The sequence below is a fragment of the Clinocottus analis genome, unplaced genomic scaffold, assembly GCF_023055335.1.
Source record: "Clinocottus analis isolate CAN_PGR_092001 unplaced genomic scaffold, fCliAna1.0.p SCAF_6, whole genome shotgun sequence".
Taxonomy (NCBI): Eukaryota; Metazoa; Chordata; class Actinopteri; order Perciformes; family Cottidae; genus Clinocottus; species Clinocottus analis.
In genome coordinates, this window is record NW_027176218.1 from 5,511,987 (window position 1) to 5,645,324 (window position 133,338).

General features: G+C 43.2%; 2 protein-coding genes and 1 long non-coding RNA gene across 3 annotated transcripts; 1 reads left to right on the top strand and 2 right to left on the bottom strand.

The window, feature by feature from the left end:
- The first annotated feature begins 5,520 nt into the window (after positions 1-5,520).
- Positions 5,521-81,745, top strand: LOC137803923 (A disintegrin and metalloproteinase with thrombospondin motifs 20). The gene is made up of 39 exons (XM_068602776.1): positions 5,521-5,634; positions 5,828-6,189; positions 10,066-10,234; positions 20,079-20,332; positions 22,735-22,818; positions 23,263-23,387; positions 23,478-23,518; positions 23,869-23,974; positions 27,437-27,583; positions 31,325-31,466; positions 32,155-32,259; positions 41,333-41,478; positions 41,780-41,961; positions 42,793-42,929; positions 43,160-43,277; positions 46,371-46,466; positions 48,572-48,738; positions 48,945-49,074; positions 49,894-50,020; positions 50,147-50,357; positions 51,096-51,260; positions 51,422-51,592; positions 52,528-52,647; positions 53,562-53,666; positions 55,203-55,367; positions 55,950-56,219; positions 57,996-58,157; positions 58,436-58,612; positions 69,985-70,152; positions 73,415-73,591; positions 74,418-74,588; positions 74,838-75,044; positions 75,206-75,335; positions 76,182-76,276; positions 76,378-76,472; positions 76,628-76,761; positions 78,291-78,382; positions 78,641-78,745; positions 78,991-81,745. Exons 1-39 carry the CDS (start codon positions 5,544-5,546, stop codon positions 79,078-79,080), a joined length of 5,739 nt encoding a protein of 1,912 aa, XP_068458877.1. The 5' UTR covers positions 5,521-5,543; the 3' UTR covers positions 79,081-81,745.
- On the bottom strand, positions 63,270-68,548 carry LOC137803924 (uncharacterized). Its single transcript, XR_011080104.1, has 3 exons — positions 68,283-68,548; positions 67,394-67,442; positions 63,270-63,663 (listed from the first exon to the last, which is right to left on the bottom strand). It is a non-coding gene; the product is annotated as an uncharacterized lncRNA (long non-coding RNA).
- A 14,629-nt stretch (positions 81,746-96,374) lies between the features above and the next one.
- LOC137804374 (T-cell surface antigen CD2-like) lies at positions 96,375-98,163 on the bottom strand. Its single transcript, XM_068603571.1, has one exon. It carries the CDS (start codon positions 98,050-98,052, stop codon positions 97,039-97,041), a length of 1,014 nt encoding a protein of 337 aa, XP_068459672.1. The 5' UTR covers positions 98,053-98,163; the 3' UTR covers positions 96,375-97,038.
- Positions 98,164-133,338: the final 35,175 nt, after the last annotated feature.

Genomic DNA, 133,338 nt, shown 5'->3' on the forward strand with positions numbered 1-133,338 from the left:
AGAGCCAAGGGGTTGTTGGAGACCAAAACAAAGCAAAAAGGAGAGTGAATATTAGACTTTCTAGACAGAAAAATGATCAACTAGCTGGTCAACATGGCAGACGACTGGCAAGCAAAAAGACCTGGATCTACTTCCCAAAAGTTGGTAACTGAAAAAGCTGAAGCAGCATGAATACTGGACTTATGTTTGTCAGGTGGCCAGAAACGGGACCCCGATTAGATGATAATGTTGCTACGCAGCTACACCGGGTGTGTAAAATGAACAATTATTTGCAGGCACGCAAGCCACAACAACTTTAAAAGGCCTTAAAATGAAGAAAAAAAAACTTTTTTCTTTGTCCTATAGTAAAGTGTAACTGATCATTTCCTTGTAAAAGCCTTCCTACTTGGGTCACTCATCAGGCTTGTGCTTGTGACGTCATGACCTCAGCGTTACGATAATCCCCCCATAAAAAGAGGATGTCAAAGTACAACATCTGTATTTGTGACAGCAGCAAATCGCGATGTCAAATTAATAGCCTCATTGTTTTGTTTCTTTCGGCCGACTGGAATCTTTTTGTTTTCTGTCAACCTGTTTTGTTGTTTTGCCATAATATGATGATTCATCAATGAGACGGTCCTCAGCTTAGTGGTGAGAGAGTGCTGCTTTGACATTGTTTTACAGCTGTCTGCAGGGCTAAAACAGACAATGCCTCACTCAATGGGAGCAGGAAAGAGGTTGACAGACCACTGTGTTTAAAGGGCACTAGGAATTCAGCGGCTTATGAAGCCTCGTTGCGGCAACGGGGGGCGGAAGCCTATTTAGAGGGGTGGTGAGGGGGGGGGACCTTAATCTGCGGTGCAAGCCAACACAAGTCTCAGGTGGCCGAGCTCCTTGATCACTGCACCATGAGAACCACCTGAACGGTCAGAGAGGGGGGAGGGTGGGAGCAGAGATAGGACAGAAAGGGGGAGCCGGTAGGTTATGGTAACTCCTTCAGTGACACAGTAACCTGCTTTATACACTCCAGTGATTTAAAAAAAAAAAAAAAAAAAAAAGATCCTGAGAAGATTCAAAGTCATTGCACCATGCAGATTGTAAAACAACAGGAAGTGTTTTCATACGCATATTTATCTTGTTGCAACATCTACTATGTAATGCTGCAGAGTGTTCCCCCGCAGCTGTGTGGACTGTCACGGTGCACTTGACCGCAGCAACACGCTGTGATGTAGCGCAGTATATTGGCTATGCCTCCTGTTAGGAATCCTTCTCTGTGTAACAATCTCTGCAAAGGGGACCTGTTACACATGCAGAGATATGCAGCAAAGAAAAGTCAAGGTGCAAGGAGTGGCTGGTGAAGGCAAGGCCCTGGTGTGTATCAGGAGGTATAGATCGCTGTTATGACTGGGGAGTTCAAACCCACTGAACCGTGAGAGGGGAGAGTGGCTCTGGAGCTGTTTGTGCTCTCAGGCTTGCGCTTTGCTCAAGTTTGAGGTAAAGTAGAAGAGGGCGGGAGGGGGTCGGAGCCGAGATGATAAATCACCTGACATGTCAGTGGACAAGCTTCCACTGCTGCCTTCAGTTAGAGTGTACAGTAGGAATAGCTGAGCGCTGCTTCGTACCGTGATTCTTGGAGAGCTCTAAACATATCTGGCAAGAGCTTCTGGTGTTGGATGTCCTGATGTTGATTCAGTGTACGGTGATATTAGTCAGTGTAATGACATTACGTTATGTTTCAGCTGTGTTCGTATGGGTCAAGCACCTGTTTCAGTCCTTTGTCAAGTTAAGTTACTCCCTGAATTCATATTGGAAATTGGGTTCATTGATAGCAATAATGGGGTAACAGCACTGTATTGCAATTGTGGCATAAATCAGTGTCAAAAGTAAATAACTAATGAAGTACAGTACTTACAACGAATATTAGAGAGAAAATTAAGAAAAAAAGTTGCACAAACTGCCAACAGAAAATGCAAAAAAAAAAAAAAACCCTGCCAAGGAACTGAGCCATGTTGTGCATAATGTGAATAAAGTTTCAACAAAGGCTAAGGCTTGAAAGTCATGACATTGTTTGTGGTCAGCATCATAACCATCAAACGTCATGAAATACAATGTGCCATATTTGATACATAATTTCTATTGATGCGTAGTGGTTTACCGCAATTGATTGCTCCCATAAGGTCACAAGCCCTTGGCCACATCTGTTTGTTTTTTTTAAGTACATAGCTCTGCTTTAGCCAGTTGTCAGCCTAAAAAACAACGTGCACCCAGGTCTAATGGACATGAAGACATGGTGAAGCAGGATAAGAAGTGTTGATATCATCGCTATAATGTTGGTATACATCAATTGCTTGCTTCAAAGAGCATTAATAAAGAGTGTCCCTTTCAGCAACCTCTCCTGTTTGGGGCCAAGGGCCACGCAAGGAAGAGAGCCAGTCCAGAATATATCATTGCAAATTTGAAGCATTTGAGGGATGTTTAAATATGAAAACCAACCAGCCTGTGATCAGCACTTTGTTATTAAGACAATCTCATTTCATCTGTGACGCAATAACCTCAAAATGTGCACAGTTAGAAGCTACTGTGGGCTTAACGCATCACTTATTCAATGGTAACTTGTGAATATTAATGCTCTTTACAACAATTAATCCATATGATAGGACTCAATGCAGTGAGAGCACGCTACAAATTCGAGGATTCCACGAAGTGAAGCGGCCTGGAGCTGAAGCTGACTCATGCGCAGGGACCCGACTGTACATCTGGCAGAAATTGAGGATGTTTTATCCATTAACTTTGGCATCTGTGGAGAATTAATGAGTATGCGGGTAGCTGCGCTAACCCTAAATCAGCTATGGAGAGGAGTCATATGGCTAACTTTAAAATGTGCCGTAGGTGATAAAAGCCAGTTAGTGGCTGGCTGGGTGAAATTAATTAAAGGTGATAGCTAGAGGCCTTGGCACCTGTGATCCGATAGGTAACTTCCCTGCAGTGGTTGTTACAGTCTGAGAAAGCTGCACATCTGGGGCTGATCATTCTTTTCAGCAGCAAAAAGGTTAACTAAAAGCTTTTCAGAGTTCTTTGGTCCCGTTATCGTTTTTCATTAGGTTCAAAACATATATTTGAGATCATCATAAAAATTTGCTGTCTTTCTGTCTCAACTGGGTTTTGATGTTTGTCAAATTCAATTATCTTTGCAGATTCCCACTTTGCGCTTGATGATGAAAGAACGAGGACAGCGGTTTAGTGGAATGAATAGCCTCACAGGAGGCTAGGAGGCCGAATGAATAACACACCAGGGAGGCATCAGATGAGTTACAGTGGAGAGATGAATAACTTTATCTCAGGAGCTCTGAAAACCAGATGCAGCTTCAGCGCTGGGCATTTGAACTGACTCCGTCCATTCTTTTACAAAAGTTGTAGACTAGGAAAGTGGAACATGTGAATCTTGTTGTTTTATAAGCCAGTTTGAACTGTTTCCACATGTCTGTCAGTGTGAGATCACTTATTAAGGCTTTAATATAGCAGATGTTGACACATTTAGATAAAGACCTGGTTAGATCGCGATGAGGAAGTTCTGAGCCGGATTTATCTCTCTATGAGAATGAACCCACGTCATATAATGGTCTGATGTTTCAAGAAACAAACATAAATTAGTTTGAGCGTTTCTTTTATATATTTTAGCCGCAACTGTGTGTTGGATGACGGGATCATATCAAATATTCAACCAAAAACACAATAAAATTGAGGCGGCAAACCAGTGAGGATACTGTGATGTCAGCTGAAATGTGTCCATGAAAGCACTAAGTTCAGAGAGAGAGAAAGAGAGAGAGAGAGGGAGGGAAAAAAAGAAAAAGAGCAAGAAAGAGACGACCAAGAGAGAGACTTTTAAAAAGTAATAGCCATGACTAGGGGACTAGATGTTTTGTGTCAAAGAAAGAGCTTACGGGACCCAAAAGTGTTTCCGGTGAGCCCACCGAGTCTAATTACTCACAATGCTGTGACATTAGTCTTCAAAGGACGTGAAAAACAAGACCCCTTTCACACGTCCATCAACTTTGTGGAGGACTTTGCGTCCCCAAATGAATAACGAGAAGCCGATCATGGCCAAGGGAGTCCGGCGTCCTCGATGACAGTGAAGAATGGCTCATAAAGCACTGTGCTAATTATTTTGTGCTTTGCCTATTAATTTCCCACGAGTTAAAACTACATCGTGGATACATTTATAGTAGACTAAACAATACATCGATGTACAACACATTTAAAACTCAAACTCAAACACTCGTCAGTATGTTAACACTATGAACTCATGTACTGGTGATATTACTGCAGAGAAATATACGTATACTGGTCTGTATTGAGACTATTATACATATAGAGATAAGGATGTAAGGGGATGTTAAGCAGTCCCCAGTTCAATAGGTTATCTTGTGCAGTTCAATTCATCAACCTTTAAGGTAATCTTCTCTTTATAAAGCTCTTTACATTAAATGTCTGCCCCTCATAACACACAAACGGTGCCAACTATAACACAGGAACTCCACTCGCTGATTTGAAGGGCGTCTGTATATATGTGTTTTCATATACATTTCTTATCCCGCCCATGGAAAAAAAAAGATCATTAGCTTGAATAAACACTTCTCTGATAGTGTCAACAAAAGATGATCATGATGAAAGTGCCTGTCTGAAGAAAGAAAGAAAGTTTATTTTAGACATCTATTCTAATATGATATGAGGCTGACACATCAGTGTGACTTTCTCTTCTCTTTCCTGTTAGCTCTTACATATATTATCAATGAGAAGTGGCCAATGTCGTTCTGGCGATACAGTCTATTGTCTGAAAACAAGAACTATAAACTCACTATTTACTCAGACACCTCTCACACCTTCAGCTAAATGTGGCGCTTGTGTTCATTGTATCACAGGGGATCAGGAAATGCAATAAGTGCACAGTAGTTTTCAACAGCAACGATCACGATTGATGACAAACCTCAAACCCCAGAATTCAAGACGATGACTGAGTACATTTAATTTCCAGGCCCCCCCCCCCCCCCCCTCTCACACTGGAGCACTGCAGCCTTGCCCCATGCGTGTGGCGCTGGATGCGCGCTCGCCATTGGCCGGGGCCGCCTGTAGGGGCGTTGCTTCGCGGTTTGAGAGTGCTTAGGGTGCACGGGGTGTTCAAGGGATGGCTAAGGGAAAGCGTACTTGGCACTGATCCCTCCTTGCAGTGGAGACTGCATTTTACACTAAGGCAGCAATTTGTTCTGCAGGGAGGTGAGGGGGGGGGGGGGGGGGGAGGAGGATGAATGTGTCATAAATAGTTTGCGTTTCTCCAAACGGGCTGCGGATGCACTACGTCTAGCAATGCGATGAGGCCAGTGCACTTTGCAAGACTTGCGCTGCAGAGAGCCTCCGCGGATCCCGCGACCTGTTGCTGACAAGCCGGGGAGAAGGAGAAGGGAGAGTGGAGGGTGGAGGGTGGAGGGGGTGGGGGAGCCGCTCGGGAGAGACAGAGGGTACTTGCCCGGTGAGAGGACAGCCAGGGCTTCTTCGCGGAGGGAAAAATCATGCAGTTTGCAATCTGGCTGGTTGGACTAATGTGTCATCTGTCAGCGCTGGTCCGGGACACTTTGCAACACCGATTGCATCCGAAACAAGGTAGTGTGCTTTGCTGTGCTTTAGCAGTGCGCGGGGGGAAAGTTGCGGCGTTTGGGAAGAAGAGGTTTCAAGAGTGAAATTGATTGAGAATGATGCATGGGTGCGACGTACGTGTGTGCGCGCGCGCGCGTGTGTGTGTGTGTGTGTGTTGTTAGAGCGTGCATTGTTTTACTTCGCGTGTTGTTTGTTGCAGAAAGCTTCATCAAGCAGCTGTCATCGTACGAAATCATCACCCCGGTCCGCGTGAATGACTTCGGAGAGTCGTTCCCCCACAAGTTGCACTACAGAAGGCGACGGCGCAGTCTCAACGGGGACCTGTCGGGTCTGCGCGTCCACTACAGGATCGACGCGTTCGGGGACCGCTTCCATCTCAACCTGACCGCGGAGTCCGGCTTCATCGCCCCCTCGTACATGGTGACACACTTGGGAGCGGAGCAGAGCGCCGCCGCGGATTCCCACCCCCACGGCCCGGGCGATATGCGCCACTGCTTCTTCCGCGGACAAGTCAACGCCAGGAGCGAGTACCCTGCCGTCTTCAGCCTGTGCACTGGCCTTGTGAGTATGGGCGTTTGTGGACGTTGATTTAGACCGCTGCTGACAGGCCTTTCAGCCAGGCACGGACCGCCCCTGCCCTTCCATAACCCGCAGCAAAAGTGAAGTGTGCGGGGAGTGTAACGAGAGCAAGTGTTACTGGACGAATGGCACCGATGAGGAGAGAGCGCGCGCAGCTCCGTGTGGGTGAGATGCTGCTCTGGGCTGCAGTGTCTGGGCATCAGGGTCGTGGTTGTTGTTGTTGTGGTGAGAGACTGGGGTTGGAGTGACAGGTCTACTGGAGTGCCCTTGAGCATGACACACTATAAATCCCCAATCAGTGCGAGCCGTGGTTGCTGCTCTTTGACCTGCACTGAGATATAGGGCATAGCATGTACACAGGGGTTGAGTCTACTGCACATGTGCAGCAAAGAGCTTTGGTGCGTTTACTTTATCAACCACTTCTTTGCTGCTACAAGAAACCTCCAAACCTTCGCATACAAAAACACAAAATAAACAGTAATAACAGCAGACATGCCAAAAGTGGTGGTCAGGTCATTGATTGGTTGATCGACTGGGATTTTAAAGTAATTTATGAGTCTCAAACGCCAAACATATGCTGGTTCCGGCTACTCAAATGTGCCGGCTTGCTGCTTTTCTCAGTTTTAAAATTGCTGTAAGTTGAGTATATTTTGTATCAGAGGTCTGATAACACAGGCTATTTGAAGATGTCACCGTATACGTTTCTGTGAACTTGTGATTGGAGTTTTCTTTTCCTCCAATCAGTTTTGTTTCACTCTTCAGAGCTATAGAAGTAATTGATTCATCGGGAAAATCCGATCAGTTGCAGCGCCAAACTGCAGACAGCGTAAATTCGTCGAAAGCAGCTGTTTGCCTTTTGATTGCCCTTTTACCGTATCTTTGAGATCTTACGGGTCTTTAATGGAGTTATTGGGTAATAATGAGTTTACGGCCCCATTATACCATTTGAGGATCCTAAAGTCATTTAGTTTGCGGACTCCTGTGCGAGAGGATCTGAGAAGTGTTGAAGGGGATGACTTCATGGGTCACATGAGGTTACCGGTCCAGGGGTTAGGGGGTTGACCTCAGTTGCGCCAGCCGGATCCTGCGTGGTTGGGGGTGTTTGTGGCTGGACTCAGCAACACAGACAGGAGGACCATCCCCTTGGAGTCTCCCTGCCCGTCAACACCCCTATCGGTGACATAATCCTTATTTTAGATAGGTGCACTGTGTACGGTACCAGGATAGCATGTTGATCTACCACATTCACAATGCATACAGTGATTATACTCCTGTTAAGACTTGGCATAATAATAAAAAAAAATGTTTTGTGATCCATGCCAGGGGGGGTTAACTCCCATTCAGTGTCGCTTTGGAGAACAGAGACCACCACCAAACCACATAAAGTGTTTTCCCATGTTTATATAACAATTTAAGGCATGAGGTAAGCTGGAATTATCAGGGTAATAAGCCTTTAATTGCCCCTCTGTCCAACTTTGATGTATGACTCCCTTATCCAAACATGTTTGCATCCTTTTTCAAGCAATCTTTGTTGCTTATCCGCATCATCACTCATTGAGAATGACAAGACAATGGAGAAAGCACCAGAGGCTATAGGGTCATAAATGTGTCCGTATCTGATCGCTGGGGCTTGATGGTCGCGCACATTTTGTTGGGTTGAGGTCATTAAGGAATAATTAAGCCCTAAAACAAAGGGGGTCATTCTAGAAAAAGCAGGTTCCCCTTTTGTCTAGAGTCGCTCAAAGCCGTCCCCAGGGGGGAATGGAGGAGGGAGGCGGGGTTGAGGGGCTTTTGGCCTTTTCAAAGTGAGCTGTGATGGCCAGAAAAAAAAGGGGAGAAATGCTGTGAAGAGGAGACAACTGCCAATGAAGGTTGTGAGGAACTTAAGGTCTGCTCACACCGTGGGAAATGTCCCTGAAGGAGCTCGCCCTCTCAGTTCACTCACATAATGGACGTGTGTGGTGAGTCAGCCTGTCCTGAGGAATGAGGCTATCTTCATTCCGCCACCAAGCGATGCACCTCTGTGTAAAGATCAGGCTCATGACACCTTTATGTCCTGTTTGACTTCAGCGATTGACTGCGACTGTACCCCCTCCTTTTGGGTGAGTCAGCACCCACTGGGTTTGAAAGCGTTTTTGTGGGATTTGTCAGAAACAGATGTGTGCCAACATCATTTCATCCATGTCATGGCGGTGACCCCGCTTCAAATAGGAGGCCCTCAGTTGTAAGGTCCAGTTCAGCACCCGCTACTGAACAGCAACCATTGTGTCTGTCCAAACTTTTTGCCAGATTTGCTGCTGAGCTAATGCTGGGAAACCCTGAAACTCTGCCCTCTCCATTGACTGAACAGAGCATTTGTCTGTTCAGCCTTCCATTAACGCCACATGAGAACTTTAGAGGGCCTCGACTGTAATTGTCTAATTAAAGTTAACTCACCATGAGAGAAGGATTTACAAGATACAGGTAAACATCTCAGTTGTTACATTACACACATTACATTTAGAACACTGCCAATGTTAGTTTTTAAGATGCAACATTTTGCATCATTTCATGACCAAGTACAAAAACCATGCCGCCTGGCCTCACAATACACACGCCCTTACTGGCTCTTGTCAATACTTAGTTTGAGTCATGCATTGCAGAAGCAGTTTTATTCATCCACACTGGCCTGTCAGAACTGAAGAAATAGCAATATTCCTGGAAAGCTAGAGTACACTGAGTGTGTTTGTTCCTACCCTGTGTGTTGCTTTCACAAGCTTATTACACTGCAGCGCTGAACACACGCCGCACTCGAGGCCTGTAGCGCTTTTGAGGAAGTACAGCGCATACGTGCAAGCCTGCTAATCCTTCACCCTTTCAAAGGCGGAGTGGAAAGGTACACAACGCGCATACAGTTTGTACATGTTTTCCATATCCGATTTGTTTTCCATTGTCAGACGTCCATCACTCATCGGGATGGTTATGGAATAATGCTGCCTTAAAGATAACATTCCAGTGTCCAATGTCCTGTTTAAGTGCGCGCATGAAATTACCATACAAACACCATTGTGCCTCATGGCTGAGTGAGCTAAGAAGCTTTGTGAGGGACTGAGCTGCCAAATCAATATTAGCATTCCTCTGTCAGCAGCTCTGTCCATGTATGATGATGTCACTCATCCTAGTGTCAGGTAGTAAGAGGAAATGCATTTTCCCAGTCGGAACAAGCGCTCAACAGCACGTGCATAAAGGTGTCAAATGATTTACGGAATCATGACGACTTGCTGATACATTGATGAATGTATAAAAGGTTTAAAATGTCTCACGGTTGGCTGTTCTCATGGTCACAATTTCAAATATGACCGATAGTGATCGTGATATTCTCGGAAGTAATATTCTTGGAAGTAATATGCACACTGGTACCCAAAGGCAACACAGAAGGACTGCAATTAAACCGCAACTTGTTAGATGAAACTACTCGGGGTGGGAATCACCAGAGGTCCCACGATACAATATCGTCACGATACTTAAGTTCCGATACGATATTATCGCGATACATTGAGTATTGCGATATATTGCGATTTATTACAATTTTTTCAACTGCAAATTGGCCCCAAAGAAAAACTTTGTCAACAAAAAATAACTTGATTTTATTATTCTAAGACCAAAATGTTTAGAACTGATTAAATAAAAGATCGATACTTGCCTTCCATGTATATCGCCACGCAAAATATCGCGATACTGTGCTGTATCGATTTTTTCCCTCTCCTATAAAAACTATGCCCTAACCTTTAAGTGAACACATACAGTGCAGTATGCACATATGCAAGCGTCTACTTCATACAAAACCCTTCAATGATGTCTCTTTTTTTTCTGTTCTAGATTGGAACATTTACGACACAACACGGTGAATACTTCTTGGAGCCGCTTTTAAACGCTGCCGGGGAGGAATATGACGAAGAGCACAACAAACCTCATCTCGTCTATCGGCACGAGAGGAAGAGGAACATCTCGCATACTGACAACAACACAGAGCCCTGTGCTGCCTCAGGTAACAGACTACTGACTGCATAAATATACTGCCTGTAACCACTGTCTGTCTGACTTTCACTCACAGACACGTACTGTACATTCTGATGACCTGCGTTCACTTTCTGAGCCTTCCTGAGCCTTGGCAATAAACATGGTCCTCAAAAGGAAATTATTCCCAGTCACGATCTTTGGCTTGCAGGATACCCCAAATGTTTTTCAGCTTTTGATTAAGGAGCGTTACTGAAAATGTATTTAAGCAAAATGCGCTCCAACACTGCCTGGTGTTCCCACTCGCAAGAGCATTCAATCTCAGGTCTGTGGCAGCAGCTCAGAGGGAGGGAATAATTACATTTCAGGTTGCAGTTGCGATGAAAAGAACTGGAGAGGTTTTCCGCATGGGAGGCTGCCTGAAAGTTCCCCCAATTTCATTAGAATTTTTATGTTTGAGGCCTTCGGGTGGTGGAGAGGCCCTCAACAGAAAGCGGGGTGACCGAGTGGAGTTCACCGCGATGGCAGGCCTTAGAGTCGTCCCCGCAGGGAGCTCCTTGGGCGGCCTTTGTGGCGTGATGCAATAAATCTTTTATGTGCAGCCCACTTGATTTGCTTGTTGTCTGAACCCAGCCATTGTCGCCTGGTGGCAGCTATTGTATGTGGCGGCGGTTTAAAGAACTTGGGCTGACCTGATGGGCGAGGTCAATACCTCCTTAATATGCTTTGCCCTTTCACTCTCTCAGTCTGTGTGTGGTAAACAGAGACTGAGGAATCTGGAGGGTCTCTCACCCCCCCCCCCCCCCTCGCCCCCACTCTGAGGCACTTTTTAGTATATACTCTCCCTTTAAGAACCGAGAGTGGAGGCCTGGTGAATGACCCTGGCGGAATCTCCCAAGAACCGCCATATTATTTCTTTTATATGTACTTAATCGTAAATGAGATACATCCTGACTTTTAAACGCATAACTTCAACTATGAGCCGGTGCACTTTTAGGAAGGGTTTTCAGTGTGCAATAGTAGGGAGGAAGACATGGATGAGACACCTGTAGGTCTCGATCAAAGGGCTGCAGGTAAACAATAAGCAGCCGGATTAAAAGATCCAGAAGGACTGTGAGGTGTCCCTGGCTGCGGCTCCTCAGCTTTATCAGATAGGCCCCTCTTCAGATGCGGTGATAAATGTGCTCTTTGAAGGCCATACTAAGCCAAGACTAACAGACCTGTCCTGTCTTTTTATGGGAAGGAGTGCAGTACACGTTGCTACTAGCCGGTCGGATGTAAACACTAGCTTGGCACGTGTTGTTCTGCTAGCCAAACATTTGTAGTGGATGCTCCCGGTCTTGGATTTGGAACTTTGCCTCTTGGCTTTGGACTTTTTAATGTGTTAATGTTAAATGTGTTTGAGAAGACATGTAGCACATATTCAGCTCTGTGGGCTAAGGTCTTTTCTCTGTGGCTCTTCCTTTCTCTTGTGTCTAATCTACACCACGTCTGTGCAGTTCTTCTGTTCTTCATGTCCTGCTTCAGACTAAATCAGTGTCTAAGTATGGGGCTCCGAACCCACAGCACAAATGCCGGGAGAGAATGAAGTGTAGAAACTTATCAACAAGTAGAATCCTTGTAAGCAGGGGAATAGATATCTAAGCAGTACATTTTTTTTTACCTGCGCTCTTAAAACTGAATTTTGTACCTTTTTGTAGGTTACATAAAAGATGACAGAGCATCTCATTTACCTGATAAATGCTTGATTAAATACTAAATATGTTGGTTATGAAGATACGATAGTAGATTATAGAGAGTGTAACCCATCAAATGTAAATATGTGAATATGAACGGTATTTACAGAGTTGCCAGCTGTTACTGGAGCTATGACAAGATGTTTCTAACAATCCCAAAAAATGGAAATAGCTTCTTTTCATTATAATGTAATACATTTAAACATCAACATACAAAATAACCACAGAGCCGGATCGACACACACAAACATTACCACCCTCTAAAAGGTGTAAAACATGGTGGGACTGCATTTGACTTTACCTTAAGGGTTAACAAAGAAGATGTGTTTGTCTACAACCGGTTTTCAATTCAGTTTAGTAGAGTTATGTCTTCAGTAGAACCATCCAAAGCAATGGCTTTATAGTAAAAAAAGAGAAAAAACCCCTCAGATTTATCTCATCATGTCGATGATAGACTGCAGTACTTGTGGTGTTAGTGGAGGGCCGGATTCCTTTCCCAGTATCTCCTCTTTTTGAGGGGCTATAAAAGCACTCTTTGTCAAGGTCAGTCATCTTATGGCCCGCTTTCTTTTTCTCTCCCTCTCTTCTCTTTCTCCACTTTATGTTCCCGTGAAGAGGACTCTTGCCTTAAATCAAAATCGGCACTTGGAGTTTGAGTGCTGAGGGGTTTGGCAGGTTTTGGACTTTGAAGAGGTTTGAAGCTTTATGGGCCTTCTAGTCTAAAACATGCTAACTATCACAGTCGATCCAAACACATGGAAGTGCTGAATGGCCAACAAAGCCTGCTAATCTGCTAGCCAGGCACCGTTTTCCCTCTGTAAAGACATTGTTTTGCCTGTTTAGTCCCTGTGTTGATTATTATTCTTTCTCTGCCTCTGCAAAAGAAAACATCATTTTGAACCTGACAGAGATGAAACAAGCTGTGTTTTTATCAAGCAGCCCTCCAGGAAACAGAATGTATATCACCAGCAAGATACCTTTGGTGAGATAAGCTTTTCCCTTAGAAATGATGTGTCATATTTCTGCTTTAATGCGCTACAGACAGTGCCAGAACAACAACGGGGACTTCTGTATCTATAGGGGCCATATGACTTTTCCAGAGTTTGTACAGTCCCTTCAAAGCTCGTGTTGAAAGAAGAGGAAGGCAATGTTTCCACATGGATTTAAAAAACAAGGCAACTTTTGTTTGCGCTTGTCATCTTTGACACGTACGAATACTTGACTTTTTTCGTACATATGCCGTCACTACCTGTAAAGTGTCAGAAACAGAAGGGCAACGATAAGAGCTTTTGAAGTGTTACCTTGAAGGAAAATTAGGTTTTGTTATTTCTGCGGTCACAACAGCGACCTGTCTCCGGCTGCTTTTTCCCCACTGCATGTGTTCATTCATTCCCATGTGGACGTGAGTTTAACGTACAATATCAACTCAAAGTTGTTGAGTTTAAAGTATGTGAAATGTGAGAGTAAATTGAGGATCTGAACCACAGGAGCGTTTAGTTTGATCTCACTGACGGACATTTCTAGCAACTGTATCAGCCTTCTGTCTGTGTCAGCCAACCTGGGTGGCTTCTCTGCTGTTTAGAATATCTCTGGTGTAGATAGCTGTTGAGTGGGTGATTAATGTTTTAAAGTCACAGAGGGCCTTGTTGTGCCTGGTTCTGGCTTTTAAAAGCCCCCGGGGAAGAAGCTTACTGGGCTCAAATCACAACACGGCTCCGACCTTTAATGACACATTCTACGGGGTATCTGTCTTCGAGCTCGCATGTGAATCCCTGCGTCGTCCTTCGATAGAGATAGCCACGGGGGATGAGGGCGGCTACAGATAGGGGCAGATTCTTCCCGCTCCGTCTCTTCCCTTTGCTCTCTAAAATCCATGTGAAGACAAGCAAGAGACGGAGGTATCTCTCTCTCTCTCACAGTCGCTGGCTGTGTGTGTAAAGCCGTGGGGTGTCATATTTTGTCTGAATTAGAGATAGCGAATTGCACACAGACGGCTTGACAGCGAAGCCGTAAACCCAAACACCAATGTCCCAGTGTTGGCTCCGTCACGCCCCCCCCCCCCGATTTCTTGATGGCTGACTGAGGGCAGCTGGGACAGCGACGTGATCGGCTTTGATGCGGCAATACTTGGCACACATGGCATCTGTGCCCCCCTGACCCTCAACACAATCATTGTATAGGATTCCCCCCTTGGTGCCCACTGTGTATACATGGTAGTTCAAATGCTAGCATCAGGTTTTTTGGTCAATGGGTTCATTTACATGGAAAATGCCCTCCCCCCGCCTGGGGTTTGAACTAGCCGACTTGAATCGCTGCCCGCTCTCCCTTTGCGCTTTCATGTATGTGAATGGAAGCACTTGTTGATTGTGACCTCACTTCCCTCTTTGTTTGGAGTCACTCACTGGACGGGTGGATGTGACCTTGAGTTTTTCCCCTCCTAGAAGTGCGTGGTAACTGGACTTGCTGACTTGTTTGCTGGGCTTCACTTGCAACTATGTATGCGTTAAGCTCTTTGTTTTCCTCTTAGCTCCGGCTCTTGACAGGGGTCAGGGAAGGTGGCCGGTCAGGGAGTGATGGACGGGTGTTGATCATTCGGACAACCTCTCTCACCTTTAGGCTCTTGGCTTTAGATGGAGCTGAGATTCTGACTGTCAGATGGCTCCAAAAGGCTTAGGCTTGCTTTGTTGAACCCCTTGCCCCCTGGATAGACTAAACGTCCTCCCATTCCAGGAAGTGCCTATTGTTGCCATGTTTGTTTTTGCCCTTTTGTGTGCATCCATAGCATGTGTGTCAGGAGTGCATGTCATCTCCCTGGCCTGTCAATGGACGTAGACTCCCGCTGAGTATTAGGGAATTGCAAAGCAGTCCAGTGGGATGGAGAAAGAGGCTTCTTTCTTCATGTGTTTGAGCAGCCCTGGCCGGCGCTTAATGTGCCTGTCGGTTTTGCTGCAGAGCTTGGCAGAGGCCCCAGCCTTTTCCTCAACTCCCACTGCCTGCTTTTCTTCTTTTACACCTGCTTCTCCAAAGTAGCTTTCTCGCCCACTGCTTTTCTATTGGCCCCAATACAAGAAAAACAATGGGAAATTCTTTTGTCTTTCGATTGTCCTTTTGAATGGACATTACTCCTAGTTGTCAAATTAGTGAAAAAATGTGTTCCGCCATACACTGACTGGGAGTCTTGAGCCAACATGTGTGTTAGTTTTGAGTAATGTGTGAGTTTTCTCTTCAGGCGTGATGCTTTATCCCGTCGTTGCCTGAAATTTCATGACACTGTATCATGACAGAGCTAATAATATGGCCCATTGCACTCATTGGTATCATATTTTAAAATAACATATACTCGGGACAGGGCTGGGCAACTACAGACAGTCTATAACTTTAATAGCTGCCATGTGTCTGCCTGCCCCGAGGCCTCAACCCCATTGAACCCAATGCGTTGTGTTGTCTCCGGAGTTCCCGTGACAGATTCCAGCTGGGGCTATTTTCCGCCACTGTCTACTGTCTGGCCATTCCTAACTGATGGGGGCTGATTGGGATGGCAAAAGCAACTTGAGTGACAGTGACTGACTGCATGGTGGCATGAGTGGCGTTCAGAGGTGAGAGGGGGTGACAGATGAACGACAGTTTCCCACTGAGGTGGACTGGGGAGAGGCCGTGCTGAGAGCTGGCCAGTCGCCTGTGGCTCTTGCTGTTTATCATCCAAGAGGCCAGAAATCACTCAAAACTGCAGACATGCTTTGTATTTGTCAAGGAAGAACTTTTTGCTTCAGGGTATTAAGTAGTTTTGGAGGATATTTGAACTTATCAAAGACGCTGACTATGAGGTGGAACGTTGTTAGAATTGGACACCTTTGTCAAATAAATAATTAATGTATGGATTTTGTTTTTTGTGTAATTCAACTTTGGGCAGTTATGTCCATCTTTTCTATGATAACATACTCACCTACGTAATTTCTGAGCTCTAGTAGCACGGCAACATTGCTACGAACAAAGTTAATTTGCCTGACAGAGCGATGCGGTTCCCAGGAGTCAATCAGTGCAACGCTATTATTACTGATATCATCCAAGTTGTAATAAACTGGAATTATTTTTTAAGTGCCTCTCTGTGTGTTCTTGTTAGATGCCAAAGTCAGGTGCTATGTTAATTGTTGGTTTTACGACGCTGTGATTTTTTGAAAGCCTCGTAGCTTAATTTTACACCATAAAGTCATCCCAAAGCGGATTCCCTTTGCAATAAATAATAACCAGAAATGAGGAGCTCTGTTTTCAAAATAGTCTCAAATCACATCGGGAGTCAAGTACTCACATTCACAGTGCTTTCAAGAAATGACATTCAGTCACCTCCATCGAGGAGGGAACGGTATAGCCCTGTTTGTATCTTTGATGCGATGGCTTTTTGAGTTTAATGCAAACCCATTTTTAGAAATGTACTATTATTAAAACGGCAGTTGTTGAGGTGGCTGAGTGTTGGTGAATATTGGGCTCTCAGTCATCCATCAGTCATGTAATCTACAATCTGTTAGGATGAATTTCTTTAAATCTGAGAGCCAGAAACTCTCAGTTTGAGTCTGCCGAATGAAAACACTCCAGGCCCCTGCCCATCATAGGATTCCTCATCCATAAGTAGTGTTTTGTCTCCTCAGAGGAGGTCTGCTACTCCAAACACATTCTTCAGCTCACAACCGTGCTGTCTTAAGCGCGTCTCTGAACTGAAAATAACAACTGAACTCTGAGAGCACTGTTAGTGTACAAAGCCCACCGTCTCCCAATGAGGTCAAAAGCCATGCCACTTCACTTTAAAAGCCTTCTTCAGCAACAACAATTAGCTGCCTTTGCTTCACTCTGTCTCGCCACAGAATTGCACTTAATTGTGCCTCTGTCTACAGGAGTTTCAACATGTTCCCCCTTGAGTTGTACCGTCAGTAACCAGAGTGTATGACCTCGTATAGAACCAGGGCAGTACCAATACTCAACGTAAAGTATACTGTCCATTTAATTGGCACCCGGGGAAAAGGGCGCTTTAACTCCCAGCGGGCCATTGTAAAAGAATGTTAATTAGTTCAACAATGAAATGTGTGTTCCCCATTGTTGGGTTCTTGGCATTGATACTTTTGACAGAGAGCTGAAGGAGAGTCAAAGAGCAACTCTTTGATCTAGATTGAAATCTCAATGAGATCCTTTAGGACCGGCTGGATTTACATGAATGGGCTCAAACAGAAAGTGATCAAAATGCTGCCATACTTGAAATTCAAATGTTCACGAATGAAAGTAAATAGGTGTACATGTGCGCAAGTGTACGCATTCAAACCATGCTGGAATCTTGAAATGCGTATAAAAACGGCCCATTCCTACCTGCGGCGCAATTAAACATGCTACTGAGTGAAAAGATACACATTGTTTATGAAATGCATTGTGTTTCATTATCTTTTGGCGCAGTAATAAAGAGCGTTGCAAGTTTACAAGTCAGGTAGGCGTTTGAGCAGAAAAGCGATGTTGCTCTTTTTCAGCTGTGCGCATAGCGGAGTTAACCAAATTACAACATTTATAAAAGCTTACCCTCATCTCAGCTCCTTTTATTGTTCTCTGTTATGAAGAACCGCTGGAGCTCGGTTTTACGAGCTTGCGGTTGTGAGCCTTTTTTTTTGCGAGTGTAAAAATAAATTGAACGTCTCACATTTGGATGCTTGGTAATCAATTCCAACACATACTCAGACGCGGATGTGTAGGGGAGGCTGATTTGATGCCCTTATGCCCTGAGGGAGATGTCATGTCTCTGTCTGTCCGGCAGGTCAGGGCAGTCACCCCTGTCTTCTCATGGTGTAAGTAGCAGCTCACTACCTAGTGAGAGAGGGATTTGAACCTAAGGCGATTTGGGAAAGGTTGTGTGTGGCTAATCTGCAGTGATTCAAAGGCTATTACAACAGGGACCATATTTTCTCCTCCTCCTCTTCGTCCTCCTCTCCTTTTTCATCTCACACTCGCTTGCGCCGAGACTTAACACCAATTTCTGTTGATGTAGATGCTCCTCTGTGCTTTGATAATCCCTTTGATGTCAGACTGTCGGGCGGTGATGAGTCTGTTTAAGGGGTTTAGTGTAGTGGGTTTGGCTTTGGAGCGATTTTTCCTGGAAAATACAAAGCTCTGTCCTGGCCCAGCTGCCCGGGCTGTGTGCACTGACAGTCTTGGCGCTGACTTGCATGCTGGCACCGGCGTGGGGCCGGGCCTCACGGCAGCAAGAGCTGTGTGCCTTTGTGCCAGGGAGTCACGCTCCGCCTCGTGTGCCCACTGGGGGCATCACTTGAATAATCTCGGCGCGCTCGGCAAGTTTACTTCTTTTTTTTTTTGTGTCGCTTTCCTCTGACCTAACAGTTGCACACAATCTCTTTCTCTGTGTGACTGTCTGGAAATATTGAATATACAGAAGACAATAGAAGGCTTCACTATAGCCGGGTTATCCAAAGTTGAGGAGGTTGTTTAGGATGACGAACTCCAAACTATGCTCGGCTCGTAAATACTGACGGTCACAAAATTACTGAGAGTCATTTTATTTACGAAATGTCATTTTATGTTTCATTCATTTCTCAAAATTGTTCATTCCCATAAATAACTTGCTTTGTTTCCTTCAAAGCAACAAATACACCGCAGAATGCTGTGACTGTTAATGTAACAGTGTTGAGTGCATTTGGGCCTCATTCGGGCTTTATTGTGGATAATAATTGATGGTCAAATTTGTGGCCTCCATGTTTGCAAACATTGCAGCAATGCATTGTCGTCACGATGCAATAGGAACTTGTCAAAGAACTCCTAAATTGTGCCCTTATAGCTGTCGTGTCTGTGTGTTTTATTCGTCATTCCTGCTATCCATCACTTTGTCGGCTCGCTGCTTCAATCTTTCGTACTCTGGCTGAGACTTGGCGGCAACTGCTGCAAGCAGTCGTTTTTACACCACATCACATATGGCAATGCATTGCTGCAAATCTGAACAACACAATAGTCTGTGTGCAAATACTCAGTCCTCAGATGTCCGGTTACAACACAAAGCTGTTATTGAAATCCTTCCAATGCTAATAAATTATTGATTGCGGTTGAAACATTTTGATGTTTTCCAAATGAGCAGAGGATTTTTGATGTGTGTTCGTCATTAACTTGATTGATGATGTTGAAGATATTTTTCTTTGCCGGTCAAAATATGCTGCGGATATTTGTCCCAAACAGAATTACCCTTTCTTTTTTCTCTTTTTTTTAAGCAATTTGGCGCTTGCCTTTGTGGGGACAAGAAATACCCTCTCTCCACTTGTGGCTTTTCCACACTCTTTTCAAAAGGCTGCAGTCTTAGGGAACACATATGTTTACGTGTAATTAAATCGGCTTCCACCGATTTTTCTTAATGAAACTAGCTCTTAGCGCTTTCTGTGTCTCAGCCTCTGTCTACCTCTTTAAACGTCCTTATGTCATGGTGAAGGAATCTGTTGCTCAGGGCCAGCTCAACACATGCAGTTCAGCTGAGAGAATGTTGAGTATCTACAGTATATCTTACACACGGCCGGTGTTGAAAGTGTTGTTCACCGCCACAGCCCATGAAGGGAATTATTTCGATCTGGCACCGTATATATATTTGACGTTACCTTTTATCACGGTTGAGAGTTTATTCAATTTTCAGATGTTTCCAGGCTCTTAGAGGTAGGATAATTAGAGGATTGTTATATCCGACTAGTCTCTGTGTGAGTAAAACGTCATCACGGGATTTTTCTGTTTGGTGAGGCTCACACGGCAGAAGGCGTGCATATTGCCTGACCCGAAAACCCGTATTCACAAAAGCTCACCACTGACCTCGTGTCTCTTGGCACAACTGTTTTCCCGAGCACTGGAATGATTTCATTCATGGTGGGTTTTTGCCAGAGAAGTCCAGCGCGCTTTGTTATGTCACTGGAATTCAGCTAAGCTAAAACCCTCTGCGTTTAACTGTACATGTGCCATGCGCTCTCCTCAAATGCCTTCAGAACATAAAGCAGTGGGTGTCCAGTGGGGTAGAATTTGAGTCTTTGATAATCCAATTCACCTCATATGATCATTATTTTAAATCCAATAAATATGTTCCTCTCCACGTAATCACACAGAATTTGTTCTTTCTTTACACAGAAAACTCCAAGAGGCCGGTTGCGTTTGAGAACAGGTGGAGTATGGGAGAGCAGCTGCAGTCTCTTAGAGCCTCTATAGAGGATCAACACCTTCATGACAACAGCTCCACCAGCACACCCCTCAAAGCCCCGCGCAGACGCAAGCGCTTCCTCTCTTACCCTCGCTACGTCGAGCTAATGGTGACCGCAGATGCCAAGATGGTGCGCCACCATGGACGCAACCTAGAGCACTACATCCTCACAATCATGTCAGTAGTAAGTAAAGCAATGTTTCTAAAAAAATATTTTTTTGCATTTATCTTTCGGATTGAAGATGATTGGGATGAGTTTGGGGAAATGTCACCATTGTAGGTGAATGTGTATACATGCACATTACTGTCACTCTTACACAAATGCTCGTGCGTAGTATCTGTCCATGTGTCATGAGATCTGCATCTTAAACACCTGATTACAAAACAGAAAGTGGCACAGCAAAAATACATCCTTGCTTCTGTGGGAAATAAATGATGATTTAAAGCCCTGTGAGAAAACGACGAGTCGCAGGCTAGCTCGGAACATGCTAATGCTAGCCTGTCACCATACAAAAATAATTTGGTTCACACGGTTGGAATAATTGGAGAATATTCTCAATAATAGACCCCGTTGTAAACAGTCTGCAGTGGACTTACGCTCACAGGAAATAGGCCTTAAAATGATTTTTTTTTGTTCCAAAAGTATTTTATTGTGCTGCGGTGGTGGCCGAAATCTCAGAAAGTGACAATTCAAAACCTGGGGCTAATAAAACTATCTCATAACGGCATAAGGGAGGCAATGTGTGTTTTCTCTTGAAATTTAGTTAAAGACTATGAAACTCAATCCCCCAGTCCAGGTCTGTGTTTTTCTAGCCTCAGATGTTACTGTTTGACATTTTGGTCGTAAACCCTAATGTGACCCGAGCGTGCTGCCGCTTCAACGAAAGTGGCCCAGTTAATTGGTAAAATCCTGACTCAGCATCTTGTCCTTTTTGTGAGTCCCGTATCGGACGGAGAGAGCTGCCTGATTAATCCAGCCAGTAACGCTGCCATCGACTGTCTCTGCATATACTAGAGGAGCAGGATAAATTAGCAATTGGCCTGAACCGTGTGTACCTGCTGCTGTGTGTCTCGCTCTAGTATGACAGACCGCTCAAAACACTCATTAACATACAACGGAGTAATGATTGTCGTTGTGTTAAATAAGTCTGTGAGGGTGCAGTCTGTGTTGAATGTGCCAGCCTAGTTTTTAGTGCCAGGTTTGAAGTCAAAACATTCATTCAGTGATGCAGACTAGTGGTGCGGACACACACACAAACACATCGCTTTTTCTTTCAAAAATCTCTCTCTCGTCAATTTTCGTATCCACTGTTTAACGAGGCGAGAGCAAAACCAAGTTAGAGCCATTGTGTTTGATTTAATGAGATTGTTAGTGTAAAGCAACATTATACTATGATATTTGTTTGTGTCGGTTATATTTCTGACATTCAGGGCTGTTGCTCGGATTTTAAAAATACTTAAGTCATCACAGGGGATGTAAGGAAATATTGAAACTGTAACGAGTATTACGTTTTCAAGACACTCAATTCTCAAAAACACGAATTGATATCCAATTTTCAAATTCACTCTGCTTCCAGTATTGCAGTATATTGAATCACAATACCTGTATCATGATACACACACACACACACACACACAACACACAGCCCTACGCCACAAGGTTGTGTTTACCTGCACAGGATCTGCAGACCAAAATGGACACAGAACAATGTCCTGTGTCAAAGCAGGACTTTGAGCATTGCAAAGGCAGACTCCCTTTGCCCACACTGGACAGGCCTGCACCACGTTCGCCTCCCTCTAGGCTAAGACAAGCTAAATGTTTATAGTGGCCTAATGAGTTCCTGTCAGGAGGCCGCACGCGGCCTCAGGAGACTGCTGGCCGACCGTGACAGGGGTGCACGAGAAAGGCAAGAGAAGTGGAGGGGAAAGACTACAGAGGGAATGTTTTGCTGTCCTCACAGAGGAGCTCTGTGCGTCAGCTTCGCTGAGGTTTCACGTTTGTTGCTGGGTCCAGATTTCAGTTTATCTTTTCTCTGCCAAGGTCTGTGGGGGAATTGTAATTGGTTTTAATACCCTGTTGATTAAACTTACCCTGGAGGAGACATTGTTTTTTTTTTTATTTCTTTAAACTTGAATTACCTTTTGCTATTTTTGATTAAACCTCACGCAGCTTTATCCAGCTTTGATTGCTGTATTTTCTCATTTCACGTATTGAGTGAAGAGAATCAGAATCAGCTTTATTGGTCATGTGTGTGTACACATACATGGAATTTGACTCTGGTTACACACTGCTCTCGTCATACATATGGACATATGATATACAATAACAAGATAAATGTAGAAAAAGACATTAAAGACAACAGAGAAGAACACAGAAACTAAGAATCAACATGAACATTTAACTAGTATGCACAACATAGATATATATTGAATAAGGTGGTACTAGTGCAGTATTATATTATATGATATAAGTAGTGCAGATGGAGGTGTCTGTTTAATTGTAAAGAAGTAGACTTTCATGTCTGTGCTCTGGTTCAGGTCAGTAGAGGTTTGCATTTTTTGTCTGTGTGTTTTGTCTTGTTACAGGTAGCAGCAGTGTACAAGGACCCCAGCGTAGGAAACCTCATCAACATCATGATCGTCAAGCTCGTCGTCGTCCACAATGAACAGGTGAGTGCGGGGACTTGAATGCTACCTGTATCAAGCACTCCAATATGGCTGACGTCAGTGCAGGTGTCCCTGGCCTGGCCTTTTCTCTGAGGGGGCTGGTTTTGAAAGGACACTGCCTGCCTTGTCAGTTTCAAGTCTCAAGAGAGGTCTCCATGGAGGACAAACGATACTATAGTGAGGCCGCTAGCCACCTGCGAGCGAGAGGTTGCTTGAGAGGCTCACTGTGATTCGTTGGGTCACTAACTGATTCTCAAATAGTTAAATTAAAGGACACTGAAATTGTTTGGAGAGCCGTAAGGGGCTCCCATGTATGAAGCCTGTAAAACGTTACCATGATCAGCATCCACAATTGACAAAAATAGGATCACGAGACAGAAAAATGTGAGGTATCCCTACATTACAATTTGTATCCCATTTTTTTTGGTGATGTTTCACCAAAAACAGGAAGGGCCCACGGTGAGCTTCAATGCTGCCACGACGCTCCACAACTTCTGTGTCTGGCAGCAGACCCAAAACTTCCCGGATGACAGCCATCCCTCTCACCATGACACAGCACTCCTCATCACCAGGTACACACTCATCTCCCATCCTCACTTTAAAGGCCAATTTGACAAAGAAAACCGAAAAATGTCTCACAGCGTTGTCTTTATTTGTTTCAGGGAGGACATCTGCCGGGCGAAAGATAAATGTGACACCTTAGGTAAACTTTTGCCTTTCTCTTTTACAAATATATCTCCACCTCAAGTCCTTTTTAGATTAACTTTTCACTCCAGTAAGCACAGCTCATATACAGTGCCGTAATGAGTTTATGGCAAGCTGTCAGCTAATACTATTATAGTGACAGAACAGAGTGGTAGAAACGAGAGGCGGGAGGGAGGATGGAGGGAGTCGGTGGCGTTTGCTAATCTCTCTTACAGAACATGTTGATGGTTTAAATCGCCTTTGACACTCAAGCAGCTGGATTTTTTTCTTTTCTTTCTTCAAATAGTTCTGTTTCTGTGTGTGTTCATGTGCATCGGTGTTTTTCTGTTTTCAAACGTGACCCTGTAGGGCTCGCAGAGCTGGGGACCATGTGCGACCAATACCGGAGCTGCTCCATCAGTGAGGAGAATGGAATTAGTGCCTCCTTCACCATCGCTCATGAGCTGGGCCATGTGTAAGTTGCAGCATTGAACACACACACACACACACACACAAACTAACTCACCCCCTCGCAGCCAGCTTTGACAAACAATAGCCCTCTTATCAAGAGACATAGGGCGCTGCAGTCACAGGTGCAGAACATAATAAAGTGAAAACTTGACGTTTAATAACTTGCCAGCCTTTAATACCTTACTGTACAGCTCAAGATGTTAACCCTTAATGCGTCGGAGCTTTGGGGACGACCGCTCAGATGAAATGCAGTGTGGATGTGTGGGGAAAAAATGCAAGGTTGCAGGTTTTCTGTTCTCTATATACAGTAAATACATCATTGGAAGTGGCACACTTTATCAGACAGGGCAAGGCTAAATATTCTGTTTAGTATTCGAGGGCTCGCTTGTTTCCTCGTATCAGCTGCAAAGACCGATAAACAGTGCCACAGTGTCGTCAGATGTATCTGCTGTGTTATCCCGAAACGCCTGTCTGACTGATTTTTCACAACAAGCTAATAATGGCACTTTTGTAAAGTGTAAATAAAGACTCCTATGTATAATATGTATCCACCTTCATCACTGTATCGCTCTGATGGGAAGCATTTATTCCAAAACATCCAGTAGACGGAATTATTGTTGAATACTCTTGTAATCTAGTTCAGTTGATTCAAAAGTGGTGCGATTTGGAGAAGCACTACCAGCCTTGGATGTGAGGTGTAACACACTGGCAGCGTCGTCTTCCCCCGTCTCAGCGAGGGAATAATAAAAAAAGATGAATCGTGAAAGTGAGTGAGAGATTTTCTTTCCGGTCTGCCCGTCGTTGGTGTAGGCGACTGAACAGGATCATTGTCGTGTGAGCCATTGGTGAAGAATGAAAGATATTCTTCTTCCTCCTCTGTCTCCGCTCACACATTCTTCCAGTGGAGAGATCAGGCCAACCAACACCCCCCCCCCCCCCTCCTCCTTCCCCCAGTTAATTGCTGCGTTCAAAGGCGTGAGCTCTCCATTTAGCGCTCTGGGAAAAGCCAGTGTCAGGTAGTGGGAGCCTTTTGGAGAGCATTGCAGATTAAAGAAATATTTCGACTAATGGATGGGAGGCCTTTCTCAGATGACTGCAGGGATGTGCGATGGCTAATAGCCCTCGTGGGGATTTTCAGGCGAGGCGGTGTCATTTGATAGCCGTTCAAAGGTGACACACACATAATCACGTTTGTCACTAGACGGTGCCAAGGCTCTAAATGTCTTAGATCACCAACACAGCTTCCTGACATTTTGATATCACTTTAGAAGACCACAGGCTTTTCTTCTTTGACGTCGTGAGAAAAAAAAGAAAGGCCGCACCATAAAGCTTCGCTGGTATTATCCCGATCACGAATTTCCTCGTGGATGAAATGACTGATATTGTCAAGGCGGGTTTGTTTTGTGGAGCGCTGCGCTCGGAGGAGCTAAAACCGCGTAATCCACTGACAAAGTAGCACCGCTGCTGTCACTGAGCTCCGTCTCTGTTGATGTGCTGATAATTGCTGTTCCTGGAGACCGCGCTGTTACTCATGCTCTTACCCAATCTGCAGGAATTCGCTGCAGCAGTATGTCTTACTCTCGCAGTTATTTATGGGTATTTCAGCTCAGACCTACGTCGTTGTCTTCCAGATAATCTCGTTGCATGACGTCATGGCATGAAGGATGGGATGTACAGAAAAGAAAGTGGCTTGTTTTGTTGAGAGCTCTCACTATACGTGAGTGGACCTCACTAATCACATTTCGGCCTGGATGCTAATAATGAAGTGCTGGGGTAGGATCCCTCCAACTAGAATTGACTCCTCTATTGATCTGTCCCTTGAGGCGGCCAAACAGGGAGCCACAAAATATCCTGATTTACAACCTAATTACACTAAGAGGCTCTCAACTCAGGATTTCAAGTCCGTATCCTCATTTTTGCCCTTCACATCAGTGTCCAAAAGAGTACAAGTTGTTTGGAGCTGGTCACAAATGCCTTTTAATGATGATAAGAAAGCTTAAAAAATATAAATATCGACCTGTTGTGCTTTCATTTTAAACTTGTTCCATCACCCTAATGCACCCGTGCACCATCATCAGTGAGAAATAATAGTAAATAACACTGCAAATACCACTTGGGCCTGGTTGGATGTTGTCAGCATCAGCCAGCAGCTTGGTTTGTATGTGCAGAGCTCATTACTGGGCCAGAGGCTTAATTATTCCCGGGGTGTTTTCCTTCAGGCTCTCGGCCCCTGTGGGGTGGGCCTCATGCCAGCATTGCTAGGTCTTGTTTGTGTGGCGGTATGGATTGACCCTCGGCCACAGTCCGGAGCCCAGGACTGGCCCACATCCTGTTGTAAACATCTCCGACATCATACAGCTGCATGGGTTCCTGTGTGTGTACATAGACATGTAGTTATGGTAATACGCCAGACCGCAGATCAAAACAGGACATCTGCATTGGAACGGGCTATTCTGGACATGATCGACTCGCTTTATGAGTCTGCCAACTCCATTCAGAGTGGCTTGATTCATTAATCTGCAGATGCCTTGCTGTGTACTTTAATTTACACAGCTGTTGTTCAGTGAAGGCTATTTTTTTTTATTGTTTATAACGCTGAAACAATCAGCTGATTAAGTGATTAGCGAATCAACAGAAAATTAATTGCCAACTACTTTGATAAGCTTTTAAGCTTTGAAGTAATTTATTCAGCAAACATACCAAACATTTACTGGTTCCAGCTTCTCAAATGTGAGGAATTGCCATCGTCTTACATTTACTTGTGTGTGTGTTTCAATATTCAATATTCAGTTCAATATTTCTGACCCTATTAGGAGGGGCGTGGTCATTTAATACACACAAACAAACAAAACATATATATTACATATTACAGAGGTCTGGCTAAAGAAACTTGACCCACAGACATATTGAGCTGCATCTCAACCTAAAGATCCTCTATCCCCCCTAAAAAAAAAAGAAAAAATGGGTCACTGATAAAGAGTGCTGGCTTAAAAGAGGTAAGCTCTTTGAGAATGTGAGATGGTGACCTTTGACCTCTCAGGGGTGAGCTGAGGTGGTTCTCACTCGCATGTTGGCCATGATGATGGAGTGGAATAAAGCTAATGGATAAAGAATGTGTTTTACCTTAAAACATTGCACCGCAAACTGTCCAGTATTTGTATTGAAGCCTTTTTTTGAATTTTTTACTGTATGAACCTTTGGGAGATGGCACAGAAAAAGAAACAAGAAACAAACCCATATAGAGTAAGCTGCGTTGTGTACGTGGTATTATTCACACGCGTCCGTGGCTGCATCTGAGTGTGTGTGTGGCGGCCCAACAGGACTGAATGTAAATCCTGTGACATTTATCCTCTCCGTGTTACGGCTGAGCCATTAAGCAGCTGATAATCACTTTGTGTGTGTTCCCTATATCCCTCTCTCCATCGCTAACGCCCCCCCCCCCCCTCTTTTTCCCTCTCCGCTCCAGGTTCAACATGCCTCACGATGACAACCCAAAGTGTCGGGAGCCGGGCATGAAGCACCAGTATCATGTCATGGCTCCCACCCTCAACTATGACACCAATCCCTGGTCCTGGTCCAAGTGCAGCCGCAAATACATCACAGAGTTTCTAGAGTAGGTACCAGCTTTCCCTAAGTTGGCACACGATGTATCATCAAAACAAATATTTCTCCGCCGATCTCATATTATCACGTCCACATTTTTAGTTCGCCATCAACTTTCACTTGTTGTGACGTTGCCGGCTAAACAAACTGCTGCAACATCTCCTGCGGTGCTCTGTCGGCAGGTCGGCGCAATGTAAACTGTGTGGGCTTGTTATTTTCTGGTGTTGAAAGAGTATTTCCTGTTTGAATCCGGGGGTCTTCTTCGGCTGACCTGAGCAATGGATCTCTCGCAGACCCCCAGCTGTCGCCAGACTCAGACAGAGCCGTGCTCTCAAGATGCCGGGCAAACAGTGATCTATAGTCACTGGCCTGCTTTCCACACCAAAACCTGTAGCATGGGGCAACGACTCATTCAGCAATTCCTAACCTGCGCTGTGGCCACTGGTCCCGGTGAAAGGCTTCCCTTTAAGATGGGAAATGTCAGTTATAATTATATCTTCCCAGGACATGACCCTTCACTCTTTGCCTCCTTTCCTCTGTTAATTGTGGAGGCCTTCACAAAGGACGGCCTTGTTGACCAGTTGCATCTCGAGAGGCGACGCCTCGTATGGAGTTTTAAGGTTGTGTTTCACAGCGTTTCCAGCCAACGATGACCTCAACATCGAGTGGTCGGAAACATTCTCTGTCTTATTCAGTCCGGTCCATGACAGCTGTGTTTCTCGTTGCAAATTACTGCAGGAAACCAGTGCGGCGTGACTATAAAATGCATTTGTGATCAACTTCATATGGGGTATATAACAAACAATGCAGGTATGAAGAGAGCATCTCAGTGTGGGAGCCACAGCGGTGGGAAAGGCCCACGAGGGCGTCATCCAAGTGCTTTTGAAATCCGTCTCCAGCCGACAATGAGGAGCATTGATTCAAAGTACTACTCCTGCAAGCGCTGCTCCTGCTCGGTGGGCTGCTCTGGTCAAGTACGTCAGTGTTTTGACTGCCCATTCTCCCTGAAGAGCAAATTCAATCTGCACCACTCTGCTACCAGTTTAAAAAATGAAAGGCCGCGCCGGCTCTCCAACGTCCCCCGTTCAAAAGAATTCCCCTCCTCCTCCCCCTTATCCTACTGTTTCTGTAATAATGTGCACTGAACTCCTGCACCTGAGCGCTGATGAAAAGCATCCTGCTGTTATTATGCGTCGACATAAAGCAAGCATTCATTCCTTCTTTTATGGATCCGTGTGATTTAAGGCTCAAAATCCAAATTTAAAACTAAAATGCATAACTTTTGGCAGTTGCCACCCACTAATTATTGTGTTGGCTGGGTGTTAAACACCACATAATCAGTAGTAGTGGGCAAGCCCTATCATTTTCCATTACACACCTCAAAAATTAGCCAAACTGCTCTCGCAACTCTTAAGAACTTCCATGTGAAGTCAATTTTAAATAGTTGATCTGTCATTATCTTCAGGGGACGCAGTACAAGTGAATAGGGTAAAAAAAAGAAAAAGAACTAATAGATGTTGCCATGAAACTTCCACAGGGGATTACTTACATGAACACAATTTGAATATGCAAGCGAGGCAGGTTTTTACAGAGGGAAGTTCGGGAATCTCTTTTTTCTCACTACATAAATCAGAAAATACTGTCAACAGCCATACACAATACATGTTGGCTATGTTTTTGTGAATAAACCGTTATAGTTACATAAATCACAGTAACAGATTGTGCTACTGGCGTGGAGGTTTCAGGGTAATTAATGTATCTACAATATATCACCAAACGACCTCCCCGGTTAGTTCATTACTCACATTGACACAATACTTATTTTGTATTCCAAGTTTTCTGAAATGTTATATTTAAATATGCAAATGAGGCAATATCTAAAAGGCAACTTTTTGTACATTTCGGATAGATCTACAGACGCCAATGTAGTAAAATAAACACCTGAATGTGTCTGTAGGGTGTTTTCTTTCCACTAGTCTGAGAGAACAACCAGACAAAGAAAGCAAAAATATCCCTAAATCTCAAAATGCATGATGAAACAATATTTTTGCTGACAGTGTCTCGTCTTAATAAAATCAAGATGGATCTTTATTTTCAGTATGTTGCTGCAAATCCAACTAAATCTCTGTCATTATATTGTCCATATTGTCCTGCGCTATAATCTCTACACGCTGTCAGAGACAAAACTCCAACATGACCGCACTGCTGCAGTTTTCTTGACGCTGTTTGATCAAACCCTCTACAGTGATGCTCTGTGTCATTCCCTCTCCAAAAAACATCAATTTGACATTTGAGTAGTCTTCTTGCACTGTCTTGCGGAAGGAAACCCAGTATGGTGTGCATGGGAACTATTATTGTTTAGGCTCTTACAACCAGCGCACAACAGCCAGCTAACAGTCATCTTATAAATAAACTTACTTTCAAGTCCCCCCAATGGCTGCCAGGTGTGCAATCTCCTCTGATGCCAGAGAGGAATTGCTTCGCTATCTCACATCCAAATGCCCAATATTCTTCTTTTCTTTTCTTTTCTTGTTGAAAGTATACATTTCATTTAAAAAATGACCACGTTGACCCCCTTCTCCCATCTCTGTGTCTGTCTGTCTTGGTCTTAATAATCATTCCATTAGGTTCCCGGACACAGATTAGACAGATGACCAACTGCTGAAAGATGCTGTAATATGGGAATGTCAGTCTGACTCCTTGACAGGCGGCTCCATGCTTTTCATTCACAGTCTCCTCCACTGTACTTTTATTCTTCTCATGCGATCACTCCCCTGACACCCAGCGCTGTTTGCTGCACTTTACGACATTACTGCTGGAAATAAAAGGGGAAAGAAACAAGTGACTGTAACTTGGGATAATCCTGTGTAATTATTGGCCTGTCATATCAGCTGGCGTTGCATGGAGCAGGTGTTTTTCGAAGCTCCGTCCCGGATTACATTTGCCAGCGCGCTGCAGACATGTTGTGTAATTGCACATCTATACGCGTCTCATCAGCCAGTTTCCTTTCTCAAAAGTAAACAAGAGATCCTTTGAGCCTCGGCTCGCTCTGCTAACATGTTTGCCTTGTGCCTTTTCACGACCGTGAAGGCTGATGGTTTTATGTGCAGCACGTCGGCGCATACATTCAGTCCAGCTGTGCTTTTGTTGTCTCTGTTACTGTGTCGTGGCTCAGGGTGTGGCACTGTGCAGTCTGTCATTATGCTGCAATGCCGGCGCTGGCACCGATTTATGTAACTTCATCAGGTGCTTTAGGATTACAAATTCTCTTTTTTTTTTCCTTCTTCAGCACAGAAAAATACGGTCGGCCTCCAGAACCTTTTCAATCTGTATCAAAATGCAGTTTTATTCAGTCTGTGGCGCCGTACTCCAGTTTCATAGTGACAGCATTTACTAACAGGCTATTGAGGGGAAGTGATATCAGTCGCTCTGTTGGGTAACTTTACAGACCACCCACAGGGGAAAACGCATCCCAGGATGATCGCCAACTAAAGACAAGGAAAGGTTGACTTTGCCCCCTTATGAAAGAGATGACACATGTTGATACTTTTTGGGCTCGGAAAATGCTAGATTAACCTGAAAATGTTCCCGCTCTGTGTGTGTGTGTGTGTGTGTGTGTGTGTGTGTGTGTGTGTGTGTGTGTGTGTGTGTGTAAATGTGTGCAATTGTCTGTCTGTGCACACACTTGTATGATTCAGTTTTTTTCTTTTTTTAAAAAAATCTACTTTAAACGCATTCTTTTGTCTTTTAGCACTGGCTATGGGGAATGCCTCCTTGATGAGCCCGTGGGCAGGACGTACGAGCTGCCCAGCCTCCTCCCTGGTCAAATCTACAATGCCAACAGACAGTGTGAACTGATGTTTGGACCCGGTTCCCAAATTTGCCCTTACATGGTAAGTTGGCTTGCTATCAAAGCAAGCGAAACCACACTAAAAAAGTGAAGAATTAAGACTTCAGGTGGAAGTAGATCTAAGACGGTTGTCGTCGACTCCGAGATACAAGAGAACCCTCAGACTTGTGATCAGAGGAGTTGTCCATGAAGGCCAACAGATAGGAAACTGTAGTCATTTAATCGCATTTAGTTTGTATCACTCTTAATTGTAATATTCAGTGGACTAATTAAATCTGCCACGCAGAATGTATGGCATGCATTTTCTCACGGTCAAAGAGGCAGATTAACTCTGCCTATTGTTGATTGCACAGCCACGAAATAAAACCCGCTACTGGGCCATTTAAAATGCATCTGGCACACGTCTGGAAGGCAATAAAGCACAAAAGAAAATGTCACTTCATGGCTACTTAAACGGAAGAAACCAACAACCATATTTAATTCTGCTTTTGTCAATCAAAGTTTGTGTTCTTACATTATTAGACTTTTTTTTTCTTCTTTTTTTTTCACTATTCAGGCAAAATGATTAGGATAGGATATACACTTTATTCATTCCCAAGGGAAAAATGTGGTGGTGGCAGCCGCAATCAAGTTACATATAAGACATTTAAGATTTAATGCAAAGTATATGAAGTTTCTAAATAAATAAATAGTATAGTACTAATTGATTGTGCACATTTTTTCCCCCACAGAAACAATGCAAGAGGCTCTGGTGTACCAGCGCGGAGGGGGACCATAAAGGATGCCGCACACAGCACATGCCACTGGCTGATGGGACTGATTGTGGAAATGGAATGGTAAGTCGGTCCACATGTGGATCCGCGTTGCTTGAGAAACAGATTTCCTATATTAACACATTTTATGACACTTGTGGCGCCGCATTCGATGTTCCAGGCCTGTCGGTTTTGTCGGTATCGGCGTAGGTCTCAGTACAGCTGCACGGCTGCGCCTCTGCTGAACTCCAACGTCTCCTTAACTCACACCTAAATCCTCCATGTCTTCATGCTGGATGATGAATTGCATCCCGCAAGAATTCCCATTGTTGTGGGGTAGTCTGCCATTTGATTGACACACTTAATGATTCTGAAGCAGTAAAGCCCACCCATCTAGTTTTTGAAGTTAAGTCAAAATAAGAAAACACATGATGAATTGTTTGCAGCTACCGTGAAACCAGATTTTTGTTTTTGCTTCAAACACATCATATGGATCAGTTTTTTAATTTATGCTTGGGATCCCCATATTTCAACACTAAATGTATTGCATCTGTCTGTGTCCCTCCGCCTCACTCCAGTTAAGACTAAATGGATCGCAGACACAAGTCAAGCCTCCCGTGCAGGGCTGCTTGGAATTCTGATGCCTTCACCCTCTAGTTCACTTCCTCGAGCAAGAAAAAGGAATAATTTATCATGCATTACTTTCCTGCCTGCATTCAGGTTGCAGAAACCCATGTAAATGTAGTCAGGTGATGGCCCTAGTTAGAAACTCGAAGCTTTACCCTCTGTGTTGTTACGGGGCCCCAACCCCCATTAGCCTTCATGTTCTCCTCGCTCTGGGATGCTATGCTAATTAGAGCTGAGACGGCGGGTCAGTCACTGAGGATACACGGAAAGAAGGACTGCAGGGGAGGGGGGGGGGGGCGGAAAGAGAAAGAGAGAGAGAAAAAAAAGGGAAGGAAAGGAAAGAGAGAGAGAGAGAGAGAGAGCCTTGAGAGGGAAAGGTGAAGACGTGGGCCCTTTGAAAGAGGATGCCACCCGCCGTTCACAGTTGAGTCACCTTGTTGTGAACCCATGACCCTAAAACCTCTTAAAAAGGCGGGTGAGTGGGTCAGTGGTCAGGCCGTAACAGAGCCCTGGCTGAGGCCAGCCAGGGCTCTCACAAAAGACCTCACATCAGTGATTCTGCAGTGCAGGAGGAAGAGGAGGAGGAGGAGGAGAGTGAGGAGGTCGTACAGGGGGATGTGAATTTGGTTTAGCATTCAGAACATGCATTTGAGAAGGAGAAAAAGAAAGGAGGGTTCTCTACTCTCCTTAACCTTCTGCCCCCCCCCCCCCAGGAGTCTTTTGCAATGTGGGCCGATGCAAGTCTTATATCGCTTATATCCTTTCATCTGGCTCCATCTCCCTCCTCACCATGTTAGGTCCTGGATCAGCCACGTCTAGCGAAGGGAAGAGGTTAACGGGGGATAGCTAACATCTTAATCCAACTACAACAACCAGGCTAAACTGTAATGGCCCTGGGATCGCAGCTCCCACACTGCTCTCAGCCCGTATGTGGGAGAAACACTCGAGCAGACATGCGGATGGTTTACTCACACCGAGTGCTTTGCTTTTATAAGCGGCAAACCCTTAACCCAATTTGAGCTGACTTAGCTGGATTGAAATAGATGTCTCGTCTTTTTTGGAGCCCTGTAAACATTGATTAGGTTGTTTGAAGGTTCAAAGAGACCCGGACATTCAAAAAAGGTCTAAGTATTATTAAGTTACATATAACTACTTGTTATACGGACCTGCTTAACACTGAAATATAGTCATGTAAAGGCTGCAACAACACTTGCTTGTTACTTTTTAACTCCATTTAGATGCGTGTTATCTGTTGCCATCTAAACGTCTGTTGATCCCCAAATCCAATTGAAAAGTCAAGGGGATCGGAGGAGGGATCCTCAAAGCCATGAGGAATAATCCTCTGGGGACTGCGACTGTCTGTACAGACTTTCCTTTTAGTTCATCTAATTGTAGTTGTTGAGATCTGAACCAGATATGTGGAGCAACCAACACACAGACATGGATGTCCCTAAAGCCAGAACACCACAAAAAACATAATATGAGATCCTTAGTAGTGTTATTTGTGTATTTCAATTATTTTTTGGGACATTTTGTATATGACCAAATGCACAAACAGTTTTCCTTTATCTCTTTGTGTGTCTGAGCGGAGGCCCCACCTTTGTTTGTCGTGCTGAGGGCCCAGTTTCCTCGTCATGCAGGGGGCTGTTTGAAGTAGCGTGAGTTGAAAGAGATTGAGACCCTGCACCGACACTCAGCTGCCCACACAAGGGCTCTTTTATGTGGTATTGTGGTCTGCTGTGTTTGTGTGTGTGTGTGTGTGTGTGTGTGTGTGTGTGTGTGTGTGTGTGTGTGTGTGTGTGTGTGTGCGAGTATGTTCATGTGCCTCAAACGTCTGATAATCTACAAACCCATATAATTCTTCCTCACTCTCTTGCGTCACTGTTGCATTCATTGTTCTTTCTTTGTATCTCTCGGTGCCTCTCTGGCATTCTTGCGTTTCTTCGTCTCTTCTTCTCTTTTCCTAGACAACTTCGATGCACTGCCACGATCGCGCCTCTTCTGCTGACTCCTTTGCTCATTCCTTCTTCAAAGAAGTCATGAGGTCCAGGTCTGAGGCTTTACAGGGTCTTGGGTCGAGCTCCTGGCTCTGAGGTGTCTGCAGAACCCTGAGGGGGAATGTATGTAGGGGGGAGGGGGGGTGCCAGATCTGGAGGATTACAACTATGTATGGCCTCTATGGGGGGAAACCGAGCAGCAGGTATTGTCTTAGTAACCACAGCTCTTCTTTAAAGATCTCTTTGGAAGCCTATCATTAGACCGAAGGCCGCCATGTCATTCGAGCGCTTACGCGGGGGAAACGTCACCTCTGAAATGACCAAAAAAAAAGAGTCCGTTTTCTCAACGGCGAGCTGTCGTCACCTGTTGTGACAGCGTTGTCTGCCGAGAGTTTCTGTTCAGTTGGGTTACGAAACAACGTTGTGACCGCATCGGGTAATTGAGGTCAGTGCCCAAAAAGTGGGAGAAGAGGCACGTCCTCTGAATGAGGAGTGAAAAAAAGTTTGTTTGTATACAGCTTAGCTGAAATAGGGCAACGGGCACTGCAGGGTTCATGGGTAGTTTTCTCCCCCTCTGTTCCCTTCTCTTCTGACTCTCTCTGCTTCTCCACTTCTTTCCCTCTCTCTCTCTCTCTTCCCCGCTCCCTCTCCGTTGCTCAACGGGCCCTCTCACAGGGCGCCGGAGTGAGTAATGCGGTCACATGACCTTTGGCGGCGCGTCTGTCATCTGGCTCAGTGGGCCGTGCACTAACGAGGGCGTCCCATCACTTGTTGTCTATAAATACCGCCACCACCCTCCCTTCCCCTCCATCCTCTCTTCTCCTGCTCTTTCTCTCGTACCCCCCGCCCCCCCCTCGCCCGCCCACCCTTCCTTTTCGGTCCCTCTCACTCTTCAAAAGGATCCTGCGTCTGTGTGTGTCTTTGTGTTTTGATTGTGTGTGCATGCATGCATGTACTACTTTTGTGTGTGTGTGTGTGTGTGTTTGTTGCATTTATTTTCTTGCAGAATGATTTTTGAATGTTTAATTTAGGTCAGACATTTTATGTAAGTGTAGGCACACGCACAGTTGTGTCAGGGTGTGTGTGTGTGTGTGTGTGTGTAGATTAGGGGCGAGCCAGCATGGTCAATAAATGCCCGTCAAGCCAAAGCCGGGGTCCGCTTAGCCCCGATATCGACATCACCACCATTTCCCTGCGCTGCCTCTCGCCACATCGCTGCTCAGTGGGTGGCAGAGGGGAAAAAAAGCGGCGGCGGAGCTTGAATACACTGTGGTGTTTTGTTGCCAGAGTCCTTATTGTCCTCACGTGTGACCATTTTATTGTCACTTTGAATGAGACCTAGACTGAAAAGCTCCCTTGCCAACTTTTTAGTGAATACGTTGAAAAATGACAAACGTAATGTTTTAGATTTCATTCAACTCGCCGACTGCTCGCTGAGCTTTTCTTTACGCGTCAAAAAAAAAAAAAAAAAAGCTTCCCAGATTCTCTTAATAGGGGGCTTAATTGAGTGGTTAGTGTAAGTGAACAAATGGGATGTTGTTTTTGATTTCCAGAGCATTCCTCTGAAAAGAATGACGACCTGCTCTGGTTTCAGCCAATTAGAGTGAGATTGTGAGGTCTTGAAAAGTGAAGCCAGGGCAGAATGGAGTTTGTTGGCGGAGGCGGTGAGTGTTGGCTGGAACTCCCTGGCAGCCTGACAGACTTGTCGTATGATGCGGAGACGGGGTGTTTGTGTGCAAGTGTGTGTGTGTGTCTGTGTGTGTGTGCTGCCGAGTTTGGGATTGTGAGACTGGAATCAGTGTCGCTCTCTGCTAATCTCTGGATATTTGCAGGATGTTGCCACTTTGATTTGCCATCATCACGGATATTTCTGTGGATTTGGACGAACAAGAGGATTGTTGTTTTGGCATTCACGTGGAATTACTGGGTCCAGTAGCCAGTGAGTGAAGCTTTCTTTGCTGGCCGTGTTGAGGGAGAAAGATGTATTTGCACAATTATGGTGTGGTGTCAAAATGTGTTTCAAATGTATAATTGAAATCGAACTATTGCATGCAAGGTGACGTATTCAATACATATTGGCAGGAGTAAATAATTACACAATTCAAAACACACACAACATCTGACATATGTTCCCTATGAAGTCCTTATACCTGAAATGTTAGCAAACAATTGCCTTTTATCATATTGCGATATACTTTATATGATCCATATATCAATGTTGTGTTTACTGGTTATTTTGGCCAAGTGGTCAAAACAATTATATAAGTTTAAAAACACAACAATGAGCTAAAAAAAGGCTAAAAATCTCCATAGAGCAACATAGCTGGATGATACACATTTATTAAAACAGGTAATGCTGTTAATGTTAATATAACATGTATATTGATAAAGGCAAGTTCTAGCAGGTTACAAGAGGTAAGTAGTCTCAGCAGTTGTTCAGAGCTGTTGATAATGCAGGTGAATGGCATAAGGGGAGGGAAAGAGGATAGGAAACAAGAGAAGAGAGGTTGGCCGGGGTCACGGTTGCATCATGTCGTCTCTCTCACTCTCTCTAGCTCACCTTCCCCTCCCTCATGTCATGTCTCTTCCTCCTGTCTTCGCACCCTTTCAGCACAAAGGAAAAACTGGAACTAACAGGGAAACCATGCATGCCTTGGCTGGAAAATGTGTCTGTGTGTAGATCCAGTCTATAATAGGAGATGACATTTGACTTATTATAAGCAACACAAATAATTATTTACCACCGAATAGCTTCATGGCTCTCTGTAGCCTCTTACCGGCAGGTCAAGTTATTCAATTTGTGATAAAGCGTCATGGCTTATTGGAATTCGACGGCGGTGGTCCTCAGACGTTTCAGGTTTCTTGTCTGTCTTAATTAAGCATTGTGGAGTGGACCCATCAGAGACACAGACACAACCCCCCCCCCCACCCTCCTCCACCTCCCAACAGGCCAAGGCCAAAGTGAACTCCGAAACCAGAGACCATGAGAAAGACGCAACATGAAAGGTGAAGCCTTTTTGGAAACGGCCGTGTTAAAATGAAAGAGCGGGGGGCTTTTTAAATCAGTCCTCTGCCTTCTCATTCCTGCAGTGATGTATGGCTTGTGCTCAGAAATGAGGTGCTCCCTGCAACAGTTTCCTGGCAATTACAGGGCACTAACCTCCAAACCAGGCAGCTGAGGAGCTCAGAGCAGATGCTGCTGTCCTGAGATTCCCACTGTTGGGGTTAGTTCGCTGGTGACGACTCTCGTTGGCTGAGGTGGTGAAACTTTAGTTCGTGTGTCGGTGTGTGTTTTCAGAGCCAAGTGGCAAAAGCACAGCGTGAGTTCCTCTGGGTGCGTTATTTCTTGATCTATAAACAGTATGTGAGAAAAAACAAATGCGCGCGCCTTATGTACTGTATGTGTTTGCAGATACGCACGTGTCTCGGTATGAGCTGGTGAGTCAGCGTGTGTCTTTGTGAAATTCCTAATTTGAAACACGTGCTCGTCACAGCTGGACAGGTTTCTCTCACAAGACCTTCAAATGTCTCACCACATTCCCAATTGAGGGCAAATTTTGACAATCTTTCCAGGAGAGAGTCTGCCGCTGCCCTTAATGCTTGTTTGAGCTTTGCCTTCCACCTCAACGTTTTCCAAGGGTGTGTTTATGCACTTTGGAAAGAGAGGCTAATTGGAATTGAGCGTGGCCCCCAGATGCCTCCAGACTCTAAGCAATCACTCTCACACTTAATGCACATTCACAGGTACACACACACACACACACACAGACACACAGTCATGCGCATGCTCACATTCACACACACACACACACACACACACATACATCATCTCACACAGATGTTTTTTTTTTCCCCTTCCACTCCCCTTTTTCCTTCTTTCTTCTTTTCACCCACATCACCTTTTCAAGCCAAACAAAACGGTTGTAAACACAGGGTGCCAGCGGGGGGAGTGGAATGCCTCAGAGGCTTACACAGGCTTTGGTCCTCTCTGACAGACAGTCCGCCTTGTGTTTGACAGTTCCTCGGGTTCTGCCGCCTGGTTGCACTGTGGTGGTCCCTGCGTGGCCCTCGCAGGATGAGGGGGATGGGTGTCTGAGGTACAGGTATATATATATATATTTATATATATATATAAGGGCTGCTCAGGTCTCGGTTGACAGTCCTTAAGCCAGTGGTTCTCAAACTGTGGGGCGCCACCCTCTAGTGGGGCGCGGAGGTATTACAGGTGGGGCGCAGGGGGAGATGCAGATTCTTAAAAAAACAACAACATTTTTTTGTTTTGTTTTTTGTTTTAAGAATACTTTATTAATCCCACAGTGCGGGAATTATTCGCTGCATTTGCCCTATCCTTAGTAATTAAGGAGCTGTGTGCTGCTGTGAAGCACTGGGGCTTCAGTGTGTTGCTCAAGGACACTTCAACATGAAACTATGAAAACAGGGATCCAACCGGCTTCCTTGGTAACCTTTTTGCCAAATATTAGTTGTTGTTTTTTCGCACATATCTACCTTTTATTTGCATTGTTTTAACAAAAGTGATTGCACATGTTATTAGTTTTTGTCACATGGAGCAATCTGGTTTACTTGAGATTTCAATTTTCTTTAATCTATTAACTAAAAAAGCACGAATGGAGGAGTCTCAAAACGTTAAACCATTTTGTTCCCATGTTGTTGGGGCGGTGGGGCCCGAACATTTTGCTTCCTCCAAAGTGGGGCTCCAAAGTTTGAGAAGCACTGCCCTAAGCTAAGGAAGAGGGAAGGGGAAGCGCCAGCTATAACGGGAGAGACAATCTGTGTTAAGTCAAAGGAAAACTGCAGGATAAATGAATTCAAAGTATTTCTTTGACTATTCCATGAACTGTGATGGTTTAGCTCTTTGGTCTGGAGGAGGTTGCTCAAACCAATCCAGCACATCTTTTTGTGGCGTTTATCGCATTCCTTATAGTCTCTTGTATTTGAGTTTTCTTTCTAAATCCATTGTTTGCGCTCCAACAAAATGATCAGCGGCCTCATTTTGCATTTACAGTGGAATGAGAGAAGAAACTCAAACCTGGTCTGCATTATGTAACTGTTTGTGGCTTGTTTATCCAGACCCTACAGCTGTTAACACCTGTCCGTCGTTGTGCGCAGACTTTACAGTCCATTCATTAGAGCCGCAAATGTGTAAATGTGTAATGACTTTGTGCTTTTGCAGGTGTTCACCTAAGATAGTGGCTGCAAGTTGTGAATGTACGTATGCTGAAGCGGAAACTGGCCAGAATCAAAAATCGTCCAGGAGATGACTTTGATTAATATCCTCCCTGGTTTATTATCGCAATGATGAGAAGCCACGGTTCTGTTCTCAGGTCTCAAGAGTCTTTATTTATCTGGAGAAGGGGAATGAATATCTTGAAGTGGAGCGGGCCTATGGCCAGTGGAAATGATAGTAGTTACATTTCCCATCTGGAAAGAAGTGGCAATTGAACTAACAACTTGTGCATGAACCTCGCAGACCAAACTCTGGGAAAATGAGGTGTCCGCGGAGAACATCCTCCTCCCCGGGTTCTAGGTTTAAAAGCTTTGCATCTGAGGAGATAGACAGCCGAGCAGCAGAAGGCAGTTCCTGATTTCAAGCCAGTAATGAACTTTGTTCTTCTTGTTATCACAACTCTAGAGTTTCCTTATCATGGTGCCACTGCTCCCCGTGCCTTGTGTGCCCGGACGGCTGGCTACGTACCCAGACAGACGGCGTCTTGTCCTGCATTCTTTCAGTGAACAGGACCCTCGGATATCTTAGCCACTGAGAAGGGGATTTGGTTACACACAAAGGGAAATGGGCCTGCCGTGCTTTGCTTATGAAAGCAGTGTTAGCACTTCTTGGCAAAAGTTGGTTAGTGGGTTCACACTGTTTGATACCGGGCGCCTGATTTTCTATGTCAAAGTGGGTCTGCTATACTGTGTGAAAGATATTATGTCATTCTGCATTTACAACCCAAGCACAGCAATTGGTTTTCATTTTGATACGTGTCCTGGATGTTTTGTGTTGACACAAGTTCAATTCCACTGACTTCAGGCTTAGTTCCCCTTCATGAGCAACAGAGAGCCCATGTGGATAATAGTGTGCAAATAATAACATCATGTGATTTCTTTTTAGAAGAAAAGAACACCCCAAAAATAAATGCTAGATTTGGTTGACATGAAGGAAGTGTTCTCCCACATACTGTGCATTTCAGTTTGTGGTTTCTCTCATTGACACTTCCTTTCTTTCACTGCCTTCCACTCTCTCTTTCTGTCTGTATCCCTGCCGTTCCTTCCCTCTCCCATTTGTCTTTGGACAGCTGGAGGAGTTGGACGTCTTCCTCGAGGGTAAACAATAGCTGAATTAGGATTTCTTTCAAAAATATAGCTGGAGATCTAAACAGCGGATACAGAAAGAACAGATGAACACCACTCCCAGCTGTGCCTGCATTAATCCTGCACTTTGTGTTTGTCTTCAAGTCTTTTGGCAGTTTCAATCATTTTTGTGTGTGTGTGTGTGTGTTTCTGTTCAAATGCAGTACTGCAAACACGGGATGTGTGTCAACAAGGAGTTGGACCTGCAGCCAGTCCACGGGGAGTGGGGTCCCTGGGGGCCCTACAGTGTTTGCTCCAGGTCCTGTGGTGGAGGAACCCGGAGCAATGGCAGAGACTGCAACAAACCAGAGTAAGAAAGGATCCGGCAGTGATGACAATCAAACCCATAACAGCCTGTTGATGTGTGCTCAAACCAGTAAGAGAAGCAGTAAAAAACAAAAACAGCAGTCATGTCTGAATAAGAGTTGTAAACAAGCTAAAGTGAGTTTAAAACCTGCATGTCAGATTCATTTCACCAAGTTTCCTAAATGTGAACTTAAGCGTAAGCAGTGTGGGTTTGAAGTGATAAGGAGCAGTCAAACAAGAACAAACACCTTCTTTGAGTTGAAAATAAGTGCCGCGCTCTCGCGTTCTGTCTCGTCTCACTCTAGGCCCCGAAACGGCGGGAAGTTCTGCGTCGGTCGCAGGATGAAGTTCCGCTCCTGCAACACGGAGCCGTGTCCGCGAGGACAGAAAGATTTCCGCGAAGAGCAGTGCTCTCAGTTCGACGGCAAGCACTTCAACATCAACGGTCTACCTCCCACCGTCCGCTGGGTCCCCAAGTACAGTGGCAGTGAGTACGCCAATGTAATCCCGAAGCGTGCAATTTGGACGCTTTGCGGTAACCTGAGCTGCGACATCAAAGACGGATACTATATACATCCAACTTGTACACTGTAGTTAGAAGCTAGTGATACAGTATGTTTGGTGCATTTAACTAAAACGCTGCACACCACATCGCGTGTGGGAGGGATGTGAAGGCCGATGCAAGCAAGATCGTGATATCTACGCATCTGCTGCTTTTGAATTTAATTCAGTTCTGATGCAAATGGGGAGAAGATGGAATGGGAGGACGTGCAAGTTCGAGTATATCTGTAGGTGTGGACTTTCTTTGGCGTACCTCGCAAACCCACGTTAAGAGCTGCAAGGGTGGAGTCTTTAGTTGATACAAACAGCAACATTAAAGCAACACGCAGCTTCCACATGAACCTCCTGGAAGTTTTCCTTCCTCCAGCCAAATCTCATTCTTCTCCGAGATGGCCCGCTCGGCTCCACGAGATTACCATCTGGCAGAGATCACCCTGTCTAATTTACAGCAAGTGACTCATTTTTTTGTAATTGATGCTACACAAGCAAACAGGCCAAGCCCCAGAGCCATTTTTGCTGTCAGATACAAAGTGATTCTTCCAAACAATGGATACAAATTTGGCAATTCGAGCAAGTGTCTTCTGGACTTCACAAAAGTGTAAATAGGTATAGGGTCAAAAAATGTGTTGCGTTTCATCAGCACGTGCAAGTCATCGTGAGGCTTTTCCCCTCTTGTTATTGTTCAGGATTTTTATTTTGTGAATCTCATTAGCCGTAGTCAAACGTGCTCCATAGTTTGTTTTCTTTCTCCACGCAGTACTGATGAAGGATCGCTGTAAGCTCTTCTGCCGGGTCGCTGGGACCATGGCGTACTATCAGCTGAAGGACCGCGTCACCGACGGCACGCCATGTGGGCCAGATACTTACGACATCTGTGTTCAAGGCCTCTGCAGGGTATAGTGAACCTATGCGCGCACACACACACACACAAGGTTCAACATCCATCAAAGTCATTTCAGCTTCATTTTTCAGGCTCTCATAATATGTTAGCCCAGTCATACTTACACACGAATCACATTTTGTAATAAATGGAAAGGACGACGCTTGGGTTCACGATCAAACAAATCATTTTAAGCGCGGTCTACGTAAAATCACAAATCTTCTCCCCGTCCGTGCTTCTTCAGCAAGCAGGCTGCGACCACGTTCTCAACTCGAAGGCCAGGAATGACAAGTGCGGCGTGTGCGGCGGGGACAACTCCTCGTGTAAAACCCAGTCGGGGACCTTCAACGATGCTCAGTATGGTAAGTCGCACCGCTCAGATTACATGTGCGATACACTTATAGCTGACTATTTTAAAAAAGAAAAAAAAAAGGTGTCGCTATTAAACATACTGTATGTCAGCAGCAAGAGAGCTGAGAAAGACTTCAGTTCCATGTGGCTGCAACGCATATTGGGCGCTGATGTCATGTCTGGTTATGTTTAAAGATATTAGGATGGATTTTCAGCTACAGTACATGCTTCAGCCAGATCTGGAAAAAAATGCGAAACAGCAATCTTCCACAGTGCTTTTGAAAATTGATTAACACAGCGCTATCACTCTCTCAGGCCTTCAGATAGCGAACACAAACTCCCCTTTGAACTGTTCTGCATAATGCGGTGCCTCAGCATGGGCCAACTGCTGATTGCATCCAATCTTTTCTCTTTTTTTTTTCGGGTCTGGGCAGCAAAACAGCAGAAGAATTAACATAAAAGCCCTGGGTGTGGCTTCCATCATGTTTACTCATACGCATTTGTTTGGCACTGAGTTTTTGAGCATCTCTATCCATCTGCTTTCTGTGTGCGCTCGGTGAGCTGTTGGGGGGGGTACGGGGTTTAGGGATTGTATTGAACCGAACCCAGCACTGAGCTCAGCCCTGGCAATGTGGCTTGACCTGAAGAAAGAGAGCACGAGCGAGAGTGCAGCCCAGGCAGCATATCCCTCTGCTCCTGGGTCTAGGCCTGTAGGCCTGTCTTTCACCCTTTTGTTGGGGGAGAGGATGGGAGGAGGGTATAGTCAAAGTTAATTCACATCTTCATTAAGTAAATTGCAAGTTTCTGAATTGATTAATTGCACATACGAGGAATTTGAAAATGGTGCATAACAATAAACATAGAATAAAACAATAGGACAATACAAATAGAATAAAAACAATAAACATGCAACAATTGATACATATTGTAAAAAAAATGAACAGATAACAGTCCTTCAAAAGAAATATAACTTTTAAAAATATTGTTGACCATTAAATTGACACAGCATATTGATATATTCCGTATGTTCACACGTCTTCATGGGATTTCTGTAGTCTTTTCTCCCCTAGTATTTTAGCACATACAAACCTGCTTGCTCGGTCTCTTTCCATCTTTACAGATTGTCAGGTTTCAAATAATGAAGACTTAAAGCCGGACCTGAGACGTACAAGTGGATTGCTACGGGCTTAGCGTCTATATTTTCAGTTTTCTTCACTCCATGCTAAAGCAATGAGAGCTTTTTAATGGAAACCAAAAAAAACTAACGTGTATGTTAAATGTTTCAGAGTGGAAAACATGCTAATCTAATCACAGCCAATGCAAAGCAAGCAGATGTTTGTCATCAACCCACTCCGTTCTGTCTGACATCTTGCATCAGGGTGAGCTTGTGACGCCTTCTAATTCTGCCCTGCAGGCTATTAATGCATCATCTTCTTTATAGCTCATGGAAGAAAGAGGGAAGCATGTTTGAGGTAAACCCCAGCGTTCCCTAACTTCAGTTTCTTTTCCCCAGGGTGCTGTGTTTACTGTTCATCCCTGGTGCACCCTGTGGTGGCAGAGGCTTGTGTGTGTGTGTGTGTGTGTGTGTGTGTGTGTGTGTGTGTGTGGTCATGTATTAAGCTGGGGGATCTCGGAGACCTCAGATGGCTTGTGGATAGCATGTTTCCTCGAAGGGGGGGCCTCGTTTGCGGTTTTCTGAAGTTCATACTCCCTTGTATTTTTAACGAGCTTATCCTGTCCCCAGTGTTTAGGGAGGGAATTTGACATGACACACAAAACAGTAACAGTAAGTTGTGTAGAGATGTTTTGGGTTGTGGTGAAAATGGTTCATTGTGAAGGAATATTGGAGCATAGTAGTAGACGCAGTAACTTTCTGTACAGTCTTTCAGTCATGGTTTAACTTTACATGGCTTGTGATGACTATACCAGTGTCTGTCTGCGTGCGGGTGTGTGTGTGTGTGTGTGTGTGTGTGTATTTGTGTGTGAGAAGATTTACATGGCTGATGAGAGGTAGATATGTAAACCAAGTGCTGCCCCCGAGTGGCTCAAGGTGTCAGGCTAACCATCATGTCACACCAACACACACCTTTCCTCTCATGCCATTCAGTTGTTTTTTTTTTAAAGTAAATAGTTGGAAGGCCAAGTTCTCAAGCTGAAATATCATAGTGAAAGAACCAAGTGAATATTGATAGTCTCCAACTGTATGTAACATCCATTAATACACCCGTGGAAATCTAATCTTTTAATGGATTATATTATTTTTACCTACGGGCCAGAAGTACAACGTTGTGGTTGCATCCAAACAGCTGCTCATCAGCAGTACACTGCATTATGGACGACATTTTCTGCCCCTGTAATTCATAAAAGAATTTGTTCTCATGCATCTGAATAAATAGCAGTTAAAAAGTAACCGTCTTTGAGTTGTGTCTCATCCTACGAACAAGGTTACATTTGTTTTTTATCTTGAGATTATTAGAATGTGCAGCATCTGTAGCAACTACGCTGACAAGAGAACTGGTACTGCGAGACATCTTTTGATACTTGATGTGAGAATTTCTTGTCAGTAGCAAAATTGTACTTTATATTTCAAAACTTTACTTGCACATTCATGGGGTTTTTTCCCCCAGCAAAATCAAAACAATTTCAAAGTAAAAGAAGCTGAATTCATTAAATATTAAATGATGTCTAAACTGTAAAAAAAGAAAAAAACCACACGCTCGCTCTCCCTCGTGCTCACTCATTTTGTATGTTAGTTTATCATGGGACAACACGCCCGGTGTAGTAATTACAGGCCAAAGGTAGGTCCAAGGAATAATTACATATCATTTCACGGTCGGGCCTCTCAGACTAAAACAAGGCCTCCTGCAGGATATTTGAGAGGACTAGACCCTTTTTTGTTGTATTTTTCCAAGTGTGATATTTAAATCCCCAGTGGTTGAAACCGGACTTCCCTGACTGGGATTTGATGTAGCATAGTGAAGCGATTATGAAAACCAAGATGGGACCGCTCACTGCTGTTATTGTGGCTACTTGGTTCCATTTTGAGACTTCATACGATTTCTTGTAACTTTCTGCGCTCTCTTTTTCTACTTTTTCTTCTTCAGGTTACAACACAGTGGTGCGCATCCCAGCTGGAGCCACCAATATTGATATCAAACAGGTCAGCTACTCTGGAAAGTCAGAAGACGACAACTACCTCGGTGAGTGTGCCCGTGTGCGCCGTGTGCGTGTGTGTGTCAGCGTAACGGTGTGGTTTTAAGCAACACTGTATCGAATTGCAGGTTTTCTTGGGAGAATCAATCCAAAGTGGAAGCAGTCCAACCTAATAAGATGTATACATTACACCCGCTTCAGCTCTCATCTCATAGGTCAATGCCATTATCCCCTAACATGACCATAAACCACCCAGGCTTGGTGACCCAGAGCTGTAAAGGCAGCCTTTTAGTGAAGGAGGGTAAGGAAACGTGGGCCAAAAGTGTTGTCAAACTGTTTTCATAAAGGAAAGGAAAACTGTCACGTGCACCGAGTTTATATGGTGGAAACTGGGAGGGGCGTTGGTCCATCTGGTCATGGCAAAGAGGTTTGGTTGGGAAAGCAAATGGAGTGTCAGCCCCTGAGAAAGATAAATGAGGCAGCAATAGGTGCTAATTAGAGGCATGTGGAGCCTAGCCGCATGAAAGTGGATATAGGGGTATAGGGTTAGATGGACCCACCGGGCTCAGAGAGAGCGTGTGTGTGTGTGTGTGTGTGTGTGTGTGTGTGTGTGTGTGTGTGTGTGTGTGTGCGCGTGTGCGCGCGGGCTTGCACGTTAGAGAAAGAGAGAGAGAGCGAGATAGAGAGAGAGAGAAAGACAGACAGACAGACAGACAGACAGACAGACAGAAAGAGGGGGGGAAAAAGTGAGAAAATGAGTTTTGCCTATGTTGTCAGGGCGGGCGCCCATTTTCAGATGGTTCAAGTCAGGTTCAAGATGTTTTAAGTCAAATTGTCAGAAAACACATCTGGCCGGGCCTCGTTGCCATGCCGCTGTGAGAAGCTTGACTCCCGCAGCTGCTGAGTGCCACAACCACACATTGCGCGAGCGGTGCCTGTATTACACGTGGTCGGGATTTGCAACGCCTGGTTTTGCAACGACTCGTACAGTATGGAGACATTTTCTTGAGAAGGTGACCTTTAATAAGCAGCTCAATGTCCACCTGTTGGATTTGCCTATAATATAATATTGACCCTTTCTCAGGGAAAGTATCAAGGTTTGTCTAGCATTTGCTGTGGTCTCTCGAGCCATAGAACAAGTTGTAAGAGATGTTATAATCAAATAACCAAATGAAAGACAATTTTTTTCAGTTTTTCTGGCAGTGCACAGTGGCTCAAGACCTTTGTAATCCCACTCCGTCCTCCTCGCTGGTTTCTTTTCTTAATGTTGACCCATATGTATCAAAACACACAGGTATTCAGAACTGTATCTGGTAGTCTGCCCCCATGTCACATTAACTACTTTTCTCTCCACAGTTCAAGTAATAAGTAGTACATTTTTCTTGAAAATAGGCTTCAGAATAAGTGACTCCTCGGTCCCCACCAGGCTTGAGAAAACTTGAATATGTGCATGTATATTTAAGTTAATTTGGTGCTTTGTAACTCTCTGTCTGAACATTTTCTTTAAAGCATTGTTTTCTTGTTCCATTTCTGCAAAACATCAGTGATGACAACTACAGTCTATAGATCATTTACAAAAACCCACAGTCATCTTCGGGCTGAAGATAACTGGCATCCATCAATGTGCAGACTTTAACGTAAACAAAGTGGCTTACTCACATATATTGTTTCAGCATGCGCTTTCAGAACGCAAGAAGCTGCTTGTTAGAGAGAGAAATACAGAGAGAGAGAGAGTGGTCAGTGTTCATTTTGGCTTTATTTGCTCGTTTGCCAACTTTGAGCGTTCATCCAAGTGTTCCTGTGTGTTATTTGCGTGTGTATGTTCATGTACTTGTTTGTATTTGCACCCAGTGGAGATCCTTTGTTTGCCTTTTAATGTCAGTCATTACGAAGAGTCACGCAGTCTAACTCCAAATAACTGTTATTTGGTGCCACCAGTGTTTCAGCGTAGCTCCCATTCTACACCGTCTCTGCAGAACAATAGTTTGGCCGCTCAAGGACAGTTTACTTAACTTATAGTCTGAAATAATAAGGGCCGCGTCTCATAAACATTCCCAAATCTGCGGGAACCAAACATTCCTGTACTTGTGCGGAGTTCTCTCACATTCGGAGTGCTGCGTTGTTTATGGTTTGTGTCCATTTCTTATTCCAGCATTATCTGACAGCCAGTCCAACTCGCTCCTGAATGGGAACTTTGTGGTGGCCATGTTCAAAAGGGAAATCACCTTCAAGGGAACCGTCATCGACTACAGCGGCTCGGACACAAAAGTCGAGCGCATAAACTGCACTGACCGCATCGAGGACGAGCTCATTCTGCAGGTATTTCATGATACATCCTTACGCTGTTACCCTGTGTGTTTTCCCTCCTTTTCGTCTTGATCTCTACATCTCTCCCTGTGACAGTTCACTGTCTTCCAACCCACCAAAATACTGAGCGAGGGCGATATCTCTGTGTGGACATAGACAAAATAAGGACAGCGCTGTTAAGTCTTTTGACCTTGCCTTTCCCACCATTCTTTCCACAGGTCTTGTGTGTGGGAAACCTCCACAACCCAGATGTCCGGTACTCCTTCAACATACCCATCGAGGAACACAGGGAGCAGTTTGTGTGGGATCCCTCAGGCTCCTGGCTCGAGTGCAACCGCATCTGTCAGGGTAAGACCTCAGCTTGGCTTCCAGATTCACACACATATGATTGCTCTCTTTGGCTTCGGTGGATCTTAAAAAGCTTTATAATTGCACAAACTATCTGGAGGATGTTGTGCAGTTCTGATACCAACATGAGTATGTATTCAATGTGATTTCAGGCCCAGAGTTATTTCACAAATAAAGCGGTACAGGTTATGTAGAGCTCTGTGCTCTCACTGACAAGCAATTTTACAGCTACTCGTGACATAAACGATCGAACTTCACCACCAGAAACCCGTGACAAGTGTGAGATTTATATGAACCATAATGTGAGCTTTGAGCTCTTATTACACAAAACCGTATTACATGGACATGAATACAAGTGTCACATTAGGATTAGGAGTTCTCTTGCATCACTTAAACTCACCTCTGGATAAAAACAAATGCACTCATTTATCCTTTCCTTCCATGAATCCCCTTCCCGGCAACCCCCATGTGACCCTGGCCAATCTCATCGCCCGACACCTTCCCCTTCGCCTGGCCCTTAACCCGACTAAGCCCCTCAAATTTCTCTTTTAGACGCAATCTAGTCAGGCTCCCAGTGGGTCAGAGGGCACAGTGGGAACCAGTAAAGAGATGTATTTGTGGGGTGTAAATCTGACATGGGCCCTTCAGGCTGCATGATGAAGGACTGGATGTCAGAAAGCTGGTCAGACCTTGTTAAAGGTGAAGAAATGTGATATGAAGCCATCGAGCTGTCTGCCAGATGTTTTCTGATTTGAACCCTGCTTTCCCCCCACATCTGTGTGCGTGTGTGTGCGTGTGTGTGTGTGTGTGCGTGCGCAGGTGAGCGAAGACGAAAGGTGGTATGTGTGCGTAAGAGTGATCTCCTCGAGGTATCGGACCAACGCTGTGAACATTTACCTCGTCCCGTTGCTGTTGCTGAGCCTTGCAATGCTGAGTGTGAAGTCAGGTACGCGTTAATGCAAAAAAAAAAAAAAAAAAAAAAAAACACACACACGTGCACCCATAAAACAAATTCCAACGGAGCACATGCAGCCAAACATTTTTTTTTTCTCCACGTTTCCTCTTCACACAGGTGGCACGTCGCTGGAAAGAGCGAATGTTCTGCTAAGTGTGGCGCGGGCTACCGCAGTCTGGACGTTCAGTGCATGAAGTACAGCATGGTGAAGAGACAGAGTGACAGGATGGAGGCCAGCACCTGTGGAGACGCCGCCAAACCTCAGACCAGGGAGCCGTGCCATGGCGACTGTCTGCTGAAGAGCTGGCAGTACAGCGCCTGGTCCCAGGTACAGTCAGCGGAGGAGGAATTGTATTGGATATGCTCGCCAAACAGACTGATTGTGAATTTAAAGGGAAACCAAAGTGAGACCCTGGTCCAATTAGAGGCTTATTTATTAATTAAGCCACAGAGAAAACTAGATGCTTAACAAAAACATGCTGTCAGACCGCTGCCGAGGAGGCGGTTTACTGAGGAGTGACGGCTGAAAACAAATCTGTAATTATAGAAACATAATGGCAGAGTTGCAGTCCTGATTGACAGGACATATTAATCAACTTTAACTACTTTCGACTTTTTAGCTTTGTGAGGCTGATTACTGCTTCGGCTTGCGTAGGCTGCTCGCTGCTGATAAGCTGACAGATGAATTTACAATGTCTTGAGTATCAGCGAATCAAACACACATATTTGAGGTTGGTAAATCATTTGTAATAACACATTTCCATCGCAGATATTTTAGGGGTTGTATCATAGGAATCATAGGAAGAAAACCATGCTGGACATCCTTCATACCGGGCGATCACTGCTGCACATTTAGTGCATTTATTATTTTTTTCAACGCACATATGAAGTATGTTGTGTTTCCAAACATCACGTTTGCACGGAAACAAATCTAAATTATTTTGAAAAGCATTTCTGATTTCCACTTTAATTTCACTAGCATTTCATCATGGGAGAAAGTATGCCGTGGCACAGATGAACACGTGACGGAGCGGGCTGAACGTGTTCAATGTATTCTTGTGTGCAGTGCTCGAAGACATGTGGCCGTGGGAGCCGGAACCGAGAGTCTTACTGCATGAACAACCTGGGCAGACGGCTGGTGGACAGGGAGTGCAACGAATACCAGAGGCTGGTCACTGAAACCTGCAGCGACCAGTCGTGTCCGAAGTGGGCCGTTAGCGAGTGGAGTGAGGTGGGGAACTCTCATGCACGTACAAAGTAGCAGGACGGTTTCAACGCGTCTTTATTAGTCCTTGGCAATGCGCTGCAGAGCATAAATCGGCACGCTTTGTATTAATGACTTTTATTCTACCTCTTCCACCATCATCCCTCTCCTCCCCCTTTGTCACCTAGTGCCTGGTGACTTGTGGGAAAGGGATGAGACACAGACAAGTGTCCTGTAGCATGGGAGCCAGGGAGGAAAAGCTGAGCGAGCACCTTTGCGACCAATCCAGCAAACCTCCGGCTGTGGGGAGCTGCGAGCTGCCCGACTGTGCGTCCTGGCAGGTCGGCGTCTGGGGAGCGGTGAGTCCTGCAGACACACACACACATATACACACACACACGCACACACTGATCAGACATACACACACTGGTGCGAGGCGACTTGATGCAGTGTTTCCCTGTGGAAATGAGCTTTATGTGTAGCTTGTTGCCTATGATCCTGACTCGTATCTGTTACTGTGTGTGTGTGTGTGTGTGTGTGTGTGTGTTGCCACAGAGAGAGAATGTGGTGTGTGGCAGTGACAGTGTATAGTTCAAGTTTGTGCGTGTAAGTGTGAGTGTGTAATCTGATACACCGGCAAGTTAGGGAGGAGTGTGCTCCGACTCCAGCTGCCATTTCCTCCACGGTGCTTTCACTTTGCCCTTATATCCTGTCAGACTAAACCTGACACACACACACACACACACACACACACACACACCTTCCTATGCATACAATCTTCTAAGTTTCCGAATATTTCTGTATAGATTCAGTCCTGTTAGGGTTAAGCACAAATTGAATGAAACATGTATGAATGGCCATTCATAGTCTAGTTTATACATTCAGGACTAATGCCCCCCCACCTGTTTGTATAAAGTCAGATAGTGGTATTTACAGAACTGGAATATATCAGGTCGTCAATGCCTGTGTAAGTATAATTTGCTGCTCAAATAAACCTCTCCTGTGGCACTTCCTCTGCTCTCGTGTTGTACCCGGATGTGGCTTGATTGCCTCGTATGGGAGTTCAGAATTGGGTAAAAGGTCGAGTTAAGGCAATGGGTGTGTATGTGGAAGCCCGTGCTCATTAATGTGTGTGTGTTTATGTGCATGTCGGTCTTACCCAGGCTCTGCTGAGCTGAATCCCGTCTAAGATATCAACCTTGACATACTTAGATAGAGTTTGAGATAGCTTGCGGTTGACTGGGCTTCTCTCTTCTTGTGTTTACATGCGTGTGTGTGCATGTTTGTCTTTCAGTGTGCGGTGACCTGTGGCCATGGCTACCAGATGAGAGCTGTGAGGTGTGTGTCGGGGGGCTACGGTGACACAGTAGACGACAGGGAGTGCAACGCTGCAGCAAGGCCTCGAGACACTCAGGTAAAAAACTAAACTTTCACTAACTGCTCATACTCTCTCCAAGCTAAAGTTTTCACTTTGATTTAATGTGTACAATAAGATTGCAGGTTGCTGTTTACAGAAATGCGAGATTCAAATCAGTGTTGACTGAGGAGTTTAGGCTACCTCGAAGGTTATGTGAACATTTATATCAATCTTACAAGATAGCGCTAAAAAGCAGCAAGAAGTGATTTATTTTGGCCACTTACAGGGAAGCGGAACAAGCTGCAAACACAAGATTAGTCCATCATTTCCTTTAATCTCTGTTTTTAGTCTCTCCACTAACTCCTGTGGGGGGAGATATCTGGCTCCAAAGAACTCTACGCTCACCAGCTAGTTGCTAACTGGACAAGTAGCGCGGAGGCGGACGAGAGCCGTATGGAACCAAATGGGAACGTTGTGGGCAGGAAAATCAAAGCAAAGAGAGACTAAAAGGTTCCGAGCTGAGCGGAACTGTAAAGGGATTCAACCACATGCATTCAGTTATTGTCACGCTTCATATCAAGCTCTTTTCAATCATAGGGCGATTGGTTGAATGCCCTTAAAGACCTTAAAGTCTACATCTGTGTCACGGTGGACACAGACAATGGGGCTACCGTACACTTTACCTGAGTGGTTTAAGGGTCTTACATAAGGGCTCTTAGACACTGATGGACACAATGAGGTCATGAACTTTCCTGGTGATCTCAGCTGTTGGCGTGGAGGTCACCGCAATATTCACAGACATTGTATAAGCATTTTTTTTTAACACATCCTCCGTCTGGATCTTTGAATCCAAGGCCGTGTCCAATATATGTTTCGTAATATTTTCTGTATATTTACTCCCGTTGCTTCAATGTAGCGGATGCATGACTCAAGTAATCGCCTTACTGCATTTGCATGTTTTTTGGTTTTAGGACTGCGAGACGCAGGCGTGTCCCTGGGCTCCGGTACAAAGCACACCTCGTCCTGACAACTCTGCTCAACTCCTGACCCAGTGGAGATATGGCTCCTGGACTGCGGTGAGGAAACAAATTGGATTTATTTGCTCTATCAGTGCATGTTACAATCTGTGAGTTCACCTTATCCAGTCCAAAGACATTGTATTTGTTGAATGGGAAACAACTGCACTACACACATCTTTCTGCGTGTAGCTTGAGAGAACTGAACAATAAGAATACTGATGAAAACGTTTGTATACATATATCCATGTGTGTGTGTGTGTGTGTGTGTGTGTGTGTGTGTGTGTGTGTGTGTGTGTGTATTTCTGTGTGTGTAATTGAAGGAAACTGCACTCCAGTAATGACGGCTCTCCTTTATTTATGAGATCGACATTTTAAACGTTATTGTATATCCCAACACTCCTTCAGATGGCACACACTGTACAGGACCATGATCCTCCTTGGCATACACACATACACACACACACACACACACACACAAACACACAGGCGCACATACACACACACACAGGCTCCACTGTCTGGGCTGAGAGGCCCCTCTGTCTCTCTGATACTTTGCATTGTTACTCGTCGCAAATGAAAACCAGATTTCATCTAAACACAAGTCTACGGTTTCTAAGATTGAACCCCGTCTGTCAATCTGAAAGTCGGTGTGAGCTCACATGTCAAAGAGGCCAGCGCCAGTGTGGTCTTACAGACACACACACAGATTATACACACACCACGTGCACACATACACATCCTTACAATCCCCCCGAGGAGCGGAACTGCCATCCTCTTTAGAGAGTCATTGATATGAGAAGGATATCAACATGCCGGTTTGAGCCGGAGCCATTTGATTGCATTAGGTATTCACCCGCTCAGAAATGTTTACTGCGATGTCCCGTTAAGATGGCACGGGTGAAGCTACAATAGCGTTAGCAGCTAAACGTTGATCAGGGAGTCACTTCAGGACACCGGCAGCATTCGATGCAATCATGAACGCCTTACGGTGAAGAATCCACAAACATGTCTCCTCATCTGTTACGGAGTAAGACACGTCTGTTACTTATTGCTGTGTGGAAAGTAATGTCAGGAAGTGTAGTAGTAGTGTAGATAGTATAGTATCGTATCATCCTAATACAAGAGATTACAACTTTCTTGAATTGTTCTCACTGCACAGAAACGTATGAATCAAAGCACTAGGAAGGCAGTCATATTTATCATTCATTTATTTTATTATTTATAAGAAACAAAAGGATATTTGATGACTTTTAATTGAACATAGTTGCAGCTTTACAATGCCACTTCATACAATAAGATATCTGGGTAATTATCTGTGTACTACATCTACAATAGACCCATAGATACACGATATGTGTTGTACACAATCTAGTATGCTCTCATCACCACTGTGGGCTGTAAGTTAGCGGAAATTGTATAGCACAGCTGACATGGCACTCACAACCAGTCACCGTTGCGGTGCATTTTACAAACAGTGCCACTCTACCTCGCGATCATTATGAGTCTTGAAAAGTAGACCACACAACACAAAAAAACATAAATATTCCACGTAAGACGAATATTGATCTCAGCTTGTATCTGCGTGTCCTCCAGTGCTCCGTGACCTGTGGCAAGGGGAAGCGGGCGCGTTACGTCAGCTGCAGAGACGCCCAGGGAGGAGTTGCCGACGAGTCACACTGCACCCACCTGCCCCGGCCCCCGGAGTCCTCGGCCTGCTTCAGCCCGTGTGGCCAATGGCGTGCCGGGGAGTGGTCCCCTGTGAGTTCCAAAAAAAAACAAAAACAAAACTGCTGACGCTGTGTCCAATCAATACAGATGTTTTCCACTGCAGAGACTTTCAGTACTCGACCCTAATGTTGAAATCATTCTGAAACAAAATGGGCTCCAAGTACTGCCGGGATCTTGGACAGTTTGGATTGTCAATGTCACGATGACACGAGAGTCGTAATTACGCGCAATGGCACCAAGAGACCAGTGGTGGGATTATCTTTTTTTAATGTAAAAGCCAAGATTACATTTCTCAGAGGACAAAGTCTTAAGTTCATTAAGTTCTCTACTCCAGCTGCATACAGACTTACATGGGGCGTCGTATCACAAGGCTGCACATCATGAAGCAATATGTAGCAGGCAATCTGCTACATCTTGGCAAAGTCCTCCAGGCACATTGTCACGTAACATCCCATCGGTTTAGTCCACAGTTCTCATAACAATGCAAACTATGAAGTTTAATCCGCACCTTTAAACAAGACGTCTACCTTTGGGACATATCTAGACCTCGAGAATGGCCAGAATTAGAGGAACATATTACGTATCTGTAACACGTTGGCTCTCTGTCCCCAGTGCTCGGTGACTTGTGGCATTGGGAGAACCACCAGGCAGGTGGTCTGCTCGAACTACCACCAGCCGGTGGACCAGTCTTTCTGTGACCCGGATGAGAAGCCTTCGACAGAGCAAGAGTGCACCGCTGCACCCTGCCCTTCGACCTACCACCGCCAGCGGATCAACGATCAGCCCTACGGGTATCCACAGGACCCCGGACGCCATCCTGGCCACAGCAGCTGGAACGTGCCGTCAGCAGACAACCAGTGGAGGACCGGACCGTGGGGCGCAGTACGTTCAGCACGTCACCTTTGGGGAAATAGGGTTGCGCGGGAGCATTTTGTCTGGCGGGAGGATCGTTTCAGTTGAGTTGTAGAAACTTGATTCTTTTGGGTTGAAATTGATTCGGCACGAACAAACCCAAATGGTTTTGGGGCCGTTCAGGCTCCTGATTCTCTTAATGTCCTTGACCTTGAATCAAATTGTCCAAAAAGCAGCCTCGGGTTCATTTATTTTGCGTTTAACTTTGTCTGGTATTGTGTACTCCTGGTTTACCCAGACCACACCTTATCGCTGAGAGATATTTTGGGATTTCCATGGTAGGTCGCTCGTGGGTTAAGGTCATTGGTGATTCTTACTACTAATCTCATCCACAATCACTTGTTAATCACTTTTATTTGATTTGATTAAATTATATGGAATTTGTGCTTTAACTTGGGGGATGCCCAGTTTTAGAGAAATAGAGCAACGCATGCTGTATTAGAGAGAAAATCTCCTCCATGCTAGAAGATAATTGGCAACATTTTGCACCTAATGTTGCCATTTTTCATGTTGCACCTAACAGGCAACAGTCACTTATCAGATGTCTCTTACTCCATCAAAAGACCTGAACAGTTTCACTGTGAAATTCTATTTTGTAGATCAATTCTTTGTTGGTTTTTTGTTTCGGAGGACATGTGTTTTCTGGGGGTTAATCTTGTTTTTCTCAAAGCCAGGAGAAGGACCATTGCTCTAGTTTCGAAACCCCCACCAGCAGAGGCATTCATCCCAGTGCACTGTTCAGTCTCACATGATGAACTTGACTGGAAGCGCTGCTGTTCAGGCTCACTCTGCGCCGTCCTCGCTCACATTCTATAGAGAGCGCTGAATGCGCTCACTCACATTGACAGTGGGGATGTGTCATTTTAATTGGATGCAGAGTGCACCCGCTGCTCCGCTCAAGGCCGCGTTGTTCAGTGTTTGACATTGGCCATCATGGACGGATGTTCTCCATCTTCTGAAGATCATTTTGAACAGTGCACCTGGGTTTGGTCTTTGGTTAGAGTTAGGTAAATTTAGCACAACAGGTTGCTGTGCTGAATTTTCTGTGTTTGTGCGTTTGGATGTGTGCGCCAGCATTCTTCTGGTCCGCAAAAACACTTAGACCACCACATTTAAATGTAAGTCAGTGGAATCTGTGAAATCTTTGACCGCACTATAATATATGAAAGATGAGACAAGTGTGTCTGAGCTTTCAACCACGAAACACCATTCAGCAAATATAAGTTGCTCAAGTGAAGTAGAAAAAACAATTAGATCAAAACAAGAGGTCATATGTTAGGGATAGATTGGTTTTCAAAGGAATTTCCTTTTTGTGTCATTTCACGTTCATGTTGGCCAAAATCTTCAGCATAAAAAATTGTGGGACCAATCAAAAGTTTCAGAAGAATTCTTTTTTTTACATAATAATTGACACATGGGCCAAAACAAAATCCATCTGTGTTTTATTACTCATAATAGTCCTTTTATGCTTTAAAAAAAATAATTCTCAAAGTACATTGATTTTATATAACTGTCTATTTACTTATTCCTAATTCATTTTAATTTATTTTTCTTTTATCCTCAATTAGAGTTGTTCAGGGGGAGGGGGGGGGGTCATGTTTAAACGTATCACAATTGCACTGTATTTTTGTGTACTTGCTTTAATAAAATAAAAAATAAAAAATAGTCCTTCTATGCATAAAGTACATGTTGCACCTGTGTGTGTGCACATGCATCCTCCTCATTGGTGCTCTGTGTGCTCTGCAGTGTTCCAGCACCTGTGCCGGAGGTTTCCAGAGGCGAGTGGTGGTGTGTCAGGACGCTGACGGGCGCGGCAACAGCTACTGCGACGAGAGGGTCAAACCTGCCGAGTCCAAGGGTTGCGACTCCGGACCATGTCCTCTGTGGAACTTCGGTGTCTGGGGGGAGGTGAGCTCATATTATACTGTTTGAAACACAGTTTTCATACTTTTCCACTCACTCATTGTGAACTTCATTCCATTTCCCACACTTTTTTTGGGGGGGTTTCATCGTTGTTGTCTGTTGCGTCTCCTCTGTGTGTGTGTGTGGGAGGTGATTTGTTCAATTTCAGTCTGAAACTGTTCAGAAAAGCGACACTGAAGCACATTATAAGACACATCGTTCTATAATCGTCGCATTATGTCGTGAATACATTCACAAAACATCTTTTTGTTTGCTACCCTTAGTGCACGCAGACGTGCGGTGGTGGAAGAAAGACTCGCCTGGTGGTTTGTCAAAGGCCCAGCGGCCAGAGGCTAAACAACTACAACTGCGACATCCTGGACAAGCCGCCCGACATGGAGCAATGCAACCTGCAGCCCTGCCCGGGCTCTGCCGCCTGGCACCGCCGACCATGGAAGCCGGTACGATAGTGCTAACTCGTTTTCCCTTCCAACACTTCCCTTCCTCACTGAGGGCGCGTCACTGTGAGTAGATGTGGCACGTGCTAAAAATGACTTCAGCCATGTGTGCCGATGTGTGTTTTTCGTCCTAAAACTGTCGGAGATCCTGAAGTGAGCGCTGGGCACCGAGGGCCACTGTTGTTTAGCCAGCGCCAGCCCACCCAGATGGGCCCCCGAAGGGCCACGGCGCTGATTAGAATCAAGAAAAGAAATACACAAAAACACAATGCTGCTCCACTGAGGGGATCATTAGAAACACATGAATCCCATTTTGAGCCAAGGCTCCAAATTCAGACCTATAAATCAGGACAGTGTTGTCCAACAATGCCATATATTTGTAGAAGCATAACTCTAGAAAATATTTATTTCATATATGAGGCGTGAAGTAAATGTTCTTTGTTGTTGTTGCTTTCTTTTTCCCTGTATCCGAAGTACACAAGTGTATATTTGTGTATAAGAGTTAATATTATGACCGTTATGGAACAGCAACAAATGACTGTCGGTGTATTTTGTATGTGTATCTTTGTACAGTATGATTTTATTTTTCAAGTAGCTAGTTTTTTCGTTACTGAATATTTTATTTAATATTTTTGCTGGTGCTCTTGGTCAGACCTCTTGTATCTCTCTATGAGTAAATACAGTTTGTACAGAGGAAAATATTTTCAAAACATGTTTCATTTGTATTTTTGATAATGTGTTTTTTTACTTAAGTTGAAATGCAATTTAGAATGGCTTCATCTCTGTCAGGTTACACTAATTGAATGATTTACATTATCACAAAAGCAAATAAACTAATAAACAAAACATACAAAAACATGTTTAAAATAGCCCAAAAAGTTATTAAAATGCCTTAAAAAGCAGAGGGGTTGAAAAATTAAAAAAGCATTATAGGAAAACATTTTTCTTATAGATATCAATTATTTTAGGTATTCATAAAGTATATTGGATAATATATGATGTAGTCTTCATCAAATAGGAAAACAGGCATAAACTATTAAAATAACTTTTGTCATATGTCACAACAATTTGTCAAAATGTATCATCCAATGTGTTGATTAAACGGTGGGAATTTTGGATTCAATCCTAACGTCATATCTGTGAAAGGAAGTCCGTCTGAGGTTTAATCCAGTTGTTCTGCAAACAGATTACACACATTAAAATGCAAGTTATAGTCATATTGTTATTCATTATGAAAAGGTGCTATTAAACTTTATATAACATTTTATAATGGTGCATTATCAGTGTCATGAAGATAGAGTTTTATCATATTTCCAGACTAAGAATGAATTAATTTATTCTGTTACAGGTAGGCAGCATCCGTGCAGCTTATTGAAAGATACAAAACAGTAAATCGGGGTTTTCCATTGAGCGGTTCTTTTTTCAGCTTTCCTCGTTGTTCGTCAAACAAACTAAAGCACACAGATACCTCCTCCTTCTAAAGTTAGAGTCATTTGTTGCTGTGTCTCTTTATTCCTTTGGCCAGTTTTTGTATTTCTGAAGGATTTCTTTTTGTTTGTTTTTTTCAAATTAAACTTATTTATTTGTTTACAATAGATTATTAATTGTTGCAACTTCAATGTTTTGTCCAGTCTAGATCGATGTAACACTTTACTTGAATTATCTGTCACCACACACACACACGTCACCTGAACACTACTGGTTGCGGCCATTTCCGTCGCGTGACCTTATCAGCGACACGCATATTGAGTCACGGACATTGTCAGGATGTAAGGGCAGCTTAGTTTCTAATCCATACTCAACAGATTATGTTGCCGGCAATTCCAGCAGGAGAAAAGTTGGTTCTTGGAAAGTTTACAGTGTCGCAACATCACATACTTTTAAATCTCTTTGGCAAGGTCAGAATGCTTTTTCACATTGCTGCAGCGATGTCGAGGGGTCCTCCAGGGTGTGTCGGTACACGATGACATCACCGATTGGGCGTGGCTATAGATGTAACGAGGCAGTGAGATATTCCTATTCAGCTGGGTATTGAGGTTACATTTTAAGGCCAGTTCAGGGTTTCAGAAGCGCGGCGACAACGTGATAACTCCATCGCTGCAACTGTGAAGCTCTCACTTGACGCAGGAGCCGCACTACTTTTGCCATATAAAGTCAAGGCACTGGTGCGGCTTTGCAGATTCAGGTTCTTCTAAATATAACACCCTGAATTACACTTTGGTTAAAGCAACATGACATTATCATGACACATATTTCGGGTGAAGTGTTGCAGCTGGGTCTATATTTATGTGCGCGTCCTCTCAGTTAGGATGTGTGCAGTCTCCTTCTTTTTTTCCCCCCCTTTGCTTCTCTCGTCGTGTGTTTCGTTCTCAACCAAGACTTTCACTGCAACCAAGAATCCTCAGCTGTGGCAGTTTCATTCCACTTTCACTCCAGTCCTTCTTATTTTTAACCCCTGTGGTGCAAAATTGCCCAACTCCAAGGCGCAATTCTATTTTATTTTTCATATTTTTGGTTGGTTTGTTGTTCATATTGCTATTTATTTCATTCACATGCAAAAAAAAAAAAGAATACATAAACATGTTGAATTAGCTTTTTCCCCCTCATTGTAAAGATTATTAAAGAAACATAACTGTGGAATTTGTGTTGTTTCTAAATGCAATATTTTGCTGGCAAACAAAACACAGGTCTGTGCCTTTAACAACCTCTGTTCTCGCTCTGTACTCTAAAGGAAGAGCTCAAGGTTATGAGCACGTGTAAATCCTCCGGACGTCACTCGAGGGAACAAGTTAAGAAAACACAATAAGACACAGTCCACTAAAAGAGAGTAGCACTTGAAATGTAGTTTATTGCTTTCACAGTTGTTGATACAGCAGGTATTTGTTGCATATACAGTCGTTTCGTCGTCCACTTATATGCTGTGATAAACCATGAGCATGCAATATATACAGCAGGGTTTTGCAGTATTTAGTGTGCAGGTGAATTATTACAAACAGCTCATAGAAAAGACTTGACTTGGAGGTCATTATGTGGTATTTTGGTATTTGACCCTCAATTGACTTTTCTTTAACCCGTCTATAACAATTCAGTCTTTGGGGGCATATTTAAAATCAGTTTTTAAATGCTCTGTAGTACTTTACATACCTCTGCATAATGTAGTGAAAAAACGCTGCAGGCCTTTTCCTTTTATGCATTTTTAACATTTCTTTTTGTAATGTCTCTGGAGAAAACAGACAGAGTACAGTCCAAATCAAACTTTGGCGCTGGGTGGCACATCTGTTTACCATTGCATTAATAGAGCTCTCTGTAATGCATTTGGCAGGAGAGCTGCGGAGTATTACTTTTACTACGACAATAATCTGTATTAATGCATGCTGGCAAAGTTTGTTTAGTTGAGCAGATCCAAATGCAAGCCCTGGAAAGACAGTATTTACAGAAAGCTGCTGATTTTAATCATTTGATATTGTCCTGAAGTCATTCTTTGAAGTAAAGCATGTGTATGAAAAGTAATATTGGGCAGTACATTCGAATAATGTAACGATTCCAGTTACTTCCAAGAACTCAAAATAGACCACGCCGGATTATAGCTACATACATATAACTGTATAAAGCAACAGGGAAGCCGACATTGATTCACATAAAAGGATAGCAAGGATTATGAAATGACTTTTACATCGTGTCCTCTGTCACATATTGCAGGAAGTCTCTGTGCCATTTATAAAATATATTTTAATGGCAATGTTTAGGAGCTGATGCTATTTCTGAGCACAGGGGAAAATGTTTCGGAGGTTTTTTGCATTACATAACTTTGTCAAAATATTTCTTCTGGCTTCAGATTGCATCTTACCTTACGTAATGGCCTCTTCTGTTAGTACCCTCAAAATATTTTTCTATGCCTAAAAAATAAAAAAACGAGTAATGTCAATCACACCCGTTTGCAGTAGTAGCTCATCAATGAAAACCTAATTTTAAATATATACTAAATTATCAAATACATTTCACAAATGCTCTATATTCTCCCTAAATAGCTTATATTATTGTATATGTATTCATCACATCTCAGGAAAGTAGTTACCTATCCTAGAAATACCATTACTTACAAAGCGTTTCAGCCCAGCCGTTGTGTTTCCTCTCATGTTTCAGAGGTTGGCTACATTCCTGGAACTAAACCAAAATACTTGTTCACAAGGAAATAACTTTAATATCGATGATTATACTGCCATTTTTCCAATATTCCTAAATCTGCATTGCTGCCTGACAACATTTGATCGTCAAGAGTAATATTTTACAATGGTATTCGAGAATAAAAGGACAATATTGTCCCACAAATATTTTTCAAACGTTATTAAATCATTAGTTTAGTTTACCTCGGCAAAATATCCGGTCACTATTTTGATCCCTGGATCTTTCATCGTTTCTAATAACCTTTCAGACACACCTTAAAAATGAATGACTGATTGCTAAAGCTATATTCATTTTCCAAATACAGATAATCAAAACACATTGCTCATGCATGAAGAAGAAAAGACACAAAACAATTATCAAATTTATTGCAGAAATTTATGGTTTCAGACACAGTGCAGCATATATACGATCAGTAATGTAAATATCATTCACTAATGACACACCTTAAAAAGCAATCTCAATGTCTCATGTGTGCAACGAGCAACAATACGGCTGTGTGTGATGCATTGGCAACCAAGGCACCATTTGAGTAATTTATGCCTGTTTGTGCCGAACAAAAACACCCCGCTTCCTGTCGAGAGTGGCTTTCCCATGCGGTGGGGATCGCTTTTGAGCATCTGTGACCTAATCATGCTGCTTCAAATGAAATCCACATGCACAACATTGACATACTTGACTTTGGCCTCGGGGCAGTGGGCAAGAACACTCTACAAACCTGTCACCCTGGGGTCAGTTGGCCGTGACATCATTGGCCTCGTGTTTCCTGATCTTGCACATGTGCCAGTCGAGTGTGAGCGAATTGAAGCGGTGGCTGGACGGTCCCATGTGGTCCTCACGAGCATGGCTCTTGTCACGGCTTTGATTTAAATCTGAGATCGTAGGGAGATATTGTTACAACTCGGCCTTTTAAGAGAAAGCAAAAATAGTTCAGGTGACGATCTGCTGGTTAAAAGTCCCGCACTCTGGCCTACGGATTTTGGAAAACCTTAAAGACTTTGGAGGCACAAAAGAGATCCTCTTGAGACGTTATCTGAAGATTCTTAATATTTGGATCACAGCATGGCTTTCACATTAGGAATTGAAGTCTCTTTTGGGTCAAGCAGTTGGATTACATGAAGATAAACCCAACATATTACTGTAATGTTACTGTAAAAAAAAGTATTGTGGCATTAAGAGCAGTTAAACGATGATATTAGTGCTGTCCCTTTGGAAGTAAAGCCCCATCTGGAAATATACCCTAGTTCACTCCAAACCACAATGAGTTTGTGCAGGGAATTGGAAGAACTTAATAGGAGCCCATCTAGTAAGGGTCGATATTTTTGTTACTTTATAGGGGATCTAAGGTGGGAGCAGATGCACTGAGATGAAATAAAAAGAGACAAGGCGTGAAAGTCTGGAAGCGTTTAGATTGGTCTACCCCAGGCTGGTAGATAGGGAACATGGCCTCACTCGACGCAGGTTGAGTGCGCCTGCTTTTCCTCAACTCGTTGGTCAAGTATTATAAAGTGTTTTTTAGGCCTCTAGGAGTCACTTGATAGACTCCACTTAAACGGATATTCTTCTCACAGGTTAACACATCAGACTTGCCGGGGCCTGGTCCTGTTTGGGCTTGTCGGGTCTATCACGTTGATGGAGTGAAATGGAGTTTGTGGGACTCGACATCTCTGTCAAAGCGCTTTTTTTCCCTTCTTTCTGGGGGGACGGTGATTGATTGGATGTTCAAGCCCACTTTAAGTAACAGGGGGATAATAGACCTTCATTTACACTTTAGCATACAGGGCTGTGGGCTGTTTTAGCTCCGCTGTAAGAGTTCAAGATTAAGCTGTACTTGGACTGTGCTATTTGTGCACTACTTTCTATGCCAGTCAGCTACCTGGCAGGTCTGGTTCTCATAGTTATGTGTTGGCAGGGCCGCTGGTCCACAGATGTTAGGAGATTTTAGAATCTAAAACCATCAAATGTTTGCCATTCTTGCTGGAACATTTGAATAATTTAACGATTGCCAAGATGATTGATGATGTATTTTTCTCTGGATCGACTAATTGAGGAATCAACTCGTTTTTCCCGCTCAATATAGGTATTTTTCTTTGTATAGTTATTAGGTATAGCTTCATATTATCGCTTCAGTACTCAATTTGAACTACTTTTTCGTCTTTTATTTGTTAAAATGACAAAAGCTTTCTAGGATTGGCTGTATTTTTGCATTACCAACCGCTGCATTATGCATTTGGGTTTTCTGACACAAATCTTCATGTCGAGTTTGAGCGGCTAAAAACCAAATCCTGATGTTTAATTCTGAGGTTGTAGACAGATCAACAGCTTTTTCTATTGTTCTGGAAATGTGTTGACCAGGCAGCGGTACATCAGGAATCAGTTTATTTTTTTCTCACTGATAAAGAGTTTTTGGGGTTCATCAGATTGAGGCATGTGTCCAATGTCAAGGCCCAAGGACTTTGCTGAAATCAGACACAGGTTTAGCAGAGCTTTGGAAGCAGACACAGAGGACAAAGGGGTTGGAGTGGTAAGGTATACAAAGCAGTAGCAATTTTGCTAAACACTGCAATTTGCACTTCAATACCAACAGAGCTCCCTATTGTCTCGATAATGCTGCTGTAAAAGGAATATTCTAATTAGTGTTTTGCTTTTGGATATGTGGTAATAAGATACACGCATACCAGGTGTGGATTCCTCTCTTTTTTTAAGGATGTCTTCCTTCTCTTGCATCGTTCTGTTTGTTTGTATTCTTTTCTTTTTTTTAGCAGGAAGAGGGACAGACGCTAAGCTAAAGGTAGCTAACTACTCCATAACTTTCCTGTTGGTCTGCTGTATTTTTTAAGTTTTGTCGTCAAGAATTACCTTGTTTCCCCTCATATATTCCTCGTTCCCATCTGCAGCAGAGTACAAATTTGAGCGCGGCCGGATGTTTCAGGGTAACAGTAATGGAAAAAGCTCTCAGTGGAATGTTTAGACAGACGTAAAAACTCGTCTGTTTTGTCATTTCGTTTTGACTTATGGTTTCTTGGTGTATCTTTCCTGAGTGGTGTTGACTTAAAAAGGAAACTGACTTGCGTATGCCTACTCACCCGGTTGTTTATTTGACTCTTGAAACATGGCAAAGTGCAGGAACTGCATTGATCGAGACAGTGAAATATTTCTATGTCATACAATCAGACCCTTTCTCAAATGAATATTAAAGAAAAATCATCTCAAATTCATCTGTACTGTAGTGCCAGTAAAATATCTGTTTTTAACATGGCTATAATTGCATGTATTTTCTTTTTTATTCATCTCATGGTTTTCATCGTTCAAAGCATGTTGTGAGATTGGTCACGGCTAAAGTTAATAAAGGTAAACGTGAGGTTTTCACACTGCTCCTGTGCGTGGTTTCAAACGAGCTTTTATAGCTATTTTGGCCTGATGGATAAAAGATCTATGACTCTTGACATTCCTCTGCCCCATGACGCCGCTCTTACCAGCTGTTCCCATGTTGACAACATGTGTTGTTTTGACTTCTGTCTTTGAAACCTCCCTGCAAAACAAGACCAAAAAAAAAAAAAAAAGCAGCCTGAATGTTCTGTGACCCTTATCTCGTTCCCTCTTGTCTCCTTCTTTCTCTGATTTACAGTTTAATATAGGCGCCGGAGGACATTGCGATAATGATTAGCTATCCATCACTAAAGACATGACAATGTCTTGAAGGGCATTCAGTTCCTACTCCTGCTGGCTCCTTGCATGGTTTGGACTGTGGATTAATTCAGATGGAATGAGCGTAATTGAGCATGTACTGTGGATATGTACTGCATCTCACAACCCTGACAACATGGAGCCCAGGGTATAATCCTACACTGTCTTCACAGTCTACGCTTGCAAGTTTGTTCTTGCTCCGGGTCCACACTGATCTCCTTTGAAGAGTCTATGTAACTGCAGTTACCATATGCTCGGTATTACCATTCTCTTGCATTGCGAGCGTGCTGCAATGTGATTGGAATTCGACCTTGGCTCTCACATTTTAAGATATGGTCTCACTTAGAAACACTAAATATAGGAAACGTAGAACAAAAAAAACCTAATTTGTGGTTTGAACTTCATACTTAATGCATAATTTCGTCTAAATGGTCATATTACTAACTTGGCTTTAGTCTTATGAGCAGATTGTGTTTCATAATGCAATTAGTTTCATCGTCATGGTTTTTAATAAACACGCTAATATTGGGAACAAGCCATCTAGTCAAAACAGTTATGTTGAATACAGATACGATGATAGATGTTTCTGGTGGTCTTTCTGATTTCTGAGCCCCGACATACTTTTCAAAACACTCAATTCTGCTGTAATCACCGAACGAAAGAGTAATTATAGTTCTCACATTCACACAGTTGTCGTGCACTGCTTGGAGCCATAGGGATCATTGATCAAATAAAAGCACATTTACCCACAAGGCCTTTCTGATCCGTGGGGCTTTGTGGAATCCACCTTCTCTGTGTGAGGTACTGCGCAGTATTAGCTGCTTTGATAGCCACGTTGGCTGAGTGACAGACATTTAAACTCTAGTCAAGTTTCTCTTGGATGCCTAACAGTTTCCAGGTGTCCTATTGGCTTACCTGTTCACAGAAATGCATTGGGCGGGGTCATCTCGAAGTTGACGCCTCCCTGTCCGAGACGAAGACATTAGTGCTCAAAAGAAAAGTATCTCATATCAGTGTGATTATCCATGTAGAGGCACGTCTGTATGCAATCACATTTTGTTCATTTAGACAACGTCAAACATCTTTGTTCAAAACTTCCCCGGGCTGTTTTATGGTTTCAGAAAAAAGGCATGAATTAGCTGGCTCTCGTTTAGCACTCAATTATGTGATTATGTGATTTGTTCCAGAACTGCAAAACTATCAAATGTAGAAAGCCGCTTAGAGCCGCTAAGTATAGAATCATTTCGAGCCGCCTGTTCATTACGCATGGCTTTAAATATCAATTATAACTTTCTCTGCAGAAGTTCTGCTCCGCTTGGAACAAACTTGTCTCACAAAAGCGGTTGAGTCATCTCGTTTTATGGTAATCCACATTTTGTCTCGATAAACCTCACCGGATTATATTGGAGCTAACCCGCCTAATCATGTGAAATTAATTACTGGAACAACATGGGCGGGCAGATCTGTGTCAAGAGGGTTTCATTTCCCTTGTGACCCATTGATGTATGAGTTTTTCTGAGGATTTGCTCCCCTGGTTCGTGTTAAAGCGAGAATCCCATATATTCAAAACCCTCTAACACACAAGCAACACTTCAGAGCTGTTTCAACTGAATACGACGTATACGTTCAGATGAAGTCCATACACCAAAATACTTTCATGATACAATGTATGCTTTTTAATAATCAGGCGCCATTTCAAATTTCTCCAAACACCGGCGCCACTTTTCACGAGAACAAAGCAGCTGGACGGTAACTTGCCACTGTCGTAGCGGCCGAGCGTGAGTGATAAGTGGAATAGTCTTACCTGAGTGGGTGCTGGTGAGTGGAGCAGCCCAGCTGTCGATCGAGAAAGCGGAGGTCCCTCAGTCCTTGCCCTCTTCTTGCTCTCAAGAGGTGAAGCTGTCGTCTGGTCCCTCGAGCTGTGCCAGCTCGCTGTGCTCTGTGTTGCCGGCCCTGATTAACTAATGGCTGACAGATGAGGTTGGCAGGGTGGAGGGAGGAGCACATTGCCATGTAGCGTCTTTTCTCGCGCCGTTAAAATGCAGATACAGTTCAGCTGAGGGAGCACAGCCCGTATGGCTGCGATTTCCTTTCTTCCTCCCTTTTTTTTTTTTCCTCCCTTTTTCTTTTTTTTTCTCCCCCTCCTGCTTTTACAGCAGTAAGGAGGGGCCAGCTCTCTGCCTCACCCCCCCCCCCCCTCTTCTCCAACATGTTTGCCGGTCTCTGCTCTTGTCTGAGGTAGAGGGAGTTCTGTTATCATTTTTGAGTGAGTGTGCAGCGGGTATGTGAATCCGCCGTGCTCACGACTAGTCACTCAGCTCCGGCCTCGGCTTTGATGTTCTCCGTCAGCTGAGCCAAGCCTGTGTTTAAAATGCCTCGGTAATTGCAATGTGCATGATGCATGTGTGCGCAGTGTCGACCAGTAACCGCACCACACTTAAAAAGAAAAGGCTGGAGGTGGCTTTGTTCGAAGGGTTTAAACGGATACTGAATTATGAATTGTTAACAGGGAATAAATGCCTTTTTAGCTCCGAGAAACGGAAGAAAGACAAAGACACAACCCTCAAGACGTTTGCAAATGTAGGTTTCCATGGTCCGTCGGCTGTAGGATGATCAGTATTATGAGCACATACTGTGTGTGTTTGGTGTTATGCAACATTCTGAGATCATAATTAGAGGACAATGCAATATTATGTTTATTATCTGGACTGGAAAATATGCTAAGACAAAATGCAACGCTCCTCGTCTTGTGTATTCGATTCCAGCACCCCATTTTTAGAGCTGCTCTGAATGGGGGCGCTCACTCGTCAAGCAGAAATAGCGGGCATCCTAATTGCTGTCTGGCCTCATGAGGACCGAATACTGAATATTTCCATCTACAATCTCCGAGCTGTCAGGGTGTCTGGTTTTTATGCGCCATCTTCGCCGTCTCTATCGCTTTCCTGAAGTATTTTCTGGGTTATTCGTACCAGATGGTTGTCTCGCCGCGTGCGTGCATCAGTGTTTCTCGCTCGCCGTCTTCTCTTCGCCTCGGCCTCGGCCTCGGCCTCCACTTCACGGCAGCTCTAAAAGTAATTCCTCTGTTTACAGGTTGAAGAGTTGCGCTGCATTCCGTCCGTGTGAGCGTTTGACAAAAGCTTTGGGTGAAATCCATTTCAGTTGCGGAGTTCAATTTGTTTGCAATGTGTTCACCAGGCCATGAAATGCAACGAGGAAGCTGCTCGGTGCACTGAGAGCTCTTGTGTCGAAGTCTAAATGGTCTTTATGTTCTGGGAGAAATATTGAGTTCTACACCACATGCTGTGGCTGTATTGATTCACCTTTGTGTCAACACTCTCTGAAGTTTTTTTGGTGCCATTTCGTAGCACCTTTTTGTAACCATGACTATGATCCCAAACCAGTAGAGATCGGTAACTATGTTCTCCAACAGAACTTTGCTAACATGCTTTCTTCTTTCCACTCCACCCCCCCCCCCCCCCCGCCCTTCTCGCCCCGTCCCTCTGCAGTGTTCAGTGAGTTGTGGTCGGGGGACCAAGCAGCGAGAGGTAGCCTGTGTTTATCAGAACCAAACCAAAATAGAGGAGGAACACTGCGGTCATCTGCTTCGGCCGCGGACGCAGAAGGCCTGTCGGGCGCGGGGATGCCCCAGTTGGAAGGCCAACAGGTGGAAGGAGGTATGCTTTCTCTTCTCCCCCATTTCCTCGAGCTCACGAAATAGCCCCCGGCTCCCTCATGGGGACCACACTCACACTAACTCCTGCTAGCAGCTGAAACACAAGCCCCTAACACAGCTGAAGGGTTCCCAGAGGTTGCAGATGCAGGACACTTACACACAGCAGTCAGCACTCCGTTTATTCTTGGTCTAGAGTCATGTGTCTTTTCAACAAGCGTGAGCTAAACACAGCAGGCGAGCTTTGTTTATGCAGTGCACTTGACGTGAGGTTAGATAAGTTTGAAATATTAAGACAAAGTGTCGGAACGGTCGTGAAGCGCAATCTCCAGAACAGCTTCTCATCGGACCACACACTGACCAGCATGTTTCAAAGGGGGCGCACACTGCATGACACACACACACGCACAAGCTCAAGTCACATGCTTTGCACTGAATTTCACAAATAATTAGCGTGTTGCTCAAAACACGGCATCTTAATGAAACACAGGGTTGCAGCTGATGCCGCCTCGCTCGGCCCCCCCATACAGATGAATGCACGACGTTAAGAATGACACACGTCCTGAAGCACAGCAGGTTTCTGTACCCTGGCACACTGACAGGCTAAAAGGCCACGCATGGGGGAGTCGCTAGGGGGGTGAAGTCACAGTCGAGGGCGGAGTCAACCACACAGCCGCAAGAGCTGCTCACAAAAGGAGACGCATGCAACAGTTTTGGCTCAAAGTCATCTCGAAATCCCTCAGGGACAAACATATTCAGAGCCAAATGTATGTTGCGTCAAAAGAGCAGAATGAGAGGAATGATTGGTTGTTCTTCGTCATGCTCTGTCAGATTACTCTGAGGAGCGAGAATACACACAATAAATGCAAAGCGCGCGCACTGGTTGCCTCTTAAACCTGCAATCAGGGGTTGTTGTTTTTGGCCATTGTTGCTTGGGAAACATCTGGAACTCAGCACAGACATATTATCAACTTATAAGTGTGTATTGCTAAGTCAGAGTGAGAACGAACCAAACAGTCGAGTTGTTGAAGCACTAAAACAATGATTAGAGAGACGGCGTGAAGCTCTTTGATTATTTGTGGGTTTGCTTATTAGAGACAAACCCAAACTTAATATATGCTACTTAGTGAAGCAAAACTTAAGTTGCCCTTGGAAAGTCCTTTCTGGCAGAAAGATCCAGGAGTAGCAGTGGTATCACCCGCAGGCTGAACAATGCTTCCTGATCCCCTCTTTTTTTTTTTTTTTAAATGCATAAGATATTCTTTAAAAAAAATGTACCATATCTTGTTTTTAAATCTACCATATCCCTCCTTCTTCCCAAGTACCGTCCTCCTCCATTCCACACTCTTTGAGCTCTCTCTCTCTCTCTCTCTCTCTCTCTCTCTCTCTCTCTCTCTCTCTCTCTCTCTCTCTCTCTCTCTCTCTCTCTCTCTCTCTCTCTCTCTCTCTCCTTTCTCTCTCACACTAGTGTCTGGAAGCAATCATCTTCCTCTGCATACCACCAGCAACCATAAAATTCTCAACTAGGGCATAAATACATGTTTTGTATCTTAATAATCATGCTTGTGACAACTTTGAAACCTCAGCGCCCACTGTTAGTTATTCCACAGCTCCCCGACCCTCTCAGTCACCTCTGACTGGGGGTGTAATGTCAGAGGAGCTGGGGAGCTGTGGACTGCACGTTGAACCAAGGACACAAGAATAGTATCCATCATTTGACTGGTTATGTGTAATGCTGTGCACTTATATGTTAAATTAAATATTTTAGATTGCTGTTACAGAGTTTTCTCATCCAACTTACACTCGAGTTATCTAGCTATGCAGATAGTTCTGAGTTTTAGCTTTGTTCATACATATTTCTCAACTATCCATTCCTGAAATATCTGCCTTCCCCCTATTATAATTGAGGTGAATGGAATGTTGTTTGTGTTTTTAATATATATATATATATATATATATATATATATATATATATATATATATATATATATATATATATATATATATATATATTCCTGTTTCATTGGATAATCTACAGAAATAGGGACTATTTCTTCAGTAGAAAGTAGCTCCAAAGACAAATGTGTTCATCTGTTATGGACAGTTTTTTTTAAAGGCTGTGAGCATCACAAATCCAAATCCATCAAAATCAATTGTCTTGAAGGGTCTTACTTCCTGGGCAAAAAGCAAAAAAAGTTGATTAAGTCTGGTGGGACTCACTCAACACCACGATGAAATCCTACCGCCTCTGACAGAAGGACTGCTAGTCTTTAGCGAGAATACAGGATCAGGTTTCAAAGTGGACAGTTATGTTCATGCTTTGTAAGATTTATAAAAAAAAAAAAAGTCAGATTTCCTGTGGTGCTTTTTGTTCTCTTTCCAAACTCAAGTCCTTGCTCCCTTCGTATTCAACCACACACACACACTCCCTAGTGATAACACACAACCACAGCTAGAAACGAAGACCATAAATACATCTGGACGTTTTTGTGAAATTTAATATTTACTGAATAATGCACAGATATTGTGAAATCGCTGAGGCCTGTCTGACTCTGTTCTTTGAGCTCTGTAGGAGAGGAATCAGGCTGATCAGCTCAAGCCTTACAGAGCGCTTCCTCTGTATGCAGGTATGCTTCTCAAAGCACATCAAAGAGATGTTTGAGATAGACCTTTGTGTGACCCCCAGATGTGCGTCGCAACAAAGAAGCGACAAACTGGCATTGGATTTTTTAAGTACATTGGTTAGAGGCAGCAAAGCAGTGAAACTCACACTGCAGCCCAAACAAACATGTTGATATATTGTCTCATACAAGTAAGTCTATAAAATGAAGCAGATGAAAGAAGAAATAACACAATTCTTCTCTTACAAATGACAGCTTGAGTTCATCAGCAATGAAACACACCTTTTCTTAATTATACACACATAGTGATTTTGCTGATGTGGCGCTATTTAGTTAGAAAACGTGTTTTCTAGCACATCAACCATCAACAATTCAAAGATTAACTATAAGACGTGTTTATTTTGGGCCATATTATTCTTGTTGCAGTACCGTAGTCAGCCACTTGGAGAAAATGCTGCAAGTACAGATGGACGAAAATCAAGGCAGCCGAGGCCACAGTATCCTGACTTTTTGTCTAATAGTATTGGTCAAACTTTCTAAACACAGGATACAACATGTGTGATTGTGCACCGGGCTGCAGACTGTTTCAAAGCACAACAGATGATGTTTCTCATTCAGATGTGCGTTCTGTTTCGGTTTCATTAGTGTTCGGTCACCTGTGGCGTCGGAGCGCAGGAGCGAGATGTTTACTGCAGACTGAAAGGCACGGGTCAGGTCAGAGAGGATCTGTGTGACGCTCACCAGCGCCTCGCCATCGTCCGGCCATGCCAATCTGAAGAATGCATCACCCATTACGCTTGGGTCGCCGGTGAATGGGAAGAAGTAAGTACTGACTCATTCTCTCTCTCTCTCTTCCTCTTTACAAGTTCCCCATGAGCAGATGTCTAACCATCTCATTAAGGTTTTTATAGGCTGAGATCTCCGCTCTCTCTCTCTGTGTCTCTCCACCGTTAAAAGGACGACCTGCAGGTACCCCCTCTCTCTCTCTCACATCAATCGTGAGGGCTTTTGGTGATTACCATCAGTCGGCAAATCATATCAAACCTCAGAGGACTCACGGCCATCGTCCCTTTTGTCCCGCTGAATATCACTGTTCTGTGTCACGCTATGGCGGATCGCTGTTTCCTTTGCTCATCTTTCTTTAATGACCCGGGCTTTGTCCTTGGCTGTGAGGCGTAAAAGAGGGGCACCATGTAGGGACATAGCGCTGTGGCCTTCTAGTGCAGAATGTTTGCAGTGTTCAGATTCCTGTCTGTGGAGCCTCAAGAATGTCCAGCCTTCTTTCTGTCACACTTTGGCCCTGACTTTGTACATGAATAAACTTGAAGAATCTTGTCCATATCATTACTTCTAAATTATCCTATAAACCCGTACTGAGCCCACGGGAGAACAGCTTAACTTTTATCTTTTATGGCAACAATTTCAACCAGAACACATGTTTGGGATTTTGCTTCTTGAGAGCCAATGTCTGCATTGTCACACAACACTTCGTGTTCTCCACCGCTGCATAATGCAACGCGTCTATTCGGAAAGCTTAAGAGGCCAGCCGGAGTCTGAGAAGTCAAAGATGTTGTACAACACTGCCCCCCCTCTGCCAACTCTTCTTCACTCTTACTGGTGTCTACTTTCTGCTAAATTGTCCTTGCAGTGTAATGCAACATGTGGAGAAGGCGCGAGGAGCAGAAAGGTGGGGTGCATGGGCCCCGCGATGACACCCGTCCAGGATGATTACTGTAAACCATCGCCCCGGCCGCCATCGCACCAGGCCTGCAAAGGCGCTCCCTGCCACTACACGTGGATGACGGGGGAATGGTCACAGGTAGGAAGCGAAGAAGCAATACACAAATACAGCGAATAAAGATAGTGAAAGATGCTCATCTTAATTTCTCAGAGCCCAATGTGACCTCATCAGGTTATTTGTTTCATTACAATATATTCTCATTAATAGCACACTGAGGACGATAGGAATAAATCCCGGTTTGTATTTGACATTACTGCCCTGTGCAAACCTTTACTCGTGCCCGTCTTTAGTAACCGTCCCGTGTGCTTGTGTCCGTGTGCGGCTCAGTGCTCTGCCAGCTGCGGTGTGGGCTTCCAGCAGCGTGTCGTCTCCTGCTCCGCGACGCCCTCCTCTCGGGCTCGGCGGCCGTATGCTGCCGCCCCGTCCTCCTCTGCCGGCACCCACTGCCCCGAGCCCCACCCTCCTGGCTCCCGGCCCTGCCTCCTCAGAGACTGCCCACACACCACCTACTGGAAAGTCGGCCCATGGAGCAAGGTGAAACAGAAAGCGCTTTTTACGCTGTGAGCGATCCTCTCAAGTATAATTGATATTTCCACACACAAAAAAAAGAAAGTTGAACGACTTGTGCGTTCGGATTTGGATCTGGCTGCATCTTATTTAGCTGTGGGATTGAAGGCTGTTTCTGTGTGTGCCAGTGTTCACAGACCTGTGGGGCCGCAGTGATGGAGCGCAGAGTGGAGTGTGTGACCTCCAGAGGTCAAGCGTCCAAACATTGCCGTCCTTCAGAAAGGCCGGAGTCTCAAGCTGCATGTCAAGTCAGAGAATGTGAGCGCAAACTCATTCTCTTTCCTCTCATCTCTTCTCCTCTCTTTTTGGCTGTTAAGTACATAACTCTAAAAGTCTACCATCTCATCCAGGTCGTGCTCGCGGGCAACCAGGAGTTTGTAGAGTGATGGCCTTTAATTGACTGTATACGGCAATATCCACCGTATCTGATTGTGTTTACAGAAATTCCACATTTTGCTTTGTTTTAACACATCAAGCATAACAGCGACCTCAACTTGAAGCCTCTCGGAGCGATTACTTAGTGGAACAATAAATAGAGAGTCAGCGATTTTCAACATGTTGTGAAATGGCCAGTCTGTCAAAACGCCTCAGGGGTGTGTGCTGGGGCCAAGGCGGCCTTCATTGTGAACTTGCAAGCTCTGAAAAAACCCGGCAGCAGGCCAAAGGTTGTAGGTTCGCTCCCCCACATTTCAGATGTTTCAGTACTTGCGCATTGGGCTGTTCATTCCCGACTTGGCTTCTGCCAAGTCAGGCACTGTCGAAATTAAAATGATATGCTCGGGTGACAGCCAGTTCTGCGGTCAAGTATTAATACTAATCAGCTAATCAGCTTGATATGAGCTCTACAGCACTCTGGGAAAACAGAGAGGAGGCAACACAAATAATGAGATGTCGACGGCAGCTCTCAGTTAAGAAGACGAGAGCCAGGATACAGGCGCCTCTTATAAAGATGCGTTTAATTTATTACCTTGTGCAATCTGTCTTGCATTTGTTGACAGCAGAGCCATTGACCTTTTTGCAGAAGTAGAGTTCATGTCAAAGTTTCTTGTTTCCTTGCCGTTGAACTGAAACCTCTCCTTCCTCCCGACATGTTTCTTCACCCAGGCCAATTATTCGCTTCATGCCGAGATATCCAGATAAGGCTGGGCGTGAAGATAGACGGGGAATACTATCTCAAAGTGAAGTCCCGGATACTGCAGGTGTGCCTGTCCTGTCAGAAACGCTCCTCCACACCCCATCACTCGACCTTCCGCTTCCCCACAGCCCCTCGTTCATTGTCACATTGTGTGTTTGGCTCCAGATTTACTGTGCTGAGATGCAGACTGATTTCCCCAAGGAGTATGTGACCTTGCGCAGCGGTCAGACGGACAACTACTCTGAGGTGTATGGGCACAGGTGTGTATAATGCACTTGAGCTGCGACTCAGCGGTCATGTGATGTGTAAATCAGAATGACTGTGCTGCAGCATGTGAATACAGTGTTTGTCGGAGTGCTCAGTGTCCTGTGTTTGTCTTGAATGTGTCCTGATGCTTCTCGTTGTTCATACAAAGGTTGCTGAACCCCTTTGAATGTCCGTTTAACGGCAGCCGAAGACAGGACTGCGACTGCAGGAATGACTACTCAGCAGCTGGATACACGCTCTTCCACAAAGTCCGTCTGGACCTGAGCTCCCTGAGGATAATGAGTGAGCAATTACTGTGTGATTGCCTTCCTCTCGTCTACTGTAATGAGACCACACATCGGTGTTGTTTTAACCCTCAGACGCCTCGTCCCTTTCGTGCTTAATACCACCTCGTCACAACGCGGCATGTGCTGCTCCCCCACACACTTTCTGCTGAAGTCAGATCGATGACCTTTCGGTGCAAGGCGGTCACGTCGCTGGGCGGCGGACTTGAAACCGGGCCTCTCGGCACACACACGTGAGGCCCAAGAATAAAGGAATGCGTGCGTGCAACACGCAGACATGCGTGTCCGCTCTCAGGCACAGACAGACAATATGTGATGCGGTCGCGCACATTTTTTGCTTTGGCGAGCACACAGGAACTGGAGACGCAAGCGCACACACACACACACACACACACACACACACACACACACACACACACACACACCCGTGCATGCAGTTGCATCAATATCAAACACTTACTCAGACTAGCATGCGAGCGATCACACGTTCACAGACACGCGAAGATGCTCACATCTTCAGGCCATACTCCTCTGCTCATTATTATAGTCAGCTCCACCTTCCCTGTTGCGTCCAAGTATGCCTTTGATTAGACTATTTGGATTAGTGAACAGTGTGTGTGTGTGTGTGTGTGTGTGTGTGTGTGTGTGTGTGCTGAGGGGAAGTTGGATCAGAACCTACCCACTCATCCTCCCATCCTCTTCGTCTGGTCTGGGTCCCGACAGCACATGTTCCCACCCCCCTCTGCATGGTACTCATTTGGCAGCTTGAAGAGAGCCGAGGGGGGGATAATGGGTTCAAGATGAAGGGAAGCCTCTCGTGAACTTTATCATCGTTTTATACAGGCCCACGTGAAGGGAGGGCAGGGAAAGATACTGGTCATGGTTCCCATGTGTGACAACGGCGGGTAAATGGTAAGGAACAGGAGAGTCCGGGAAACAAGGTTTAGATTGAGTCACTGATTTAAAATGTAAAACAGAGATCTGATTTACATGAAACCAGATCCTCACAAATCTGCTGTAACTTGGGGATATGCTGAATCCGATTCATCATGGATCCGATTCATGGAGTCACACGCTCAAAGCGTCAGACATCTTTTATCAACTCTTTTCTCTCTTTTGCACAAAACATTTCGGCGGTCAATATATAATCGCTACGCATGATAGCCAATAGGACTTTGAAGGTCATTCTGTGATTTTCACGATATTCAGAACAATATTCAGAACTTTGCAATGTAAAATCATTTAAAATGTTACTAGATTTGCTTGGGGATTTTAAGGTTGTCGAGTTCATGGGCACATTGACTACAATATTCCAAAGCTCAATGGAAGAAGTTTTGTGTTAGAAAGAGAAAAACATCTGGCGATGTGACAGAAGTAACATCAACCCTGCAATAAAAACTGACTTGCATAAACTGCAACTGCAGATGCTCTTTGTAGCTGTTTACCTTCGAGCAGCTGTCCTCCATCTATGTTTACTTCTGCTGTTGCACATTGTGACTCTAGATGTGTATCTCTGCTGTTTACCAGTCACAGACCTCCAGTTTTCCCAGACTCTTCTTGGTCGACCTGTGCCCTTTGCTACGGCGGGAGATTGTTATAGTGCAGCCAAGTGTCCACAGGTTGGTGAAATACTTTAAATTATAACCTCCAAGAAATGTTTCCTGTGTCCCATTTTGTTCCATATGTTTGTTAGTGGCCTGAAAATCAAAGAAAAGACTTCTTTGCAATAACTAACTACCTGTAACTACAGGGGAAAACACCATGACTTCGGCAATAACTTCCAACTCCTCTATTACTCTAATCAAGGTGCTCAACACATTGTAGTAAATAAATAAGAGCTAAAAAAATAAATCAAATCTTATTCATGTTATTTTCAGGGCCAGTTCAGCATTAATCTGATTGGCACTGGCCTCAAAGTGGCTGAGGAAACCAAGTGGACAACACAGGGCAACTATGTTTCCATCAAAGTTCACAGATCTGAGGTAAGAGGCTAACAGGAGACTTATATAACAGCACGCCCGAGGCTATTTGACTCTTAAGGAATGGATTATGTAATAGATATAGTGTTGTATTTGTGCTGAATGTCATCGGAATTTCCATGTTTTTCCATTATTTCTGTCTGATTCACTAAAGAGGAATCCCCACTGACATTTATGAAGCGTTCATTCTCTGCGTAAAAAGCTGCCCTTTGCCCACTCTTTCCTTTCTCGTTTGTCTTTGTCTGTAGGACGGAACAAGAATCTACGGCCGCTGTGGTGGTTTCTGTGGGAAGTGCATTCCCCAGGCTCACAACGGCCTACTCCTTCAAGTCCGCTGAGGGCCATGCAGGGACCAAACCCCTAAACTATTCTGAAGACTAGCCCAGAAACATGCAATAACAGTGATTTGTTGGACCCCTTCGTCATCTGTAAGTGTGCTGGAGGAGCATTCAACAGTGGTCATCCGACTGAAACATACCCACTTCCCAAATGGCAGCTAAAGCATACGAGGACACTACAGTACTGTGCAGTGTTACAAGGCCACTGTCTGGTCCTTCATCCAAACTGCTAACTTTGAAGAAGAGCTATATTTGCATGCCAACAGTGTTGCAATCGCTTTCAAAAACGTCTGTGCTTTGGAACCTACAATGTTTGTTTTTATCTGATACTTTTGTGCATTTATTTAGCATCAAACAAAGGGATACAACATTTGAAAACACTGGGAAAGCAACTACGTTGACAGTAGAAAAACCTAGTACTTTAAGGAAAAGATTCTCATCTTTAAAAAAAACATATGGCTATCTTGTGAAGTGAAGCATATTCTATGAAAGAACATACGCCTGGTAAAATACTTTTTTACAGAATTAACTTGCAATCAAAAAGGCAGTATAACAATTAATATACTGTATGTTTGTATTAACGTTTGCTATCCTCTGGTAAAAAGAAGTGCTCCAAACAGACATTGAAATAGTAAGTGAGGACTGGATGTATTATTTTTCAGTCGATTGGTTAATTTAAAAAAGAAGTTGTACAAAAATATTGCATTTTTCAAGACTAGTACATGAACTACACTGCAGATCATCTTCGCCTTTAAAAAGTTTAAAGGAAATGTTTGACGTTTTGGTATTTTCTCTCTACTTTTTTGTCTGGAGTTGGATGAGAAGATATCACTCATTTGTTTACGGTGACTGTGAGGCGACCACCAGCAGCCGGTTAGCTTAGCTTAACACAAAGACTGGATACAGATAGCCTGGCGCTGTCTGAAGTTACAAAAGCTGGGTACCAGCAGTTCTCGCGCTCATGAATTAACATGTAACATTAGTCTTGCATCTTTACCTTTGCACTAAGATTACCACTGTTGTAAGTCGATATGCTAAGCTAAACTCACTGGCTACTGGCTGTAGCTTCACATTTAGCTTCCCGACATGAGTGGCATCCATCTTCTCATTGTACTCTCCGCAAGAAAGTGAATATTTGTGTTTTTCAAAACGTTGAACTTTTCCTTTAGCAGTGCAAGACTTAAAGAAAGTGTAAGCTTGCATCTAACTACTGATATGACCTGCCTTATGTCCGAGGTCAAACTTCAGGAGAGCACGAGGAGCCTTTAGAACAACTACAGATCATTTTAGTTTTCATTGTTGTGTATTTCTAAAGTCTGTCTGCTGTCTGTTGTCAGGTATTTCACAAAACTACTATTGCAAATACAGTCCACTGACTGATGTATAACTGTCACATAGAGACCGAATAAATAGTGCTGTGAGAAAGAAATAGCTGAAATATTACAATATTTCCTGGTGTTTGAGTACAGTATGAAAGCCTTCTGTGGCTTTTTTAAACTATGAGGATTCGGTTACTTTTAGATTGTTTTTCTTTAGCGACGCCACACAAACAAGTTGTTATCTGTTACACCATGACACAGTATCAGGTGTGAAGTCTCATCTAACACCCTCCAATGGGCCTACTGTAGGTACCTGCAACCCCTACCTCTTACAAACATCTATACTCTACTGAGATATGTGTTGTAATATATTTATGTTGACCATATTTATTCTGTAATGACTGTAGATATGTTCTATGTTTTAAGGTACAATGACTACTACCAGTGGAGAAGCCATTGTCTGTTTGTTGTTGTTTTTTTTGTCCTTTGTCTGCTTTGCTAAACAAGTATTAGCCTACTACTATATGTAGTGTTTAACCACTAACCTGAAATGAGGATCTTTTGAATGGTGCTTTTGAACTACTGGAATTACTTCTGACCTTGAGAAGAAAAACACTGACTTTTGGCTTTTTTGGTGGATTTAGGAACTGCCTATAATGCATGTAACGGTCCTCTCTCTAATGTAGCTGAAGATCTAGCTGTAAGGTTGCCAGATATGTCAGATAAACCACTGCATGAGGAAATCTGCCCTTCAGTAGTACTTAACTCATCACAAATGACTTTCAACATGACCACTACAACTACCAACCTAACATGCTGGTACTCTGATGTTAAGCTTTAACCAAAGTTAGAACGTAGATGCAGATTTTTCTCTTCTCAGACAATGCCGCTTCTTTTTGATTTAAAGAATGGCTGAAAAATGAATACGTCAATGAGCAGCTAGAAAACCTTTGTTCCATCATTTGTTTTCATGATGGGCAATTGTTCTATGAGGTCTGTATCAGAAATTTAAAGAATACTTGATGCACTATGTGCCATACATGTTGTAGAAATGTAATCCTTTTTTGTTGTTGTAATAACCGTTAAGATTTGTAACTTATGATATATGTGTATTTTTAATATTCATACTTGAATTGTAAACAGTGTGCTATATTGAATGGGCATTGGTACTGACTAGAGGAACGGTGTGCTTGTTTGCCATGCTTTATCCAAAGATGTTTTTAAGAATCATATGTACCTACAGTATGTATGTAGCTGGTGTAAAAGAAACGAATGATCGATTCTGGTGCTATGCTTTCTAATCGTTCCTATACTGTATGTCTTGCTACGATACTAACGCTGTTAAAAAAAATAAGTAATAATAAAAAATGCTTTTCAGCTGATTCACAGGTTCATTTATGGTGTGGGTCTGACCTTTTGGCCGTGAGAGAAACATCTCAACATGGGTGTCCACACTTGTTTGTACAGACATTGTCCTGGTCACCAGAGCAGGTTGACATTTTAGTATTTTGGGGAATTATCTCAACTACTTGCTGAATTGCCATAAAAAAAAACCCGGCTCCAAACACCAATGTTCCCCAAATGAATATCGCTGTGGTGACCCTCCGCTTTTTCATCTCGCGCCATCATGAAGCCAAAATACGGCAAACACTGTTCTTGCTAAACATCAGCGTGTTAGCATTGCCATTGCGAGCATGTTTAGCCTGCTGTTGTTAGCATTTAGCTTGGAGCCATTAGCATGGCTGTAGACTCTTAGTCTTCACAACATAAGAGTCCCACATGTTTTAAGAAACATGTGCTTAAATAACAATTTGTGTCTGACATATTTTTTACACAAAGATTTTCTAATAAAACGGTTTAAAATATACTCCTTTTCCTCAGTAAAATACTGTTTATTTCAAAGGTTTTACCGAGAAACAACTTGTCTCCCACTTCCCTGAAAAGCCCATGTAAGGCTACACGTCAGACTTATGTAAGTAAGTTGCATAATGGACCTCAAGTAGTTGTGGTGTCATAAACCCTGCTCAGATCTTAAACTATAAGCACATTCTCAGGTAACCTAAGACAAAATCCCCCTGTACCAAGGATCAAAAAGACCCTGCACATGCATCATTCTGGGTCAGTGAAGGTCAAACATCCAAGTGATGTCACGAAAGGAAGATTGTTTTGAATGGAGGGGGCCACATTACAATGAAGGAATGTTGTGAGTAAACCCCTTTTTTCTTTGTTATCACTATAGCAAAGTTTCTTCAAACCACAGAGAGGCCAGTTGATTAATAAAGAAGGGCAGCAGGTCACACTGACCGGGTGCTTGTGCTCACCACATTGTGGCTCCATGTGGATTCACTTAGTGGTGCAGGTTGCATTTCCACAACACGAGTTCAGCTCCACTTAGGAGACGTATAAACAGAGCAAATGCCTTTAAGTCCATTTCTCACTGAAGTACATATTCTTGCGTTCTGGAAACAGCTGAAGCTGTCAACTGCCTGATGACTCACCAAATTGTTATGTCAAATGAACGACTGAGGTAAGTTCCCACTAAGTTAGAGTCACGTCACCAAGAGGCGGAAAGTACCATTTCCAAGGAATTATGTCACCGAAATGAGTTGGAGATGAAGGTACAGGTACTTCTGCAAAAGGCAGACTGTTTATTATGCAAGCCACTCTTTCGGGGCTCATTGCACTGCTATAGCTTTGTACATTAAATGAAAACAGATACTTCAGATCCCTCAAGAGCTGCTTTGATTTCTTGCCAGAATCTTGCCTTAGTTCCTAAAATCTAATCTACGGATTTAGAAATGGACTGAAAAACGACAACAACTCCCTTCAAAAGCAGTTTTCCAGTGGAACCAAGCTGTGCTTAGGCCCTTCCAGATTCTCCAGGTTGAAGACAAGTTCGGAAAAAGCTGGCCTGTTTGCTGTGAGCATGAACCAGACACCTTTAATGACTTAGCTGAAAAACACAAACCTGCTCAGAGGATCCTCATAAAAGACTCTAATGATTGATGTTTACCATGAGGTGCTTTGAGGAAACAGGGCAGACATTCCACCGCTATCTGCAGCTGCAACCTGCACTACAGAGGGAATCCACAAACCACTAGTCACCTGGTTTGCACTGACGGACTGCAGCAACACACTTAATCGTTCAGGCACATTATGTACATGCTTACAAATTGTCAGAAGCTGTGCTTGTTTATTTGTTTTTCGTTAAACTAACCTGCATCCCAGAAGTGTTCTTTGTTGGTATCAGGTTAAATTGCAATATCATACCTGACATTAAAGTGTGTACAGTAGAATCTACAGAAGTATTTGTTCTAAAACTACAACAGCGAAATGAGCACCACTTACAATACAGATGTCTAAAGCTCACATTCAGCACATCTCATAACACACCACGACATTATCGTAATATTTCTGGTGAAATATGTTCTGAACGATATCCAACCAGTTAGCCAATGAAACATGTATTTATTTTAACTGAGCAAACAGTGACCCCTATTGTGTCCAACAAGGTGTTACATTCCCTGTGACACACACATTACACTCAACACAAGCGTGTTTCATTTGTTGCTTTTATTGTGGTTTCATAGGATTATGATCTGTTGAAGTCTTTTTTAATTGATGTTCTGTGTGAGATGTTGGTGAAGATCAGCTGCTTCATCAGGGATAAAGCAAACAGGTTAGCATCAATACGCCTTCTCGGCAGTGAGGGCCTGAGCACTTTTAAGATGTAGGTGGTCAGATATTTATGCAGTAAATTGCATGGTATTATATTTGTCAAATTACAGGTTGAAGGTTGCAGTTTGCACAGAGACTGCAGATTGTATTGTGTTTTTCTGGTGTTGTTGTTGTTGTTGTTGTTGTTTTATTCAGTTTAATGGAGTTTTCTTAAATTAATCTTCCGCTTTCTTTCATTATTACCTGTCTATTGACTTGATACTTCCACATCTGTCTTAAAGTTTTCCAGTAAAACATGACCTGGCTGCTATATGGTGTAGTGCGGTGACATTTATCTAATGTTATGTTGTGTTATAATGTTTTGCACGACTAATTAGAACAGAAAAAAGTGCACTTGCATTAAATTCCTCATTGCTTGTTGACACCTGGAGACAAGTAACGACCCTGACGTTGTATAATGACATTATGTTTATATATCGGTGTGTATTCTTACACACCGATATATATTAACCCTCTGTGTGCTCTTGGATCTCTCTCTCTCTGCATCTGTTTAGTGAACCTGGGAGGTTTTAAGGCATTTTAATCATGACAACCCTTTTTGTTTGAGCATCAAGGCTAATCTTAGGTTGGTTCTTTTAGTTCTATTTTGTTTGTTGTGTTACTGCTAGTCCACGCTGAAGTTTAAACATCCCTTTTTTTGAGAATCTCTCTGTTTCACAGGATACATTTGAGCCACAATATCTTCTGCAGTCCACTGTCACCTTCGCTGGAAACCTTCGATAGAATGGAGCCATCGTTAGTGTGATTAGAAACACCTGTGAGTCAGGTCTGCTCTAATAAAAGGACTATTGATTGAGCTATGAATATTAAAGTATTGGCAGTGGGGAGTCCCATTTTCCTGTTGGACCTTGGTTTCCCCCCCGGCTGGGGAACAACAGACAGCAAGTGTAATGAATGTCAGACCAAAGTTCACCTAAAGCTGGTGATAAAACACAGGCTGAAGTGATTTGTTAGCGGCATTAGCTCACAATCAAGAGCATAAAAGGATGTTTCTGATGGGGATCCTGCTGCTTCCAGAATGTTAAGCTTTAGCACAATAACAGCGCCAGGCTTCCTCAGATTGTTTTCCAGAAAGTCTTCTTCATGTCCAGTAGATTAAAGCAAATCCTGGTGCTGACTGATGGACCTACTGAGCAGCGAATAAAAAGACTGAAAGAAATTACAAAAAAGTTGACCAAGCCTTTCATCATTTTATTTGCAGTATTTTATCCATACTAGCTGTATTGAATAATATCTTTCTGTGTGAATTGTACATTTACCGCAGCAGACATTTAGACTTGCGATTGTGGGAAAAACACAGGCATTATTAATAACTTTAATGATGGCTCCATTTTGTTTAAGTGAATCAATGAGCCTCGATGAGTGGTCCAGCGTGCACAGTACCAGGACCCTCTCACCAAAACAGGTAAATCATTTATTTTATTGTTTTGTGCTTCTCTTACTGTTGAACGTTAACATGCCTTCTGTAAAAAGACACAACCGTTATTTGCAAGAAGAAGACTCATGCTTTTTGGTTAATACATTTGAACATAACAAGGCTTAATCACAGTCTTGATGAAATGCATTTAAAAAGGTAATATATTTGTCATATATGTTAACTTCTCATTATAGTTTATAATTCAACATAGTAGCATTTGCTTTCAATTTAACCGAACTAACGTAGTAATATGGGGAATGCATCTTTGTTTCCGACCAGTAGATGGCGGCAAAGCACCACACAACCACTGGCTGGATGTCCTCCAGCAACATTAAATGTGACCAAAGGCACAAAGAAGTTAATGATAATGCTTAAGTCTTCAGTTGTTAAGTTGTTATTACTATAAATGTCTTTCATACTGTTCACCATGTGTCACATGGTACTGACTTTGTGGTTTTTGTGAGGTCATATTGTCTCAGAGAGACTAGTCTGCATAAACATGACTTCTTATGTGTGGAGCGAACTGAATATATATATATATATATATATATATATATATATATATATATATATATATATATATATATATATATATATATATATATATATATATATATATTTGGTGGATATAACCTTCCAAGTTGTTCATGTTTTCTATAGTCTAGCCATTTCTGTAATTTCCCTTCAGAGCTGTACTGTATCTATAGGCCTGTATAAACAGCAGTGAGCAAAACCATCTAACTTTCTAGTTTAACTGTTCTCAAAAACAATTTTCACTGTGAGAAGTCATAGCAGTAGGAGAAGGTTGTTTGGGCAAGCTTAAATCCCTGTGTACCTCACACATACACACACCTCCCACTGCCTCCCATCTCTCACTCGCTAACTAACACATTCATCCTATAGTGGAACAGTTGGCCTTGAACAGTATCAATTTCATCTTTTGATGCATAATGTCTGCTTTAAAATCCATGAAAAGCACGCAGTCATCTGCCAACTGCAGCTATCAGTAGTCTGGGGGTAGAAGCCGTTGGCACTTTGCCTCCCAGGCTGTATAAACTGTCCCGTCAGCTTGGCTGCCAGTGCTTTTGAAGGAAATCATGACAGCTTTGACTTTAACTGGCTGAGACTGAATGAGGTCATTTTTAGGTATTGTGTTACATGTGTAGAGTGTCCATTTTGTAACAGCTGCATGCGATGTGTGGCCGGCTGCAGCCTTGGTCCAAAGCTGACCACGTCTTTACCGCACATGACCGAGCGGTATGCTGTCAGAGACAGACATGGTCCAACTGGAGGAGGTATGAAGGGCTTGTGGGGGGGGGGTTGGTGTTGGACCCCTGGGGTCCGCATGAATGTGCCAACAGCCCATGTGCACATGTGGTGTGGTGAAAAATGGACTTGTATTGTTTAATCCATGAATGTGACACTGCGGTGTGAATCACACATTAAAGGATCGGTGTGGACAGGAGACACTCAGGATTTTCATACATGCTTAACGGTCTTTGTTACAATTCCATCCAATGAGGCAAGACATCTTGCATGTTGGAGCTATTTATTCAGTTGAAGTACTCGCTGACTCACGAGCGAAGCTGAGGTTCTCACAGTGAACAAAGCAAAATAGCCGTAACAGGCATTTTTAGAAATGCACACATTATGACCAGTGGCAGAGTTTTCGTTGCAGAAAATACTTTCCCATTGTAAAACTTTATGCCGCTAAGCAGCCTGGAAAATGTTGCCCCGATGTCAGCATAGTTGGGATGAATGAGGCAAAGGCCAGACGCGGCTATAGCTGTGAGCTGTGGTCGGTCTTGCAGGCAAGATACTGGATAACAAGAGGGGGGGGCTAATTATTTTTAACAGCTTAACACTCCAATCAAATGAGCTTTCTGGAGATTTTTACACTCTGTTGTGGCTCACGTCACCAGGTTATATTAAACCTCATAACAGAATGCTCCCATTGTTCGCCTGCACTTCACACCAGCCCAACAGGCTGGTGAGGCTTACAGTACAATTTAGTCACTCGCACACAGCCTGTCGTTTGCTGACATAGACAAAAGAGCATACAAGTAAAGACAATTTCTACTTTGCGAGGACTTGATGGTGTGTGCGAAACAAGAAGCGACACAGTGTTTTTATTCAGTGGAAAAGTTTGCAGAGCTTGTAAAACAGAACGTTAACGGCCGTGAAGGAATTCTTGTCGAGATAGCTCAGAGTAGATTACATTTTTTTCCCGGACCCAATTGTTTTCCTCCTGCGGAAGAGCAGAGGGGTTTTTTTTCAAACTAGAAGGGGATACATCACACTTAAAATAATTAATTAATACATTTAAAAAAAGCTCCCCCTCAAAGATGGAGAAGTCACCTCTTGAAAATCTCATGTTTCAGCATCGGCAATGCACCGAAACTGAATGATGTATTAACCCCAGTGTTCTGTTTGGGGTCATAGACACAGGCTCCGACATAATACTTCCCATCGTTTTATCACCTTTGTGATTGTTCTACAATCTCTACAATCTTACTGCTCGTAACTTTTTAAATGGTAGATGGATAAAGACATATTCCAGACGTGGAAAGTAAATGGTGATCAGTCCCATCAAGCAGTGGAAAGTAAATCCATTTAAGAGGGATTTATGTCCCATTTTGCACTGATCCATAAACCTAAATGTGGCAGGGTCGACTCTCATCAATCACTTCTCTGAAGGTCCTCTGCCCTCAGAAGCCACTTTTTCTCGCTTGCGCTTGCCTAAATAATAGGTTCTGGTTTCTCGTACCCGAGAGACACGCAGACTACCGCTCCTCTGTCAAGGGAAGATACGATCTCTGGACAAGAGGAAAAATGGGAAATTCCTAGACACCTAAACACTCTGAAATAACCTCTGTTAACATTCTCAGTCATTCTTTTCCATGAGGGTGTGATCTTACTTAACCCACAAGAAAGGCCCGCTATTGTGGAGCTATACTTCATCCTTCAAAAGGCCTTCAAAACCCCAACAATGTCCTTCCCCCCAAAACATCTCCACCCCTCTGTCTACCCCTGCTCTAATTAATAAGAGCCAGTCTAAGTGCTGCTGTGTTGTGTTGAGCAGGACTTCCTGTCTGGGCTACAGACAGCGAGTGTGTCTCGCTATCTCTTTTGTATATGTCTATATATGTCATTGTGTTGGTTCTTCAAACACACTCACATATGCGTGTCTATTAGTGTGGCAAAGAGGCACCCAGTCTGTCTGCTGGTAGTGCTACTCAAACACAGACAAAACCGCTTGCATAGACCAGTACTATGAGACGCCTTTATCCCCACTATAGTCCCTTACAAAGCTCTCCAGTCTCCATTTAGCATCTGAAGATGTTCTAATTTTATCAAAGAGTATGCGGTTATATTATGTTCAAGTGCTTTAGCCATCCACAGCGCCGGTTATAATGAGCTTTGAGATGAGGACTTTTGAAAGCAATAGATGTATTTTATGAACTTCAGTTAAGGATGAGCAGAGAGGCTCTTTAACTGTCTGTAGACATGTTTATTCAACACATTTCTGCTTTTGTAAAATGCTCAAATCAAGCTTTAAATGTATTTACATGATGAAGCGGACAATTAAAGGAATGCATCAAACTCTGTATGTATCTGCTCTAGCGGCTAGCATTACAGTAGCATTCCCAGCTTACTCAAACCCAGGAAGAGCACATTTGACATATTGACCAGTTGGTGGAATGACACATCCAGGATTGAGTGGGTAAGGTTAGTAGCTATGTGCTGCTCTTTATAGGATTTGTGGAAGATAAATCCATTTACTCCAGCCAAACTAATTTCCCAAAAGAGTGATAATGTTTCCCAAACTTCTGTTAGCCCTCATCCTCAAAACCTCCTATGATAGGCCTGTTTAAAAAATAAGAGCATTAAAGCACAAATCAAGTATGTAGTCCCTTGTCTGGAAGTCTTTTTTTGTTTTATTAGATGCCTGAAATGAGGTCTATAGTTAAAACAAGCTTAAAGGATTTTAACTTTTTGTTCTACAATAACCTTTCTTTTTACCTAAAGCATTTACTTAAAAAGTGACGAAATGAGACTATGAAAACATAATTGCGCCGTCAAGTTTGCCTTCACAGCCTTGTTGTGTATACTTGTGCTCTGCTGATTGCATTAAAGGCTGAAACATCATAAAAGTGGTATTCATCAGTGAAGATTGCCAGAACTTATTTTCTGCAATTTAAAATGATTGTTTCCTAAATATTAAAATCCAATGCAAAAATCCCATTGTCTTTTAGTAGAGAAAACCAGTGTGAATCTACTGAATTCCAAAATGGGTGGTTGTCTATTAGAAACCTGAATTTGTCTACTTGTGTGTGTGTGTGTGTGTTTGCGTTTGTAAACGGCATATGCACTTGATTCTGGATTGTTGTGTGAACTGATATTGTTGCTTTTTACTGTCCAGTTAGCGGCAGAAACAGAACACGTTTCTTGATGTCATAATCTGTCGGATGTGACAGTATGTTCTATAAACAAGGATTAGACAAAATCAAAGTGGTGTCTGCTCTGAAATATCCACTTCAAATGTCCCCATCTTGCACACGGACATCCCAGAAGGAAATGTGTCCTATGAGACAGATTCACGAGCGTCTCACATGCCATGATGGCAGCATGATCTTTCATTCAGTTTTAGCACTCCATATGGTACCACAGCTCAACAACGTAGGCCACACCACCCAGCTGCCTGTGACACATTTATTGGCACACGGTGTGGAGCATCAGTGGCCACTTAGACCAGACTGTCTGTCAGTCGCCATAAGGACACGATTTGACTCGGATTAATTGGCCCAGAAGACTTGTTAGACACATGATTAGATGTATTCTAATTGAACAGCTTGGATAAACCCTTGCATGCTTTCTTTTGTAAGTCATTATAATCCTTTTTGTAGTGCATAATATGTACTAATGTGACATTGTAATATTGTATTGTTTAATATGTATTTGTCCCCATTTCTGACCACAAACGTCTAAAAACACTTTAAAGTTGTTCATACTTTGTAACTAGTAATGGTGCCTTTAGGACTAAATGCGAAGACAAAAAAAAAGTCATGTGTCTCATCCCAACCTGATCTCATGGGAAGGCGAATAAATAGCAGAACATTTTTAGGACATTCAGCATATCATGACTTTTTTTTTTGTCAACGCGAAATGGGCCACTTGAGTCTGGCAAGTCAACCACTTACGTTTAGAAAAACATCATCGTTGGGCTTGAAAAAGTATGTTAACAGAGTTAAACGTATGGAAAACACATTACAAACATTACTTCAAAATAACTCTTGAACACGAAGGTCTCCTGGGTCAAAGTACTGCGTTCCTCCTCTTCCACCTCAGCCCCATGAGTCTTCTTCCTCACATGTCATGCTACAAGTTTCTCTCGGCGTAGCATGTTTCCGCATGTGCGTTTACATTGCCGACACGGCGAAAAATGACGCGCTAAAAGCAGGAATTGAGTTGATATTGTAATATATATTTGTCTCTTGTTTTGCCTCGCTCAACTTGCATTGGTGCAATTACTTTTTTTTCTGAGTAATTTACTCAACTGGTTTGTCTCCATGGCAGCAATAAAGAACCTGCAAACACACATTTTTTCCAAAGCACTTATCTATCTACAAGTACTTTTCAAAGTGACTTTCACGTACAATAAACTACAATATAAACGTGTTTTAAAAAAAAAAGACATTTGTAGGAACCAAGGCCACACAGAGAGGCCATTGGAGTGTTGTGTTGGTGCTCTGCTCGATGGCATAGCCACAACAAAACTTTGTGTTGTGAGCTCTCTGTCGCACCTTTTCACTTCTCTCATCTTCTACTATTGTTGCATGGTCTGTCACTGACATGCTGTTATCACTGTGTGAATCCATACGCACAATGAGGCTTAAGGGATCCTTTTTTTCTGAGAGGAGATAGGCCCGTGGACCAGGACAAAGGCTTCAAACTATCCAAATGATCTCTTCTGGGTGTTCCTCAAAAGGTATTATAGTTATCTGGAAGAAGCATCTTAAATGCTTTTGCCCCACATGTCAAAGCAAAAAGTCTTATTGTACAAAATGCACATCACAGTGGGCTGTAAAAAAAAAAAAACTAAAAAAAAACGTTATTCTTTTTGCCAGGTTGCAATTTTGTGTTGGCGCACACGAGCCTCATATCTCCAAGAATGTTCCAGAAATGTTTGATCTTTGTATGAATGTTGAGTCTGTGCACACAAGATGCTTATTAAAGCAGGAGGGGGAATCTTTCTTCCATCTGATTTATATCAGGTGCAAGCCCATGGATGGGTAATTTGGCTGATAGAAGCATTTTTATTACAGAGCTCAGGTTGTAGTGGAAATGATAGGCCTGCTTTACAGCGTTTGTGGACTGGGGTTTACCCCTCTCTTTTGTCTACAGCTGATTCTACTGGAATGTTTGTTTAGACTCATCCCCTGAACGGGAGCTTCACCTGGAATCTGTAGCAGCTCCCAAGATGGAGACAAGCTGTCAGATATACCTGGCGCCAGATGTAGAGGGTTCTTACATCCATTTAGGGCTAACTGTGGCACCTATTCTTCCACAATTATCAAGATTTTTAAAACAATGTGTGTGTATATAGTGTATATATAAGAGAACAAGGCTTTATAGATCGGACGCAAATAATGCATATAGCTGTTTTAGTCATGAATTGTAAGTTTTATGCATCTGACAAATGGACAAAATGAACCACCCTTTAATGTATCCTTTGCTCACTCCAGAGACCTCCAACCACAGTCAAACTGAGTGAAGCAATAGAGTACAATAAAACAAAAATGAATGCTGAACATAGAATGGCTGGTGAAACGTAATAAAAAAGAGGGAAGCCATAACAGAAGGGAATGTGAAACTTTCACTCATATTTTATTTGGCCGATTTTGACATAACTTTGAAACTGACACCCTTTCATCCTCAACATTAATTTCATCATTAAATTATTCACCTAATTGATCCTCTCCTGGCTTTCAATAGGCGTGAGAATCACCAGAGGTCCCGCGATACAATATCGTCACGATACTTAAGTCTCGATATGATATTATCACGATACTTTGAGTATTGCAATAGAATGCGATTTATTACATTTTTTTCAACCGCAAATTGTCCCCAAAGGCAAACTTTGTCAACAACAAACAACAAAATTGTCACAAAAACATTTAGAATTGTTTAAATAAATTTTCGATACTTGGCTTCCGTGTATCGATACAATATCGCCACGCAAAATATCGCGATACTATGCTGTATCGAGTTTTTCCTCCGCCTCCAGCTTACAATGAATATGGGAAAATCCATATTGACAATTTTGGTTTCCTTTAGTCTACAATGATCGGCTAGTATAACCAAGTATTGAATGAGGCCCATTGTCTTCATGACGCATCTGAACAGAAGACATCGCTGGTATTTCTGCAGCTCTAAAGTGTTGCTCGGTGTTCCCAGAGGACGCATATATACCGTATCTTCATGTATTCTGAAGAATCTGCTGGGAGCGGTGATGTTCTGTGTCACGTCTGTCGACCTTGGTGCTGTCACATTCCTTCATTGGCTACAAATGGCAGCGGCGCTCCTGTCTGTGTCTTTTCTCAGACATTTCTCTTTTCTCACGCCAGCGGCTTTTTGGCTCAGAGCAGCTGCTGATAGGCATAAAACTGAAATCATGGAAATATTTCTTTTCTCCTCACTGACATCAGTAGTGTGACCTGAACATTGCTTACGCTCATCTATTCTTCCTGTATATGCCCCATGTTTTGTTTCCCGGGCATATAAGATGCTGCATTTGCCCCTCAAGAAGGAGAAGCAGTACACAGAGACGTAGCGTGATTTGCGTGTTTGGATTTCTCCTCCATGACCTGAGCAAACCCCCTGAACTCAATTTTAATGTGCTTTTTTTGTGTGGGCATTAGAAATAACTTTGAAATAAAACCCCCGAATGAATCCCCCCAAAAAAACAATCCAAACTTTCAAGGCAATTCTTCAGTTATTTTTCTTCCAACGCCTTGTTTTAACATGTGCTTCCTGCAACTTCAAGTTATCCATGACGAAATTATAAAATGGTAAGGCTACACAGATCAGAGACGTGCTGGAAGCCTATTCGTCACGGGTTTTCATGGAATAAACCTCTACAGGAGCCTCTTCCACCATGTCAAAGGAGACAATGATGGAGTATTTGGCAAGGGTGCAAAGAACTGCTCTGCAAGGGGGAAAAAAGGCTTTTTTATGATCGGAGATTCAACAAGCTCTCCTTGTGTAACTATGACAAAGAAGCACAGACAATGGTCATACTTCTAGGACAGGATTTGTTTTCAATTTAGCTTTTTGGTTTACACTTCAAATGTCAATGGACCTCCTTTCCCAGAGGGTACTAAGCGTGTGCAATATGTATGTAGTACTTTTCAGGTTCTTTAAAGGACCTTATCAAACCTCCAGTCGGGAGTCCTTGTCTTCATCTTCCACAAGTCTGTGTGTCTGTCCTGCTGAGGAACACACTGCTAAATCTCTTCTAGCCTGTAACGTTTAATGAGTAGAGAACAGGTTGCACCCATTGTGGACAAAAAAATTCACTTGAAAGAAAATTGGCAGATAAAATGTCTAGATTCTGTGTTGTGCAGCCTACTACGCATATGTATTTCCCCCACCGGCCCCGCCCACGTCTTTCTACTCGGCCTATGGACTTTACTTTGGGATGATGTCACGCAAATCATTTCTTTATGCTCTGGGAAAATGGTACATATAAATCCTTTTTATGACTTATTTTCATCCACTGCATTATTACGAGTGCCCACCGCGGAAAATTAGCACCAAGGAACCAATGGACAAAGCTAAAGATAGTTTGCAACGTCACAAGATGAACGCAACATAAAAAAGCAATTACTTTCTTTTGACATGCATTTCTTTTGACCTGTCCTTCTTGCTAAATATTTAGGTAAATCACTAGGTTTAGAAAAGCTAGCTGTTATGAATTACTAAAAACTTAGGAGCAACTTTACACACAAACTTTGTAAATCAAACAGCTGGGGCAGCCCAATTCAGTTGTGAAAGTACAATTTCCCTTCAAAGATACACACTATTTACAATGAGATTAGAGTCAGATGTTAGAAAACTTCTTCCCACAACGCATTGCTTTGGCCTCAGACGTCCAGTATCTGTGAGGTGATAAACATTGCTGAGGTCTGGAAAGTATTCTGCCTCCATTAAAAATCCGTTGCAGCCTGATTCAGCTTCAAATTTGTAAAATTGATTTGGTGTGTTGCAGACCGTCCACAAATTGCATGTAAAGTTTAAAAAAAATGTCTTAAAAAAATGTTAGATGAACTGATGGAGAAGATCAAATGAGTAAAACTGCAACAGATGGTGTGAAATTGATTTTTTAGGGGCATTTAAAAAATGATTTAGTACTGTTTAATACAGCAAGACCACAAATCAATCTCTCTACACAATCTCCATGCGATACTTTTCAAAGGCTATTACTTACTTTTACTCAAAGTCATTCTATCCGTGTTTGGTTTTCAAGACAAATTGGCAACATGGCTTTGTCAATAAACTTGGGACTGTTTTGGGAGATTGTGCCATAACTCACTCACTGCTGTCTATGCTTTAGTTTCAGTGAGAGGACTAAGGTCAAGGACTGCTAAGTTGGTCCAAGAATGTTAATAGGTCATAATCATCTCTGTATTTTCAGACAAATCTGATAAAAAAAAGGCCACTGCGCTGGCTGACCTCTGATTTTCTGATTCTGTTTGCAGGCTGCTTTGCCCAGACTTGGCAGCCCTTGACAATGAGCGAACTGTAATAAGAATGATCTGACATGAGTATAAATACTTTCCATGGGTAATTGACCCTTTTCCTGGACCCACACACTCCAAGATCAAAAGGCTACATCCTCTGGACTCCAAGAGCCACTGATTAAACACATTTCAGAGGTATTTCCCTTTCATTTCCAGGGCAGATCTGGCAAAGGCATACGAGATGTGTTTCATTAAGTTGTATCTTGAAATATAATCCCTTGTGTGTGTGTGTGTGTGTGTGTGTGTGTGTGTGTGTGTGTATACAGTAAGTGAAAATACAGTATGCCGATGAATGTGCACATGTGTTGGTCTGTCTGTGTATATGGGGCACTTTTTTTGGCTGGCGAGGGGAGTTCATGTGGCGCGTTGCCAGCCAAGTCTCTGTGTTTCTCAAGAAAGACAAGTGGCATTGTTCCAGGAGCAGATACCAGCTTTACTGCCAAATCCCTGCCGGCTGGACTGAAATTTCAGCCATGTAAAGAGAGCAGGAGTGGAGCGGGGCCTGACAAAAGATGACATTGGCTTGTAAGTTTTAGGCGATGACGCTCATGGGGATTCCATTATGTGGCTGTCACACAGCATTAGGCGGGACAGCAAACACTTTCATGTGTGGATTACCATTTAGCCATTGGAGATAATAGATATTTGCCTTAGCTAATCCTTTCCTCTATTGATTTCTCCCCCCCCTTTAATAACTTCTTGCAAGCATGCAAATTTTAATAAGTGCAAGAATGCTGACATGTAAGAAGTTGGAACAAAAGGCAGTTTCTGGACACAGATAAGTTATTCTACGTTTCCTTACAAATATAAGATCATTTTGACAACCACATTTCTTTCAAAATGCCTTGTATTTAATAAACTACAGAAAATATATTACAGAAACTAAATTGTTAATCGAGAAAGATGAAAGTGGACAAAATCATCTTCATTCAATACAATGCTGAAGTGAAGTCAGATGGTGGTTTTATTTTTGTCCATTACGTCATTGTTAGGATACAATAGTCATCATACCATACTCATACTTTTTAAATGTATCTTTACACTCATATCTTTTTTGGAAATATTCTCCTCTTCTGTTAGAAACAATGAGCTTTTGGCTGAGTGCAAAAGACTTGGAAAGTGTTGAAAGACACAATAAATCTTTATTTGTTTTAGTCTTTTTATGGAATTTATTAACAAAAAAGAATATATAGAATACCATCAGCTGTATCCTCTACTAAACTATTTAAAAAATGTACACAAAACTCTCTGTCTCTTGAAAAAAAAACATGTTGTATTACTTTATTTATGTGACAGAAGTATATTGACTCAGCAGAAAAGTCATAATAAAGCTGATAAAACTACAGGTAACATAAAAATCATTCACATTTAGTTTTCCCCCTTTTATAATCCCCCCTCTTCCCCGCCTCCACCACCACCACTATAAAAGCTAAATTGCAAACATTAACAACAAAACATCAAGATAGATCAGCCATGATATTACATTTAAAGTTTATGGGTAAATAAAGATGATACTACTTACAATTTTGCCTCACAGGCCCACAACACATCATGATGGACTATAATATCAAATTGAGAACATACATGGGACAATTTCTAAAGCATTTTTAAAAAAACGTTGGTTCTGTTGTATGTTAAAAAGCTAAATAGGTTCCTCGGATGGGAAGAGATGGAGGTGGATTCAGACGTTTGGTGTCTGGGGGCTCTTCGTCCTCGGCTTCGGCACGGGTGAAACTTGTCCTGCAGCCTCAGTGGAAAGCAGCGTGGGCCTGTTTTCAGTCTGCGCTTCAGGCTGAGAAACATTCTCGTAACAGACTCCAGGTGAAGAGTCGGGTCTCGGGGTCGGAGAGTCCTCATTCGGGTGCAAAGTCTCATACTCTGGGCTGGTAGAGTCAGGCACCCGCTTGCTTAGAGAAAGCATCCTCATCTCCCCGTCATCCCTGCGTCGCATTTGGGTTTTGTGGCGGATGTGGCAGCGACATAATGCGATGATTATGACGAGCAGGAACAGAATCAGACCCGCTCCTCCTGCCAGCACGGCGACAACAGCTTTGGATTTAAAGCAGATTGTTGGCGGTGGTGGTGGGCCTTCACATGTTGGGCGGACAGTGTCACTCTTTTCCTTGCTGACTTTGTTTGCCACGCCACATGTAAAGCTCATCTCCCCTTTCAGCTGAGCCAGCGATATGCTCAGCGTTGGTCTTGTTTCGCTGGTTAAGGTCTTTTCATTGAGCGTCCAGGAGAACATCCAACCCTGAGGTTTCGCTACGTGGCACATGAGATTAACAGCACTGTACTTGTAGTCACACATGTAGGTGAGTTGAGGTTTTGATACCTTGTCCATCATACAGAGGCGACCAGTCCACGCCTTAACCAGTGTACCGTTGGGACTCAACAACTTTGCTTCGTAAGCCCCCGCACTTGAGAGTTGTAGGTTCTTCAGCAAAAGAGATCCGGTTGCAGATATGTCCTCTGACTTCCCAAAGGACAGTTTGCCTTGCTCTCGATATACAATGATGGTGCTATTATGAGTCCATCGCAGCACATGGGAGTTTGTCAGTTTCTCGTACACAAACGGCAGAGTCAGACTCTGTCCGACGACAGCATAAAGATCACAAGAGTCTTTGTCTGCTGCTGTGAGGTTGATGAATCCCAACAGAATGATGACTCCAAGTGTGGCAGCAAAACACGCCATGATACACAGGGGTAGACCGCGGTATCCGTATCACAATCGCTGGACCGCAACGATTCCCTTCTTCAGTTTAATCGTTGACCGTGGAGAAGCGGTGCTGTCAAGATGAGTCGTTACAATAGCCGCTCAAAATACAACTGGCACATAAGCGACAGACTTTGAGCCCTGCAAGAGAAGTGAATCCTGAGTGGGAAGTGAACTTTATGAGTCAAGAGTCTGCTTTCAGTTCTCTGAAGATGACAAAAAGCATCATCACCGTCATTGTGTCAACTAACATTTTCTGCCCCCTGTGAAGAAATCACAGGAAACTATATTTAGAAATGTGGGTCACATGTCGCAAGTCACTGCAACAAGCGTGACCTGTTGGCAAAATAATTGTGGTTAAAACATTATTAAATAAACCCGAGTTGAGTACATTTTGCTGTAATGTGAAATGCAGCTAGTCTATATCCTGTTTTTGGTTTGTTAATTTTAGAATTGTTGAGGCTGACATACATAAATGAGGAAAATATAACATAAATGAAAAGGTTTGGAAAAGGGGTTGGGTTAGGATTAGGCTAAAGTTAGAGCAGAGTTTGTATTGTCTGGTCTTTTGAATAACTCATAATGAATAACTCTACACGCTGTGTTCTGCAAACAGAACGCAGGCACCAATACACAGTTTAATATATCAGCATGTTCAGAGACGGACTATATTAAGTTACTGAAATATTATGAATGGAGTTCCAAAATGTATCATCAGTCAGATATTTCCCTGCTGGCTTTTGCATTATTTATCCTGGTTATTGTTTTTTGCCTGTCGAAGATTACAAAAGACTTTTATTTGTCTCCTCTAAATTGGTTTGGACAGCGCTGCCTTCTCTGATAAAGCCATTGAATAAAGAAACTCCTCTAAATATCAAATGCAAATGATTTTGTTTTGGTCCCTTCAGTGGTACTACTCAACGGGAGTGTGTGTTTTGTAATTAGATATGGGGCCATTCAGTCAATTAAAAATGTAATTAAATAATTTCAATAAATCTCCTCATGAGAGAAGAGCTATTGTACAGAAAGCCGCACAACAGTGTTTTTTACTTTCAACAAACCATAAACCAGGTTGCAGCAAAACCCAGTATTGACCTCATTTGGCTCGATGGTTTTCATCCCAAAAGTCTGAGGAGGGGACATTATATTCCCTTTTTTTAATTTGCTGGATCTGAAACTGAGTTGGCATTTTTTAATGTTAGTAAATCAAACAATTTGCTCTTGAAATGTACCTAAATATTATAATCAAGTAAGCGCTCTATAAACCCCCTTCAGCATTTCCAGAAAAGCGGAGTCATTGTTCACTTACCATCTTGAAATGCCCTTGTCATTCTTTAATTCATGGCAACACTAGAATGAGTTTACACCCCACAACTATAATTTCATGCAATTAGCAGTGATTCACAATCTCTCTGTAACTCTCCGCACCTTCAAAGATACCCATAGCAAGACGAACACCTGTTTTTTTGGTTTTTTTTCACCGACATTACACTTTTTCCTACCCTGAGGGAACGGATTGACGGAGGGGGCGTACAGAGAGCTGAATGCAATGGATTCCTAGTTTCAAATGTTGTAAAGATTATATCTTCAAGAAGTCTCCCCGCTCGCTCACAAATGAGAACATGTGTTTAATGTGCATGTGTGCTGAGCTGAAAGCAGCAGGTATATGCAGGGAAAAAGCAGAACAGACATATGGTGTGCTTATGTTTTATATCATAGCTGACGTGAGCCAAAGGAGGTGTCTAGTCCCAACACTTTTTAAATTGTTTTGATCAAATTCTGCAATATGGGACCTTGCAACAAAAACTTGCATTGCAATGCAATGACGATTGTGAGCTGGAAGAGTTTAAGAATCTAGCTTTTCTATTTCCCCGGCTCAGCACCCACTGCAGTTGTGTAAATAAGCCATTAAACAATGGTCCATCTTCCCATTAACTGTTTGCCTGTGGTTCTTTTTTTTTTTTATCACAAAACAAACACTTTTCACTAATAAATCACAGCTATAAAGAAAATTGCTGTTCAGGAGAACCAACACTCTGATTCTGAGTAGTTTTAGGAGTTGAATATCTCCCAAGATGCAGGGAAGTTGATCATTATTGCCACATTTTTTCGTCCATATCTGATAAACCATGTAGAAACGCATAAACCTCTCTAGTTTCCACCGAGGTAAAAATGCCCTGCAAAGTTCATCCAATGTCAAGTGGACGCACAACCTCAAAACAAGTGTTTCATTTCAAATTCAAAGTGCTGGAAAAGCGCCAAAACCAGGGAAAATATATCACCGTCCTAATACTTACCGCCTGCATAGTACGAAGATAAATCCTAGGAAGATCTAAATCAACCACGGTCTGCGTCATGTTAACCTACAAATGTTTTTCCCATTCACAATCTATGCAAACGTGTGTTTCCACCTCAAAGCACCTCGATAAAAACCTTATCAATGGTGAGACTTATTAAGAGATATGATTTGCACAATAGTGCATTTTATTGTGAAATATAGTAACACACCAGGCTGTTGAACTGGAAGCTTTGAATTAAGTCACATCTGTGATTATCTCTTACAATAGTGTGCTGATTCTGTTCACTTCTGCTCTTGTTATTCACTGTTTCCCATCCTCTTATATGCAGAAGCTTTTCCTCAGAGAAAGAGGAACCAAGCTGTAGCGAAGATAAAGACAATTGTCTGATGCCACAGTGACATCATGTGACACAGTGCCTGATGTCAAGGCAAGAGTTTCCATGTTCAGGATGCAATGGGTTAGCAGCATTGTTGGAGCTGTTGGAAGCCTTAGGTAGACAATAGATCCAGTAGGCCTAATTAGTATTAATAATTATCCGGGGCATTCTGAAATTATGTAGCTTATAATGAGTGCAATCATTGCCAAGGACTCCCCTTCAGTCTCTATGGTTTTATGCAAAAAGTACACTTTGCCAAATCAAACCCAAACCTTTTATCATCCATTCTGATCCCCTTCCGTAATATGCCTTCTTAATTGGCGACAAAGTAAGGTTTGAATAGACCGGCCATGGGTTAATTGGCCCCAGTTCCTGGTCCCTGAAGCCTTCCGGCAGGGAGCCTGTCTGCCTAGCTGATGTTTAATTCAGGGGCCCAGATGGAGGCGTAGCAGCCTGGCTGTGAGATCCCTGACTCACACTTTCACCAGACGGGGCTGTGGCTCTGGATGGCCCCGGGGGGTCGAAGGAGGTCCGGCTGGCCCCTCCTGCTCTCCAAAGTCAATATAATTGGGGACAGTAATATCACTCTGAGCCTCGAAAGTACTTTGAAGTGGATGAACAGATGCCTTCTATGGGCCATGGCCACACCAACATTTATAATTAATCAAAATCAATATATTGAAATGGAGGCAAAGGCCAAAGTCACACTATATGACTTTCAAAGTCACCAGGTCGCTTTACTGTTCACGCGACACAACTTGCTTTCTGTCAGTCTGGAGTTTTGAAGTGGTGGTTTTCACACTCCATGACTGACCAGCAACACACACAAAAATATATGTCATTGCACTCTCATTCGATGTATTTATCTGAAAAGCTCCCTGACAATTCCAATCATTAAGCATATTAGATATTTGGCATTTAGTTATCAAATAAAAATCTTCATATAACCTTTTTGACCTTTGATGCACACATTAGGCTATTTACTTGCAAACCGTACTCACAGTGATGACATTTGAGGACGGAAGCAAACATATTTTGTTTGTTGCAACATCTAATTTTGGATAACCTGCACTCCGAAAGTAAACTACGTCACAGAAGGGGGCAGTGTTTATAGTCAGTTGCGAGACAGTAGTTTGTGGTATATTTCTCGAAGAAACGCGGTGGGCTAGCGCTGGCATGTTGCTGGCTAGCTAACATTTTGCTGGCTAGCTAACATATTGCTGGCTATCTAACATGTTGCTGGCCAGCTAACATGTTGCTGGCTAGCTAACATGTTGCTGGCTAGCTAACATGTTGCTAACTAACTAACGTATTGCTGGCTAGCTAACATGTTGCTGGCTGACTAACATGTTACTGGTTATCTTACCAGCCACAGTAGCTTTTCTAACTTAGTAAATGCATCACCAAGTTATTTTACGATGAGGTGCATATTTATTTCACAGATTAAAAAAATTACAGACTGCATTCTTTGTTTGCGTTAAATTATGGAAGAAGTCATACGCTCAGCAATTTACAACATAGAAACACATGGCCAAAGATCGTTCTTAACTTTCTGAGTGGAAGGGCCCTTCAGTCAAATCATCCAAAGAGAGCAGAAATAATTATAGCAGAAGCTATTTCTTTAGAATATGTAATGTCATAAATGCATAAATATAAAGTTTAAGACAATTATTCACCATCAACACTAAACGTAATATCATCAGCGTGTGCACACGATAATCATTTTAGCCCTTTCACTTGCATGGTCTTGCATAATTCCTTGCAGTTCAATCCCATTAATCTTGTCATTCGTTTGAAACCCAGGTGATAATGAACTAAACTTGTATCGCTTTCCTGTTCACTCTGGCTGAAGGTATAGACTTAGGGGACCAAAGTAACTGATTAATCCTCTTTAGAAAAAATACATATCTCATGTGTGCTACCAAGGCTTCAAAAATAAGAACTTTGTTTTTGGCTTGGCAACATCTGAAGTTTGATCCTTGGCCAGGCCTGGAGCAAAGTCAGCTAAATCCAAAGGGAAATTGTACATCCCACGAAAATGTTTACCTCCCCCTTGGGTACCGTCCAGGAAAATTGTATGTATAAAAAAAAAATCTCCTTTCCATATGTAAGGTCTGCATTTACCACAGCCTGTACTGTTTTTCTCAGTGTGAGTTATTTGAAAAACATATTTCTATTTGGCTGTTGAGTGTTTTGCTCGTTGTTTGGTTCAGGAAGTATAGCCGACGCATATTGCAGAGTACTGTTCCATGTCTTTGGCACTGCTGTAGTTTGTCATGATGCCTCATGTAAAATGAGCTCTCCATATCTCCAACCCAGGCTACAGAAGTACAAGGACACAATTTGTCAAACTTTTAGCTCAAGAGAGAAATCTTTTCAGATATACATCATTTTTATGTCCAATCTCTTCCGGCAAAGTTCCATTATATCTCCACTATCCTCCCTTGGTGACATTAAGACATGTTTAAATGTTTTTACAGATCACAGTTCCTGCAACTTAAAGTCACTCCCACTACTTCTCCAAAATGGTTGTAGAGACAAAAGCCAGACCTTTTTTTTTGACAGAGTTCAAGAGATCACCATTTATATTTCCTCTTGCATTACATGGGTCTCTAAATTGTCTGGTTTTGGTGGTGCTGGTGGTAGTGTGGGGGGGATACTGCGCTTTAAACACAATATAGGCTGGGGCTTATCATTGTTGATGCCACCGAGGAGGAAGCCGCTTATATCATCCTTTGTTTTGCTCCGGCCCAGCTGTTTTTGCTCACTGAGTTGACCAGCTATCTGCTGATGCTGATAATCTTTGATGTATGCAGGGAGGCACGGCATAGAGGGCAATCACTCTGGCACCGATGACCCAAAAACCCACCTCCCAACAGCACGCTGGAGTTCAAGTTCAAACAACTAAGGAAGATTGTTTTTGTTTCCCCTTCTCCTTTTTTTGTATGGCTGCAGGGCATCTGTTCTCTGGTGTCTTGCTAGCCAATGAAAACTGAGTAGGATATTTATGTGAGACATTTTGGGGCTGACAATAAGCTATGGACACGAATGACTCACCGTTAAGTTAAGGTAGTTGTGTATGATTGAGTCTAATCAAAAAGGTTAAATTCCCTACTATTGTAAGTTTATACCAAAACAAGTCCTTAAAAAATATTTAACGAAGCATGTTTAGGTCCTTAAAGCCAACACAAGAAATTTTGTTAAAACAAGGGTTGTTAAACAGCTGGAGCGAATGAACAAACACTTGTTTTCAAAGATTTCATCACAGATTACATCATTTGATTTTGCCTGAAGGTCATCCTGTGTTCTGCACTTTGCTTTTATGACCAATGAACTGCTAATCCACCACAGATGAATCATCCAACTTGTTCCAGGGTCTTTTCCTTTTTGTTTCTTCTGGCCAGTGATTTTGTTTCTTCTGGCCAGTGATTTTGTTCCTTTCATCTCCCCTCTTATTCCTCTGGCTCGACAATTGTTCTGTGAGTGTATAAGCCCAAGTCTTTTCTTCTAATTCAATGCCTTTGTTTTAATATAATTGTATATTACACAACATGTGTTTTCTGAGCAATAACCTTCAGATATTTAATGTATGTAATGATGTACATGCCGATGAATGCTGTCAAGCTGTGGAACTTTTCTAAAGGAATCAAGAAAAAACACGCAACAGCACGATCAGTGATACAGTGATAAAGGGTGTGATGGTATAAATCAGGAAACCTATCATTTAAATGCTTGTACATCTGTTTAAATGACTCTGTTCAACATGATAATGTGCAGTGTGGGTCAGACTGAAATAGACACAGTACCGGGCTGTAAATCCCTACACAGCTGGAGGTGAGGAATAGCAGTCTGACTAAGCGCAGTGACAAATGGACAGTTTCATCATGTTGACAACCTATAATTTTAAGTTCTATTCAACAGTCTGGGATGACTGCTTTGCCGGCAAGTTAGCTGAGAAAATCAGAAATCCTTTCAAAATTGTGCTTCTGTATTTTATACCGTCACCTTTATTTCTATAAACAATTGAGTGCCAGGTCTTTGGTATTCTTTGGAAAGTGAATTAAAAGTCAAATTGTTTTTTAGGTATTGAACACAGTAAAACCAATTCATACAGGTAGTTTTCATTATTGTGAATCATGAGTTCCCTTCATCTTTCCCTTTCTTTTTGGACTGAGCTGATAGTGAATGCCAACAAGAGCTTGTTTCTTTTTTTTTAATTGAGTCAGAACCTGGTGGCTTTCAGGTGCTTTTCAAACACCTGCCCACTACTTGGGAGTGCAGTTCATGAAGGGTAGTTTAATGGCACGGCTTTACTTTTGTGGGAGGCCTGAGACAGAATTTTTCAAAGGGAAGAAAGGTCTCAGGCCTCAAGAGTTAATACACATTTAAGAGAGATAGATGGTGGATTAGAGTTGCTAATAGTTTGACTTACTGTTGCAGTGAGACCTGGTATTAAACCGAACCAAACTCAAAGCCAGCAGTCCAAACCTAAAACCTAAGTATTCAGTGCAATGTGTTACATGTAAAACGTGCATTGAGCATCTTAAAAACAAGCCACAGAGTTTAACCCAGGCATTGAGTTGGGTTGGGTGGGAAAACTGTGAACCTGGAATGGACTGATCCGGAAGTACTAAAATGTGCTAAAAGGCTTAATTCATGTGAGCACAAAGATACAAAAGTGAAACTATTTGCGGAAGCTTTAGATGTGGAAAAATCAACAAACATGCTTTCAAAGCACAAGATAAACATAACAGTGGCTGAACAGTGGTTGAAATGCCATAAGCTACGTCTGTGTGTCAGGCCATTTATCAGGCTCGATTCCTTTCTTCTGCCTTCGCCTGGCTTGGTTTAGGTCACATGACAACAGGATGCCATATTCCCCACCTTCTTTGAATAGCTTAAAGTCTTTGATGTGGGTTCAGATGTGAGAAAAGATCAAGAGATCAAAAACCCACTCGCATCCAGAAGATAAAGCCGTCGGTCATGTCTTTCAGTTGAATCTGACAGATTGATAGAAAGACTATGTTCTTGGTTTGGTGATAAGGTTGTAAGGATTTCAGTGAGACGAGACAGTTTAGCTTGTGCAATGGAGGGTGTGGTCAAAACTGATGAAATCCACACAAACGGCTATTTACATTCAAGAAATTCTCAGCAAAGGGGATAAGCCAAAAGGAAACCACTAATTCTGAAAGTGATTGTTCTCCTCCCATTGCTTTGAAGTGTATGGCCGATGTCTTCTCATGTCTTTAATGTGAGGACAGCAAGGATGGAGCCTTGCCAGAGATTAGGTTGTATCAGGTTCAACATCATCCAACCCTCTCAATCTTACTGCTGGAAGACATCCTGACTTTCCTGTTTTTGTTTTGTTTTGACAAATTTACAGCGCAAGATTAAATATTTAAAAATGTTCCATGTAATCTTTCATCGTTGGTTTCTACAATGAAGAATTTAAAAAGTTCCGGGAAATTAAAATGAACTGTCATAACTAAAGGTAAATCAAACACTGTAAAAAGAAAGAAAAAAAAGAACGTTTCTCATGTACTCTAGCCACAATATACACAGAAATGTATTTTGTCTTTGATGTTTTATGTTCTCAGAAAATCAAATCTGCATTTTAAGGTATTCTAAACAATTTTTATCACCCAACCCACAAAGCCGTCGAAACGTCTCCCGTCGAGTACATCTTATCTGAGCAGGCCAGAGATTCATTTAGCGCAGAGCTTAACTTCAAATGATTTTTGAGAAGGATATGCTGACCAGAGAGAAGGGTTCATCCTTTCTTTTCAGCCGTGACACTTTCATGTAGGTTAAACAGCTTACCGCACCATGGTATGGTGCCCTGCCCCTGGCAGCACAGACTTGGCTATCTGTGGATACAAAGAAAGATAGAAAAGGGGGATTTAATTAAATGCAGGAAGAAGGCCATTCTGTCAGTTCCTTGTAATCCTCCTGTTCTTTAACTCATGGGTTGTAATCGCGCGGCAGCATCGACCTCGCCAAACATTCCTTGAATACTGCAGCTTCTGTGTTTCGTTGGTGGATGAAGTTAAAAGACGGAGGAAGAGCCAGTTGGCTGCATGAATGGCTTGAAAGAGGATAGTTCGTTGGTCCTTGTCCCAACAGACAAAGGGAACAGCAGAATTTCCCATTTGGTTCTTGGAGTACATGAACATGCAAAATCCCACTTTCCTCTTTGCAAATATATTGCATTCTGAAGAAAAGATTTTAAAATGGGTGCGAATGTAAAGTTCAACAACCGCTATTCAGTCAAAACACCCCCCCCCCCCCCCTCCAAAAAACCAAGACCTGATTGGATCTTTAAAAGTTACAGATATTACATAATGATACGTTTTGCTTGACAGAGAGGGGGGGGGTTGTGCAAAAGTCAAGACCAAGCTAATTCCTCAACATATTTCAGCCTTGTGCTGCGCCAGAAGGAGCAGAAGTACAGTAAATGGGAGAGTTTCAAAGTGGATTGTACCTACAAATCACAGAGATAGCCGGCGCAATAGTAAATCTTGTCAACGGAGAGTTGAATAATGTGACTACATCTGCCAAGAGGAACGCACCATTGTCTCTGAAACGAGTCTTGCTTTAAAGCCTGCACATGCCATGGGGGAAGAGGCCTTGGAACTATTGCTGATTTAATGATACGCTACACTTTTACGATGCACGTTTGCCAAAAGAGAGCATAATAGAAAGGGAGAGAAAGTTTGACAAAGAAAATTCCCTTGCCTAGAAAATCATCATTTAGAAAGCTCACTGCAGCAACACAGAATATTTCTGCCTCGAATAAAATGTATGTGTGCGGCAGACTTGTTTTATCGTCGCTGCAGACATTTAACAAAAGAACCTCCAGTTTGTTTTGGAGTACATTTTTGATTCAGGTAACATGAGCATTATTATGAATCTCAAATGAAAGTCTCAACATCACCTGCCATTTATAGTCAAAACGAATAAATTACAGAAAAGGAATGAAATCCCTCTTTAATCTGGAATAATAAAATGTAATAAAGGCCAACAATGTGTGTCATATGACCTATCTCAGTGTCAAGCATGGCTGCTAAGTATAGCTTACCAACCACAGGTAACATAGAGTTCAAGGATAATCTGGGGATAGCAGAGGTTTTATAAACTCTCAGTGGGCTTTGTTTGTGATAACATTCACCAAAGCCTTGACAAAATATCGCTTATAGTTACAAAATCAGCCTAGAGCGATTGAAAATAAACTGGTGTTTTTCTTTGGACAGTGTCGAAGACTACAGCTCTCAGGATACTCAAAATGCAATCAAATTTGGCTTGTTTGTAAAGGCTTGCAAACTGTTGGCCGATACTACACAGCAAGCTAATGCCTCTGCAATCGCTATAACTCCAGGTCTTTCCATGCGGTGGTGTTGAGGACAGATTGTGGAGCTTGTGAGATGCAAGTGGATGAGCGCGATCAAATCAGTTATTGACCAAATGACGGAAGTATATACTGGAGAACTGACAGTGTTAGATGCCTTTTTTTCTAACAAGACTTCTTTTAGCATTTGTATGTGGCGCACCAGGGTTTCAACTAACCCTAATGTGAATCGCCAATGTCTGGTGACGTAGTACCAAGAGTGATTAATCCATTTAGAGCGAGCAGGACAAACAAACAAACAAACACACAAGGACCTTCACTCAGAAGACTTCTGTTCGAGCATAAGGCAAGGCAACAGTTACTCGGCCTGGAGTTATTTTAACTTGGTCAACCCAAACAATCTATAACAAAGTCGAATCAACTGGTTGTATTGCCTCAACATATCCAAGTACAATGTACTTGCGTTGTAAGATGTCAAAATATGTCCAATGTGTTTACTGCGACCATAGTGGAGATCACTCCATTTTACTTTTGTACCAAATTAAAATTTGATTTTAATTTGAGTATACTGCTCACATACTAGGAATTATTTTCTGTCTGTGGGTAGGATGGAAGTAAACTGGCGCTTGTGTTTGTATCTAAATGCATGTGAAATGCTTTTGATTGTATCTGTTAATATTCTGTCATATTCAGGTTCAAACAATCTCAATTAAAGACTTCTGGAATGATTATTTTCTTCATATTTTCTGCATGAAATCCTGCACAAAAGGGAAATCAATTGAATCAGAAGTTACCTTTACTGAGATACAGCCTCAGAGGTTGTGCTGTCAGACCAGTTGACTCACCGCTGCCAATAAAATGCTGGGTCTTGGTTGACACTAACCAGATTCTGTAGCTGATCCAAGTGGCCATTCTTGGAGATGGAGAAAAATGCCTGTCATCATAGAACAAGGGCAGGATGCGATAAACCCCACACACTCTTTATTGGAAAAGTGTGGCAGGATAGAATTTCAGACTGTTCGAAAATCCAATAAGCACTTCGACTGGATCATGCCGTAAATCTATTTAGAGTGAAATCTTCCTAAATCATGACAACTATTGCAAGATGTTTACTCATGCAGTTGCTGATGAACCTCTGTCAACAAACACTTTCTTTATTTACATCCCAATTTCACCAAACTGTCAACTTTTTGTGGCTTTCGTGGGAGACCCGGGTGTATATATAGAGCTTTTATTTACATATTTCCTGCCAGTCATCTCACAGTCTTAACCAAAACTATGTTGGTCTGCTTGCTGCTGATTTGTTTCCTGTTGGTTTGAACGATACAACTATTTCTTTTGGGGATCAATGATGCTCGGCCAGCTGAAAGCACTAACTCTGAGTGGAAAATGTTCTCGGGACTGAATCATTTTGTGGCATAATCAGACCCGAAGGGAGTGTTGTTGATTATGTCTACGCTGCGTATTCACCGACAAACACTGCTGAGTCGGAATTTTGATAGGCGACTCGGAGGTTTATGGGAGACTACATATCTTACACAAGCATATTTAACAGAAGAAACATGCTCCATAAGCTGGTTGATTAGCAAGAAAACTTGGCAAGATGTATTGAACTCAACACAGCTGGTGGCAGTTTAGGATCCAGTCCTACTTTGCACAAACTAATCTTGAAGCATAACATTAAAATGGATAGCAGGGGTTCCACTCAGTTTTCAGTGTCCTGACCCGGTAAATTAAGACTGAGAGCCAGTGAATCAGTGGCCTGACCTTCACCACTCTAATAAAAGTCAAACGTTATCTGTCTCTTAAGCCCGGCCCTGCGATCCTTTCCACTTCCATGTTTACAGGTACATTGACCCTGCTCTGACCTTGCAGACATTCGGTGAGTTGCCTTAGTTTACATCAGGTCAAGAGTGCGGAAAGTAAGAGGGGTCAAAGGTCACCTTGTTGATTTCATGCTGTAATTTAGACTGCCACACGCATATTATTATGATTGGAGACAACCAGGAAGTAACCTTTAAGCAAACTTGTCTCTGATACTTTTTCTTTACCATGGTTTAGGGTGGCCTGTGACCCGCCATGTGTAAAACTGTAGCTTATCTCTCAGTAAATGAATGAGGTCACAAAGATGCTGTGACAGGGTCCCACTGGAGAGAAGCTAATCTGAAACACTTTTCCATTAGCTCGCACATTTATCTCTGAAGCTGTTCCTCTTTTAAAGTATTTTAATCTGTGTACCTTTACGGGAAGCTAAAAAATAAGCATAGCATTTCCCACCCATTCAACAGTGTTTTGGATGTGTGATTAAAAAGTGTGTTTTTTTTACACAGTATATGCATTAAAGAAGTACACTTACATTTGTGTAATGTTACAGTGCCATAAACAGATTAAACATATTAAACCTGCCACTAATCTATAAATCAAATTACAACACCCACCTATGTGTCAAGTATAAATCCAGCTTTAGCTGTGTTGTTCAGCCAGAAAATTATGGAATTATAATCACAACCATATTTTGCCATTGTGTTTTCAAAACATTTAAGTTGCATTATGAAATTTGTATATTGTAAAATTGAATTCAACTGATTATGTAATTAAATAGAGCTTGTGTCCTTAAATAAAACCAACACATTTACACCCCTTAGGATGAAATCTTCCATTTACAGGAATAGTTTCAATTAGATAATCCTCTGGAGATGACAATAAATATCACATTTACAGTAAATCTGTGATGCATCTACAACAAGACGACTTAACCTGCAGCTATTTGGGGTGAACTGTCCCCTGGGAAAATCGATAGCTAAATAAATTAAAGCAAAGTGATATCATTGCATTTGAACCAGATCTGAGCAGCTCTCCAAAGACCTAACTACCCAGAGGCCAGCAGCCTCCCACTTTGGCCCACCCTGGACACTTCCTGTTGGGCCACTCCTCTCTCCTTTAGTTGTGGGGAATGCTGGATCTCAGTGGAGTCTAGGAGAGTTGTACTTAGGCAGCCTTGCATGGCGTGATTGTGGCAAAGCTTGGAGAACTGGATGTGGGTTTGATGTTATCAAAGCTCCTGGTTGGTTGGGGTTAGGGGGGTTGGGGTGTCTGGAACGTGGGCAGCAGCCCTCTGTCTAATGACCCTCTGTCGGCTGGTAATTGTTGCCTTGGTTTATGCTCGAGCCTTTGTGCGTTCCAGGAGCCAGCAGTCATGATCAAAGTTGCTCTTAACCTAGCAATACCTTAAGCCCCTCAGTAATAAAAAAAAACAAGGCTCGGTGACAAAGGCCGCTCTAGTTTCACTGCGGATTAAAGCAGCCCTGCAAAGCTCCAGTTACTTTATTGATATCCCGCGTGGTGCTTTTAGCCCGACAGAACACTGGAATTTCCTCGTCCCCCGATCAGGAATCAAGTCCCACCTGGATCTGAGCCATGTTGGTTTGCGACTCCTATCCTAATGACCAATGATGGATACTGCGGTCAGCAGAGGGACTTCGTAGCTTTACACAGAATCCCTCTCATTGACAAGATGAATGGAGCTATTCTTTATATCACCTGAGATGGTCCGACACATGTTCTCTCAGTTGGATTACAGATAGATCAAGGCAATCTTATCGGCACTTCAACAAGCAGTTGAGCCATTCCATAGATTCCACTGATACCTGGGGCGGTATGGTGCAAAGGTATAGAGATTGAGAGATGTTCTCAGTGTAATGCTCTCCGATAAGACCCCACTCCCATTTTTCTGAAACGGGCACCAATGATTCGATTGTTTGGGTTAAAGATGTTGAATGAGTCAGAAATACTGTCTTTACTACTTTTTGATCACTTAATATGATTAAGTTCCTGCTGTGATCTTCTGAGAAAATTGATAATGATCATGTCTGCCATTTTCTATAGGATGTGTAGTGTTCTAGTATATAACTGCTGTATACCAGTCACCATACTACAATTTCTACTTCATGTCTTCAATTGTCTACAGCTTACAATGCGATGTCTCGTGAATACATATTTCATTACAAAGTGAGAGCCAGGGTGTTGAAACAGTGTAACTGTCCCTTCTCCATGCTGTCACGTGGCCTTGAAAAAGTGACAAGATCTTCAACTGTTCAGCAGAGCTGTTTATTGGACAACAGAGGAGGACTGGGTTGTAACAGGCCATAACTCCCAAATGGAAATATTTGTAAATGTATGAATACGGGCAAAAAGTAGTGCTGACGTGTAACATTCACGTTAAACAAATCTTTTTTAGTCAAAGTTTGAAACTTTCCTTCTCTGCATTTGATTATCTGACTCTAAAAATTGCTCACCCATCACAAATCTTTCAGTGAAACGAGCCAGTTTTCTCTCGAAGCCCAATAGAGTTTCCTTTCCACAGTGTAAACATGTTATTGAAGAAGACAGTGCTTTACCAAACTCATGCGCACTCGCTGGCCATCTCATATGATTGACAGTGGTGGTGTGGGCACAAGTGCCAATTAACAACTCAAAATGTCACAGAAATATGCCGCAATCCCCTGAGGGTCGTCGCGATGTTTCTGTGTGGAATATATTATCTGTCTCAAAGTTGTCTATATAACCATGTAACCATATACCTTGTGATATCTCAGTACCGCGGGTGAAGATTGTAAATCCTCAAACAATTTCTCAAACTTGTATATAGTAAAGTGTAGTGTACTTTAAGCAATACTAGTGAGAGATTGAGTTACAGGAGAAAGCGGTGATCTGCGAAATGCACTCCATGCATAGATACAGACATAACGTAGACAGTGTACGTCTCCATACCAGCCACAGCGCGGGACACCTGTTTTCACTTACACAACATACCAGTATCCACTTGCTTCAGCCAATAAACAGATTGAGTGAATTATTGTCCTGTAAAAGTTGGAGCAGCCGGAATGCAATTTTCCTTTTTAGTGTTTGTGAATGGAAATCATTTTCCACCACTCTGATTTTGTAATCAAAATCTTAACACGTAAAGCCATTTTATGACCATCGGGGTGGGGACATGAACGACCCAGAACGGAGAAGCGAACGGTTGCTGCTCATTTGAATAGGCAACGCAGCGCTGATGCCTGTGGTGATGAGCATGAAACCAGTCATCCTAAACGTCACTTTTAAACAGTTCAAAAGTCAATAATCTGCAAAATAGTCCCCATTTCTTTCTTTTTTCCCCTGCTTTTTAGTCAAATCAGAAATAGTTTTTGAAACATGAGCTTTAAAAAGTGATTCACTCTATGATTAGCAAAAGTAAACGCATAAAACATCCTGTAATTACCGTTCACAACCGCAGATATGGATGATTTTATGAATATTACACTGTCCACTCCACAATATATGCTTTGTTGTGCAACGAGTGGCGCTCTGCTTTCATCCCGCTCGCTTCAGAGCACACACGGTCCATATAGAGCCTGATGTTCTCGGTGGGTTTGGTCCCGTCTCACGAGCACTCTGTCACAACCATCATCGCTCCAGAACAAAAGGCGTAAACAGCCAGCTCTTTGGTATATTTCTGTGTTCGAGTCCTTATGATTTATTATCCAGCTGCCCTCAAATATGTTCCAACTTGGCAGCGACTTCTGCCGAGGATTAGCAGCAGCCGTGGCTAACAGGCAATTGAATATTTATATACAGCTGAGCAGCAGCAAACAAACCCCCTTTTGAGGGTCAGCAGTGTGAGCTGTGAAATTGTGCTATTTATGCGCTTGTTTACACAACTCTTACAATATTTTCACGGTGAACGAATGCAAATTCTATTTCAATCACGGCCGAGCTCACGGGGTTAAGTGGTGACAAAATGCATACGCATAAAGTGCAGAGGGACAAGCCAAACAATCTGTTCTTTGTCCAATAAAGGGCTTTGGAAATAGGGGTGGTCACCCTCTGGTCAGAAAACCCCACAGCCGATGAGTTCAGTGAAGGCAGCATGTTGTTTGCAGACAGCGGACAGACTTCGCAGCCACAGAGCAGGGATCTTCCTCTAGTCCCTAACCTGAAGGTGTGCGCATTAACTTTGTCTGGCTAATCCTTATGCCACAGAGAATAGAGGAGGATTAAGACCCTAACCCCTTCAGAGAGAGAGTCAGAAAGGGCCCTCAGCCAGCGTCTCTCTGCTGGAGCTCCTCTCGGACTCATTGTCCCATCACGAAGGCCAGCTGTCAGTGTCCTCGGGATGACCAGATGAATGAGGAGCCCTAGAGCAGTGCGTCTGCTCCCTCTGTTTACTGAGGGGCCTCTTGCTGCGTAAATCACAACTCCAGGGCAGAGAAGGGCTCTCCACGAGCAAAAAAAACCCAACGTTAAATTATTTTCTTATCTATAAACAAGAGGAAAACTTGCGAGGCAGAATAATTCATTGTTTATTGATTATTGATCCCCATTAGCTTTAACAATCGCCTCTTAACCCTGACGCCGAGAATTTACGCCTGCAGCCAACGCGTTTTAAGAGAAACGTAATCCCACCTGAATTATATATTTCTTTTACTGATTTTTTTTATGGTGTCCAAAACCATGAGAATACGTAACAATCAGTAACAATCTATTTTTTTCCAACAAAATACACAGTACTGTTACCTACTTCTTTAATATATTCAAAGAAAAGCAGGAAAAACATACATTTTTGGTTGAACTTGTCACAACAGTAAACATATGGATAGATGTGTGGTTGCAAGTAGCTTGTTTATCATTCTGCATTCGCACAATATATCAACATTTGTTTGTTAAAAAGTGAAAGCAGATAAAAAACAAGTCGTGTGTAGTCTCTTTTTAGATATTGGATTATATTTCAATGTCAGGCTTTACTACTTTGTTGACCCTTTTTCAGTTCTGCTAACCAATATTGAGCAATATTGTAGCTGTCCAAAAATCCCCAATATCTCCTACTCGCACGTTATATGAACGGTTTCCCCTGCTCCTATAATTATGGTCTAAATGATATGAGGAGAATGCCCTGCGGCATGAGGGGTCACATGCCAAAATGGTTTGGAAACACTGCTCTTTACCCACATGCTTGTACAAAAACAAGTTTAATAATTGGGTGTTACATCGAGATGTAAAGACGGAAAGAGAGAAACAGAGGGCAGGAGGAGATGGAAGGAATTCACACGACTTGGAGTCTTGGTACACCTGCACTGTTTATGGGGCACTGAGAGGGGAATGCTCAACGGTTCAACGGTGTGTCCTCTCGACTGCAACTGTAGGTGGTCCCGTCTTCACACCTGCCTCCTGGACTCGTCAGCCACGCAGCTGCAGCCCAGCACTGTCGCTCACTTCACACCATGTCTCAGGAGTGTTTCTGCATCACAGGTATTCACCCCCTTGGGCTCGTGTGTTGTGGAACCTGCGGGGTCTCCACTGAGTGATCAGTGGTCAAAACACACACACACACACACTTGCTGAACAGGATGCCGGGGTCACCAAGCGGCATCACTAAACTGAGCCTCTTAGATCCACGCCGACGGAGCTCGTGTGTAATGTTTCGCCTCCCTGCGGCGCTATTGGTGGACCTCCATTCCTTTACCTCCTACACTTTTTGCTTGCCTTTGCTCACCACTTCACATCTAATGTGCCACCTGAGACCCCGCACGCGCCCGCATGAGCAGTCTCCTCGCCGCCGTACTCTCCGGTTCAACACACGGCCGAGAAAATGCCACCGACAGGAGGATTTCTCACCAACAGATGTCCGGAGAATTCCCTCACGTAGGCTCTCACAGTCACCCTGCAATCATCCGAGACTGTCAAAGCGCCCATTGATGGTGTCAGCTTGAGATAACAGTAAACTGTCTAGGATTGTGGTTGGCGGTGAGGGGAGTGTCCACTTCATGCAGTTGACTCAGCACTTGCTCGATGGGATAAGGATGGGTGGAAGGAGAGCCCGGGACCAGCTGTTTTCCTGGCCGGTTACCGCGAAGGTCTGGTGGTTGAGCCATACCCATTCCAACCTGACAGTCAGTTGTGCTGTCAACAGCTCTTGGGAATGAGCACGTTCGTCCCTTTCAACTCGGAGCCTCCGTAAAATTGGCAGCACCTTCTCATCCACGGCAGCGTCAGTGAATCAGCAACTGTTGCCCGTGGGGCAAAGCAAGCTGATCCTGCATGTTGCAAAGACAGCTGAGAAAGATGTGCGTGCAAATCGTCATTGACGACGCTAAAAAAAAAGATGAAATATCTCCATTGATGACTTGAATACACATGTTATCTTCCAGATGCAGACGCCCCTCCACACATTCAGACTAAAGTTACTGGAAAGAGCCTTAAGAAAATGTCAGTGACACCTTCAGGATGGTTAACTATGATAGTTCCCCCTTCCCCCAGCCAGTCTGCCCACTGTTTCCAGTGCAAGTGCTCTCCATTTGTCTCTGTAGATCAAATGTCCCAGCGACTGCTCTGTTGATCGGCGAGCCTCCTTATAAGGTCTGAGCAGAGAGAGCACAGCCTCGAGAGATCCCTACCAGCCCTTTCCCTTTTATTTACGCAGACTCTGGGTGCACACAAGCATGGAAAATTCACCCTATCAGACTTTCTTCAACAGCTCCAGGAAGATTTTGTTGGACTGTCGAACACCCCGAACGTGGCACAGCCGATCACTGCGATAATTTTTCCCCGTTCTTATTCTTTCCTCTCAATTTTTGTACCAGACGACGGATACGATTTTTTTTAACAGGCAGTTGATTCTTTTTTTATTGCCGTTCCATTAAAAAGGATTGTAAATGCATGTGTGGGGTTCAGTATTTCAACCATATATGACATGGCGAAAGTCTGACATGTTGCCAAACGCCATAGAAACTCTCCGGTCTGTAAGACTTTAACGACTGATTTAATTTCATATACCTTAAATTTAGCTTCACAGAGGTCGTTACAGCACAGATCAGAATTCATATTGGGGCAAACGACGAGTCCCTCGTAGCATGCGAAGCAGAAATTTCCAACGCTTGAGAGCTGTTAACCTGAATTTTTAAGGGTTAACCTGTCTGGAAACGGTAATATGGCTTTTTTTTTCTGCTTAGATTTGGCCATGTGACCGGTTGAGTAAACATGTATTCAAAGAGGGCCTTGCGTGAACAGTACCTGCATTCAGCTCAGCAGTTTCCCTTAGTCCTTTTTTAAAGCACTTGCTCCAACACATGGTAACATAGCGTTGTACTACGACATCTATTCTGAAGAGTTTTTAAGCTTATTTAAATGTTTTTAGAATAAAACAAACCTTAAAAGGAATTAAACTCTTTTCTTCTTCTGTTTATTTTGGACAGACTTTTTTTTCCAGCTCCTCCACAGATAGTTGACATGCTTAAAAGCTCACACGCGTTAAGTATATTGGTAAAACACTAATAGAACTTAAGGTATCAGGATTGTGTCGCTTTGCCGGAGGAGCAGATCATTTGCGGGGACTGTACGTTTTAATTGTCACGATCCAAGTTCCAGTCGCCCCCGGCCAATTAAAAATGATGTATGGTTTTAAGTTGAGACGAGTGCTGGCTCTCAGGAAACAGACATCCATCAAGCTAACAACGCATTCATTTACCATTTAGGCTGAAGAGCGGGTCACCCTGATGAGCTGAAACGGGATACAAGCTGAGCGATGTCGTTGTTGTAATGGAGGCTCAAGTTGCATTTAATTGAAAGGTTTCAGTTATGCCACCATTTATCCTTCCTGGTTTCTTTTTCTGGTCAGGTTCTTTGAGTTTTCATCTGGTCATTGTTACATTTGATGTATGTCATTATAATTGCATTACATTAGATCTGCAGATTATGCAAATTCATAATAATAATTGGTTTTCTGTACAGCCCTGGCTTGTCAAAAAACTGAATTCCTCAGTGCATTACTGTAAAATAAAGCCGCCCAGACTTGGTATCATCTTTCCAGGTTCATTCATTCTTTGTTTCAATGCACCACTGTGAATCACCTGCTCAAGGAGTCACGATCCCTTGACAATAAAGCGACATTTGAATTGAGAGCTTTGATTCTCGACTCCTGAGTTTCCCACTAAATTTAATTAACATGAGAACCGGATCAACATCTTCACCGAACTATTGAGGCCAGACGAACATGCTTGCCCCAAAGGTGAATTATCATGGCTGGGATGTTTGTCCGGATTGTGGAGACTTGGTCGCTGTGCAAAATGTCTCAGACATGCAGTTATACAGATAATGAGGGAGTGGAGCCGGACAGAGGACAATCAGACCTGTGTGTGTGTGTGTGTGTGTGTGTGTGTATGTGTGTGAGCACATTGGCGAATCAGTGTGTCAACGCTGGCAGACTGCAACTGACAGCAGCCTTCAGTGGTCAACACACCTCTATGAATGTATACGAGGAGGCGCAGAAGCTCCAATAATGCAATTCACAGAGTTCACACATCCGGGTTGGTTACACTTCTCACGCAAAAACATAGTTGCACAAGAATGAAAAAATATGCACACATCCTTTAAAACACATAGGAGCTGCTTTCCTGCTTCAAGTGTTTTTCATAAAGGTGAGTTTACGAGTCCTTTGTGAATGCACCTCGATTCATTAATGTGGGGTAAACCTGTTAGGAAATGCAGGCATGTTTCTTTGTATGTCTGCTTGCTTGTAAACTCAGCCAGCCAGTTAGCCGGCCGGGCAGCAAGCAAGGCCCTGGGGCAGCCTGGGTAATTACTGGCAAGTCATGAAGGCCACATGGAATGTTTACTCTACCCCGGGGTCAGCAGGCGTTATGAGAGCTCTTCAAAAAGCCTCGACAAGATTTGCAATGGACCACTTAGTTGTCCCTCTTTATGAGATAATTAGCTTTTCGGCATAGCTGGTTTTAAAAAGTTTAGACGCTTGACTAATATGGGCATCTTTCATGACTGGAGATAATTGTATATTCAAAAGGCTGTTGTGCAAATAAGAACATTTTCTCACTTTTCTGTGACTTGGTTACCCCGAAAACCTCCCGTCATCGCTGTTAAATATCCTGCGTGTTGTCGTATTAAAAAACAACTATAAATTATGTTCTAGGGGCAGGGCACAGGTAAATACTTGGCCATAAACAGCTTTGATTGACAGTCCCGCCCATGCTCTATGTAAACCTCACAAATCAGCATGCTGAGTATGATATTGAAGCAAAACTGTCAGCTGCTGAGGCTGCGGCCTGTCCCTGGGCTCTTGACCCCTTGACCTCTAGACACTGAGTTCACCGAGTGGTGAACCCTGTGAGTCCGAGGGCAGAAACTTCCACAACTGGTTGGGAACCAGGCAGCCGCCTCAAGGGCCAGGAGGGGAGACATCAGCTTCTGTGTCCGTAGGAGTCAGGACTACATAAACATCAGGTTAGCAACAAGCTCGAACCTTTCACATGTTCAACACTGCTGAGACGCGGAAACATCTCAATAGGAGGTCAAACTTTCCTCCTGCGTCTGCTCAGGGAGTGTTGCTGACTGAAAGACGAGCCAACTCCAGCGTCATGATGTTTATCCGAGCCCTCATGCAACCCGTCAAACTCATGTCTGTGCTTTAGATATTATCCCGTCAAAAGCTGAGGGTTCATATTTATGGGATGTGGGAAAGCCTCCCTTCCCGTGACTTATGTTCTGCGAGTATTACACTGTGTCCATCCAAGTTACAATCACGTAAAAGTTCAATTTATTCTCAATTAAAGTTGGTCAGTAGGCAGCTCGCTCCACCAGACCAGCGGACTCGTCCGTCGAGTGTCAGAATGATCTCGATTCCTCGGCTGAGTTGCTGCTCTTGGCAGTCAACGAGTCACGTCCAAGCCAACGTCTGTGCGGTCGTAATCATTTCCCCTTCATTCTGAGCCGCTGCTTTAGCCTTCAGCTGGCTTTCAACAGTTTGTCCATTGACTCATGGAGTCAAGTGAGTGTTTGAAATGCTTGTCTTTCTCTGCTCCCTATTGGTATGTTCCTTTTCAGTCGAGCCCGAACTTTAACAAAGTTGTTGGCTGTGTTGCGGTGTCCGGTGTATTATCTTGGTGTGTGGGAAGGTTTCAGCTTTTTATGAGTTACATTTTGTGTCTCTCTCTATCAGCTCATATCATGTAATGATGTGAGTCACTGTTGCCTCTGCAAACAGTCAACTGGTGGGAATTAAATAAATATGGGTTTAGTTACCGCACCGATAAGGAAAGATAGAATCTGTTTCCGCTGGGTAAGGTATAGGGGAAGTACGATGGTACAGTAGCAACCAGTTCAGGGGATTTCATATGAAAGCCCCTCTTGTTGGCTTTCCTGCCATCCGAAATCCATGTGACAGAGATTTCTGTTGGGATAGCGGCGCTGCTTCCCACCACAACAAAGCACTGTGGGGCCTCCTGCTTAAAGGCCAATACTCCGGCAAAAACGGTGCTAGCACATATCCGCTGGAAACTGAGCTGTGAATCATATCAAGATCTTGCAAGAAGGGAATGTATTTTCAGCTCCCAGAACTGGACTAGTCAACGGTCTGTGGAAAAACTGGCGACGCTCGGGCTTCGGGAGAATAATGGAAAAGTGGAGACAAGTCCAGTGGAAGAAGAGCTATGTAACGTTAAAGTCTGGCTGCCGTGGCTTCAATCTTCTGCTGGTACAGTGGAGACAACTCCTACGCAAAGCACACCATCAGTAAAAAAGGAAACGGAGCCGGCAGCGTTGTTTTGAAAGTCTGTTCAGGGCTGTTTGTTTGGTGCTAGAATCTCAGCTCCATGCCAGTACAGCGCATCTCTCTGGTATGAGGTCGTCTGTGTGATCCAGGGTGCCATAGGGGCAAATACCCAGCTATGGGACAGTCATCCATGCTTTCGGTAATGTGATATGAAAAGGCTTTATGGGACTTCTTTATCGCAGCAGCAATCATAAAAAAATCATTCAGTAAATATGCTTGTGGAAGACAAACATATGACAACACAATTGTCACATCAAGTAGTTGTCTTTTCATGTTTGGTGAGGTATATAAAGATTTAACGGCTTTACTGGAAGGTTTGCTTTTTATTTCTATGTAGTGTAGGATAAATAGTGTAGATTCAAGCAGATTAATAATCAGAATGGTTGACAAATGCTTTGAAAGTACGCTTTAAAGTAGCTCAAGTTAACCAGTATAGAAGAGCTCAAGTCATATCTCAACACTGATGCTACTAATGTCTAATAGGAAATATCTCACCAACCTCTAGAAATGATATGCCAACATGAGGGAAATTGTATACTTACGCATTCAGGAGTGTATAACGTAAGAAGACTAAGAATCTTTAACCATAGCAGTTATGTGAAGCTGTACTTCAGCACGGAGGCAGTATGAGATATATTTTGACATAAGCACGCTAACTTGCTTACAATGACTACGCCAGAATGATGTTTTGCAGATATAGTTTTTGACCTGATGGTATGCTACATAGAGAGTCAGGGGCCACCAACGTTTTCATAACTCATCCTGAGGCGAACACGTGCGTCCAAATTTCATGGCAATCCATCTGATAGCAATCGAGACCTTCAATTTAAAACCACATTTAAAACAGCTGCAAGAGGAAAAGTCACAGGATCACCAAAGGTCTTAGGATTTATAATTTGGAAACCGTGAAAGTCTGCTCAAAACGTTGTGCCAGTTAAGCTAACAGTCGTGGAGAATTTTTAAAGGACGCGTAAAAAGTTATATTCTAAACATTTGCATATTTGTGGCGCTTTAAACTGACAATGGGAGAAGTGTGAGGCTCAAAATGAACTCACAATTCCAAAGAGAGAGGCTGATGGAGCTTTCTTGATTATTATAAGCTGAATGAACTCAAACCAAACCCACAATGTGGCTCACATTGTTCAACATTGAAACTCGTAGACAAGTTATTTTACTCGCAATCAGAATTCTGGATGGAACAGTGTATATTTGTTCAAAGAAATATGTGATTAAAAGGGGCAGAAATTAAACAGACAGACACATAACAAACATTTCCCAAAAGCAATACGGGCTTTGCCCAAACAACCCAGAACAGAATGACAATATAATTGTTGACGGTAAATACGCGATGGTACGGTTTGCTGAGGGCAGGAGGTGTTCAGCCAAGTCTCATTCCGGTAAAAAGGGCTGTGAGATGACACACCGCATTCAGCTCAAACCATCTGCAGAGCTGCAAGCCAGACTCGGGATGTGCCAGAGCATGCCAACTGCTTCCTGTCGGCTGCCCAGTCCCAGAATGTCAAAGGACGTCATCTGGATCAAAGCGAAAAAGGCCGTCAAAGGGTCATTAGCGTCAACGTGGAATACCAGTCTTATGCCGCGCTTGATGAAACCACGATGTGTGTGTTTATAGAGCGGTTGTTCATGCTGTTGTGGCGAGTGTTCGCGTTAGCATTACGCGAAAAGCCGAGGTTCAAATCCTGACCCGAGGTTACCTACGAAAGGAGAAGAAAACCGTAAACTCCTTCGTGGAAAATGTGTGTAGCTTTATTTGAGGAAGGATCAAACCGAGGGTGAGTTCCCTAATGAAAAGCTAATAAATGAATGTGTACTGGAGGAAGTCTCATGTGTCGTCTATCCCGGCTGTACTCTGATCAGGAATGTTTGTTCACTTCCTTACCTTCTGTATCTGAGTGTAATTACAGGCCTTGATATTTCCTGCTCCAGTTTACAGTGCTAACAGAGTGATAGGGCCCCTTTTGTGAGTGAAAAAAAATTATGTTCATACAGTTTATTTTCAGCAACACTAATGGCCAAGATAAATGTAGATTTCTCTGATAAAAGAAGGATGAGGAAATATGTTTAATCAAGCTTCGCCTATGGTTGTTTGCTTGGCCTGTGTGCCAAAACAGTTTATCGCAAAAGAAGAAATGGATTCATAATTTTTGGGCTGTGCATAATTGAAAAAGCTACGATCCAGGTGTGTGTGTGTAAATGTAAATGCTCTAGCACTTTTTTTGGAGGGGGGGGCTGGAATGCAAAGTCTTGAGAAAACATTTTTTTGTGCACCTAGCAAAGGTGGGGGAATGAAAACAACATGGAATGAATGCCGGGCCTCAGAGCGCCGTGTCCGGCATGTGCTGACGAGAGCCAGAGACCCGACCTAATCCACTCACCCGGCTCGGACGAACACAAGCACATGCATACACGCAGAAAAGTGCCTACTCATGCACAAACATCCCAGAAAACTGCCAATGCTGCTCAAAACAGTCAAGTGGTATGCGGGTCAAAATGTGACAAACCTGGTTTGAGCTAATTTAATAATTGTTTGAGATACTTTTACTTCACTCAAGTATTTTTTATTTTGTGATACTTTATATTTTAACCCCACTGCATTTGGAGGAAAATATTGCGCATTTTACTCTATTACAATAATTTCACAGCTCTAGTGACTAAGAATTTTTCAGAAAAAATAAGTAGATTTTGAAAGATATTAGAAATAATACATTATTACAGAATCTGTATCAACAAATGTATACAACAATCTGGATGAGATAATGGCAGTTTTGCAAACTGAATACTTTAAGTAAGATATTAAATGCAGGATTTTTACTTTAACTTATTCATGACTTTTCTTAAGAAAAGATCTCAATACTTCTCCCACTGACCGTATCCAATCCGGCATAGGAAGAATTGAGGCCGAGGTTTATGGTGTGTTTTGTTTCGTGTGAAGCTAAAAGATGGGTTTAAACATTTCGCTCACATCTGCTCATAGTTTTGTGGTTTGGAAAGCATTCCGGCAAGGTGATGTTCAGAGGATGACAAATTAGGAACTCGAATAGTCACGAAGTAATGAAAACACTCCCTTTCAATGTAAACTAAAGGAGGGACTAGAGACCATCTGGCTGAGGGGTGACACCAGCCACAACGCCAAATCCAGCCAGTATTGCAGTGTTTGGGCGGGGCAATGGCCCCTTCCTCACTTCTTGCATCCTTGCTCGGACCACACCCATCTTCGAACTCTGCCTTTTACAAAATCTCAACTGCTCACTTGTAAAGTTTCATCTTGCTTGCATCTTGTGTGGTTGCGATGCTATAGCGTCGACACAATATCCACAGGATGACAGAAAAAAAAGTATCGGCATTAAGACACATACACAGACTCACAAGGTGGAAACAATACCCATTCGCTGTCACAGCTGGTCAAAATCCCACATTTTTTACCCCCTGAGGACTAGACGAGAACAAATGCAGGGTACTTTTAAATGCCCGAGACTGTGCTATATGTAACAAACTCACTCACAAACCAACTTTTCATTTAATGAGACTGCTTGCTCTCTGCTGTTTTGGAATAAGCTACAGTGCCGCCGAGCATGACTGGCCAACCCGGCAGGACCAGAGGCAATAAAGCATCCTTTTTATTCAGCGGAGGTAGCTGTCCTGGGGGTTTGAGTGGGAGCTCTGGCTGGACTGCAAGTACACTGGCTGGCCTCAGCTCACGGATCCTTCACCCTCGTCCTCCACACGTGCATTTTTTTGCACGGATGAAAACCTATTTGGTATGTAGCTTATGACAACCTGATGAAGAGTTGAGCATGTTTGCTTCCAATTCTTTCCGGATAAACTCGGCTCTGAAACACAGATTTCCTTTGATTTCTCAACATGAATATCATGAAATTCTTGATCAGACATGTTCCCTCTATTTCTTTTTAGTATAATGTTCTCAGTTGAGTGTCTGTTGTTCCCAAAATGAAGCAGTCAGTCGGGCCTCCGTGTAAAACGTAAGCTGACTCGCTTCATATCCATCACAGAGCAGTTCATTAAAACCCTCCCTCACATGAACACACAGGGAATTCCTCTCCTCTGAGTTCTGTTGTGACCTAAATAGAAGACCACACCTACAAAAATGGAAACAGGAGCTTTTCAGAGAGCATGTTGGAAAGTATATTACTGAAAGTGAAACCATATGACTCAATGCCTCGCTATGTTTTTAGCTGCAACATCGCCAGTCAGGGGGAAAGGTGTTGGGGAGGAAAACAGAACTTTTCTCATCACGCGGCCGACTGAAAGGTTATTATGGTCTTCACACATTTAAACAAGCTGAGCTCGGCCTTTTTGCTTCTTTGCGGTTATTAATACAGTATCACCGGATCCCAGTGTGAGGGGAGATTAGACTCGAGCTACGTTTTGCGCGTTCACAGCCACAACTTTCTGTGTTTACATAGTTTACAAAGACGTTGAAAGATTACTGTCAAACACTATAGAGGGACAAAGCCACCATGCATGTTTAGCGAAAGCATGCCTAGAGGGTGTCTGCACTACATGGTCCTGTGCAAAATCAGAATATCCGTAGGTACTAGACCCAGAGTCTGAAGGCTACCTGCTCAGCACCAAACAACTAAGCTAGTTGTGAGGTTGTGAGAGTAATGCGGTTTTAGGATCTTTTTTCCCTCCATGTTTTAATAGAAAATAAGGCTTCCTGCTGTGGTTGAAAACGACACTACTGAGTGAGAATCAAAACTGTTAAGTCGAGGGCTGGACGTTGCTCTGAAGGCGAGTGAAGCTGCTGATCACCTAGTTTTCACACTTGCATTTGATACATTGTATATACCATTAAAATATTGGCTATTTAAGAAAGTCATCAAGTTGGCTTTAATGTATTGATTGCTGTTGGGATGTAATTAGAATTTCAGCAGATTTTACATAAAAAAGGTTTCTTAAATACACTATCTAATCTTCAAGTAACATACATAGTTATTTTATCCCAAAATATAAAGGCAGAAAACATTTTCTGCTAATTTTCACAAATATTTTTCTGCAGCACTAAAATTGCCACCTCTCCTTTCAAATAAGTAAATTGCCAAGCGGACGTTTGGCATTCAATATTTTAGGTACGCCCCCTCTCCATTACATTGCACATGCACCAGTGCATTTGGGAACAATTGAGTCGGTAGTTTCCTGTCACAATCTCTCCCTTACAAGTCTCTTGCCATTACTCATCGGTGGCATTCAATTTGTCAACGTGGCTCTCGTAGTCATCTATTAGTGTCTGGCTGCAGATGCTGCACAGCCCCCTGAGGAGGGGCTGCCTGGTCTGCCTGCTCAAAGTAGGATTGGTCCCTTATCACAACTCGCTGAGCTCACATCTATTAAGATACACCATCTGCACTGTAACATCTCTCTTATTTCTTCCAGATTTTTCATCCAGTCCCTCCCCTGACTTCTTATTGAGGCAGGATCTGTGTGATGTGGAACGGGCCAGCTTGCACACTGAGGATTGATTTTATTATCAACGTGCACGACCTATTTAACTTTGTAAAGACAGTCAAAGAGTGACCAAACCAGGAGTTTTAGGAATTTCTTCTACAAATTGTGTTTTTCCCCACTATGACACTCCAGTATTGTTGCATTATTGTGGCTACTTTGATGCATAATTCTTAGTATTATATTGAAGTTTGACTTGTGCTCGCTGTATTTTAGAAACCAAGTGTTACTGCTGGCTGGATGAATCAAGACTGACTACCAGTGTTATAGGAGCTTGCTGAGCCGAGACAGACGTTTCTATAAATAAAAAAAAAGTCACAGATTATGACTCGAAAGCAGCAGGCCTGCTCAAAATCTTTTTACCTTCCTGTCCGTATGAATAGCAGGGGAGGATGGATGAGTTCAGGGCCTCCACATGTCAAAAGCAGAAGTTACTGTAGCGTGGAGAGGGGGAGCTTTTGGTCCATGCTGAGATGACCCACACCCTGGCCTCCCTCCCACCACCTCCAGCTCCAGTCAATGTGCCCAGACACAGGGAGCGGGTTTGGGTGTGGGTTGTTTGGACACAGCTGGTGGACAGGCCGCGGGCTCTGACAAAGATCAGATCGAATCAAGCATCACCGGTAAAACAAGAAATACAAAACCCTCTTTTGGTTGTGTCTAAATAGTAGAATAATTCAATATACTGCTGTATTATCGTAATTTCCTGCAAAGATGACACCATTTTGGCCTCCTTTGTCGTCTTCTTTGCACGTTATAGCACATTGAAAGAGAACGTTCCGTATAATTCATGCTACTTTCTTGCTCTACTTAAAGTGGCACTGACTGCTTGAGGGTTTGGACCATTTTGGGTTATTTCAGCTGTGGCTTGAGCTCAGGCAAAATGGTGTAAATCCTCCGAGCATGAACTCAACATAAATCTGAGTGTCAGACCTTCTTGTGTTTCCAATTTGGCTTTATGACACAGTGCACTTGATATTTATTTTATTACGGACAACCAGAGGAGGGTTTGGCACAGGAGGGGTAATTTAAGTTGACTCATCAAAAGACATGTTTATGCATTCATTGAACAACTCTTAATCATTTCCAAAAGTTAGCAAGCCGCTGCTCTTTTGGTAATTTGGCCTTAATATGATCACATTTTTATTCTCATTGTTTCTTCAGAGTATGGTGCAAACTAAAGTCATCAGGAAGATTGAACAAACATTCAGTAAAAACATTCAGTTCAGACACAGTCGCCTCTTCTTTTCCTCTTTTGTCTCTTTATTTCTCTCTTATACACACACACACACACACTTACTTCTTTACGTTTTTGTATACCCTACCAGCCCAGGACGATGTTGTTGGGGCAAAGGAGCCAGTCAGTTGGCTGAGTCTGAGAAACAACAGTGAGGGAAACCGTCTGTAGGATGACTCACGTCTCTTAAACTCTGTCATTCATGACACAGCTTCAATCTTCTCATCATAGCTCGTCTCATCCTCAGTGACATCTGTCTGGCATTGTTCTGTGGGACGACCATAATAACAGACTGGAACAAGTCTCATTCTACTCTGATGCCTCATTGTAATGTTCACCAGAGTTTAACTGCCCTGGAGGGAAGTCATGAATAGTCCTTCACATCGGCTTGAACTTGAAGAGTCTGCTTTTTTTTGCACAGCTCAGCAACTGTTAAAACACGAGTATCACTGCAGTGGTGGGAGTGGAAACTCACCAATGAGATAAAAGACACGTACCTGCACCGTCAAACTAAGAGAACTGCAGAGTGATCATTTTATACATCAGTTAATCCCTAGAAGCCACTCACTTCACATTGCACATAGCCATTGATTATTAAAACGTCATTGATTTGGTTTTACAGCTTCCTGCCCCAGTTTGAAGACACTCAGTTGAAGCTCTGCTTTGCTTTACTTTATAAGGACTTCAAAACTAGCCAGATAAGTGAGTTTATTTAGGACGTAGTCTAAAAATAATGTTTCCCTTCAAGCAAGTGACGAAAATGGGTGATCAAATGGGTTTGTCAAAGACTATGCGCCTTTCAAAGACAGATATTTTTTGCAGTGTGATCCAGTCTTGGCCTGCGCTCGCTTTCTGGAATAAACCGCTGCCTAATATAACCCTGACAATGAATTATGCTCCGAGTTTAGCCTGTATTTATATCCTCATACTGGCGTGATCGGCCCCATTGTCCAACTCAATTGCTGTTCCTGTGCTGGCTGAAGGAGGATAATTTGTCTTCATCAACAGCGCCTGCAGAAAACGTGAACCCTGAAACAAGCTCGCTCCATCTCTCTCTCTTTTGCAGGCATACGTTAAAATCCCAAGCCATTAGGATGGTGACAGACTATATCCACGGTGATGGACACAGCCCCGACACTCCAACCGTCACCTCACTGACCTGACAGCATGTAGCTGTAGTTGTGTGCGTGTGTTTGTGTGTGTGTGTGTGACTGTGCATATATTATCCGTAGCACACGGTCTTAATCGCCTGAAGTCGGAAGAGGAGGGCGATGACACTCTCCGTCGCCCGTGGCTGCCGGTCGCCTCGGGGCTCGGATCACTCCACAGCGCGCTGATTATGAAGGAGACCGTGAGGGAGTGTTGGGTTCAACTGATGGACGAGCACTTGAACAAGAGAAAGAGGGCAGTTGACAGGGGTGTATACACAAAGGTTATGGTACACCCTCTGAGTGGCGACACCTTTTGTTACCATGACAGCTCTTCAGACTTCGCCATAACTGATCTCCAAGTGGCCAACTGCCTCTTTTGTATGACGAGCTTATGAAAAAACAACAACTTATAATGACTTGATGGGTTTACCTCGTCCTTACTTGAAAGCCTGATGCGTGTCAGACGGACACCAAGGGGTGCCTCGTGCGTCGGTATCAGACGCCAAGGAAGCGTGCCAAAGTGTAGGTATTTGACGCCCTGGGAATGAGAACCGGCTGAACCAGTAGTCTTCTATGTGTTCAAGATGTGAATTAAAAGTATGACTATGTAAGTAGAAACGCAGGGTTTTATCTTCTATTTTCACCTGTAAAGAACAAGCAGGGAAGCTACAGCAGGACCGACCCGATCACGTCGAGGTGCTCAGAAACAACAGCAAACCCCCGTCCAGGACTCATAGCTTCTCACATAGACACGTCATGGTCTGAATCTCAGAGCAAGAGGTCGTTAGAGAACATTGTGTTCCCAGTTCCTCTTAACTTTTTTTATGACTCAACACTTCAGGCCCTTTGTGATTGTTTTAATTGATATGCAAAACAAATTTTGCAGGGCTGGCGCATACAACAAGATTCAGGTTGTTATGTAGATGCTCACACACCTCGACTTTAAGCCGACTGTCAAGGTTGGACTCTTACGAAGGAAAATATGAAAAACATTATTAATCTGCGGTGTGAAACAACAAACAATTTGGTCACCTTTGTGACCGTCACAATCAGCTCTGTTGAAAAAGAGTCTCTGAAGCAACGCCTCCATTTTGTTCCAGGCTGCACCGCATGAGTAATATTCAGTGTGGAAAACAAAAGAAAACAGCTTTTGATTTGATTCATTTTACCAGTTAGTCACAATCCATCACTGTTTCCTCAGTCACAGTCACCCACATGTCATTACCCTAGAAAACATTTATCTAATTTTCCCACACATGGCAGCTTTTGAAAATAAGTCATAAATATTGTAATAGTGTTTGTCTCTGAACGTCACAGAAGACTGGCTGTTAATGGACCAGCATGACCCCAAAGTGTGTGTGTGTATGTGTGTGTGTGTCCTCCTGCAATACAAGACCTTCCATTTATACCTTAAAATTGCAGTACAGTAACGGGGGACCTTGACGCCTTAACACAAACACATTCAAGATCACATTATTGTGTCTTTGGATATCAGATTAAAGTAATTCCCTACACAGTACACAGGTGTTGAGTTGTTTTCCATAATTTTAAAAAGTCAAGTGTGTGTTTCTCGAGGCTGATCTCGGGGGAAAATCCTGTTTCTGGCCTGATTAGACAGATCCTTCTCTCAAAGTCTGCTTATTTCCGGCTTTAGGAGTGAAATCTCTCCTGTGACACGTTTAATGAGCGCAGTGCACAATAGAAATCACAGTGGAAATGGTAATGATGTGCTGTGACAATAGTAATAGCTGGGTCATTAAGAGTAGCACAGAATGGTCCAGCTTTCTTTCATTGTCCCCACCTCATTAAAATCAAACTAAGTGAGAGACGCAGATCGTTTTGGAGGCTAAGAGGATCAAATGAAACCAGAAGGCATTCACAGTTACAGTGTGTCTAATTAGGAAAGTGTTGATTGACAGGCAAACGCTTTTTGTGAGGAGACATTCCCAGTCATGCGATTGATGCCACCAGACTGAAAGATGGTGCGATGGGCTGTGTCACCCGTCTCTATTCTGGGCTCCTTCCTTCAAATTATCCATCTGGTCTTAAGCGTTTTGGCAAAAGCACACCTCGGACACGACGTTCACGACACTCAAATGTGAGAATGGCACTCGACCATTATGAAGGAACCAGACAGCTTGGAAACACTTGTTTTCCATATATGCTATGGCTCTGACAAACGAAGGATAAAATCTTCAACAGAAATGTGTTTATTAGATTTGGATGAGCCCATTGAAAGTACGAAATTGTGGAAAAAAAAAACACACAACCGTCCTTCAAGTGACATATGTGGGCTTATTTTGGTGCTCAGATATAGTTCATTATATAGTTTGGTATAGTAAGAAAAAGGACACAATTGTTTTTTATCACAAGCACACATGCTTCACATATGGTGTCATCTAGTTGCTGCCATTAGAGCGAGATCTTAGATAAATTAACACTTTTTCTTGGCCTTCTGGGTATTGTAGTATAGTGTCAGAGTACGACAGGGCCCCCAGTTGAATTGGTCCTCTCTGGAGACTCACCCAGGCTGTTTGTCCCCAGCCCAGGGGGATGAAAGGTGACCTCTTGCCCACAGTCTTGGTTTGATATACTGCTCAACATACTTTCCATTGACCACCATATAATCACACCAACAAGGACAAGTGGGCAGTTCTTGTCTTGTACATGTGCTATATATAGAGTCTCCGTCTTTGTAATGCCTGTTTCCATTTGTCTTTAACTCTTGCTCACTGGCACACTTTCTACCCCTTTTTTTTGTCTCACTCTCTCAGTATTTTGCTTCCTCTCCTTTTTACTTGTCCGAGGGTTGTTTTGACATTTCCTCTGTTTATATCCTCCACAGGCACAACCATCTGTGGCTGACCCTGACCACACTGCGTTGTCCCCCAGGCACAGACCCATGTTATTATCATCCAGAGCAACATTCGTGGAGTGGAAAAGGATTGTCACAACCACAAATACACCAGTTTCACATTAGGGCTGCAGAGCTGGAGAGGGAAGCGCACACAAATCCCTCATCCTGGCTCAGCGCTTGGTCGGTGAAATAAAACAAAGGCGAGCGACGAGCCCGTGCAGGGACGGGGCTGCTGATAAAGATCTGCCAATGGTGCATTTCCAGGAGGGAGAGGGATGGAACGAGGGATGAAGAGAGAGGGATGAAGAGAGAGGGTGGAGAGTTTAAGCGATTGAGGAAAGGGGTGCAAAAAGCTGGAGGCCCCTGAGTTTTCCAGAGTTGCAGAAAACCTCAACGGCAAGCAAGCATCTCCAATTGAAACATGTTCCCCCAAAAGCAGGTTGCCTACCGAGGAATTTAGGGAATGGTGCAGATTCCTCTGAGAGACTGCTACCCTCAGACTACCTTTCCAAGACCACTCCCACCCCCTGCCAAAAAAAACATTCCCCCATCAGCCTGTCAGTCTGGCGGAGGTGCAGACAGAGTTGCACTGGCGCAGCCCCAGGTTGATGATCCTCAGGATACTGATCTACAAAAACACGTGAAAGCCTTGCACGGAGAGACGCCTGTCATCAGAGCAAATTCCACCATCACGCTGAAGTTGAATTCAAATGTAGAAACCGATGCCTGCCAGTGCTGATGCTTAAACCCGTGCTGTAAATCTGGTTATCTGGCCTTTTTCAGACTCTAACAAGTCTGTAAAAAGTAATGGGTAGTACGTAAAGTGTCGCCCAGAAATGTGGCTGACCTCATTTTGTTAATGTATTTTTTTTTTTTTTTTTGTGGCGGAACAAAGCTGTTGATGGTATTTTCTTGGAGCAATATGACCCGGCACTGAATTCCACAGGCACACATTAAATTACAGCCCAGTGCCGCTGAAAGCGGCACTGGATTGCAGTTGAAGATGCACAGCCCCTGTTATGAGGGAAACAGACTCTATCCATTGGGTCGGCCCTTTGCAAATGATTCCCACTGCCAAGTAAAGAGAGGATATCGCTGAAAGGAGATTATATACAGCAGGGTAAGAAATTATCCAAATAGCTCCCAGGCGGCATCTCTTCGACCGAAGCACATCTCAAGCTTGTGCTGAGTGTATAAAGGTGTGAACTTCTTCATCAGTTTCTCCCCTGAGTTGCAATCACGCAATCACACACTTGGGGTATATGTTTTTCATGAAATAGTGCCTGAAGTGTTGTGTCAGTCTCCCATAGTTCTTTTGACAAGAGGATAACTGCTGGGGGGAGAGATCCCTCGGGAGGTGTTGGTTACAGTCTGGGGTGACAGAAAAGCAGGGTGTCAAAGAGCCACCAGCAGGGATACAGAAACCAAACACCGGAGCCAAGCGCGCTAGTTATGATCGGACAAGGTCTGAAAACTCAGGGACAGGGAAGAGACGATGAAGCAAATACAGGAGCATCAGTGGTCCTTAGACGGGGATGAGGAAGGAAGACTTTAGAGAGACAAAAACTAAGTACCGTAGAGGCAGAAGGAAAGCAGAGGTCCTTGTGTTTCCCTTATCTGGGTAACACAAGGAATCTTAATAGTAGTGCAGGTTGTGTGCTCTGCGCTATCTCACAGGCGACAGAAGACCGGACTGGGGAAAGCAGCATGCCTAAAGGAGCTTCCATCCACAGCTGGGGAATTAATAGCAGAAGCATTGCAGTGTCTGGGATAAGAATAAAAGGCTCAGGGAGGACACAAAGATGGGGGGGGGAAAGGCAACGGAAGCCGGCAAACATCAGGGTCTGATCCTCAGACGATTTATGTTTGAGGCATAACATTTAGAGAGGCATAACAATTCTGCAGGGAAGCTCG

Coding starts and splice junctions, on each gene's coding strand:
- LOC137803923 (XM_068602776.1), top strand. CDS start 5,544: ATGCAGTTTGCAATCTGGCTGGTTGGACTAATGTGTCATCTGTCAGCG. Junction 49,075..49,893: donor GTGCAACCGCATCTGTCAGG/GTAAGACCTCAG, acceptor GTGCGTGCGCAG/GTGAGCGAAGACGAAAGGTG. Junction 55,368..55,949: donor GTGCCGGGGAGTGGTCCCCT/GTGAGTTCCAAA, acceptor CTCTGTCCCCAG/TGCTCGGTGACTTGTGGCAT.
- LOC137804374 (XM_068603571.1), bottom strand. CDS start 98,052: ATGGCGTGTTTTGCTGCCACACTTGGAGTCATCATTCTGTTGGGATTC.